Genomic DNA, 114,851 nt, shown 5'->3' with positions numbered 1-114,851 from the left:
TATCACTGCGAGTGGGACATCATCTGGGGGGTGGGGGATGCCTCTCTCCACTGTTCACCACATCGTCCATCAGGGTTTGCAGGGCTGACCCAATCGACGGCTGCCATGTTCCTAAAAATGTTTAAGACGACGCAGAAAATGACTTTACTACAACTGTTTTCATAACCCTTACATGAGAAAAGCTAAAAAGTGATTATACTTGCCATCTAAATGTAATCGTGGTCGGGTAGACCCTCCTCCAGGGCAGACACCTCGGCAGACAGCTGGTCCCACCAGGGAGCACCACTGACTGCCTCCAACACGTTCTCCCTCTCCTCATCCTCTGGCTTGTCGTCCTGCACTTCATCGTCTGGGGCCATGATGTCACCGGCTCCCAGGCAGATGTTGTGCATTTAAGTTGATGCAGCGGTACATCGGCCTTGTCTGGATAGAGACATGAAGATTAAGAACAACAGGATTAGATGATAGCAATGTCATTTTAGCTGATATAATTCTAGTGAATGTTAACCCCTTAACGCCTGGTGTTGCTAATTTGTGACCAAACAATTCTGGCCTTTACTTATTTTACTTCATCTAGATCCCCTATTTAACTTTTTTTTTTACGTTTTTATATTTAGATTTATATTTCCTGTATTATTTTTTCGTTATATAATTACAAATAAAACCAGGCAGTAAGGGGATAACAATTTAGACAAATAATGATTTATTTCTCAATATTAGTTTGGCTTCTCAACACAACATTAGTGATAGTGAAAGTAGTGATTTAAGTCAGTTATTTACAGGGTTTGTACACATTTAACTATTCAATTCAAATTACTAAAGTTACAAACATAAGCCTATATCAAGTCTTACAAATAAATATAACATTTTATATTTAAACATATTCATCAATCTGCTGACAAGCGTTTGTTTAATAACTGGTATATTATGATCATTAGCAGGTCCCTGTGGGTGAAAATAATAGCAGGTAAATGTTACCTCTCCACTGCGCTCCTCCAGCCTGAGAAAAATTCGTCGCCGGTTTTACTGCCGCCGAAGCCGGCTAAACCGACTCTCCTCCACCAATAACAAGTAAATACATAAAAAATAATTCAATATCCATTTTTTTGCGTCGTTTATCGGCGCTGGTGCTGTTTTCGCCGGGCTTGGGGTAGACGTGATGACGTTGTGTCGCAACCAGGAAGTGCTCCAAAGGCTAGACCGTCCCATTTACCAACGGCTGAGGATCCTCCGGAGCATCCTCCGATGGCTGGGTCCTCCTAAGGCTGAGTAGGCTGGGTCCTTCGAAGGACGCAGCCGCCGAATTGAGACTCAGCTTGTGTGTGAATCCAAATTCTGCTGGGTTGCTGATGTCAGCATGCAGCCCTTAACCAACTGCTAAGTTTGCTTATACTTCAGGCCAAGCCTGTTGGAAAATACTGAGCGGGTAACCTGCCAACTATATCCGTAAATAAACAAATAAAACAATAAACTTCTATTGTTTTATTGGTTATACTGTACTTAAAACGTAATAGTTTGCTAATTTATAAAATAATTCGATTTTATTCACTGTAAAGACGACAGCTGTGTAGTTTGAAAGCAGCGTTCGGTGAGGTATTTCAGTTTATTTTGAAATGATGCTCCGGAAGCCACGTTAGCTCCCTGCCGTGCTGATTTCAAGCCCCCGGTTCGCCCAGTGACGTCTTTATGTGACTGGCAGCTCTCCAGCGATGAGTCCCCCGGTATGACTCCCTGCCTCTCAGCCATCCTCGCTCCGAGTCCCGGCATCGCGGTCTCCCAGGGCAGGAGTCACCTCCCTCCATCCTCGGCCTGAAGGGCCGTGACCAGCCGCCGGCAGCCGCATCCCAGCGCGGAGCCGGGTTTCCAAGCCCACGCATCGCGCTCTGGATGGGGACGACCAGCTGAGCGGGCGAACCGCTGGTGGGGAATCGTGAGCCTCCCGGTGCTCCAGCATCGGACTCGCGCTGTTTTTCCTCTCATCGCCTCACCGTCTACTACAATGTCACGAGCAAGGAGACGCCGCTGAGGGACCGGCGCGAGCTTCTCCTCACATCCTTGCTGGACGTCATCCTCGTCATCCGTTTCTGACGCTTTCAGCCAGCGTTCATTCTAGGATGGCCAGAACCGGACCTTCCGTTTGCCTCTGAACGACACCGGCAGCCGGGGGCTGGGGAGTGGGAGTTGGAGGGGGTGGGTAATACCGGTCCGGAAACATTTGGGACCTGTGGATGAGAACCGGTCACCGGACCGGATTCCGCGCGGAAAGAGCCGCTCAGGGAAGGAGGAAACAGGGGCGACTGCGGCGTGGGAGAACCGAACCGACAACCTGGGGGGGTGGGGGGAATGGGGACTGAAGAGGATGAGAAGATGGGTTTACTTTTCGGACTCCTGTGGCTGTTTACCAGCGTCCTGCAGGGCGTGCACAGCCAGGGCGTGTACGGTAAGAGCAGCGGTCCATATCGATCCGCACGGTACCACAGCCCACAGTATCACTGACTGCAGCACCACACCAACGCTTCACTTAAAATACCAGCAACAGCATGACCTTGTAAGGGATTTGCACGTTTATTCTAAATGAGTGTGTGCGCATGTGTAAGGGACGCGCGCGCGCACGCACGCACGCACACACACACACACACACACACGCACACACACACACACACACACACACACACACACACACACACACACACACACACACACACACACACACACTTCACCATCCTTCCACCTACAGAAGGAATTGTAACGTAAGTGCCAAGTTGCTTCAGACAACAAGTGGACAACAAGGAATATGACTTCTGATCCACTTGCTCTCAGCGAATGCATAACGAAGACGGTAAATAGAAATATCTTTCTTGTAAACATGCATATTTATATTTTAATCAAAAGCGCAAAGCCTATCTATCTATCTATCTATCTATCTATCTATCTATCTATCTATCTATCTATCTATCTATCTATCTATCTATCTATCTATCTATCTATCTATCTATCTATCTATCTATCTATCTATCTATCTATCTATCTATCTATCTATCTATCTATCTATCTATCTATCTATCTATCTTCCCTGTTTGCTTTCTTCTCCCACTTAATATTTCAGGTCATCAAACAAATGTTAATAGCAGACTAAGATAAAAACAGAAAGCAGTTTTCAAAAGCTGTTCTAATCCCAGTAACAGGTTCTTCCAGCCTTGGCAGCAGCAGCTTTTATCAAGCGTTTCTGATAACTGCTAATTACTCTTTTATAGCAACAGGAATTTTGACCCCCTCTGCTTTTCATAGCTGTTTTAATTCAGACAACACAACTGAGGGCTTTCTACATTCTTTAAGGTCACAACACTGTATCGGAATCACATTTAAATCTTACACTTCAAGACCGTTATTTTGTTTCTTTTGAGCCATTCAGGGCAAACTCGCTGATGTGCTTTGGCTCATTGTTCTGCTGCTGAGTTTAGGTGAGCTTGAGTTTAAGATTACAAACCGGTGTCTGGACATCCCGCTTCTGGGTTTTCTAGTAGAAAGGAATATTTATGTCTCCATCAATTACAGCAAGTTTTCCAGGTTCTACACTGTTCAATGCTTTCTCCATTTGTGGATAATTTGAGGATATATATATATATATATATATATATATATATATATATATATATATATATATATATATATATATATATATATATATTTCAGTGACTTACAGTGTAGTTGCATTTCCCCCCAAAAATGTTCTCACGTGACCAGGCTAGTGTTGACTGTTGTTTCCCCAGAAAACATAATATCTTCATTTTGATGAAATATATATATTTTTGCATTTGCGCATCGTCTTTGCCTGATGTCCAAATTTGTTGGAAGTTCTAAAAGCAAAAACAGCAGAAACCTCTAGGACACCCGAATCTACATTAAAACGATCAACTATTCAAAATGGACCCTTCTACTTCTGTAATCACTTTAATTAACCCTTGTACAAAAAAAAAAAAAAAAATCCATTTGACTCAAACCAAGGGTTAAATCCAGATGCTGTATGGATGCTGGCTGGGCTAAGAATAAAGCCAGCATAAATTATTGAAAGCAGCTGAGTGTGTGGCCTACCTCCTGCAAAGGTGATGTAGAGTGGAGAATATTACATTGAGAACCAGGCGTTCTGTTTGTGATGCTGATTCATAAAACCCACCCACAACTAAAGTTATCCTAGGCCACTTTACATCAGAAACGAACAAAGGTCAGTTCATCTCCAATTATACGTACTCCAATTCAGTCCAGTCCTTACCCCTAAACCTAATCCATTTCTATACCATGCTTTGATGCATCGATCTAAACTGCTAACATCCAATAAAATCAGATCAGTTCCTAAGTTGTACCTTAACGTGTCTTTCTCAGGAGGCCAGCATCAGATTTTTACTTTGACGCTGCCTCTCATCCTGAACTCTCACAGGGCAGTGGGCGACAGTGGAGAGAAATGAATTATGTTAAATGGAGAGCAACCTGCATCAGAACAAGGCTGTAGATGGGCGGCCATCTGCCTCCACCAGCTGGTGCTTCTAAGTCAGCAAAGAGAACCGGGCCAAATATAGAAGCTGTTGGCTTAGAAAACCACCCGAGAGTTTCTAGTAGTATGAACAAGAGGCGCTCGGTGCATCAGGTGCCCCAGCCGTCTAAAGACACGCTTCGCTCCAGCCAGTCCTGTTAGCTTGATTAAAAAGGAACGTTTTGAGTCTCGTCCTAAGAGCAGGCAGGATGTCCGCTTCACAGACACAACCTGGGAGCTGGGTCCATAGGAGAGGAGCCTGATAACACAAGAACCTCCTTCCATTCTACTTTAAGTGCTCAAGATACTGCAACTAAATCTGCAGTCTGCATGGTCAGGCTCCTTCTTATATCACTGAATAGGTGAAAATACAGAATCCACCAGAAACCAGCAGATATAAAACTGGAGGAGATCACTCTGTCCAGACTGATGGACTCTGTCCATCCCTGTGATCTGACGTCTTCAGAGTCTGGACTAGTTTACAAAGTGGCTGAAAACATCTTTGTGAAAGTGTGTGTATTTGTTTAGTTATCTGGATCTTTTTCAGGTGGGTTTTATATATTTTTTATTTTAATTCTCCGTCTCTGTGAAGCAGTTTTATCTTTTAACTATGCAGTTCTGTAATAGAGGATTGAATAGTCAGTGGTTTAAAGAGTGAAAGAATAACTTTAATTGTTCAGCTAAAACAATTGAAACAATGAGGCGATGAAACAAAGCTTCGCTTGGAGAAATATATCGTTAAACTCCCATGAGAACTTCCCTTGGATAAGAAGGACCCATTTTTGTGATTTTGTGATAATAAAGAGCAAGAACACTGCCGTGTGTAAGTGCATAGAGGAATCTTTTCCCATCCCGTTTGGACAGGGTGTTGTAATTTTAGGTTGACAGTTTGTTCTTAAGATGATCTGGTCTAAAGATGACAAGATGAAGAAATAAACATGTCTGAACATGTTTATTTCTCCAAGACATACCTGTTGCCTGATTTCCTCATTGGATTCATCAGATACAATAGTTGTCATAGTTATCACCACAGTAGATATTTATCCCATGCTGTCTAGCTACCAAATGGAAGCGTATAGCAAACAGAGGGGGCACAAGCACCAATCCTTGTGGTGCTCCACAGATAACCGTGATGCTTTAGAAAGTTTTTTTTTTTAATGAAGTTGAACAGTGTGAAAATTCTCAGATTTCTATTGTTTGTTTGGTGAAGCAGCTGCTTGAAAGAAAAAGCCAACTGACTTACGTCGTAAGAAAAAGTACCATAAAGGATGTGGATTATTCTGCCACCTGGGATGCCGTTGAAAAAGCAAATATCCATGTCAGAAAGTTATTGTTTGCATAAATCATTTTAAAAGTGTGGGGTGAGATTCAGCAGAAAACAACAATACAACTGTTAGAACAAGCAATAAAGACACTCATATTCTAACCTTCAGGGTGCAAGAAAAAAACATAGAAATAACTTAGATTTATATTTAAAAAATATACTTACATACACAGAAACACGTACTCTCACCAGCCACGGTCTCACCTACACCTAAGACTAGAACCAGGTTTGACCGCCTTGACCTTCCGAAGCGCTGCTAAAACGGGACCCAAAGCATGGCTATAAATAACATAACAATATAAGTAACACACCATTAGCCTAACATTGCAGCCAAGATCCAGACTCGCCGTACTAAGCAACAGTTGTTCCATTTCATGTTGTCTGGTTATGGTAAGTCTGGGTGAATCAGGTGTATGCAATGACATCAATGCCATGGTGACAGATGCAGAAATATTGGAGAAAACAAATATTAATAACAGCAGTTATTAGAGAAAGATTGAAAGAAAAGGTAAATTTAATCAACAAACTTGACCTATGCCACCTGTAATCCAAATTATTAGTTCTTAAGAACAACTTGTTGTATATATATATATATATATATATATATATATATATATATATATATATATATATATATATAGAGAGAGAGAGAGAGAGAGAGAGAGAGATAGATAGATAGATAGATAGATAGATAGATAGACATCTATATATACAGGGGTTGGACAATGAAACTAAAACACCTCTCATTTATAGTGGGAGGTTTCATGGCTAAATTGGACCAGCCTGGTGGCCAATCTTCATAAATTGCACATTGAACCAATAAGAGCAGAGTGTGAAGGTCCAATTAGCAGAATAAATATTGCAATGCACACAACATTATGGGTGACATACCAGAGTTCAAAAGAGGACAAATTGTTGGTGCACATCTTGCTGGCGCATCTGTGACCAAGACAGCAAGTCTTTGTGATGTATCAAGAGCCACGGTATCCAGGGTAATGTCAGCGTACCACCAAGAAGGACGAACCACATCCAACAGCATTAACTGTGGACGCAAGAGGAAGCTGTCTGAAAGGGATGTTCGGGTGCTAACCCGGATTGTATCCAAAAAACATAAACCACGGCTCCCCAAATCACGGCAGAATTAAATGTGCACCTCAACTCTCCTGTTTCCACCAAAACTGTCCGTCGGGAGCTCCACAGGGTCAATATCCACGGCCGGGCTGCTATAGCCAAACCTTTGGTCACTCGTGCCAATGCCAAACGTCGGTTTCAATGGTGCAAGGAGCGCAAACCATGGGCTGTGGAAAATTTGAAACATGTATTGTTCTCTGATGAGTCCACCTTTACTGTTTTCCCTACATCCGAGAGAGTTACGGTGTGGAGAAGCCCCAAAGAAGCGTAGCACCCAGACTGTTGCATGCCCAGAGTGAAGCATGGGGGTGGATCAGTGATGGTTTGGGCTGCCATATCATGGCATTCCCTTGGCCCCATACTTGTGCTAGATGGGCGCGTCACTGCCAAGGACTACCGAACCATTCTGGAGGACCACGTGCATCCAATGGTTCAAACATTGTATCCTGAAGGAGGTGCCGTGTATCAGAATGACAATGCACCAATACACACAGCAAGACTGGTGAAAGATTGGTTTGATGAACATAAAAGTGAAGCTGAACATCTCCCATGGCCTGCCCAGTCACCAGATCTAAATATTATTGAGCCACTTTGGGGTGTTTTGGAGGAGCGAGTCAGGAAACATTTTCCTCCACCAGCATCACGTCGTGACCTGGCCACTATCCTGCAAGAAGAATGGCTTAAAATCCCTCTGACTACTGTGCAGGACTTGTATATGTCATTCCCAAGACGAATTGATGCTGTATTGGCCGCAAAAGGAGGGCCTACACCATACTAATAAATTATTGTGGTCTATAACCAGGTGTTTCAGTTTCATTGTCCAACCCCTGTGTATATATATATATATATATATATATATATATATATATATATATATATATATATATATATATATATATATATATATATATATATATATATATATATAACGGCTTCTATATATATATATATACCTGTGGCGCCATCTTGAAAAGCCAGGTCTACATGCCTGAATGCACAGAGCTGCTGTTATGTGACTGGCTGATTTGCTATTTGTGTTTACAAGTATCTGAACAGGTGTTCCCAATAAACTGACCAGTGAGTGTATATTATTAGAAATCAAAGGGGCATCAGAACATTTCTGGTGTCAAAAAGGTTTTACAAATGATTCTTTACTAAAAAAGAGGGGACACAGAGCTATGTTAAGAATGTTCTTGTTTCGTCCTAGTTTATTGTCTGACACTTTATTTGGAACAGTACTGTCAGAATGATCACCATCTGCTCCTTGAGAGCCTACCCTTAACTTCTAAACGATTTTAAAAATAAATCTGTTACTTGAATCTGATGAAAGACATACAATCTAATCATTAATCCAACAGGAGCTGTAAAATACTTTTCCACTGGTCTTTTAACAGAATGCTGACAGTGGCGCTTTTCGCTTGAGTTTGCTTGAGGTCAACAAACTGAACTTTTTACATTAAGGGTCTTCCTCGTCCATTTAATCATGTGCTAAAAGGATTCTTATATGTCACATTTTTAGACAGTACAATTAGGCTATATTTCTATTTTGCAATGACGATTTTACTGACCTAAGACAGATGGAAAGGCACTCTACAGTGGAGATGGAGCGAATGAGTTCGAGTCCTAGAGGGCGATCCGTCCACCGACATGGGACAGCAGGTCTTCATACTGAGTCCTGGACATACGGAAGTACCGTTGGAAACGACCGTCATCCAGCTCCTAGAGCAGGTGCTGGTAAGCGCCATACAAGATGCGTCTCTGTAGGATCTGGTGGACACAGGGATGCTGGCGCTGATGCAGTTTTTCAGCTTTCTGCATTAGCACAGCACCTCGACTCGGTCATTAAAATCCATCTCCGCCATGTTGACTTGAACAGACAAGAGAAACCGGCAAGCGTATAGACGCTCCTCTGATTTGATGACGTGGTGAAGCGAGCTGAGTGAAATTTGGCAGCGTGGTCAGCACGTTGTGTCAAGGGACCAATAGCAGCCAATCAATGTGAACAATGTGCCTTGTTCGCGTTCAGTGTGAAGGTACCTTTTGACTAAAAATAGCTCTTAGTGATGCCATTTTAGAAAAATCTTAGATTTTCCCAAATTCTACAATTTTTCTTAGAATTTCCCCTCAGTAAGACAAGTTATTCACAAAGCATCCTACGTCTTAAGAGAGCTCCTAAAGTGAAAAAAAAATGTAGTGGTGAGGACTTTTAGTAAGCCCAATAGTGTCTTAAGCAAGGAAAATGGTGGAAACAGAGAGAGCTGACTGGCTGATCCACCACCTAAACTTCTTTAACAATCATACAATTATTAATGTGTAGATAAAATAAACTTTATCATCCCTGTAGGCGGACAGTAATTAGTTTTAGCAAGAGGACGGGTTAAAGGTGCGGCTCTGGTAAAGTCATTTTATTAAGGATAATATTCTCCACTCTACTACATCACCATCATTCTCCCAGAGGAAAGCGGAGACATGTTGAAAAGTTAATTGGTATGAATACTTTTTTAAGGCACTGTATGTTTTTTAAACTTTATTGTTTTCAAGGTTGCATCGCAATCATTGCATTTGAGTAAAGACAAAGTGTAGACAATACTGTCTTAAAATATAGTCCATGCATTTCACTTCCTCTTAATGTTTATAAGCAACAAACGTGTTCATAAGTAAAGAATACCTTTAAAAGAAAGGATAACAAGATTAAAAAAGACAGCTAATGACAAAAATAATGAAAGCAGCCATCATCTATATTCATCCTTCCTATCTTAGAGTGATTGGAAATTATTGGAGACCATTGGAAAAGGCGTTCTGCTTTAAATTATAGCATTAATTATATATCATATTATAATCATATTTGTGTAATGTACACATCGTTTAACTTTCCTTCATAAAGCATCACTAAAGGTTGTAGCTTCAGCCTGTAAACATTTTGGGAGATTGATTAAAAACATCCTTTCAGATGGTCTTCATTTCCTGTTGATAAGGGGGACCATCTCTTCACAGCCTTTACAGGCAGCAAGCTGAGAGAGGAGGTTCCCTGTCCGTTCTTCAGCAGAAACAGGTTCCACTGTAGACATCAGGCTGGAACCACAACTTCAGAAACTGCTTCTCTCATAACAAGCGTGAGATCATTTTAGCACTAGATGTCCGTCATCGCATTCCGACCTGAGTGCTGTTATTTCAATCTGAGTAAGGCAAGAGATGGCTGCGTTATGTGACAGTACACATTAAACGTATCTGCTAAATGCTCGTACTCGCTGTCTTCCGCTAATCCGGGACCGGGTCGCAGGGACAGCTGACTCAACAGAGACGCGTAGACCTCCCTCTGCCCAGACATCTCCTCCAGCTCCTGTGGGGGAAGTCTAAGACGTTCCAGGCCTTCTCCAGCGTGTCCTGGGCCGCCCTCTGGGCCTTCTCCCAGTGTGACTTGCCTAGGGGGCAAATGGATGGACCAAATGCCCTCGCAGCTGACTCTTCGATGTGGAAGAACAGCGACTCTACTCCGAGCCCCTCTAGGATAGTCAAGCTTCCCCATTGTGGGACAGTATAGGAATTTTTTATCTTCTCACTCTGCCACCCTGCGGAGGAGAATTTGTTCTTTCAGTCTTAAGCACAAGTGAGAGTGGGAACGTAGAGCGATCGGTAACTCTTCAACACAACGGATCAGTGCAGTGTACGCAGTACTGTGGAAGCTGCACCAATCCATCGGTCAATCTCCCCTCACTCGAGAATAAGACCCAGAGATACTTAAAGTACACACACACACACACACACACACACACACACACACACACACACACACACACATACATGTCTTTAATACATTGTGTGGACTCCGTCCTCACAGTTCATTGTGTGGACCACTACTTCCACTGCATATAGAACAGTGCAAAACACATTGCCACCACTAGAAAAAAATGTAGATTCAGAATGTGACCTTAGATAACAAAAAGCTCAAAATAAAATAAATCTTTTTCTTGTGGACTTGTGTGGACCAGTTGTTGTTGCCAGGTAGATTTGGGTGTGTTTTTTCTCACGAACAGCCAAGCTTTATTTAATCAAAAAAGCCATTCTAAGCTTCTAATAATGAATTATTTTTTTCCTTAACCCCCGGAATCATATCTTCTCACATATACTATCCTTTATAGATATAGTAGTGCCAATTTAACTACATTATACAGGCTTTGTGAACTAAGATAAACATTTTAAATACTAAAGAACACAATGTGGAGACCAAATACAAACTATTTTATTTGTTTATGGAACAAAAATACATATTTTTGCTGCTGTCCAAACACTAGGCAAAGGACCATTGCCAAATATGCACTGCTTACAACTTCTTTTGTAGTTTTAACCAAACAATGTAGAATGTTTTTTCGGCTTTTGAACAGTAATAGTATTGTAAACTTGTTTTTTATGTCTTTCCAAGTTTGGCTTCTCAGTGCAGGCTCAACTTTAAGTGCCTCAAGACATGGTTCTTTACCAGGAACTCTCTAAGGTTACATATTGGCAAAGCTGTTGCCATACTGCTGCCTTTTCGGCCTTACTCCAAAGCCGTCGATGAGATGTAGGTTCAATAGCTGGTCTATTCACATCCTGATCTTTGCCTGCAACACAAATAAAGAATATACTTCAAACCGTTTTAGCATTTTTTGCATTGTAGGTAATATTTACATTACATCAATGTATTAACAAAGGTTTGTCATCTAAATTCTTAACCATTATACCAAACCTCAATCTCGACACAATGATTTTATCAGTTTAAACATTAAGGTAGCAATAGATTAATTTACAGCCAAAATGACCATTTTACCATACATTGGTGTGAAAACGTGATTGCATTCTAGCTGATCTCCTATTTGTTTGCATGTTTGTCATACATTAAATGACATTAGTTAAATTACATTTCAGTGTACCTAACACGGCAAGTCAATACAACCAATCAACGACAATAGTCAAACTGACCAATAATATCTCACACAAACTCCTTCCACACAACAAGAACCTCCCACTTGGGCATACCAGAGACCCCAACTCTCTAGAAAAGGTTCATATGCAAGTGTAATTGCATATGAACTGCAGCAGTCTGCCGAGCTGAGTGGAGCCATGTACTGCTGGAACCATGAATGGGAAATGGGTAATAGGTTGTTCTAAACTTGGGCTTCTGGGGGCAAAATGCCCAGTTCTTCTCACTCTGCTGTCTTTAAGCTCATAACAAATTTTTTAGTGCATAGAGAGACAAAAACTGGGCCCTTGAGCATCATTATATTTTTATGTCCAACTGCTTGTGATATATCAAATTCATGAAATTTCTATTAAGTTTTTTTTAAAGGACCAGCCCAGTCAACAAGGGAAAATCAGTGGATCATTAACTATACCTTAAACTAATACGCCCGTGGTGATTTAATGAATTTAGCGTTAATCAATAAGAAAATACAAGCATAAATTGTCGTCTTGATCACTGTGTAGGGGGGGGGGCATTATTGCCCATATTTGGGGAAAAATGTCCACCTGACATCACATCCTGTGATGTCTCTGTGCGGTGAGGCACTGCGCTTTACAAGCTAATTCAATAGTAACTGTTGTACTAGGGCTGAACGATATAGAAAAAAAGTTTATCGATAAAAAATGCATATCGATCAATATCTATAATATTTATAATATTTAAAATCATATTTTATGTGCAGCTCTGCCTGGATATTTTATGATATTGCTAAATTATTTCATTTTAATAAAGAACACAGACACAGAATTTCAATTAAATCTTTATTTAACCAACTTTAACCATAACAGATATTTTTTAAGAAAAATAACTTAAGAGACCCGAGTTATGTTATTAAATACTGACAAAGAATAAACTAAAGTGACCAGTAAAATGACCAAAATAAATACACCAATACCATTTTATCACAAAGAAGGGAGCTCAGTTTAGCTGCTATACCTGCTTTGTTTTGGAAGAAGCTCCGTAAGATTTCTCCGAAGATGACGTGGAGCGGCGCGGGGCTAAAACAGCTCGCGCTGCTGCGGGTGTGAGCAGCTTACGTAATGAAACAAGTTGGTTGCGTTACCAGACTTTGTTTTTACCGGTTCCTTGCAAATTTTACAAATCACTGTGGATTATTTCTGTCAGACTGGTGAACTAGTAAAACCCCGCTTTGGGACAATTTCCTCCGCCGCTACTTGGAAAAAAAGCATTTGATATTTTGCCACTGGACTGTCAGTATATCAGAAGGAACATATCTCTGAAGTCTCACTGATATCACAAAATAAATAAATTAGAACACCAGCTAAAGGCTGATGACTCCAATTCAGTTCTCATATGACTGGACTTATTAAAAAAACTCATTTCAGTTTCATACTTTAATATTACAAAAAGGGAAATCAAATGAAAAAATTGCATTAAGGATTATCAAAACAAAGAATCCAATAGTTTAAATAAAAAAGCTTACCAGTTTTTCCTGCCTGCTCAGACTGCTTTGATGGTTCTCCTTGGTTCTCACTTGGAGATCTTAGGGTCACTGCATCAAGTTCTAGAACAAAAGAACATGCCTGTCACCTTAACACCCCTATGTTTAAAAGACATTAAAGAAATAAACCTGTGTAGCAAAAGTGTTCTGTAGGAATTTACAAAACTTTGAAATTGTGTGAAATGAGAGAGGAACATTAGTTAGAACTTGTATATGTCCATAATATAAAAGTTCTAACTAATGCTCCTCTCTCATTTCTCAGGTCCCACTTTTAAAGACCTGTTGCAACAGTGTCCAGATATTAAAGCAATGATCAATATCTGAAAAGTGCATCATGTTTCATTTCAGGTAGAGAAATTTGGTGATCACAAAAACTACTACTTTGAAAAAAAGAAAAAAAATCACAAATCACAGTTCACGTTAGGTTTTACTGAGGACACCAGAGTAAAACCTAAAATTACACTGAACACTCTCAAGAGCTCCCTGCTGCTTTTGCGGGCATCTACCACCCAAATAAATATCTGGAAAAACCAATAACCAAATTGAGTCACAAAGAACTCATTCGATGGTACTTTACAGCCCTGGAAAGAAAGTGTAGGTTGCCTACAGTTAAGCACAGTTGTGGTAGTGTCATGTTTTGGGCTGTATGGGTGCTGCTGGCTGTAGAGAACCAAAGTTATTTGAGGGAACATGCACTGTGACATTTCTGAAGCAGAGGATGATTTCCTCACTGTGGAAACTGAACTGCAGAGCAGTATTCAAACATAACTACGCTTTACACACTCACAAGATGACCACTGCCTTGCTAGAAGAGACTGAGGGTAACGGGATGTCATCACAGAAGAGTGAAAAAGGATTCCAGTGGAAACATGTGAAGCTCTAATGAAATCCATGCAAAGGCATTGGTAGAAAAATAATAGTCACACTAAATATTGACACTTTGGGAACAGTTTGGACATTTTCACTTAAGGGTGTGCTCAGAGATGGTTGCCAGCATTTTAGACAATAATGGCTGTGTTCAGAGGTATCAAAAGAGGTAGGTGAGAGTATGTCAAAAATGCAAAATGTTGCAAGCTGTGACAAACAGCACAGAGAAAAGAGTTAAGCAAGAATAAAATTTAGTTTGGCAGCACTAATGTAAAGTTCTATGTTCTATAGTTCATATACTCTTCAGTGCGGTTTACCATAAGGAGGCCATCTTTGGTCCCTTGTTATTTTTAATATATGTTAAAGACCTCCCTAATGTTTCAGATAAACTTTCTAAAATCTTATTTGCAGACGATACAAGTGTGTATTACTACCATAAAAATCCTGAAATTTTAATAAAGGTAGTTAATGAAGAACTTGACAAGTTATCCTATTGGTTCAAGTCCAACAAATTGTCACTTAACATAAAAAAACAAGTTATATATTTTTTGGTTATAAGTTTGATATGTTTAAACCTCCAATGAAAATTCAAATTGATAATATTTCTATTAATGTTAGATCTGCTCGTTTCCTTGGTGTTATTCTAGATGATTCTTTATCCTGGAAACCCCACATTAGTGCCATAAGTACAAAACTAGCCAAAGTGGTTGGTATACTAGGAAAAATCTGTCACCTGATTAACAAAAAAGTTGCAATTATGTTATATTATTCAATGTTATATCCATATATCAGTTACTGTAATGTTGCTTGGGCTAGTACCCACCCAACTAAACTGGAATCTGTTTTTCGACTTCAGAAGCGAGCTTTAAGGCTAATATTTTGTGTAAATCGTAGACACCCCTCACAACCACTGTTTGCTCAGGCAAGTATTCTTAGTGTTTATCAAGTGAATCAACTTCAAATAGCTTTATTCGTTTATAGGTCTATAAAAAAGTTACTTCCTCAGCACTTTTGTAATATTTTTTCCTTTAATAATGAATTTCACCAGTATCCAACTCGTAGTAGTTGTCTTATCAGGCCTCCTTACTCTCGTACAACTCAAACAGTTATTATACAGAGGATCAATGATATGGAACAGTCTTCCCACATCACTGACAGATCTTTCTAAAGAAGAATTTAAACGGAGAGGAAAGTTGCTGCTACTTAGTTGTCTAAATTTTCCATATAGATTTGTAGTCTAAATTAAATGTTTAACTGTTTTATATATTGAAATGTTGTTGTTTGTTGTTGTTTTTTCTCTTTTTCTTCTTGAAATATATTTGTTATTATGGACACTGCCACTCATTAAGCCCCTTGAGGGTTTTTTGGCAGTTGTCCATCACATTTTCTTCTCTTTTAGTGAAACAGGATTCTGTTTTTTATATTTTGTTGTGAAAATAAATTAAAAAAATAATAACAATATAGAAAAAGTAAACATACCCTTTCCTTCCCTCATCCTTCCTTTGTTTTGCTGATCATTATCTGCAGAGAAAACAATTGCATAAATATAAAAACAGAAATAAACTCTTTCATATAAATATCATTTATATCATATCATATATTTTTAATATAAATAAAACACATTTTTGCAGCAGCTTTCAAAAGCCAAAATGTACAAAGTCTATGGTTGAGTAAATGTTGATTATGTTTAACAAAACATGCAAAGCACTTAAGGTTATTCACAGCAGGTATTAAAAAATACATTTACACCCTTAAAACCAATATAGTATATACATGTTTGTAGCACTTTAAGCTGCCAAAGCTGTAAATGAAGCCTCAACTCCCGGTGCACTCAGCACAGTTAGCATCTGATTAGCCTAACTCAGAAAGCAAGTGGAGCTCTACACTAACTCAACATAGCACACCACTACAGTATTTTAAGCTTTTCTACTGCATTGTTTTTATTGCAGAGTAGTAATTAGAACAACAGACACTTAGGGCTGTGGGTGTAAAAATCACATCATATGAACTGCTTTACAAAGCAACCCTCCCTGTCTTATTAGCAGAAAGCAACAACAGGTTTGATATGTAAATAAAAAAAATCATACCTTCTATGATGTTTCCCAAGATTTCGGTAAATGCTGTTATCTCCAATTACAAGACTTGTTTCTTGACCTGGCTCCTGTTTCTGCGTGCTCCTGCTGCAAGTGACTTTTGATACATTTCTTGAGATGCGTTTAAGACCTGTACGAATGTTTAGTTCTACTGGCAAATGTGCTTGTTGGAAGAAAATTTATTTAAAAGAAAACAACAACTAGTTTTACTAACATATTATCTTGTTGAACTAGAATTTTAGACATGTTTTTTTACATGATGCAGAATCATTTGAAGACATTGCATAGATCCATTTTTTATTAGTTTAACAGATTCCCATGTCCCATGAATTCAACTAGGCTTGTTGAAAGGTCAGCAGTGCAGGTGTTCAACTGAAGGCTCCCCTCCCCCTCCCTTACACTTTTCTGTGGTCTGCTAAAATCTAAATCGAAATGGAAGACATTATAAGTCACAGTAACTTGATTTTAAAGATGTAATAACTACACATAGTTTATTTCTTTGGGTATGTAACTTTTAGGAGTGACTTGTTAAATAATATTGTGTGTAAACATTGATATAAATGCATGCACATCATATTACATGTGTAAGATTACTTAATTGAAATAAACTACAGATGCAAAAAATTGGTTGTAAAGAAAAACATCTGATAATCTTAATCCAAAGAGAGTTTGTTTAAGCTCATCTCTTGAACCTCAGCCTCCGCTACATTTCAATGTCATTTCCCCCACTACTCAAAAATAATTAAGTCCATTCAGAACTAAGACATTTTAAACTTTGTATTTTATTTCTGCCTGTTCTTAAAATAAATGTTTTATCTAGTTTTAGGCATCTACTAGGTAATAATATATTCCTAACATTGCTGCACAACATTATTGTACTTTAAGTGAGCAATGCATATACATATTAGGTTTGTTAGGGGAACTACTCCTCAAGAACAGCTAATAGGCTCCAAAGATAATCAACCCAGACTCAAATCCATCCTACAGCCCGCAAAATCATCCATCTTCAAAGCTGCTGTGCTTCATTGAGATACAAGAAATGGTACTGTGTTTAACCTTGCTGCTTGGGCCATGAAAGTCCGATTGGGACATACTTGGTGTTGTTGCGAAGAGCCTGATCAGACAGTTAAAATGAGACCACCAGTATCTCCGTAACCAGTTGCTAAGTGCCAAACCCCAACCCTAAATGGCCGATTCAGGCTTCTGAGGCCTTCTGTTAAGGCATAAGCTGGAAACCTTGGGGCACCTGCAGTACTGTGAAAGGGGGGATGGGCGACCAGCCTGATGGGCTCCAGATAGACCACAGCGACATGCAGAGGAGGTTGAATAAGGGTTCCCTCAATGTCAGAGTGAGACTGCCTTTGGGCCTCTGACCCCATTAGGACATGGTGGACACCGGAGCAATGACCCACCCAGGCTCCACTGTGACACCAACCTGTGTGGAATGACACTACACCACTTTTTAGTTAAATGTTGAGTTTTGCAGCCAGATTCTGTAAGTCTACGTGGCTGAAGGAGGCCAATCTAATTGCTGACCTTTCGTGACCTTTGGGGTTTTCCTCCTTTTTGAGGCAGTTCCCAGCAAAGGATTTCGACCCAACTCATGGAGTGGCATCTCCAGGAGTTGTTGAACATAACCCCATTAGCGGCTAACGGCTAGCATGTTGCAAGCCAGAAGTAGCTGTAGGAAGTTCCTTGAGAGCTGGTATTTTACATGTCTGTAGGGGCTTTGCAGGGGAAGCTGCATACCGATTTTGGCCTTGCTCAGACATGGTGTCTTTGAATTATGAGGTGTCAAAGGTTCAATTATTTGCCCTTTCTTGCCTCTGTCATGCCCAGCTAAAACGACCCAGAGATACCAAAGCCACAGAATCCACTTAGTCTCTCACCCACAACAACATTTCTGAAAATCAACCTTCTATGACAAACTCAGCCAATTCTGTCGACCCTTACAGATCCAAGTAGGGTTAAAGGAGCACCAGAAGATGTATTGCTGCAAAAGAGACACCTGCAAAAATTCTAGTTAACATAGACTTACCAAAACTGTCACACATGATTTAGGTTGCAAGAGGAAGGTGCTCTATGAATATGGGGTCTCTATCTGCTCCATGGGCTGGGGGAGAGCTGTTTAAAAGTTAACTGAAAACACACTCTAAGGAGAACAGGTCCAAAAAGGGAGAGTGTTTGGAGGGCCGTCTCAGAGTTGGAGCATTCTTTTGAGCCAAACTTAACACTGTTGGAAAGAATCCAATAAGACGATCGAAAAAAGACCACCAATGTTCTGAAAGGCCACTCCTACCTTCCACCATAAGCCTTAATTGGTCCCAAAGGTTGTTTTCTTTAGGGCACTGCAATAACTTTGAATGGAGTTGTGAGGAAAAATCCACCATTTTGCAAAACAGTTGTTTTTCCTTCCTTCTGCACATAGGTTAGTTTGTTGCACTCATGCATGGCACCTTTGACAGGGGAACACCTGACAAGAAAACTGACCCATGCATGAACTTTTAACTCCACCCTACAGCTCGCAAAATGGTCAGTGTTCAGTGCTGCTGTGCTTCATTGACATACAAGAAATGGTAGTGTGTTTGATCTTGCTGCTTGGGCCATGAAAGTCCGATTGGGGCATACTTGGTGTTGTTGCGAAGGGCCTGATCAGACAGTTAAAATGAGACCACCAGTATCTCCTTAAGCAGTTGCTAAGTGCCAGAACCCAACCCTAAATGTCCGATTCAGGCTTCTAAGCCCTTCTATTAAGGCATATACTGGAAAATTTGGGGCGCCTGCAGTACTGTTAAAGTGGGATAAAAAAACTTAAAAAAGTTCTGTTATCCACCACAGGGTCAAAATCATCATTTTTTGGATGGGCAATCACCCTGATGAGCTCCAGATAGACCACAGCGACATGCAGAGGAGGTTGAAAAAGGGTTCCTTCAATGTCAGAGTGAGACTGCCTTTGGGCCTCTGACCCCATTAGGACATGGCGGACACCAGAGCAATGACCCACCCAGGCTCCACTGTGACACCAACCTGTGTGGAATGACACTACACCACTTTTTAGTTAAATGTTGAGTTTTGCAGCCAGATTCTGTAAGTCTACGTGGCTGAAGGAGGCCAATCTAATTGCTGACCTTTCGTGACCTTTGGGGTTTTCCTCCTTTTTGAGGCAGTTCCCAGCAGAGGATTTCGACCCAACTCATGGAGTGGCATCTCCAGGAGTTGTTGAACATAGCCCCATTAGCGGCTAAGGGCTAGCATGTTGCCAGCCAGAAGTAGCTATAGGAAGTTCCTTGTGAGCTGGTATTTTACATGTCTGTAGGGGCTTTGCAGGGGAAGCTGCATACCGATTTTGGCCTTGCTCAGACATGGTGTCTCTGAATTATGAGGTGTCAAAGGTTCAATTATTTGCCCTTTCTTGCCTCTGTCATGCTCAGCTAAAACGACCCAGAGATACCAAAGCCACAGAATCCACTTAGTCTCTCACCCACAACAACATTTCTGAAGATCAGCCTTCTATGACAAACTCAGCCAATTCTGTCAACCCTTACAGATCCAAATAGGGTTAAAGGAGCACCAGAAGATGTATTGCTGCAAAAAAGACACCTGCGAAAATTCCACTTAACGTAGACTTACCAAAACTGTCACACATGATTTAGGTTGCAAGAGGAAGGCACTCTATAAATATATGGGGTCTCTATCAGCTCCATGGGCTGGGAGAGAGCTATTGAAAAGTTAACTGAAAACACACTCTAAGTAGAACAGGTCCAAAAAGGGAGTGTGTTTGTAGGGCCCTCTCAGAGTTGGAGCATTCTTTTGAGCCAAGCTTAACACTGTTGGAAAGAATCCAATAAGACGATCGAAAAAAGACCACCAATGTCCTGAAAGGCCACCCCTACCTTCCACCATAAGCCTTTATTGGTCCCAAAGGTCGTTTTCTTTAGGGCACTGCAATAACTTTAAATGGAGTTGTGAGGAAAAATCCCCCATTTTGTAAAACAGTTGTTTTTCCTTCCTTCTGCACATAGGTTAGTTTGTTGCACTCATGCATGGCACCTTTGAAAGGGAAACACCTGACAAGAAAACTGACCCATGCATGAACTTTTAACTCCACCCTACAGCTCGCAAAATGGTCAGTGTTCAGTGCTGCTGTACTTCATTGACATACAAGAAATGGTAGTGTGTTTGATCTTGCTGCTTGGGCTATGAAAGTCCGATTTGGATATACTTGGTGTTGTTGTGAAGGGCCTGATCAGACAGTTAAAATGAGACCACCAGTATCTCCGTAACCAGTTGCTAAGTGCCAAACCCCAACCCTAAATGGCCAATTCAGGCTTCTGAGGCCTTCTGTTAAGGCATAAGCTGGAAACCTTGGGGCACCTGCAGTACTGTGAAAGGGGGGATGGGCGACCAGCCTGATGGGCTCCAGATATACCACAGCGACATGCAGAGGAGGTTGAATAAGGGTTCCTTCAATGTCAGATTGAGACTGCCTTTGGGCCTCTGACCCCATTAAGACCAGGCGGACGCCCAAGCAATGACCCACCCAGGCTCCACTGTGACACCAACCTGTGTGGAATGACACTACACCACTTTTTAGTTAAATGTTGAGTTTTGCAGCCAGATTCTGTGAGTCTACGTGGCTGAAGGAGGCCAATCTAATTGCTGACCTTTCGTGACCTTTGGGGTTTTCCTCCTTTTTGAGGCAGTTCCCAGCAGAGGATTTTGACCCAACTCATGGAGTGGCATCTCCAGGAGTTGTTGAACATAACCCCATTAGCGGCTAACGGCTAGCATGTTGCCAGCCAGAAGTAGCTGTAGGAAGTTCCTTGTGAGCTGGTATTTTACATGCCTGTAGGGGCTTTGCAGGGGAAGCTGCATACCGATTTTGGCCTAGCTTAGACATGGTTTCTTTGAATTATGAGGTGTCAAAGGTTCAATTATTTACCCTTTCTTGCCTCTGTCATACCCAGCTAAAACAACCCAGAGATACCAAAGCCACAGAATCCACTTAGTCTCTCACCCACAATAACATTTCTGAAAATGAGCCCTCTATGACAAACTCAACCAATTCTGTCGACCCTTGCAGATCCAAATAGGGTTAAAGGAGCACCAGAAGATGTATTGCTACAAAAAGAGACACCTGCGAAAATTCTAGTTAACATAGACTTACCAAAACTTTCACACATGATTTAGGTTGCAAGAGGAAGGTGCTCTATGAATATGGGGTCTCTATCTGCTCCATGGGCTGGGAGAAAGCTGTTTTAAAGGTTAACTGAAAACACACTCTAAGGGGAAAAGGTCCAAAAAGGGAGTGTGTTTGGAGGGCCCTCTCAGCGTTGGAGCATGCTTTTGAGCCGAGCTTAACACTGTTGGAAAGAACCCAATACGGCGATCGAAAAAAGACCACCAATATCCTGAAAGGCCACTCCTACCTTCCACCATAAGCCTTGATTTGTCCCAAAGGTTGTTTTCTTTAGGGCACTGCAATAACATTGAATGGATTTGTGAGGAAAAATCCACCATTTTTTAAAACAGTTGTATTTGCTTCCTTCTGCACATAGGTTAGTTTGTTGCACTCATGCATGGCACCTTTGAAAGGGGAACACCTGACAAGAAAACTGACCCATGCATGAACTTTTAACTCCACCCTACAGCTCCCAAAATGGTCAGTGTTCAGTGCTGCTGTACTTCAATGACATACAAGAAATGGTAGTGTGTTTGATCTTGCTGCTTGGGCTATGAAAGTCCGATTGGGGCATACTTGGTGTTGTTGCGAAGGGCCTGATCAGACAGCAACTGGTTACAGAGATATACTGGTGGTCTCATTTTAACTAAGTGCCAGAACCCAACGCTGAATGGCCGATTCAGGCTTCTGAGGCCTTCTATTAAGGCATAAGCTGGAAACCTTGGGGCACCTGCAGTACTGTGAAAGGGGGATAAAAAAAAACTTTAAAAAGTTCTGTTTTCCACCAAAAGGTCAAAATCTCCCTTTTTCTGGGGATGGGCAATCGGCCTGAGGGGCTCCAGAAGGACTGAAGAATGCAATAGAGTTGAAGGTTAGAAAAATATTCCTCACGAATGTAGTAGTTGACCTTGTTTTGCCCATTTTCATCACATTTTATAAATATCAGATGCTGGTGACAAATATCTGGGATATATTTTTTTGCAACCACAAACTATTTTTTTTTCAAAACTCATTACAATATTGTCTTGTGGGGATATAAATTAAATTATAAATGTTGTCATTTTTTAATCAAGTTTTAATGATTATCTCCAACCCAAAGATAAATAATTTTGTGAGAAATAAATTAAAATATCTTCTAAGTTGATTATTTTAATAACACAAATTGAAAATAAACATGTAAAAAAACTTACATATGTGCAAAGGACCCTCTGAATATAACAGTCATTTTTTAATCAATAATTGTCTTCACAAAAATGTTGTTGATTTTCAACAGAAATTGTTTCTTTTTGTTGTGGGAAATATTTTTCCAAAAGTTTCAAGTCATAATTACCAGGAAGTCAATTAAATATTTTTTAATACTGACACTACATGCCAAGCTTTTAAAATACTACTATAAATAGACCACTGCCTTTAAAATGTGTAATTATGATTATTATTAATTATTAATAATCATTCTTTTTATTATTAATATTATTCATTTATTTATTTATTTATTAAAAAAAGAAATCCATTTGCAAAAAAATCTGTTAACTCCATATAGATCTAATCTCAACAAGTAAAACAAGTAAAACATTAGATAAAAAGCATCCTCTCTTCTTAATATAGAATGGACTTGGCTTTGAATCCTTTTCTAAGTGGCATCCTAAGTATGGTGTCACATGATCACAACTGCCCAATCAGAAAATTCCCCACACAAGCCAATCAGAAAATTCCCAACACAAGCCAATCAGAAAATCCCACTCATTTCGTTGCAGTGCAAGAGAGTTTCCATTAGAGGGTGATCTAGAGCAGAGTCATTCACACACTTTTCAGTGACTCCTATCTCACTGGGGTCCACCTGTAAAAAATTTACAGGGTAATTTTTAGGGTCAAAGGAGCCTATTGCATGATTTTTTTTGTGTGGACCAGCAAAATGTCCACACAACTGAGAATCTCCACACAATGTTGGTCTTCCGTCAGGGATTGAGCCACACAAGTATAGAGAGACAAGTGCACACACACACACACACACACACACACACACACACACCATCCATCTGCTTTAGACATTTGCTTAAAAATATTGAATAAGTATTAAAATTTGAATGTTGAAATTATAGTTCTTTAATAATTTTCTTTGTCTAAAGGATACTTCATTTTATCCACAGATAAAAGGTTTATTTTATATTCTAATGTCTTACTGCATTATACCCTATTTTCATGTGTTTTGAAATGTACTGAAAAAAATCTGTAAAGCCAAAACAAAGAAAAATGGGTGCTGTCAGGTTTTTTTGTTGCAGTGTAGATTTCATACCATCCCAGATATGTTGATGTTGAAAATAGCAAAAATAAAAAAAATAAAAAACCACCCAGCAGACCACAGCAATCCCCACTTACCGACGGTTAAACAAATGAATGTGCTGCTGTCACTGAGTGTCCATCTGTCAGCAGCATCCCAGCTGCCAGCAGCACAATGAGCTCCACTTGTGTGACGTGGAGGCCTGGGCACGTCACAGATGACCTCTGGGTAAAGGTCATCATGTAAGATTAAACCGCAGACTGTTGCCACGTCACTTTATTTACAGCCAAGCGTTTACTGAACACATCATATATCTTGGTCAAATGCAAAAAAGAGATTTTTTTTTTCTTAAATGTTTAAAGTTCTCCAGAAGCGGGTTGAACATCAGGAGGTGAAAGGGTCAGAGCCCCATCACCCCCCACCCCCACCCATTGTGCATGCTGAAACTGATCCAGTACCATCATTAAACACGGAGACCGTGTTTTCCAGTGCACTGGCGCATCCCTCCGACATTATCTGTAATCTTATATGGGACAGATTGGAGCGAGAGGAGGTGTATTATATAATATTCAGTATCACTTGCGTTCATTTAGCTTACTGCGCTGACATGTCTGCTGAGTCACTTTGAAACAAACTGGGCTTTTCACTGAACTCCGTGCTTCCGTGCGTTTTTTACAGCGGAGCTCGGCCGACGAGAGAAGGAAAGAAGGAAGCATGGGAAGGGGATTAGGATGCAACATCTGTGCATTAGTTATATATTTAGAAAGTGAATTGCGGCCGTTCTGTTTCGCAGCTGTAACCATCATGCAACCATGATTTCCTGTGTGATTCGGATAAATGAACCGGCTTTGTGTGGGCACACTGACACCTACGGTGTTCCCTCTGTGTTGACGTTGGTTGGTGCGGGTGGGGGGGATGTAATGTGAAACAAATTGGTTTAAGGATTAATTTTCTTCTTGTTAATGATAAGTAGACATTATTTCATGACTCTCCCCCACTTTTATTCTCTCAGATTGTGGCTTTCAAAACACATTTGCTCCTGACTTTTAGACACCTGGGGGTGAGACGTGAATGTCTGAATTGGTAGATTAAAATAATGATAAAGAGAGGTCCTCCAGGCGTAAGGCAGCTTACTGTGTATGGATGGCCAATTTAGGTCAGCAGCATTCAGCAATATCTGATGCTGCATGGGAGTCACAGCCTGTATAGTGTGAGATGTGCAGCACCCCCTCATATTTATTGGAAGCCCTGAGAAAGATGAGAAAGCATCATTAAAATAAACTCAAACTTTAAAAATACAAGCTTTAATTTGAGTATATTTATTCAGTGAGGAAACGTGTATGGACATAATTGTGGACAGCACTTTGTCTCCTTCTGTAACACAAGCTTGGAGCACACAGAGCGAGGAATCTTGGACCATTACTTCGCACACCTTTACACCTCAATAAAAAAATAGGTCATTAGGACTGTTGAACTAAGAGGATATTCAGTCAGTTTATTGCAGGACACCAGCCAATCAAGACTGGATTGTGACAACCTTGCTCTAGGCAGTCCAGAATGCAAAATCCTCTCTGATGCTCTCTCCTCTTCTGCTCTGCCCTCTGGTTTTCTACAGGATTTAGATCTAGGGTCTGAAATAGCCATGGAAGACGTTTATGTCTGCTTAACCATTTCTTTGTTGAGGAGGCCATATCTTTTGGATTATTATCCTGCTAAGAGACCCAGTCCTGATCCATTTTCAGTTTTTCTGACATACAGCACCAGATTTTTATTTAACATGTGTCTGTATGTTAAAGTTCCTGATTCAATGCACTCTGTGCATGTGTGGGATTTTTGCTATCACTGAAGTAATGCATTAAATATTGTTTTCTAATGCCGTGTAACCTGTACTATACTAGAATATACTATACAATACTACAATCTATATTGCAATACAATACCATACAATACTATGGCACTATATACTACACTATATTATACTAAAATACTAGAGGTACATCTTAAATAACAAGACTGTCATTCAAAGTATAGTTCAATAGTTTTCTCTGTTCCAAAATGAAACTCATATAGATTTATTATACACAGAGTAAAATAGTTCAAGTCTTTATTTCTTGTAATTTTAATGATTCTAATGTACAGATGATGAAAAACATCTTTTAAATAATTTAATTTTTTTTAATTTAATCCATAAATTCCATGTCATGACCTAGATAATTGTTTGGAAGACCGCTAACTTTCCAGTTGTCTAACAGACAGCAATTGACACCCTCCTTAGGAAAGCCAGTCAAAATATGAAAAAAGATGATAGATGGCTCAACATCCCAAACTGCTTTACGGTTCTCAGCATTCCCTTAGCTAACCTCCTTAGAAGCTTCTTTGTGTGTACCTTTGGTGTCAAAGCCATTCTCCAGGGCTCCATTGTGGGTTCTCCCGGCTACCCTGCAGACCAGGGGTGTAAACTCATTTTGGTTTAGGGGCCGCATACAGCTCAATCTGATCTCAAGAGAGCCACACGGGTAAACTCATTGCAAGATTAAATAGAACTTATAAAAGTTCTATTTAATTCACTTTTACACAATATATTATGAATAATCTCAGCATTTTTAAGAAAAGTATGTGCAATTTCAACAATACTTTTACTCAGTGAAACATTTATTTAAGTGCATTATGCATAAGAACTGATCACAGTGATTATACAATGTTTCAAAACATTTATTCACATTTTTGGAACTTAAAAACACTGTCCTGCATGACAAAATACATCAAACAGATAAAAATTAAGAAATGATTTAAAATCAATTTTCCACATCTGAAGCTCAGTGCTGCTATCTGCTGATTAAAACAGAGCGCCCCTCGTGGACAATATAGGAACTGCAGATTTTCAATTAAACGAAGTACATGTTTTTTTCAATAATTGTTTTATCATTCTCTTCCTTTTATCTCCTCTTTCTTTCACCTTTTCTTTTTTCTTCTTGTTCTTCCTTTCCTCTCCTACTTTCCCATTGTGTCCATATAATTTGAGATATTCCCCGCATGAATCATAATAAAACTATTCACATTCATAAATCAAGCGGAGCACTATGGCAAAAGCCGTACTGCTCCACTTGTGAAAGTCAAATGTGATGAGCTCTTTTTGCCATTAAGACAACAATTCTTATTGCCACATTGCCAGCAAGGACACTGGAAAAAAAAAAAGAAAAAAAAAATCATTGTTGAATAATGATAATGCATTTAGCCACAGGGCCGGACTTAATTGTTTGGCGGGCCGGAACCGGCCCGCGGGCTGTATGTTTGACACCCCTGCTGTAGACGATCTCTTTTGTGGGTTCTCCCATTCTCACAGCTGGCCTCCAGCACTTTCAGAGGTTTTCCTGTTCCCACGAGCGGTCTCCAGACAAGCTCCTTAATCGAGTGGTGGCCTAGTGGTTAGAGGAGCCTGCTTGAATTCTGAGAAAGCTGCAAGGACGCGATTCAATCCCTGCAGACTGCCAGCATGGCTCCCTGAGCAAGACCCTTAGTCCCAGATTGCTCCCTGGGTGCCACTCAACGTAGACAGCCCACTGCTCCCTAAGGGATGGGTTAAACAGACAAATTGTTCCTTCGGTGGGACTATAAAGAGAACATTTTATTTACTAAAGAGTGTTGGAAGAGATTTCCTTTACATACTGAAGGAACATTGAATGTAATAAAAGCATGTGAGCAGAAGGTATAGTTACATGCAGGAAATTGGAAACACTGGCAGGAAGTAGGTCGTACCAAGCATTTTGTGTGTGGACAGCTAAAGCCATTTATAATCAGAGTATAAAGTGCATTGTAGGTAAGAGATTTACATCCTATGGTGCATCTCAGAGGTGAGCGAATACAGCATTCAATGCCATTAAACACCCAACAAGGGTGTTAATATAAATAATGTCACCATAATCAAGGTGAGGCAAGAAGGTGACTAATTGTTTTTTAATGTTAAATGGAAAAATATATATTTCTATAGAAAAATCCTACTTTAAACCACAGCTTTAAAAAAGATGTACAATATATGACAGACAAAAAAGAGAAGTTTTAACCTATTGTAATACCAACATATGTAATATACCATACCCTATCCAACTATACATTAATCCTGAAAAAAAATTGGACCTAGAGGTTCTCATTTCTCCTTGTAAGATCAGGTGTAATGGGACAGTAATTTATTTTTATTTCACTTCAGTCAGCAGTGAACGAATCAAAGCAAAGTGTATTTTATTTTGTTCTAAAACTTTGCAAACTAAGGATTGTCTTTTCATCTAATTATTTTCAAAGCCTTATTATGGATTGCTAAAAAATTTCAGGCAGAAAACAAAAAGTCATTCGTAGCAGAACAACCACATTTTGAAAACAGATTTTAAAAACAACATTTTCATATTTAATTCCGGTTATGTGTGTTTGTATTGCTGTTCACAGCGTCCCCTACCGTGCGAATTGTGCATGCAGGTCAGGCCTGTAACGTGGAGGAAGAGCAATACAGCGAGCGGGTTTACACCATTCGAGAGGGAGAAACTCTGGAACTGCAGTGCCTCGTCACTGGACACCCCCGACCACAGGTAATTATATTCTCCATGTAGATGTTGCAGTAGTAAAGAAAAAACTAAACAGCTAAAAAGGTTGGACTTTGCTGTTTCAATGGAAAGTTATTTACAGAATTATTTAAAGTTTAGGTTGATATGAAACACATCAGTCAGCAAAGCGGCATCAAACACAAAAGTTAAACTTAGAACAAATAATTGGAAACGGAAACGTTATTACTGGATAGTTAATTCTTTTCTGTACAAAAGTGTAATATAAGTGGAGCTACATTTAGACCCTGTTATTTTTGGTCATGAATTGTCATGAGATTTTCATGTTTTTTGGTGGATGGACGTCAGTGGGTTAGCCAACAGCTTAAGTCTGATCTGGGTCACATTCCTGTGTCCCCTTTGTGGACTTGTCGATGTTTCAACATCTGGACTGAATCTTATGCCAATTGCCCCATTATAAATATTTAAAAAGGTTATATAAAAACTTTAACAAAAAGCAGTTATAGCAAGTTCAAAGAATCAACAACTCAGAAATAAATGCAGTTAATATTTACTGACACATAAGGAAAAGAGGGGTTTCCCCATAACAATAGAATTCAGGGAAGTGACCCAAAAAGCAAGCCCAGAAAAATGTAAAAATGGTTAGTCCACCCTCACATGTGGCTATAAAATAAACAATACAAAAGCTGGGTGGACTAACTAGAAAGTAAAAACAACCAAAATTCAAAAGGACAGCAGGTTGCAGTGATAAAACTGTAAAAACACAAACACAAAATTACCACATACTTCCAATAAACATACTTCAATCTTTAAAACCAATGAATACCCTGCATACCTGCAACATCAAATAGCCTAGCACCCAGTCATTACAAATCCCATCCGCAGTCAGCAAGTGTAGCCCTGCCCGACAAAATAAGATATAGTCACTGCCGCATGTGATCCACTACTTTAAAATATAAAGCCTATATTCCTACCTGTAGCGTTGAACTACCCCACACCCAGGCATCACAACCACGTCTGTCAAGTCTTCCCAAAAGTCCTGTGGCCTCATTATAAAAAAGACCACACATCGACACATTGTCTCATCATTCCTTATCTTGAAAAACACAATTTACCTCAAGTCCTGCCACAGTTGCACCAACAATGGGCTGCATGGGCCCAGCAACCACCTGGCCACCAAACTGGCACTTGCCAACAAAGTAGCCAATAAGATATAGAGACTGACTTTTGGGAAAGAGCGCCCTCCGGTGGTACCACCTGTTACACTGTACAAACAAGATGGCTGTTTAGTCTCTACATCTCAAGCTCAATGGAAGGGGGTTCTAAACTTCTGAGGCTATTGTGGGAAAAGCGTTGCCATATTTTGTTTTCTTCCTTGTACATGGCAGTCTGCAGACCCTGGTAACTGCACCTCAGAAGTTCTGGAAACAAATCAGTAAAAAATCTATGTACAGCTCTATTATTAAGAGCTAACACCTTTGAGAGGTGTTGGATAGACAGTGCTTTTGTCTGCACAAGTCAGATGATCCAATACTGATAAGTCAATGGATAACAACTTTTCAACTTGATCATGACTTAATAGAGCTCAATTTTGCAATATTTCTAATTGATAAATTGTTAAAATCATTAGGAACCATAAATTGGACATTGATATCTAACATAGAATCTTAGTGAAATTACTCTCTGAGGACCCTGATGAAAGATTTAGTATAAAGTCAGGTTCACATTGATATTATTGGCTGTCATAGATAAAAATCCTTCTAAAACAATTGAATGAACATTTCTGGTTGTGAACTTAAATTGGTGGTATGTGTTTCAAACGCACTAAGTGCCACTTTAGCTCTCTCACACCTAAACATGATCTACAACAAATACCAACAAGTGTCAAAAACATCCTTAGAAAATGACTGAATGTGACCGCTGCTGCAACACTTGCTGTGACACTTCCACAGCTGTCTCCTTTGGCTTATCTTCCTTTTTCTCTTGTCAGAGTCAAACTCTATTAATAAACAGATCAAAACCTTTAATTTGCTGTTCAGATTAGATTAGTTTGATTTTTTCCCCCACTACTACAAACTGCGTGTAACTGTGTCTGTCTTTGCCACTGTTACACCCAAATTTCCCTATTGTGGGGCAATAAAGGATGTCTTATCTTATCTCATCTTATTTAAGGTTGTGCTGACATCTCTGTCAAACGTTCTGAAGCACTTCTGCTGAAGCAAAAAAATTCTGGCATTTTTCAGAAGTGTGACAGGACTTACCGTTAGGATTTTTTCCTATTTTGTGCTTGCAAGGTGTGACATGTTGAAGTCCTTTAAGATTTTTTTTTTAAATAACGCAGCAAATACTTTACAGGTAAGAAGATCTTGATTCCATTACCTAAGGAATAATTATTTTTGAATGATAAACAATGTTTAATTTTTTTCATTGAGTACATTTTAACCATCATAAACTGCCGGGTTTTTTTGGATCATAAAGAGCACCGGATTATAAGGCGCACTGTGAATTAACGTGCGTATATGTTTACATATAAGACACATTATTCTTCCCCAGTGTGTCATATCACTCCGCCCCACCGGGTTCACACATAGTACCTGAGTGGGACACTATTTGTCTCTGTCAGGAGGACAGAGTAGCTGGACTACACTGCCCACTGTTCCTAGTGCGTACTCTGGGCGCAGGCTGTCTTACATGAATGCAGTTCTAGTTTAGACATTACAGTCAGGCAGTCTTGTAGACAGCTCAGGGGTCCGATCGGGTAGTGACACAGTGTACCGTAATGATTCTAATATCCATTGAGCGCAGCGGCTTTGTTGCTAACCAAAGTCGTACTTACACGTGTAAACAGATTTTTGAGCGCATTGTACCACATAAATTTACTAAGCACAACTTTAGTCATATATAAGGTACACCGGATTATAAGGTGTACCTTATAAAAATGTAAAAATGTAAGGATTTTAATTGCGCCTTATAGTCCAAAAAATACGGTGCATGTCTTACAGCCTAAGTACTGTAAGACGTGCAATTTAGAAGGTACTGAGCACTAAGTGATATAGATAAATTAAAATTATATGCATAGCAATTTAAAAAAAACCTCAAAGGTGGTAAAAATGTACTGAAAAAGGAGAATTTACAATAAAAGCAACATCGAATCCAATCCATACACCTTATGGATTTAAAAAAATACCTGTAATTTATAGCTGCTAAACTTTAGTCTATATAATGTGTATTTTATGGTCAACTGTATTAACATGTAAGATCAGTTGCAGCAATAGCAGGACAGTTCATTCACCTTGCATTACTTTGCATCAGAATATAACTGGACACTATAAGTAGAGCGGTTGTGGTTGAATGACTTCTTCAGCAATGTTGTAAAGAGTGCTCTAGTAATTCTGAGCAGCTTTTAGCTGTTACGATACAATCTCCTCAAAAGTCCTGGTAATAAATGGTCTTTTAGAGAATGGTATGTAGCTTCCATGAAGAGAAAGACCCTTCTTGTTTTTTTTTAGAACAACATTCTAGTTGTCATCCACTCAAAGTGTTTTGCAGCTGAACTGAAATATAATCTAGAAATAAAAACTGAATCTGAAATTTAACAGCACTGCCGATCAAGAACTTTTAAAGTTAACATTTTTGGGCTCAGTTGAAACTTCTAGAATTAGGCAAAACGTCTATCTAAGAAAACCTTCAATTATTCAGGACTTGACCTCAGGCCTGTAAGGCATTATTAAAGTAAGCACCCTGGAGCTGATGGACTGGAAGTCAGTGTTGAATGAGATAAAAGTAAAATGTTGAGACAGCAAGAATATCTTTTTATTGAGCGAACTAGCTTTGCTCAGGACCCTAAAGTGTTTGAAAGTGATCCCACGCGACAGGCTGAGCTGGAGCAGGACTCAACAAAGGAACATTTCAATGACAGTTATTACTTCAGTCAGTCACAAAGAAAGGAAGACATTTTCCCATTCTTCCTCAAGGGAGTTAGGAGCAGCAGGCTGTCACGTCTGCTGTTAAATAATACCTAATTAAAGACCATGAACAGAACACCTGCTGGGAGGTTAGTTAAAAGTTGCCTTGTATTTATCATGGAAACCCAGTGGGGTTAACAATGGCCCCATTTACCCAGGTAGCAGCTGTGTTCTATTCCACAGCAACATTTATCTGAAGGCTCCTTTATGCCGTGTGCAGGTAACTAGTGGGCTTGACAGTTAAACAGTACCGATCGGTCTGATTTCCATGCAGTTGGAGCAAAGTAGTGATTTGGGATTTTCATAAACACGTTCACTAGAGTTTTTTTTTTCCTTTTAAGCAGCCCCCTTTCCATTTTTAGGCTCCACAGCGGTCCAGATTGGGACCATCACTGTTATCTGTGATTAGTACATGCTGCCCTTAGGGAGGGCCTTTAGGGAGCACACCATACCATATCATTGTTTTGCTGATGACATTTAGGCCTATATGCCAGTTAAACTAAGCGGCAAGTCATGCGCTAACACCCTCATTCAACCGTCTTGCTGAAATTAAAACCTGAAGACTGAGGGCATCTGGTTTTGGGTTGGGCTAGATCAATCATCCTTGCAGCATTTGCAAGTAGTTCAGAATGCTGCAGCTGTTTTTTTTAACCTGTACAGGGAAGCATGAACACATGACTCCAGTCAGAGGGCTGAACACAAATGTGCACTGCAGTTTTCTGATTTATGTTCAAAAATAAACTGAAGAGCATCATTTTTTCTTCCCCTTGACAGTGATGCAGTGCTTTGTGTTGGTCTGTCACATAAAATCCAGCTGCCAAGTGTTTGGCAGCTGGACCGAAATATTCATATAGAAATAAATGGAATCTGAAGTTTAACAAGGCTGCTGAACAAGAACATTTAGAGGTAACATTTTTGGGCTTGGTTGGGACTTCTAGAAATAGGCAAAAGGTCTGTCTATGAAATCCTTCAATTAAGTTTTTACATCACTACAGCAAAGCAGTTTCCATTACTTTCAGATAAGGTAACCAGTCACAACAATGTTGACTAACAATGAGCCAACAAGGCTTTATGCTAAGATCAGCCAGGAGAAGATGCGTGGTTCCTCAGGAGAGAAGACAACAAAGCTGCAGCTTTGTGCTGTACAACAAAAGACAAAAAACCTTTTAACCAGTACAAAATTTAAATATTAGACCTAAAAATAACTGTTCAGTGTATTCCTACCCGCAGGGAGTTCTCAGAACAGTTTGCTCCAAAAGGTCTTATTCTGGCATTAAGAGAATAAAACAAAAAGAAATACTGAGAGAGACTGAGCAGACTTTAGTCACATGGCCTTCCTGATTTTCTCTGTTTGTTGTTATTAATTCCCCCACTCTTTCACTTTTCCTTTTTAGCATTTACAGTTGTTCCAAATTTGGATAAATGATGAGTAATTTTGGAGTCAGCCCTTTGTTTTCTGCATAGTAAGGCTTGTTTGCTTCTTGTATTGTTCTTATTGGATGTAGAAGGTTACGATGCGTTAAAGTTGTATTTATTATGATTATTGTCCACTCCTCTCAACCAACAGTCAGGAAGAAACTAACACACTCCTGCAGAAGTTTCCTGACTGCATCCAGGAATCTGGTTTAAAAGGGACATATCGTGCTTCTCAATGCCTTCCTTTTCCCCGTTGAAATCATTCGGTTGTGGTTGCTTTGGTCTGAATTCCTTGTTGTTGTTGCCCCACAGCCCCCCTTCTAACCCCCGTTCTGAGGTGCTTCTAAGTGCAACTTGTTTTGGGGCCTTCTCATTAACTCTAAAGGAGACACTTCACACCCAGCCCCCCCCAGGTCTCAAATCTTTCCACTCTACCCCATTCGTCCATTTTTGTAGTATGCTGGGGGATACATCCAACAACCAAACATTTTCATTTATTCCCTTGTAGCTAAGGTGTCCTTCAGCTTGGAGCAAAATATTGCAGAGAAAATAAATAAAAATGTCAGATTAAGGAAATGGGTGTGAATTTGATGTCATTTTTAGCAGCTCCTCAGCAAATATAAGGGCTAACAATGTGGATTTTGCACTATATGTCCACGTTAAATAAACCTTTTAAAAACGCAACTCTGTGTCTGGCTTGAATTTTGAGTCCTCAGTCTCATTTTCCTGACACTGCAGACTGAAACCTTTGACTGTCCTTTTTGCAGAAGAGCTCAAGCTCAGTCAGATGGTGATGAGTGTCTGTGAAGATCAACTCTTATGTATTGCTATAGGTTCTCAGTAGTATTTAGGTCTGGACTTTGACTAGGCCATTTAACACATGAATATTCTTTGATCTTAACTATTGACCTTCACCCCGGTCTCAGGTCTTGTGCAGCCTGTGTGTGTGTAATAACAATGGGCTTTATGTATTTGTAGATTCGTTGGACTAAGACAGCAGGCGGAGCCTCAGACCGTCCAGGAAACTTGTCGCTGAACAGCGGAACTCTAAAAATTGAGAACATCAGCCGCCACCAGGGAGGGCGCTACTACTGCAAGGCTGAGAATGGACTGGGATTTCCGGCCATTCGCTCCATAAGAGTCGATGTCTACTGTAAGCACACACACGCAGAAACAAGTCTCTGTAGTGCGAAACCTCTTTTTGGCAGAGTGTATTTTACTGAACCTACCTCAGCTTACTGAGCCTCATGCCGCTGTTTTATCATCCTGCACTGATGACACCATTCAGTCGTCTATTCTTTCAAGATGTTTAAAGGAAACAGTTGACACTGCAGAGGAATAAAGGGAAATATGGAACACCAGTCTTAGTGTATTGTATAGAGAAAATGCACATTTACAAATCTTCTTGTTAGGTATGGTGTTTCCCAATCCAGGACAGTTCTGACATATTATTCTGAACACTGTGGACAATGTTCCAGATTATCCTTCTCCATCTTGATTATTCAAACTTTATTATTGTGCTTTCTATCTGAGGCCCAGCAGCACATGCCCATGCTTTAAGTCATGTATGGGCGAACTAAGGCTCCCGGGCCACATACAGCACTTTGGGCTTTTTGATCCGACCCACACAATTAAAACTGCTGTTGTGCATCTCTTCGCGGCAATTTTTGTTATGTTGGCCATTCGTGGATGGCTATTGCGCAACACATAAGCCATCTTCTTCTTTTCTTTTGTTGTGCTACGTACTGCTACCTGGTGGCAAGGATGAACGCATATATTTATTGGCCAGATGAGATGCTCAGTCATACGGGTCAATTGCAACGATTAGTGGAAATAGGAAAAGAAAAAAAAAGAAAAAGGAATGGACAACTAAATACCTTTTCACTGAAGTTCAATCAAAGCCTGTTTGTCTTATCTGCCTGGAGACCATTGCACTTTTTAAAGAATACAACATCAGCTGCCACTTTTGCACCAAGCATGCCAATCATGCTAGCAACTGGTCAACAGATGAAAGGACAGCTACTGCTCAGAGCTTGGCAGCCAATTTACAGACTCAGCAAAATACTTTTCTCTGACAAGCTACCATCCAATAACCTGACTCTCGGCAGATGGATTTCGTTCCGCGGAGCTCCACACTAGATATGTCCACCCAAGAGTCTTGCACCAAGGCAAGTTATTTGCTGGCTTTCAAATTAGCGAAGAGCAGCGAGCCTTTCTCCGAAGGGGAGTTTTTAAAAGAATGCGTGACAGATGTGCCAAGGTACACATTTGAAAAAAGTGGTTTATCACGCAGGACAGTGCCTCGCCGGCTTGAGCTAAAGACTTAACCAGCAAGCTAAACCAAATAACTGAGTCATTTACGTTATATTCATTGGCACTGGACGAAGTAATGACATAAGGGACAATTCCCAGCTTTTAATCTTCATCAGAGGCATTAACGAGAGTTTTGAGATAACTGAGGAGTTTTTGGCCATGGTCTCAGGAGTCATCGAGAGACTCAAGCTTCCTTGGAGCACACTTGCCAATGTCACCATGGATGGACCACCAAACCTGACTGGAAAAAACCTTGAGCTGGTGAAAAGAATCCAGGACAGGGTGAAGGAGGAGAATCCCGAGCAGGATGTAATTTCCTTACACCGCATAATCCACCAGGAGGTGCTATATAAGTCTGTGTTGCAGCTCGGACATGTAGTGGAGCCAGGGAACTTGTTAACTTTATTAAAGCGAGGGGTCTGCAGCATCGTCAGTTTATTGCATTTCTTGAAGAATCTAATGCAGATCACCAGGACTTGTTGTACCACTCTAATGTACGCTGGTTAAGTTTGGGGAAAGTATGGCAGCTTTCTGGGAGCTTACACAGGAGATTGTTTCATTTTTGGAGTTACTTGATAAAGCTGATTTTCCTGAGCTGATTGACATGGACTGGTTGTGGGATTTAGCTTTCACTGTGAGCATTCTGAAACACATGAATAAACGGAATGTGAAGCTACAAGCGAAAGATCAATTTGTGCATGAAATGGACACAACTGTGACAGGTTGACTCAGGACAAATGTCACAAAGATCTTTTGCTCATTTCCCCACACTTGCAATGCTGGAAGATGCCCCATAACGTGGGAAAATACAGGACGTCACTGGACAATCTGCACAGAGAGTTCTGCCGTCACTTCTCTGATTTGGAAAAAAATCAAGACATCACTTCAGCTGCTATCATGTCCCTCCTTACAAGATCCTGAAACGGCACCACCAGGTGTGCAGTTGGAACTGATGGATCTTCAGTGTGACCCCATCTTAAAAGAGAAGTTCAGCTCGCTTAAACTGGGTGAATCCTATGCTTCATTAAATGAGACTAAATTTGCAAACATGAAGATTACGACAAAGAGGATGTTGGCGGTGTTTGGCTCTACTCACGTATGTGAGCAAATGTTACCACATGAGCAGATGCCAGCTCACTGACCAACACCTCAGATCTGTTCTGAGAATTGCCATAACCAAACTCACACCGGTGCACTGGCAAAAAGGGGTGATCAACAACAATGTTCCCACAAAAAGTACATAGAAGTGACATTTAAATGCTTTGAATCTGTTCTGTTGGGCCGCTCAATGTGGCTACACACCATAATCTGACGGTCCATTCCATTTGTTCCAGGTTTCTCTATTTTAGCCTGATCTCCTTTGTTTGTCCTGTATGTAAAACTAAAATAATACATTCCCAAGGTAAAGGTGAACAAGGCAAATGCAGTTATGAAAATGAATTCACCTGGGAACTGATTTGAATATGCAATGTCACAGTAATGTTGCAGCTTGTTAATTTCATTATACAATTACAATAAATGCTCAATTCTTAGGTTGGAAAGTATAATTACCATAAGTCAAAAAAAGGAAATACCCACCCATCTTCTGCTTATCCGGGGTCGGGGTAGCAGCTGCAGTAGGGAGGCCCAGACTTCCCTTTTCCCAGCCACTTGGGCCAGCTCCTCCAGGGCAATCCCAATGCGCTCTCCATGAGGGACCCCGAACCAAAAAGTTTGCCCACCCCTGCTTTAAGATATCAACCACTGCTGGTTTACATTAAAACAACTTTTGATAAACAGGGATCTTCTTTAAATCGAATCTGATTGTGATGTATTATTAATAAATTAAACTAAAAGTACCTGGATTTGCCTTTAATGTTTCATTTGTTATAAGCCGCTGCTTTAAAAATAAACTAAGTTGCCTGGACTGTCACAAACATTCTAAAATGAATCTTGTCCTTTATGCTCTTCGCTCTTCATTGCCTGATTATTCAGTGCATGTCTCCCTCCAACAGACTTGGATAAACCACTGATAACTGTGCATCAGAGCGACGATGAAGCAAAGGAGCAGTTCTACTTTGAGCGCACCGTCTTTCTCCGCTGTGCTGCCAACTCTAACCCTCCTGTCCACTACACCTGGACAAGAGACAGGGAGGTCCTGGCGGAGGGCTCGGACTCGGGGGTGGAGATATACAAGCCATTTTTCACACAGGTGAGGATCCAAGATTACTCAACATATCGTCAGAACTCCAAAACAATTTTCCAAATTAAACTAAACAAATGAGGAGTGGCTCAAGACTTTTACACAGTAATATATACGAAATCAGGTCACTTAAGTTTACGAGTTTACCTTAACTCTACTGCTTACAGTTTGTTCTGAGCATCACTAAATGTCATTTAATGTTTTGCTCTGATAGTTGAGCGAAATACAGACCAAGGATCTCATTTAGAAAGTTTGTGTATACACATAACGGGGCCTGAAACTTTCCATGGAAAGGTTGGGATCTATTTTGTTAAAGTTACTGCACCCTGTTGCAGTTACACCGCTCAGCCACAATAATAAATAATGGTTTTAAAGGAATGATGCTTGAAACAGAATACTATATATCTAACAAGGCAGAGGGGTGTTTAGAGCTTCAGTACTGGACTGTCATACATAAAACAATGTGAGATGAGTAGAAATCCGGACACGAGAGAGAAAACCCACTCACTTAGATTATATGTATCAGAGAAGACCTGCTCCAGGACTGGTCAGTTCTTCCCCTGTTGTCTTTTGGGATACATGTCACTGTTAGCCAGACTCCAGGGATATCCACGCGTCCATTCTGCCCCGAGGTAACTGTCCATATCTTTATGCATGCCACGTCTGTGAAGTCCTTGGTGCTCGTTGGTTATCTGCTGTTTACCTGTTAACTGCTTTCTGCAGCTCCAGCATCTGTGATTGCATAATTCTTAACAATATTAAAAAACTTGACGGGAAACTATGACAACTATGACCCATGCTTACGCTAATTTTTAAGGTTAGGAAAATGGCAACACAAACTGTAAAGTGGTGAACTGCAGCCAGGCTGCATGATAATTCCTCTGAGATGTTGAATTTAACTCCATATAAAACTTTAATCAGAGATCAAATTTAAAACTGCGCTGTTAGCCATGCTTACAGTAGTGACACATAGCTATACATAAGGATCTTTATAATGAATAAAAAAAAGTTCCATAAGCCAACTTAAATCCTAAATCAAAGGCCCCATCACATTTAATTTGAGTTTTTACCATCACATTCCTCTCCCTGATGTTCACCACAGTTTAACACAGATTAACAAATGCGTAATGCTGCACGGTGGATGCGGCGCTGCTGGTCAACTCTGCAAATGGTAAAATTGAAAGGGAACTTCTTTTTAGTGTTTCTAAGATTTCCTAACCCATGATGATGGATGGCTAATATGCTGATTCAGACTCCCTAGAGCATTGCATTCTGCTGTAACCTACTAGGGACAGTGGCTCCTAACCCTGTTTTCCAAACCTCAGAACGCAGAGGAATCGTGGTGTAATACCGCTCACACCCATGCTCGCTCAACTGTGGAGCCTGCCATCAGCTTTCTAAAATGCAGGTGACAGTGGTTGGGGGGTGGGACTCTTCATATTGAGGGGGGAAACCCCATCTCTCCTGGCCTCCTCGCTCTTCAGAACGGGAGGATGTCATGCAATAAGATTTTTTTCTCCTCCGATGATGAAGAGTTATTGTGTGTTGCGACATCCAACTTTTGATTTGTCTGGTTAAGAAATCCTAAATATTGTGAACAGAGAAAAGGTTTGGCACAGGAAGATGTGTGTGATGCGTTTTTGGCTGGTTTCTGATTTCTGATATTGGTAGAACTTTGACCGACTAATACCAATTTCAGTTGATTCTGAATTCTCTTTAAGAATGATGACATTGTAAGATACAAAACAGTCTTTTAAATATTTCCTTAGCCTTATTTTAGGAGCTGAGATTACGTCCCGATGTCAGAGAGTGGTTGCTGTAAAACAGCAGCTTCACCTACTATTTTTTTTTTTTTACAGTTTTACAATTTTTTTGATGATCACAGTTATTTTGACGTTAGCGTCTAACATTAACAGTTATCTTGGTTTGCGTTACAAAAACAGCTTGAAAGTATAGAACAGACTAACGTTGCTGTATTGTTATCTGCTGAAAGTCCTGCTCTCTCTCACCTTCTCACAGCCTGAACTAACTACATTGGTGTTGTAAAAATACAGCCTGCTATTAAGCATTCTTACATCTGTGCTTCCTCTGCCTTGATGAATTGAAAATAGCAAACCTCTACCTTCAGTGAGAGTTACTGCAGTGAGACGTGCGGTTGTCAGTATGACCTTGTAGCAAAGGGTGTGTTCACTGATCTGAAAAATGTTGGATTTGGTAATGTTTCTGAGCGGCCTATAGCCAGTCAGGACTGATTAAGATGAAAATTGGCTGATTCTGGTCTCTAGCCCATTTCTTCATGATGAATCTTTGTTACCAGTGGACTGTACAGCACTTAACAAAACAACAGATTCAAGCTCTGTTAGCTGTGATCTGACACAATCCTGAAAATAAGTTGGCTAATGTTTTTGTTTTTTCAGGCCTGCATAAGAATTTAAACAGATTAAAAACATATGGAAAGCATTTTCACACAATCATGGGTACTTTCAAAAAATGAAAATCTACATTTCCAAAATAATTGGCATTAGTATTTGTTTTTATTTTCAGCACATTGACATTTTTGGTTTATTTGTCACAGCAAACCGTGTGTATATTATTTTGGCCATTGGTGTGGTGGGTTTTGTGTTCTTCATTGAGAGCACACATTCACCATACCATAATAATACAACAGATTTCTCACTACTAACAAGGTTCTCAGTTTGTTTCACAGTTCCTTTAGATCCATGCTACTCAAGCTCTGTTGCAGGTACTAGCATTTACTGGCACTGAGAGAAAATTCTGGTTTCCACTATTTAAACTTTAAATATGATGCTACTAAATTATAGGGTAGAGCTAATAAGCCTGAACGGACTCCATCACACTGTTCCTTGCTACTCAGAGATATGTTGCTGTGGAGAATATTTCAGAAAGACTCCAGAAAGTGAGCTGACTTCTGACGCTGTATTTCACTGACCTTTGACGCTGGGTTTTGTATCTAGGGAGAATTACTGCTCACAACATAAGCCAAGAGTGACGTATGTTTCAGCATTCTATGCATTGAAGGAACATGTTAACCAGTTACAGCTGCACGTGTTATTAAGTGTGAAAAACTGCCAGAATGCAAATAAACTGCAGCTATAGCGTTGTTTAAATTCAGTGTGGCCATATTGGATTTTGAGGTCAGGTTGGCGTCAGCAAGGACATCCATCCATTGTTTGTACCTACTCATTTATGCCGGGTCAGGGGGTGGGAGACATTTTTATTTTAAACATGCAGTGCTTGTAAAGAGACACGTTATTTAAAAAAAAAAAATTAATGGAGGGACAATGTATAAAAACTCGAAGAGTTTAAGATGTTGGCAAACAGCATGGCTAACAAGTCTGAGGAACAAACACTGCTCTAGATCTTAAAGAACCTTTAGTTAAAAAGCATTATTACTAAGGGCTGTTTATTATATTGATAGATGTGGTACTGCAAATGAGAGATGTGCGTAGGCATTTTAGACATCATTACTATGGGTGCCAATAGTGGTGGAGGGGCCTTAAGAGATGACAGTGCCCAGCCAAGCAGCACCTGCAGGAAAACCAAGAACTGACATGAAACCTGCCAATAAAATGTGAGCAAAGAACGAGTGGCTGAGTTTTAATTAAAATGTCTCACAGAAACATAATTCGTATTTTTAAGCAGAATATGTGGCTTATGTGTTTCAGGGTGAGACGAAGATCTTGAAGCTGAAAAATCTTCGTCTGCAGGATTACGCCGACTACACCTGCATTGCCTCTGTCAAGACTGCCTGCGGCATTAGAGACAGAAGTACTGTCTTCAGTCTGAACAACAGGACAGGTACAAATACACTCACATTTGCTGTTCATAGGGGGGCTAACGACTTAGCCTCCCTATGAAAATTCTTATTACTGTTGTTCTCAATTTTCTGCCTCAAGTGAAGGAGTTTAAGTATATCGGGGTCTTGTAAAGAGTGAAGGGAGAATGGAGCTGGAGATCGACAGACGGACTGGTGCGGCTGCCGCAGTGCTGCATTTGTTGCACCGGTCCATTGTGGTGAAGAGAGCGCTGAGCCAAAAGGTGAAGCTCTCCATTTACCGACCGGTTTACGTTTGAGGAAGAACGACATCCCAGATATAAGCGGCTGAAATAAGCTTCCTCCGCAGGGTAGCCGGGCACTCCCTTAGAGTAATGTATTAGTGGTATTATTAGAATGAAGAAGTGATTGGAACCAACAGCAGCTTGGTCACTCGGTCAGCTAAAGGACACACTATTGAGGAGCGTTTACTAACTTTCTAGAGTCGGTACCTACAGACCTCCAAACTCTATGTGGCTGTCAGATTAGCTCAATCACGATCTAAAGAGAGCTTTGTGAAATAAGTTTCGGCAGAGCTGCCACATCCAAGCCTTACTTCACAAAGTGCAAAGGGTCTGATGTAGTGGCGTAACACACACTGCCACTGGACTCTGCAGCAGTGGAGATGTGTTTGAGTGATAATTAATGGCCCTTTTCTGACAATCTGGTGAGCAGTCTAGGTTTGGCAGGAAATCACACTTGTCTGACAGCTTTGTGTGAAATGGAAAATTTGGTGGAGGGAAGAATATGGTGTAGAGCTGACTCTCAGGAGTTGGGCTTGGTGCCTTAGTTCCAGTGAAGGGAACTCTCAATGTTTCTTGCTTTCTGCTTTGTTGGAACAGTTTAGTTTAATGGTCTCTTCCTGTTTTAACATGACTGAGCACTTTTTCACAAAGTAAGGTCCATAAAGAGATGGCTGAGCAAGTTTGGTTTGAAAGAACTTGACTGGCCAGGATAGAGTCCTGACCTCAGTTTGATAGAAATGTATGTGAGCTGCAAAAGGTGATGATCTACGAGGTAGATTATTAGCCAATGAAGTTGTTGCATTATTGTGGGATAATAATGGGATAATAATCTGTTCATGTTAGCTGTTGGATTTATTTCAGAACAAAATAAATGCAATTTACCTCTGACATTCTCTGCTAAGCTGGTTGCAACATTGCATGGACACCTCCTTCTGAAAATATCAGAATAAAAGGACTTCCTGTCCCGTTCACTTTGAAGTTCAACGCTCATTTATTTTCTTGATACTCTTAGTCTCGTCCATTATTTTGTCATTTTAGACCTTAAGTTTGAACATGTTTGCTATTTAGAACTGGGAACAATAGTTTTAAATGTGGATAAATATTGTGGTGCCTGCATAAAAAAATATATAATCAATATGTTTCTCTGTATTATTAAAAAGCTCAGAGTGAGGAGACGAAAACCCTCCAAATCAGATTTAGTGCAATATACTGTATAAATTAGTAGACAAGACGAAGACAGCGATAAACAATGTTAATTTAGTCATTACAAAAAAACGAAACAAAAAACAAACAAAAACTGCTTTTAATCTGTTTGTGTTACTTTTCTTAGGGTACAAATGCCTTTTAATGTTTTGGTAAAAAATACATTTGATTAATTTTCAAAATAAAATTAATTAGCCTTTAGCAGTTTTTTTGGATAGTGAACAATGAAGATGTGAAGAAGCTAAAGAAAACTGTGAATGAATATTGAAATACTAAAAAAAACATTGTTAATGTATTAATTTAAGCAAGGCCTACAGGTACAGAATACATGCTTGGAATCCTAACCTACAGGAAAGCAATGTTGTAGATTTATTGAGAAAATGTTTATTTGGAATTTACTTTGAAAAAATTACTGGTGAGCATCTGTGCTTAACTCCATTGAGAACCTGTGGTCAGTTCCCCACAGCACCTTGAGAAACAGAACAGAAGGACTAAGCAGGTAATAATGGGGCACCATCAGGTCATGTCTGAGAGAAAGATGTGTCAAGTAAACACCCAATTGGGCTTCTTTTTAACACATTGAACTGGAAAAAATAGCTTTTGGTAAAGTTGTAAAAATTTGGACAGCTTTTTACAACATTTGGTCGGCTTTTAGAAATAATTAATAACAAAAAATAAATTAAAAATAGTTGTGATTGTGTGGTAGAAAACTAAGAACGTCCACATTGTAATAAAATCTCATCTCCTTGAACTCATTTTACTAGTTTATTTATTTAACCCAAATGGGGTAGAATCCACTGATGAACTTAGAAATGTTTCATAGCTGTGTGTGAAAGAGAAATGTTAAGATTGATCTATACTCCTTAGGAGAAATTAATTTCCTAAAGTTAGATTTATAACTCATGTTGGGAAGCATTTGCTATTTTTTTTTTCTGGTTGATATAATGTGATTGCAAACAGGCTTAAATCGGAGTCAACCGGGCTTTCGTTCAGTTCTTTCTGAAAACGTTTCAACACCTATTCAAGAGTCTTTGTCAGTTCTTGTAGCTCGCACTTCAGCAACCTGTAGTTGGTGCACTGCTGCTTTTAAGGACATGGAGGCCCATCTTCCTAGTCGTATTCTAAGTCAGATGCAAATCAATGACCCACCCGCCACTGTCCTGGGCCATTGGAAGCTATTGCTTGGTGTGAGTGGAGTACATGGTCACCTGAATCATGATGAGACTGCTGACCTTGGAGAGAGAGATTGTTGGAGATGCCGCAAGTGATGGTGTTGGAGGCAACCCTTTGATGAGAACTGCAGTGCAGGAGGACCCAGACCAAGCAAAGCTGGCTCTAGCACCACCAAGGCTTCAAGAGTGGTGGGCTGGACCCACATGGGGGATTTCTGCCATGTCCCCATTACCTTGGAAGGAGCCCCATATATAGCTCTCGTCGACACCAGCTCCACAGCAACACTGATGAGACCCGACCAGGTCCCAGTGGGGATACAGCTGGAATCTACTGCGGTGAAACTGCAGTGACTGGAGAGCTAGCCCCTATGCTTGGAAGAAGAGTGGTGGCAATGCAAGTGGGGGGGGGGGGGGGGGGGGGGAATCTCAGTGAACTTGAAAGTGTGGGTTGCAGCAGTACAGGACCCCTGTATATTAGGACTGGATTTCCTGCGGGCCGCCCGCTGTTTGTTAGACCTGTGAAAGAAGACACTGACATTCCCGAGGGGGCCCATAGTTGGAATGGTGCCCTCCACCAAGGCCCCCAGGCCACACCCACCAACCTCACAAGCACCAGGGGAATGTCAGGGGCTGGACCCTCGGCCCCAAGCTTCTTCTCCTACACCCCCGTCCCCCACATCCTTTATCCAAGTTGTTGAGCAGCCCCCCGCCCCTGACCAGCACCCCACAGTAGATGAGGAGGACAGACTGGCAGCAGCATGAGAGATATATTGGCACAGCTTTGATAAGCTGGAACCTGGGCAACGCCAGGAGTTGTGGCACTTACTGCTGGACTTTAAGGACATTTTTGCTCTTACGGAGGAGGAAGTGGGCCTAACACACCTGGTACTGCACACAATTCATACCAGTGATGCACGGCCCATCAAGACACGCCCCTGCCACCTGCCATGAGGCACCAGGATGCTGCAGACGGCGCTATTGATGATATTCTGAAAACCGGCATAGTCTGACAGCCCATGGGCCGTGGGGGTTGCGAGGGTCAATAAAAAGAGTCCTGTCGACTACAGGCCACTAAACAGTGTGACCAAGAAAGACTCATACCCACTGCCTGGCATCAACAAAACTCTGGACTTGGGGTCCGGCTCATCCAGGTTTTCCTCATTAGACTTTCACACTGGATATTGGCCGGTGCCCCTCAGCCCCTCAGCCAGACCAAAGACTGCTATCTCTACCGGCAGAGGATTGTGGCAGTTTTGAGTCCTCTGTATTTTGGCCTGTTCAATGCACGACCATGTTCGAAAGGCTGATGGAAAAGGTGCTGAGTGACATCCCCTGATAGGAGTGTGTGTGGTCTACTTGGATGGCATACTTGTTCATGAGGACTCTGTCCATGCAGTCTTGGGAGCCCTGCGATGGGTTCTACAGAGGATATTGGTGGCTGGTCTAAAGCGTCACCCCGGCAAGTACTGCTTCATGAGAAGAGAATTGGAGTTTCTGGGGCACACGGTTTGGAAACAGGGCATTAGCACATTGGAGGAGAATGTGCAAGCAGTGAGGGACTGGCTGGTCCCCACCAACTCACGTGAGCTGAAGCGCTTCATCAGACTGGCGTCTTACTACAGGGGTTTGTGCGCCGTATCTGTTGCATAGCTGCGCCTCTGTTCCACCTGCTGCAGACAGACAGTGATTTCTATTGGACTCCTGTGTATGAGCAGTCCTTTAACACTTTGATGAAAGTCTTGACAGAGTCTCAGGTCCTCAGCCCCTCAGGTCCTCACCCCTTCCATTTGTGTTGGACACAGACGCCAGTGATGTTGGGATGGGGGCAGTGCTGAGTCAGCTGGGAAAAAGTGGTGGGGTACTTCAGTAAAACTATGAACAAAGCTGAATGGCGCTACTGTGTGACACACTGAGAACTTCTGGCTATTGTAAGGGCAATAAGCCACTTTAAATACTATCTGTGTGGCCTGCCCTTCACTGTCCAAACTGACCACTCTGCCCTCCAGTGGTTAATGTCTTTTCAAAGAGCCAGAAGGTCAGATCTTCCAGAAGGTGGCTGGAAGAACTGGCACCATACATGTTTCAGGTGGAGTACAGGGCTGGGACATGAGGGCCAGAGGGAGAGATTTTGTGATTGGGGACTTGATTTGGGTGTATAGCCCAAAAAAGGAAGACGGCCTGATGTCCTAAGTTAGACAGACACTGGGTGGGACCGTGTGAGATTTTGGAGAAGCTGGATGAGGTTGTCTATAGGATTTAACTGCCACCAAAGGGGAGGCGGGTAGTTCTCCACAGAGACAGGTTGGCCCCACACAGGGGTAATGCACGTCCTCATCAGCACCCGGGCCCCCCAGGCTCAATGGTTGTCTCCCATACTAACTCCCTACATTCTTCCCCATCCAATAACTCAACCCCATTCATCTGCAGGTTGCTCCAGGACAACAGGTTAGGCCATCTTCCTTCACACCAAGGCGTCTTCAGAGACACAGAAGGCCACCTCGGGGACTTTTCATGTGACCCCTCAGGATGAGAGTCTTTGTAAGGGGGGAGAAGTGTAGCGATCCTGCAGTAATGTTCAATTGCATAACGTTCCTGTTAGAGTTCTGTGATCTCCCGTGGTCTGTGAATGTCTTGTTGTTTGGAGCAAGACTGGGGGAGCCGTGGTTATGGCCAACAGTAACCAAGTTCTGTACCAAAAGTTCGGCAATAAAGGCAAGTTTATTGAATAATGTCCCGGCATTCGTCACGCATCCAGCTGGATGCTACAATATTAACATCATACTATACAATTACAGTAATGGGAGGGGGATTACTTCTACTTTAATACTTTAAGTAGTTTTATATCCTGTACTTTTATACTTTTACTTGAGTGAAAGGTTTAAGTTGATGCTTCTACATCAACTTAAACCTACATGTATTTTCAAACCTTAGGATCTATAGTTCTCCTTAAGGAACAGATGTGAATACTTTTGACACCTCTGCTGAGAGAATTATAGACATTCACACGAAGAATGCTTCAGGGGTTTTGTTGTATTTGCTAAGAAAAGAAACATTATTTTAGAACTTAATAGATGAATTGCTCCTCAGTTACCTATAGAAATGTGTAAAGAATTGCTGAAGACTCACAACACGTTTCCCCACCACAATCTTTACCTTCCACGGTACTTTCACACGCAAAACCAAATATCTTGACTGATTGGCTGACTGATTATGTTGTTTTTGAGATAGCAGAGCAACACAATATATTCTTATCATCACATAAAAAGAAAAAGTATACTTTATTCATTTTTTAATTTTTTTTTTCATTAAACTTGTACATAATGCATCCTGTTTAAATGACTCTTACTTCCATTTTCCATAAAGTGGAAGCAAATTACACTGAAAATATGTTGCATGAAGTAAAAGGTACAGAGCAACTCAATGCCTTTGACAGTTGCACATGAGGAGGTGCAGAAAAACAGCTGAATTATGCAATTATAATAATGAGGGAGCTAAAAATAGCTAGGTTGACCTTTGCTAAGCGAGCATCATGTAAATCCCATCAGTTGAGTTCAGATAGTGCAGCTTCCAGTAGTTAGGAGTTTTCCCTTAGTTCAAATTTGTCACTGAACAGCGTGTAGAGCTGTTGGTTATTATGAACCACACAGAAATCATGGGTGTCTTCTCCAGCCAATCACGATAAGGTTCCATCTGAGAGAACTTTGCACCAGTCGTTTGCTGTCCATCCATGCATTTCATGCAGAATTTCAGTCTGTCCTTGTTGTTTTTCGTGGACATAAGTGGTGTTGCAATCAAGCCATGAGGAAAAATCTGACTGTAAGTTGGAAACAACATGAAACGTGACACTTTTACAGGCACCCAAGGGGTGCCAACACTGCAACAAAGCTGAGCCCCCTTTCTCACATTTTCCACGTTGTCCATGGACTGTGAAAGCATCCACATTGGAGAGATCGGCAAACATGACCACAATAGCAGCTAAGTACAGCCTGCTGTTACACATCGGAACCTAACCAGCCGATTGCCATGGAAACAGGCTACTTGTAAACTTTTTTTCAGCTTTTGTGGGAGAAAGGCTGATCTGAAGCCACCTTCAAACTGTGCAGGCCCTCCAGAGAACAAACACAGTTCTCTGGAGGACCGCTGGAGCCCGATTCACAAACGACGACTTTTCCCCCCCAGACAAAGACAAAGGTTTGGCAGAGAAATTATAGGGAGAGTCGTAGGGGATTGATCATTTAAACTGGTTTACTTAATGTGTTTTCACTTTTTTTTTTTAAAGCTTGATCAAGCTAACACGCTAGCATTCATGAAGCAAAGTTTTACTAATGTGGTTTCAGTGTGTTTTTTACGGTTATAACAAACCTTATGTCCAGAAGAGTTTAATACACTGAAAGGATATTATTGTTTGTGTTGTCCGATCAGCTCGAACTACGGTTCGTTTTAAATATAATGCTTGATGAGCTTTGGTTCTCTTACTTAGATCTGCAGTGAACCAGGAGTCACTGATTCATTCTGATGATGGTTTTCAACAATTTATCAGTCTTCTTGTTTTTTTTTATGTGTACATAGTTCCTTAGCTTCTTTTTATCTTAGTTTTGCTTAATAGTTTTGTTAAGTTTCACTAGCCTAATAGAGAGGATTTGTTGATTGAAATATAGTGTTAATTCAGATAAACAGCATTCTATAGTGATGTTCTTTGGATGTTCATTTTTTTATATAAATTCTTGAAGTTGTCCTTTATTCTATATGTGTGCAGAGTTTACTGTTAAAAGAGCGCCAGTGCTCGAATCACCCTTTCAATTATTATATATTCACTTGACAACATCTAACTGACCGAGGGTTATTTATTAAACATTGAATAACTTTAAACAGTATGTAATGGTGTCGCAAGGGTGTTGCCCAAACCTCACTGGTATACTGTGTGACAAAATACATTCAAATGCCTGCTGCCATCATGGAGCAAGCTTTGTCAAAAAGTGTCAACACAGTTCTGCAGTCTAGAAATCAGTCTGCAGAAATCTGCCGATTCATGGACCATCTCAGACGTGTTACTGCAAATGAATTTCTTTAGATGAAGTCTAATTATGTTGGTGTTATAGGAGTTTCCTGGCATGAGAATATTTAGGTTTAGGCAATTGTTAGTTTGGGGTTTATTGCAGGGTTACCTCCAAAGAAAATGTGCCAAATACCCTATGGAGTTAACAATTGCTAACAGATGAAGCACAACGATCCATTTTATTGCAATCGGTCTGGTAATTAGACAAAGGATTCTTACTGTACTGTTTCACAGTTTAAAAAAGCCAATATCTAATAGCAACTTTACCCATCAATTTGGAGCATGACTGAAAAGGCCCGATCTTACAATAATCAAGCCGAGTTGTGATGAAAGCATGGATTATCTCCAGATCATATTTTGACATGACTGGTTTTGAAAGTACTTCCCGTTTTGTTCATTCTGATGAATGACATCATAATTTTCTGATGATCAGTCCCTTCTTATGAATCTTTCCACCTAAGCTTAATTAAAATCATGTGACATTCCATTTTTCTTGAAGGTAGAAATACTTTTTTCTCTTGCTTTTTGCTTTGCTGCAAATGGAAATTATTAATCTTGATTCTGATGTATTTCAATTTCAAAAAAGTATCCAGGTTTTAATGTTGTAGAGTCTGACCAGATGTCTGACGCGTTAATGTCCTTTGATTCTTTGCTTACTTGGAGATGCAAATTTAGATTGTAGTTTTCAGTGAAAATATAATTAACTGAAACCAAATAAAATATGTCTCATAAAAAAATCTGTTCCTAACGCTACTAATAAGGACAGGGTGATAGTGAAGCCTATGATTTATGAGACTTAATGTTTGCCAAATATATCATGGTGTTTAGAGGAAAGGCTGTATTAGTGGCCCAGTTAGTGGCGTATAAATCAGTATTTCTATGAGTGCTGAGCTGATTAGTTTCCCTGGATCAGATTAACCTAGAACTCAGACAGTTGCATGAATCTTTCTATTCCATCTCTTTTGCAGAGTTTCTGTTAAATAATGTCTAAATCAAATATAACTCAGTTAGCAGACTTTTTCTCACTCTGAATGGGATACTTTTGGGTTTGGATTTTCTATTGTGCAGATCTAAAAAAAAACATGTTGTCCCACTGGACTTGTGAATTATCAAAAACATTTTAACATTGCAATGTTTCCTTATTTTCTACAATTTAATCTTCATCTTTCTACCTTGATTAATAAAATAACATATAGTTTAGCAAGACTTCAGGAAGAGATTGCAAGTAAATAACATCTGAAGAATGTCAAGTAGTGGTCAGGTAGGTTTGGCTGTAAATGCCTTCCTTCTTTTCTCTCTGCCATTCCAGGTGTATCTTTGGTTATTTTGAAACTCTAACTCATTTCTGAATCTATGTGTAGTGCTTCAAGTGCTACTAGATCACTCTGTGTGTGCCTTTCTATCCATTGCCTGTTCTCCACCATGTCTGAGTCTAGCCAGCTCACTACACGGGTGCATTTATCCCAGCATCTGTGCGTCCCGCCTCTCTGCTGAAAAGAAATTCTTGGACAGAAATTCAGTTTTTTGCATTTGCTAAATTTTCACAAAGGTTGTCTCTAACTGTGTGCAAGTTGCAAACTTCCATTTTTATGCAGATGACACAATTATCTACTGTTGCTCTCCATCACTGCATCATCACTCCATCAAACCCTTACATTTATTCAGTCTGTCATTTTTATGTTCTTCGGGTCATTTAAGTACTACCTAAATTGTAGATAGATGCAGAAAAAACAGATTTATAATATTGTCAAATTACAGGCAGTTGTCTAAACTTCCTAAAATTAAAACAGTTAGAGGAGTATGGTAAAAAAGTAATAAGGCATCATTATTAACCAGAATTGGGGCAACAGGGGTGCAGGAGCTAGGGGTTCACCCTGTAACTGGTGGATTGCTGGTTTGAACCCACGCTCTAACCGTCTCAGTCATAGTGTCCTTAGGCAAGACACCTCACCTGCTTTGCATCTTATCGATGGTAAGATGGTCCAGTGGCCCCGATTGTCTGGCAGCCCCACTTCTGTCAATCTGCCCCAGGGCAGCTGTGGCTACAATGTAGCTCAATGTGTGGTTGAATGACTAAATGTAGCGTGAAGCACTTTGGGGTCCTCAGGATTTGATAAAGCACTATACTAGTACCGACCAGTAACCATTTAAAACTCACATTTAAATACTTGTTTCTAAGCTAAACCCAAAGTCAGGTTCTTTTTAAAAGAAATAAATCTTGTTACTCTCTTCACTCTAGGTGAAAGAACACTTAGTTTAAGAAACCTTTCTTGTTCTGCTCTTTATGAAGGCACCTTGCCAGTATTTGAAGAAGTACTGTGTACCGTTGTGCTTTGTGTGTCACTGGCTCTGGAAATAGTCTACATCTCAGTTTTCTGTAATTCTGGTGTGAAATTGATGTATTTTTATGTACATTTGGAAAATCTGAAATTGTGGGGGAAAATTTCGTTTCATTCTCATTTCTCATGGAACAAGAGAATAGTTAAGTTGGTCAGTGTGTTACACACGGTTTCCCTGTTTATTTACTTGGGCTAAATTAAGGTGGAAGTGTTATTGTCTGAGCTAAAAGAGGTTTTAATTAAAATAGGGTAAGTAAAAAATGCTGTTGAGTAAACCTTAATCTCAACTAACCTTCCCACCACCTTTCTTGTTTTTTCGCCCCCTCAGGTCCTCCCTCTGTGAAAATACTTTTGGATGATCCTGTGGTGGCAAACCCCGGGGAGACGATCACTCTGGTGTGTAAAGTGATAAGCGGGCACCCTGTGCCGGCCCTGAGATGGTTGAGGGTGAACGGTGAGGATCTACCAAAGAGGACTATTGTCAAAGATGGCACACTGACAGTCCCTGTTATTAGTGATGACGATGGAGGAACCTACACCTGTGTTGCATCCAACAACGTAGGAAACCCTGCTAAGAAATCCATCACCATACTGGTCAGAGGTAAGACTTGAATACTTTGTTCTAACCCAATTAGTCTATTAGGTCTGTACAGTAGATCGGGGTCAGCAGCTGTACTTTACATCTATCCATCTGTCAGGAGGCACCATTCCCTGGACAGATGAATGGGTATTGGGGGCTAGCTTTAAAAGTTATGGCCAAAGATGTTAAGTTAGTCAGACCCCTTTGGTTTTCTTTGGGAATAGGGAAGATGGTGATATTCTGAAAAAGAAAAATAACTGAGTTGTTTCTCACTGGGCCACAATACTGTAAGTATATAAAAAAAATATAAAAACAATTGTAAAAGTATATAAAAGTTTATTTTACCAGTAAAAACATACAGTAGGAGCTGTAAAAATGTATTGCTGAGTATAAACAGACAGAATAAACAGACAGCAGCATCAGGTTCAGTGGTATGAGTGTGAGTGATATATATTATATAAACCTATATTGCACATCATACAGCATGTTGGTGTATGTGGTTGTTCCATGTAGGAGTTCAGGGTGGCAATGGCTCTCGGAAAGAACCTGTTTTTCATTCTGTTCGTCCATGTTCGGAGTTAACATGTTCAACATGTTCTCTGTTGCACGTCCTGGAGGACACAAGTTGAAACAGTTGAGAACCGGGTTGTAAACTGTCAGTGATGGTGTTGGAGTTTTGCTGAGGCACAGTGTGTTGTACAGAAGATGTTCTTTAGGGAGTGGAGAGCACAGCCTTAGTACAGCCGCAGTACCTTGTGGACACACAGTACATCATAAGGGCTCTCAACAGAAGAGTGGTAGAAGGCACAGCTGCTCCCTGTCCAGGTTATGTTTTCTGAGGACTTTCAGGAGGTGAAGAAGTTTCTGAGCCTTCTTGAACAGCCGAGAGGTTATCTGTCCAGGAGACATCATCAGAGATCTGGACTCCCAAGAACCTGAATGTGTGCATAGAAATTAGCATAGTTTTCAGAAGCCTGACAGTTATGTTTAAAAGAGCAATAAGCGATATTTCACCACTAGGTGGTGCTTGAGCACTGTTTGTAGACCAAACCAAGATGTGTATCAAGCCACGCCTCTCTCTACCTCCATTCCCCTTTCCCCTCCCCTTATCACCCCTCACCTCGTATGTGCATATTTGCAAAGGATAAATTCACAAAACAGCATCACCCTTCGGAGGAACATGTCTAGTGAAGAAGTATGTAACTCAGAACATTATAATGCTGTTAGTAAGAGAACATTTAGATCCGCTGGGTGTGCCCCCCGTCATTTTGTGCAAGCAAAACCACTCTTGTGGTGGCATTTTATGGGCAGGGAGGGGCTATGCCCTGAGTGGCAGCTGTTCACATGCACATACTGGAGAACAACACTGAAATGCTGATTGATGTCATACCATAGTCTATCTAAGATAACAGTTTCATTCTTCACAAAACAGTGTTTTAGTTTTTTCCTATCTAAAATAAGCAAATTTAGTTTATTGCTCCTTTAAAATCCTTTTGTAATGTTATTTTTTGAAACACAAATTTTGGGTTTCATTATCTGTAAGCCGTCAACACCAAATGACAAGAAATAAAGGGCTGAAATATTTCACTCTGTCAGATAAATCTATATAATATACAAGTTTTATGTTCTGAAATGAGTGACAAAAGCATTGAGCAAGTTGCAATGACAAATAAAGATAATGATAAATAAACAAAAAAAGGTATAAAATAGAAATTAATGTTAGCAATCGAGGATTTAAGGTTCTGTTTTAATCTGAGGTTTTTGAAATCAGAAATCTCTAGTAATGTTCATCCTGTGCAGAACCTGAGCTCCTGAATGTCTTAGCTCAACAGGCCCAAGCATGTGCAGTTTCTCCCTTACCTCCCTTCTTCTGTGATGTTTCCAGCAGTTTTTAGCTCATGCTTCATGATGAGAAATGTTTAATATTCTATCTTGTCCTTTCTGATATCCATTCTTTACACCAGGTCTACGTAAGGGTCGGTTCTGGATCACACCAGACCCATACCACAATGAAGACAAAATTCAAATTGGCCGCGAGGTCAAGATAAGCTGCCAGGTGGAGGCCACGCCTTCAGACGAGCTGCAGTTCAACTGGCTGAAGAATGGCCGGCCTCTGAAGAGCTCTGAGCGAATGGTCATCACCCATACTGACCCTAACATCTCGCCAGGGACCACCAATCTTGACATCATTGACCTGAAGTTTACAGACTTTGGCACATACACCTGTGTGGCATCCCTGAGGAATGGAGGAATCCCAGAGATCAGCATTGATGTAAATATTTCATCCACCACAGGTGAGGCTCTCTTTGGAAATATTCTTGGTGTGAACAAAACCAAATAGTTTGTCCAACATCATTTCTGACGCTTTTCTGAAAAGAGATAATTACTTATTCCCTGATGGTGCAGACACATTTCCAGATGACAATACCATGATTCATCTACTTCAAACTGTGAGCAGAAAACCTTTTTGCACTGGTCAGGGGACATCATATATATGCACAGTACAGGGCAGATATGAAACATTTATGTAAACTAAGAATGCTTTTAAACGTATAAATAATGTTGTTTTGCTTTTGTCAGTTTACAAAATGAAAAGTGAGAGTTCAAAAGAAAAATCTAAATGACATCAATAATTGGTGGTACTACCCTTAGCCTTCAAACCAGCATTGGTCCTTATAGGTACACTTGCAAGGAGTCAGGGATTCTGTAGGATTGTAGTCAGGTGTATGATAAACCAAACATATCACACCGGCGCTAATGCTCATCGGCGTAGGTTGTTTCATTAACTGTAACAAAAATATATGCTCCTTTTCCCCTTTTTGCAGGGCTCTATTTGACTCTGCTCGCTTTGCAAGTTTTCCAATTGCAGTTTTTTTCCCTACAGGGCTGGCTTTTCTCAACCCTACTCAAGACGTAGTACCATCATAGCAATTTGCTAACTTGGTACTGTGGAGAGGGAAGCAATGGATTTACTGAAAACTCTTGTGTTTTCTCTCAAAGAGTTGCTCATGGTTGCCGATTAAACCACTGTTGTGTGTGAGATAGCAGAGCAAACGCTGCTGCAACAACTGCTGCTGCAGCCGCGATGGCAGCGTGCACTCCCTCGCTGAGGGCAGTCACTCCAGCGTGGAGCCTACTTTGCTCCAGGCTGACAAGCGGGCTCCACGCCACCGCCTGTGGCGTGGAGCCCGCTTGGCTGCCTGGATGAAGTTTTGCTCCGCCACAGCAGGTGAATCTAACCCAAAGAACACTCCACAGAATCAGCAAAGCGCAGTGCAAATATCCAATGTACAACCGGTAAAAATCAAAATTTTAACTCCGTGAGGCAAGCTTAGGACCAGACAGTCTTGTCTCTCCTCTACATTTCTGCCATCCAATTTTTCACCTTTATCTAAGGTCAAAACAGCTTGGGAAGGTGACCTGGGTTTCATTCTGGAAGACACCTGGTGGGAAATGACCCATCATTCTATCTCACTTTGCAGTTATGCTATTTCAGGTTTATCGGTATCATCTCCCAAAAGCTCAACTTTCACAAATCTACACTATAGCTGATTCTTGTGCAACACCTCATCTCGCAACCTCTCTTACATGTTTTATTCCTGTCTGCTGGCACAGCATTTTTGGTAGTTCTCTCAGTAAATTTAAACCTACCCTCCCTGAAGCCATATTGGGCCTCCCAGAGGACTTCAAAGGATTATCTTCTGATCATCTATCTTACAAATCTTTTGCTTTTGACCTCAAGTTGAAAGAAGCCCTTTGGGAATGATAGTGGAGAGTTTAAAGCCAAAACATCTCATCCAACATCAGTGTCTGAACTCACAAATGTGCTACTTTTCCCAGGAGAGTTGGAGCTGTTAGAGTTGCAAAGGTTGGGCCACTTCATATTAAACTGTATGGATTAAAAAATGGAAGTCACTCAAGTTCATATGTGTGTGAAGGCAGATGAGTGAGTACTTTTGGTAATATATAGTACTTGTTTCTTAAGCACATTAAAATGGATTCTGAAGGTCAGTTTATATACCTTTAGGACTTATGGATATTCACTCCTAAGAAAGATAATAAAATAACTTACTAATAAGGATTTATGTGCCGTTGTCTGCTATTAATGACTCAATATATTGCATACAGTTTTTTAATGACATGTTTTAAGCAAAAAAAAAAAAAAAGAAAAAGAAGAAAAGGAGGCTCTGAACTGTGATTGTCTGGCTGACAACAATCATAGAAAAAACATTTAGAACTCATCACTCTGAGGACTTTGTGTTTCTGAATACTATTATAATGTTTTTCTCTTTTCAGTTCCTCCTGAGCTTACAGTCCCAAAGGGGCAATCTCAACTGGTTGTTCTGGAAGGGGACACTGTAGACCTGCAGTGTTTGGTCTCAGGAAAACCCAAACCCATCATCATGTGGTCTCGGGTGGAGGAGGGCGGGCCAGCCGCAGCAGTAGCACCTGTGATGCCCGATGGCTCTGCTCAGATGGAGAGCTATGATGGCATACTGAGGATCTACAATGTGACGAGAAAGATGAGCGGAACGTACCGCTGCCAAACCAGCCAGTACAACGGCTTCAACATCAAGCCCAGAGAGGCCCTGATCCATCTGGTGGTGCAATGTGAGTTATGCACACCCAGTACATGCTCAAAAATGTATTAAAGAACCATAATAGGAACCTTACTAAGGTCTCCACACAAGGGCATAAAATTATTTCAATATGAATCAATTTGAATATTTCAGCTTCCTTGACTCGGGTTGACTCAAAAGAATGGAGATTTGTATAGTTTTTCTCTATTTACAAAGTGCAAAGGTTGTAAGAAGTCAAAAAGGCATGCCTAAATGCATGCCTGACAAAAAACAATAAACAAATACACAGTATGAAATGTAACGTGTTTGCAAAAACTATTCTTTTGCTATCTAAGACATTTCTGCTTGCTAATTTAGAAAAACGAAATACTATGTTCAAACAGTAGGGGATAAGCTTATTGGTTGCTGGTCCATGAGAGTATGGAGGACCAAGTCTTCCATATCTAAAAATAAATACAGAAATAAATAAATGCTCAATAAATAAATAAGCATACAATTAATTGCCACCAAATTAATAAATGTAGGTAGAAATTAAATTATACAGTGAGACATAAATGTATATATCTCTTTTAATTAGCTTATTCTTTTATTCGCCTTTGTAATAATTACCTTATTTATTTATTGTGCGTTATAATCTTCAACTTTATTTATTAATTACTTATATTTTTTAAGTATTTATTTTTGTGCGTGTTATAATATTTTTGTCTGTTTTATTCTTCCTTTGTATTTTTTTTACCCTATATATTTCTGTGATGCTATTTATTTCTGCCGTCGTTTTTACATTTCTGCCTGTCCTTTTTACATTTCTGTATGCATTTCTGCCTCATTATGCAAATGAGGAGGGGCTGTGTCTTAAGGGCTCAACTTCTTCCCATTGGTTGGTTAGCATTTTACTGCATCGGTCAAATCTACATGGCTTTTCCCCGCACTAAAGCTTAAGTAATGTCAAACTCATCAGGCAGACGTTCAGTGTCCAACCTCTTAAGGAAAGCTGCTAATAGACTGGAAGAATTAGAACGCTGTACATTTGGGATTTGAATGTTTTTCTGAGGTTTCAGATTCGGCTTTTCCAGATCAGTAACTCATCGGCGAAAAATGTATTCTACAAAACAGACACCTCTCTGCAACCACAGCAAGGCAGACAGTGAGCTACAACCATAGTTTCCTCAAAACGAGTCTCCCATCGCGCCGGGTGAATTACATTGGACCCTATGCAGAGCTCGCTTGATAAGAAAATACTGTAGTTGATTATAAAAGTCCCGTTGACTCCACGGAGTCAACAGGATCTAACTCATGGTTGATCCGGTTGAGGGACTCCGATTTCGGCCAGCGTCTCTCAGCAGCTCCCTCCTCCCGCACGCGTGGTGCATTTAGGGACCGCCAAAAAACCTTTAAATCAAGCACTCTTGAGAAACAAAAATCAATAAATTCCGTATTTTGTGACCACCTATGACAAAACTAATATAAAATCATGCCACTAAATAACATCTGTAAGGCACCCTTATTTTTATTCCATTTTAAGCTATTTTCAGTTTTTAAGATTTATTCAAAGACAATAGTTGGCTGAAGTAGTAGAACAATTTCACAAAGAATTTGAGTGAGTGGGTCACATGACCTGGAAGCTATTGAAGAAAAGTCCAAATTTTTGTCTTGAAAATTGAAAATAGCTTAAAAATTAATAAAAACAAGTGTGCCTTACAGATTTGTATCTATTGGCATCAATTTATATTACTTTATCTTAGCTGGTCACAAGATAATACATTTATTGATTTTTATTTCTCAAGAGAGCTTGGTTCAAAAGTTTTTTGACGGTCTCTAACTGCACCACCGCGTGTGGGAGGAGGGAGCAGCTGAGAGACGCTGGCCGAAATCGGAGTCCCTCAACCGGATTAACCATGAGCTAGATCCCGCTGACTGCGCGGAGCTGTAATGTCCAATATCCAAATTCAAACCAACTTCACTGCGGTGCTGGATCATGCGTAAAGACGCAGCGTGAACCCCAAGTGTTGCAGCTGAGGGGGAAATGTTGGATCGGCTTGATGAAACTCCGCCTCCTTCACAAATTAGACCAACATGGATAGAATAATGATAATATGTAGTGCTTTTTATTGCCTGGATGTGAATCTGACAATTCATATTGTGCCTTTTATAATCAACTACAGTATTTTCTTATCAAGCGAGCTCTGCATAGGGTCCAATGTAATTCACCCAGCGCGATGGGAGACTCGTTTTGAGGAAACTACGGTTGTAGCTCAGTGTCTGCCTTGCTGTGGTTGCGGAGAGGTGTCTGTTTTGTAGAATAAATCATCCGCCGATGAGTTACTGATCTGGAAAAAACCGAATCTGAAACCTCAGAAAAACATTCAAATCCCAAATGTACAGCGTTCTAATTCTTCCAGTCTATTAGCAGCTTTCCTTAAGAGGTTGGACACTGAACGTCTGCCTGGTGACTTTGACATTACTTAAGCTTAAGCGGGGAAAAGCCATGTAGATTTGACCGATGCAGTAAAATGCTAACCAACCAATGGGAAGAAGTTGAGCCCTTAAGACACAGCCCCTCCTCATTTGCATAATGAGGCAGAAATGCATACAGAAATGTAAAAAGGACAGGCAGAAATGTAAAAACGACGGCAGAAATAAATAGCATCACAGAAATATATAGGGTAAAAAAAATACAAAGGAAGAATAAAACAGACAAAAATATTATAACACGCACAAAAATAAATACTTAAAAAAAAAGTAATTAATAAATAAAGTTGAAGATTATAACGCACAATAAATAAATAAGGTAATTATTACAAAGGCAAATAAAAGAATAAGCTAATTAAAAGAGATATACACATTTATGTCTCACTGTATAATTTAATTTCTACCTACATTTATTAATTTGGTGGCAATTAATTGTATGCTTATTTATTTATTGAGCATTTATTTATTTCTGTATTTATTTTTAGATCTGGAAGACTTGGTCCTCCATATGAGAGAGCTAACACTGAAGCAATTTCTTCGTCTTTCATTTTCTGAGGTTTAATGTTGACTTTGATAAGTTTTCCTGTGTTTACTGAATAGTTGACAACAAACTTAACACCAAACCTGGTCAGCACTGATTCCTAGTCACCGCTGACAGGCCAGGGTTCATTTTGGTACTGCCTGTGTTAGCAACATGCTACATGAGAAATAATAGGTGCAATCTATGCAGAAAGAAAATTATGTCATCCTCTGCTGTGATAGTGCTCTTACTTCAAAATACCAGTGGAGTTCCTGTTTCAGTAATTCAAAATGAAGCATTTATTATAATCTAGTCATTTTAAGATTCCTGAAATGATTACACATTGTATGAAACTTGCAGGCAGCTCAGCGGCGAGGATTCTCAGCGCTTGCTGAAAGGCAGTCTGGGCAGAAAGGGAGAGCTAGGCAGGCGTGATGCGGAGGAGACGGCGTGGAAGGCGACAAGGGAAGTAGATAGGTGAAGGAAGAGGTAGAAGACGTTCCGGCGGGGAACAGCTGGTTGAGGAGGGTTTAAGTGTGCTGGTGGACAGATGGATTGAGTAAACCTAATTAGAGGCAGATGCGAGGTGGAAAAGTCTGGAAAATGGCCAAAGTAAAACAGGCCCAAAACTGTACCATGACACCAATAATAAATGTTTTTGAATGAGCTACTCTGTGTGCATCAATAGTTAAAGAAATACATGTACACTGTGTCTTAGGGGCCCCCATACATCTAAGCTAAAATTAATTCGTCTTAAAATTAGGTTTACATTTTAGACATTTATAAGAACTCTAAAAGTAGATCTGCTTTAGCCGAAATTGACAAATGTAAAAAAAAAAATGGGATTACCTCAGGCCAGAATCACACCCTGTTGATGAATGCTTTTAATGGAGATGCTACATATCCGCACATTTTAACTCTATTCAGGCCTTTGAAGAGCAACAGAGGGGACAGAGCATCTCCTTGGTACAGTATATAGCACATTTGATGGAGATTTGCACATTTGGCAACATCTGCCATTCTCTCACAAGGGAGAATGGCAGATGTTGAAGAGAGCTATAAGTACCTTGGAATACCACAAGCAAATGGCAACCATGAAGAGGCCTCAAGGAAAGCAGCAACAGCCAAATACGATGAATATGAATTAGATCAAGCCTACTGGAATATCCCAGGAGCATATAAAGGTGCTGCAGCCCCTCACTTTGGCTCATCAGGTCACATCTCTGTGGACCTGATCCCTGCTTACAAACCACTGATCTGCAGAACCAGACCTTTGATCAAAACCATTCAGGTTTGGACAGAGGAGGCCCGCTCAGCCTTAAAGGACTGTTTCAAACACACTGACTGGGATGTATTTAAAGAGGGTGCTGATCTGGAAAATTACACATCATGTGTGCTATCCTATATTCACTTCTGCACTGATGCTCTCCTACCCACAAAGACAATCAGAGTGTTTCCTAACCAGAAATCATGGGTGGACAGCACGGTGTGGTCCCTGCTAAAGGCTCGGGATGCAGCTTTCAGATCTGGAGACAGACTGGCCTACAGCAGGGCTAGAAGTGAACTGAAAAAAGGCATCCTGAAGGTAAAGTACAGATACAAGCAGCACACTGAGGAACAGTTCAGCAGCAACAATCCACATGACATGTGGAGAGGCATCAGAAACATCATGGACTACAAGCACAGCGACCAGCAGCTCAGCAACGACTCAGCTCTCCCCACACCTTAAACAGCTTCTTTGCCACCTTCAACTCTCTCAGCAGCAGGGAGCCTGAAAATCTTCCTCAGTCAGATGTGCAGCATCAACCCATCGTCCTGCAGCTGCACCAAGTGACCTCCTCCTTGGACAAGGTCAACAACAACAAGGCTGTAGGTCCAGATATGATGTCAGGTCGGATGCTAAAATCATATGCTGACCAGCTAGCAGGGGTTTTTCTGGACATCTTCAACCTCTCCCTGCACCTCTCCATTGTCCCCGTCTGCCTGAAATCATCCACCATCGTGCCTGCCCACAAAAACCCCACCATCACTTGCCTCAATGATTATCGTCCTGTTGCTCTGATCATAACGATGTGCTTCGAGAGCTCCAGCAAGACCAAGGAGGTGATAATAGATTACAGGAGGTTCAGGAAGACCGAACATGCTCCGGTCTGCATACAGGGGAAGGTGGTGGAGGGGTGGACAGCATAATTGTCCAGGCCATTCACATCTCTTTCGACCTCTCCTGGACTGTGAACACCTCCCACCTGGTGAAGAAGGCCCAAGAACGGCTCTTCTTCCTCAGGAAACTGAAACGGACTGGACTTTCCACTAAACTGCTAAAAACATTTTCAGAGCTACCATAGAAAGTATTTTATGTCTCAGCATAACAGTATGGTATGAGAGCTACATAATACACAGGAGGAAGGGTTTAACACGGGTAGTGAGAACAGCGCAGGGGATTGTGGGATGCACTAGCGGAACAAATCAGAGCTGGGCCGGGTGTGGGGCAAATTACCAAGCCCTTTATAACATAATTTTACAACATACACATGTCCTCAATATCGGGGCTCAAAAGCTTTGGCACCACAGAGAGCGACTATGTTGTTTGAAGTCCATCAAACGGATATGAAGTATAAACCAAAAAAACATTAGGATACATGGTCACTAATAAAATAACACAAAGTCAAAGCAGTTCAGCACCATGGATAGCGACCATATCAACTTGACACCCAACTTAACGGTCAGCTTAGAGCCTGTAAGTCCCCATAGTAAAACACAGATGTATCCACCAAAATGTCTGAATGTTAACTAAATGCTCATATAATCCACTACATACACAGTTAAAACCTTAAGCACTTGAATCAAAAAGGAAGCAAAATCTAGAAACGCCATGACTAGGTCACAGCCTATCACTTTACAACTGTTAACCCCACATAGCATCTCAGCCGAACCCAAAGAGCTCATAGTATAAGGTTTGTCCCCATTGATGCTCTTCAGCCAGGGATAACCTTTTCTCACACTCATCTATATTTTTGAGTGGGTTTTCGTTTCAGAGTATAATTGAAAGGAGTGCGAGACAGGTGTGTAGTGTTCATCTCTGGGCAACCGTGCAAGCAGCGCAGGTGCAACCAAGGGGTCCTGCTTAAATCCTGCCATGATAATTTTGCTGGGCTTATTTCCTGGGTTTAATTTTGCTCATATAGACTCTGAACAGACTTGATATTGATATGTTTGTTAACGGCAATGTTTATCTGACATTTATGAAAATACGGAACAAATCGTCCCGTGTTGCTTCAAAATTCCAAATTTTAAAGGACGGGTGACAACCTACAGTTAACTACAAAAACATGACGAGGAGAAAAAAAAAAGGGAAAAAAAAAATAAATAAATAAAAAAAGTTGTTTATAGGAAATATGATTCATATCACACATTTCATAAAAAACCTATCACAAACACAGGTTTTCAAATATGCACAATTTAAAAGAAATGTTACCATTTAATATGGTGCCCATACTGTCTCTAGAAAAGTACAATTCATATAAAGGGAACTCAAATTAGTTCAGTAACCAAATAATAAATAATTTGCTAATTTAGCAAGACTGGGCTGGACAGCATGTTGTAAATTGATATAAATTGATGCTATATAAATGTGAACAGATAAATGGCATCTGTTCACATTGGACGTATATGCATGCGTTGCCGGGCCAGCTATATAAACAAGAGACTGGAGAACAACACAGAGAGATGGTGTGTGACTGTTGTGGGAGTTTTGGGTGGAATATTAAACAATAGTAACTGAGTTCCCATCTTTACTAAATGACGAGACGGTGGTATAACGTTCCAGCAATTTTATTCAGAAACAGAGCAGAGATTCACATAGATGGAAAGTAATCGCACCCCACGGTTCCGCTGCAGTCTCTGTCTGCCCTGTCTCTGTCTGTGTCGCTTTTCGGGCTTCCCCCTAATACTGCACCGTGGCCTTCCCGTGAGACAAAACAAAGACGGTCTATCGTAAACAATCAGTATCCCTCAGCAGCTGCAGCATTTGGCCTTGCAATCAGAAAACAGTGGATCTTATACACAGACATCAGGTCTCCAGGCCTCCTCTGTCCGAGTGGTGTGAGGCCATAGTGACTTCAGAATAATAATTCTTATAACATTCCTCTCTTTTTTTTTTTTTTTGATGATGGCGTCGTCAGCATCAAGACAAAACAAGATGACCCATCACTTGAAAATGTGAACAAAGCACAGAGGAACCATTTCTGTAAACTCGTAAAGTGGGACCCAAAAGGTTCCCTTGTTGGAACCGGGTAGTGCTGGAACTTTTAATACAGATCAACATGAATGCTTCATAGAGCTTTAACACACAAGATCAAAGATTTAGCTTTGATCTACAATTTAGGATTCATCTAATTAGGTAAGGCCTGTTTTAGGTACCTATGCGCACATTATTTTAAAATTACATTAGACTATGGTAAGCTAAACCCTGTTCATTAACCAAGGTCAAATCCGTCTACTCTTCACCCACCCTGAATACCCTCCTACTCCTTTCTCCACTCACCCCTACGATGGACAATAATCCACCACTCCAAACTTACAACACCAGGAGCAAAGGCAGGAGAGGTTCAGTGCGGGCAGGGGAACAACAGAAAAAGCTACCCCTAGGGGGTAGTAAAAACTCGAAAGCCCCCCTCCCAGGGAGATCTGCTCTCGGCCAATCTGAGCCTGAAAACCCTGTATTGAATCTAAGTGTTAACATTACCAGCTAATATTAAAGGATCTTTAGAGCCAATCCGATCCTGGTTCTTCCTATATCAAATCAAAAAGGTGCATAAACCATAGATCCTTGCGTGTCTGAAGCAAACAGTTTCTATTTTTCATCCATAAAACCATATTGATCAACATGATGTAACATTAAAGTGTAAATCTCATAATACAAAAAAAATCAAACATGTGAGTCAGTGGAACAGAGCAGTTAAACAAACAGCAACACAATATGAGAAGAGTCCTAAACGTCAAGAACGCAAAGTTAAGGAAGCCTTCAGGCCATTCAGGCACAAGGCAGAAATTAATCTAATCGCGCTTAGGGTCTCTTCAGGCAACTCCTCCCGTTGAAGAATAAGGAATCAGAGTTCTCTGGCTTCTTCATCCCCAGTCCTCTTCTTGTTTCCTCCTCGCAGGCTGGACGATTGAGCTGGATGGTAATAAGTGAGAAGAAAAAAAAAAAAAAAACATGACGTTAGGGGAAAATATGTCCTGTTGGGAAATTTTGACTTACTTTTCGCTTTTTTGTTGGGAATCTTCTGATGTATATTGTGTCTGGGGAGGGATCAAGTGCTGCAAACACGTCATCCATACTAGTTGTCAGGATTTTTTGGATGAACCCGGAATTCAGCCGCACACAAAGCTTAGTCTTTAAGAGTTTTATTAAAGTGAGGATGAGTTGTGAACAGAGAACAAACCAGAGTCTTGACAGAGCAGGAGCCGGAGGATGAAGATGACAGAGCTGGAGGACTGTTCTTCATATATATACACACACACATCAGCTTCAAACAGATGGTATCGGTATGGAATCGGTATCGGCCAATAATGCACAGCCAGGTATCGGGTATTGGTATCGGGGCCAAAAAATGGCAACGGCGCAACACTAGTGACAATAAAAGATTCTTGATTTTTGCATAATTGAAACATAAAATGACACTTTGATAAAGTACAGACGGTTTTTAATCTGCCAGTTTAGGAAATAATATGACATTGGGCTTTCCATATATTGTTATAATAACAACAACAACAACAACAATTGAAAAAAGGACAGCATTAATTTATAATTGATTAAAGTCCTGAATGAGGCCTGGACGGGAGGCTCTCTTATCTGGCTCTCTGGTGCAGCCAGAACAACCTGGAGCTTAACACACCTAAACCTGTGGAGATGATCACGGACTTCGGGAGGAGCCACCCCACTCTGTCCCCTATCATGACACTCAAGAGCTCTGTGTCAGCTGTGGAAACCTTTAGGTTTATGGAATCCACTATATCCCAGGACCTCAAGTGGGAGCTCAACGACGTCCCTCTCCCCAGCCACTTGGGCCAGCTCCTCCGGGGGAATCCCAAGGTGTTCCCAGGTCAGCCGAGAGACATAGTCCCTCCAGCGTGTCCTGGGTCTCCTCCCGGTGGGACATGCCCAGAACACCTCACCAGGGAGGCGTCCAGGAGGCATCCTGACCAGATGCCCAAGCCACCTCAACTGGCTCCTCTCTATGTGGAGGAGCAGCAGTTTTACTCTGAGTATCTCTAAGGGAGAGCCCAGACACACTACGGAGAAAACTCATTTCAGCCGCTTGTATCCGGGATCTCGTTCTTTCGGTCACGACCCAAAGCTCGTGACCATAGATGAGGGTAGGAACGTAGATCGACCGGTAAATCGAGAGCTTCGCCTTTTGGCTCAGCTCTCTCTGCACCACAACGGATCGGTACAGTGCCCGCTTCACAGCAGACGCTGCACCAATCCACCTGTCGATCTCCCGCTCCATCTTCCCCTCATTCGTGAACAAGAGCCCAAGGTACTTAAGCTCCTCCCCCTAGTGGAAGAGTTTATTCTCTCATAATAAAAAGAATCTTTAATTATTCATCATAAGGTTCAATGATAAATGTTCATCATGTGAAAAGTCTGAGTATGAAACTATTTTTATCCTGTGAAATGACAACGTGTCAAAGTGTCCTTAATGTGCAAAGCAGCTCTTAGAAGGCAGTGGTTTTGGTAGAGGGGAACACTTGGTTGCTTTACAGAAGAAAAACTTTTATATTTCTTTTTACAATTAATGAATGTTCCTTTTAACGTTACCAATTGCTAAAACCTTCAGAAATGTTTTAGGTAAAAATGCTTCAAATAAAAGTATTTTAATGAATCAATCAAAACACTGGTCTGATTTGCCATTTGTCAGGATTTCATAGGTGGATTGTAACACTCTTAGAAAAAGTAGTTGTTGCAGGGGAAAAAAGGGTTTCAGTTAAAGGCCAGTGAAGGAATGAGTGCATCCCAGAAAGAAATTATGGTTTGGGAAAAGCCTAAGTAAACCATCAAGATGTTGAACATTATTTCAGATCTATGGGCTCTGGTAGACTGTTAAACTCGGTGAAATGCAGCGAAGTGCAACATGCAACAACGCTCCAACATGAACGAAGTAAAGCTGTTTAGCCTAATTTTAATCAGATCTGGGACTCAGAACTTCTCTCCAGCTGAGTTCTTGGAAGCTGAACCAGCAGGTTCTGATCAGACTCTGCAGTAACATATCTACAAGCCCCAATGGTCTTGCTGCCATTCTCATGAAAAATTGTGCTGCACAAATCACCTGGTGCTGCAGGGTGTCCTACTTTCCAGCAGTCCCTTGAGACTCAAACAGTTCCTGCTCTCTTTTTGAAAATGTCATGTCTGCAACAAAAACTTTGGATTGTCTTAATAAAAATCACTGTAAATGTGCTTAACATGGCTGTTGTTGGACTCACCGTAGCCAGCTCTCTAACATGAATGAAACATAGCCAATGGTATAGCACTTGTGATGGATCTAACCAGTAAACATGTAAAGATGCCCTTTTGTGGGCTGTTTTTGTACACTTTCTGCTGCTTTTAAACATTGATGAATCTCATCTATTAGTTCAGATCCTCAAATTAAAGGAGGATAGTTAGGATGTTCAAGACCAACACGGCCACCATAAAGGCTCTGGACCATGGACCTCCAGGTTTTCATGTTGTGTGAGCTACTTTTGCACAAATATTACAAGAAAGCCACCGAAGCTTACGACCATTTATTTATATAGCAACTTACTAATAACAAGTGACTGCTTACTTTCATAATAATGCATTAAAAATGTTAACGCAGAACATGTAATGTTTATAAGAATTTATATTCAGAAGCATCTGATTGTGACTTCAAAATGTGAAGTGAAGATGAACATTCCCGTGGAGAATGTGCACAAAAGAAAAAAAATACCTGGCATGCTGGATTCCTGAATAACATTTCAAAATAATGTGGGAAAATGCAGATATTTAAATAACCATCTACGGCATGGGAATGCTGTATTTCTGGGTGATTTGAACTTTTTATACTCTGACGTGTTGCACAGTTTCTGTCAGTGAAAAGAATTTCACTGCATAGATTCAACCAGAGGGCTGTAGAGTAGGAGTGTTTCCACTGACGTTTAATCTGATGGAGTCATTTAACTGTTCATTGTGCAGTCGGTGTATGTCTTTTGATTTGATAACATGCATGCTCAATGTTGTTGAGTCTTCTAACATCAGCATGGCTTTGGCTGCACCCCCACCATGGTCTGTGTTTGCTTGCATCTCCAAAAGCTGTTTGGGTGCAGTGACGGTGTCATGATTTGGAGCTTTTGTTTGTGTTCTTGGGGCTGATTGATCCTCCCCCGTTCCATGCTCCTCTCAGCCACCACTTTATCTTCATAATTATCTGCTGTGCTCAGGCTGCCCTCAATAGTTTATCCCACCAGTGCTTGTGTGCACTGCCTGCTTCGTGTGTTCCTGTGTGGATTTGTGCTCGCTTTTCCCTTCTTGGGAAACTCATCCGCTGTTATGCTGGTCATATACCAGTCTGTCCTGCCTGCTTGTCATCTACACCCTCAACAATTATCCTTTTAAAACACAACTCTGTGTCCGGCTCGAATATTGGGTCCCCAGTGTACAAATCATTACGGATGGCTGGGATGACATCTGCTGCTGTAGCTGTTGATGATCTGGTCTCCTTTGGGAGTTTCCCAAAAGGTGCGAAGATGTTCTGCATGTTGTCCATTTGCTCCCACTGGTGCGCAGTGAGTGTGGCTGGTAACTTGTGCTCAACAGAATACGTGCCCATAGCACGTTTCTGCTCCAACAGCGACTATAACATGCCGTTCCACCTCATTGAAACGTGTTGTTGCGCTCGCTTCCTGGGCTGACATAACTGTGTCTGTTTGTTGTAGAGTTGTAAGTAGGCAAGTAATATCTGCGATGTATATGTGTCCGTTGGAAATTAATACATTTTAGCACGATACAACTATACTAAAGAACCATATAGGTGCACTCCTGGGCATTAAAATGTGTTTCATGGAGCAGAAGATATGAAGACTTGTAATGATGCAAAACGTCAGTGGCATGTTATCAGTAGCCTTTATTGAAATGTAAATGTACATCCAAGCTTAGCTATAGCAATCTATGAGGGCAACAGATGTAAGATAACATGACTGGACAACAAAACTGGTGTATTGAGGTCAGTCTTAGTAAGAGTTACCCTCGGATGATTGTCTATCAGTGACGTGCAGTAGGGTTCATAGCTGGTGAGGCACTGACGTCATCAGAGTCAGATTTACAAATATATACACTCTACAGAGTAGACTCATTGCAAAGTGATGGAGACTGGTTGAGCCAAATCAATTCACAAAGAGACATGGAAAAATATTGATTCTTTGATGAAAACAAATAATACTAAATTATTAGTCATTTGATTGGTAACAGTTTATGAGTTATGATGGATTTCTGCATTTGTAACACATTTAAAAAATATAACCCACATTACGCACATTTCATTACAACAACAAAACATGAGTAATTATCGCTGTCTTACCTCTACTTATAAATTAAGTCCCTGCGGCGCTCTTTCTGAACAAAAATATCATAATTTTCCGGTAAAAGTTCTCTTTATCTTCTTCAGTTTTAAAAGTCTCTCAGTCTCAGTGGAGCTCACTGCCAGGGAGGAAAGCCTTCCCTGATCAGTCCTGTTCCAGCTGTATGTTTAGAGTCTTTTTAGTGCTTTACTTGTTTAGCAAAACTCGCTAATAAAACATCCATAACTTGCTGTCACTCTACAGTTTTGGGATCAGGAGCTGTGTCCCTTGAGCGCCCCCTGTCTAGAGGCCAAGGAACTGCCGGCCTCACCTACAACCAGTTCTTTGCTTTTTATGATCGCCCAGCAGCACGAAAACATGTTACCTGCACACAGTTTGATGACCGAAACACAATTCGTAATCCACAGACATTAAATTGTGGAAAATCGGTTCATAGCTGTTTGAACAATTGAATTTATGATCTAGAGATAGGAAGATGCATTCACGGAATGGAAGCCAGCGCAGTTAACATGGGATTACACAATACCAGGGGAGGCCAAGCTCGCTGCGGCCTCACCGGCTTCGCTATCAAGCGCCACCAAGGATTTACATGAAAAATAAAGAAAAGTCTAAGATTTTAAAGAGAATATGATCGAAAAAAAAATACTTATTACAAATGATTGAGTAAATCAAAATTTATATTATGTTATTATATATTTTCTTTCTTTCCATGATGACAAGTGAGGCCTTGCCTCATTTGCCTATATACAGTACAGAGTGAGGTCAAATGTCAGAGTGATGTCAAAATGAACAATTAATCCAAGGTATTGATCAAAACATTTAAAACTAAGAATTCTGATTAATACTTTCCTGATTGACTCAAGGGCAACACTGTGAAATTTCACATTGCATCCAACCGTACTCCAGATACGCCTAGGGATGTAAACTCGTTTACATCCCTAGGCTCTTCTTGGCTACTGACCTCCTCATTGGTGCTTGTTTGTATCATTCTGTATAATCTATGCTAAAGACATCTTCACGCAAGGCTACATACAGCTGCTACTATATTGCCAAAGGTATTCACTTACATATGAGCTTAAGTGACATCCAACTCCTAATCCATAGGGGTTTAATATGACATCAGTCCACCCTTTGCAGCAATAACAGCATCAGTTCTTCTGGGAAGGCTGTCCACACTGGTTTAGGAGAATCTTATGGGAGTTTTTGACCATTCTTCCAGAAGTGCATTTGTGAGGTCAGACACTGATGTTGGACGAGAAGGTTTTGCTGTCAGTCTCCGCTCTAATTCATCCCAAAGGTGTTCTATAGGGTTGGGGTCAGGACTCTGTGCAGGCCAGTCAAGTTCATCCACACCAGACTCTGCACCCATGTCTTCATGGACCTTGCTTTGTGATCTTGCGTACATTCATGTTGGAAGAGGAAGGGACCAGCTCCAGACTGTTCCACGAAATTGGGAACATGGAATTGTCCAACATCTACTCGTCTGCCGAAGCATTCAGAGTTTCTTTCACTGGATTTAAGGGGCCAAGGCCAGCTCCTGAAAAACAACCCCACACCATAACCGCCCCTCCACCAAACTTTACACTTGGCACAATGCAGTCAGACAAGCACCGTTCTCCTGGTAACAGCCAAACCCAAATTCATCCATCAGATTTCCAGATGGAGAAGTGCGATTCGTCACTCCAGAGATATAGCTGAGCTCCTGAGAGCAACCCATTCTTTCACAAATGTTTGTTATACGCAGTCTGCATGCCTAGATGCTTGATTTTATACACCTGTGGCCATGGAAGTGATTGGGATACCTGATTCCAATAATTTGGGTGGGTGAGCAAATATATTTGGCAATATAGTGTATGTTCTTCATTGTTTTCTTTGTTGTCTTAAGTTATTTTGGAGTGGTTGGCAAACAGCTTGGTGCAGTACCTCCTCCAACCACAATAAAACTCACTGTGTCTGTTCTTTTTTTTTTTGAACAACGATAAGCCAGAACAAAACAAACTAAAATAAAACAGAAGAAAAATGTTAATGAGGCCATTCTTAAAATGTAAGGTTTATAAAGTAAAAAGTCGGTTAAATACTAATTACTCCAGTATGCTCTTTATTTTGTGCAGCAGCTGAACAGTCTGTGCTTTTCTGTGTTTCAGTCACTCCGACTGTGGAGCCTGTTTACACGGAGGTCCGTCAGGCACTTGGCCGAGCCTTCAGCCTCACCTGCAACTTACTGCAAGCTTACCCAGCTCGCCACCTGCAGTACGAGTGGAAACTGGGCCCGCGCCTTCTTACTGTTGGACAGTTCAGTGACCAAACACATGACACCAGCTACCATGTCAAAGCTCTGAACCGAGAGGGCTACGGCGAGTACACCTGTGACATCACCAACGAGGCCGGGGCAGGTCGCTGCACCTTCCTAGTTACAGGTGAGCCAGTTTCAATGACATTATTCAAATAGGGCTTTGATTTTTTTTTGTGTATTAAACATATGACAACTAATTAGCGTGTACAAAGCTGATCTTCACGCCTGGTGCAAAGCAGTTTGAGTGTGTGAAATGAGCAGGACAGCGGGTACGCACTTTTTCTGCGTGGCTTCATGAACATATAGATCATATTCTGATGACCAAACTGCACAAACTTATGGAAAGAGGATATGCAAATGTAAATACTTGTACTGTAAATGTTTAGAGATGAATCTCACTGTAAGTCTGACTATACGGCTTCTCTCTGGACTCAGAGGGGGGTCGGGGAGGAGCTGACAAAGAGAATTTTTCCAGGTTTTATGATTGATATGTAATCCTTTAGGTTTTATGATTGATATGTAATTACAATAACAACTTAAATTTAAGTTGTTATTGTTTAATCTTTTTTACTTTTTTACTATTTGCAGCACTTTGAGACACCTAAAGTGCGCTACAAATAACATGAATCATTATTATCGATTTTGTTATTATTTTTAATCAGTATTTTTATTATTACCGCCCACTCAATTGCTTACAACTTCATCTTTTTCGTGCCAGCTCTCAAACTGCCTAACCTGGCCACATTGATAATGTGTAGCACTCTCCATTCTGCACATTATCAATCTGGGTCTCCTCCCGTCGAATCAGTTTGGGGAAAGGAGGGACATTCAGCAGAACTTTCCGAGCTGATTGGACGAAGCGACACTTAGTGCCGGTCTACTAAAGGTTCTTTTTAGCCAATCACAATCTCCAATGGAGTCCAATGGTGCAGCAGATGTCATGAGGAACCGCAACAAGTTACGCTGGTCAGGGCACATCTTTCTGAAATCGTGGATTCTGACCCAACAGATGGGATAGCAGCAGCTACGCGTGCGTCCTCCTGCGCTGTCATGTTTATGTTGGTTTAGTCGTGGGCTCTGCTGCTATTGCTTTTGTCACAGGGGTATGACCCGCCTTAATCCATAATACTGCAATGTGATTGGCCCAAAGAGTTTTCGTGCGGTCACAAACAGTTGAAACCGGGGTGGTACAAGATCAATTCTTGTGTGTTTGTGAACGCACAGATACTGCGAGGTTTCAGCTTGCAGGCAAGGTTACACACTGCCAGTAGCACACGCAGTTTACTTGGTGAAATGAGGTGGACCCAATTGGTTTTGCACGACTTAACCGTTGCGGATGCACTCTTGGTAGATCACCCATTACACGGCCACTTTTTGCAAGCGCAATTCATTATTTGCCCACACAATTTAACGCTCCTTATTTGGAATCTTAGATCAGGCCTTTAGTGTACAGACATATGGACATGCGTTTGCTGTGAAGGAGAGCTTATTGCAGCTTTTCATTAGTGGATCTATAGATTCATGCCCCAGATAAAATGTGTGATTTGTGCTTGTTTTGCATTATTTAAGACCGTTTTCTACTTGCACGACTTGAGGCAGTCACTCCATATGTATATGGAGGAATTTCAAAGAGGACGTATGTATGTGTGTGTGTGTGTGTGTGTGTGTGTGTGTGTGTGTGTGTGTTGGGGGTGTGGGGTGTTTGGGGTAGTTGTGTATGTTATGAACAAGAAATGAGTCTAGGTTAGATCACTTCTCTACATTTGAATTTAGAGACATCATGTGGAATTTCCTGATTGCGTTGACATGATCAAAAGACTTATTGTGAATGACTTAATGAGTCTTGACTTGTGACTTGCCCAGAAGAAGTTGAAACTTTTTGCCTGATTCTTGGGCCTGGAACGAACCCTGTTTCTAATCTGATCTCCACCAACTCACACTGTAAAAAAAAGTATCCCAAATGGCCAAGAGGCTTTTAAAGACTAAAGTGAGGCTGTCCCAGTTAGGTCTTTATTCATCTGCCACTATGAATAGCAGTCATTGGAATTTGAAGGATGTGTATGCCCTGATAGTTACCTAGTTAAAATGTAACTTCAGCTTCATTCTACTAGGTTTCAGTTTAGGGTGTTGGAATCCCTAAGCTGAAACCTAGTATTGGCGGCCAATTCCTGCATAACTCTCATAAATCTGACCTTTTTGCAGATAAATTACACTTTAGGACTATTAAAAAGACCTTTATAACAATACATTGACCTGAAATTATCTTCAATCTTGCATATGATGACCCTGCAATTAATAAACTAGGTCCAAATGTTATATTTATGACTGTGAAGATGATGAATGATGAATTGTTTATTTAGATGCTGTTAGTACATAGAATATGAGATGTTTTTTGGCTGGGTATTATGGTGTCCCACAGTCACTGCTGTAAAAAAACTGCTCAGAGATTGATGACATCACAATGAGCGTCTGTGAGGTCTATGTGCTCGAGAGCTCTGAGTCATGATGAAGTCAGACTATGGACTGATTAAGCAGGTTTAATGATACTGTAATGCTAAAGAAATATTTTTATTTTTTTAACACGCAAAGTTGTAAAGCCAAAGGAGTCTGTTTAAAGGGGATTTATTATGCAATTTTTTTAACCCTTTAATACATTTTGTTGTGCATCTGGATTCTCTAGAAGTGCAGATTTTTTTATGCATTCTGTCCAGGAGTTATTTAGATATCTTTATAATATTTCTGGGTATGTTTTTCAAGCCATTCAATTTTCTATTACATTTTTTTTTACTTTTACGTCACAGCATTTGCTACAGAGCTGCTAAACAAGGTCATGGATTTCCAGCTTAATACATTTGCCAATCTGCCATTTTTATTTCCCTGAGTGATTTTGTCCAAGCTGAAGGATTCCAAAGTGACAAGTGGATAAGTCATCAGTTGTTCTTCACACCGTCCCACAGCATACTACAAAAATGGCTGAAGATTTAAAGAGACGGCACCAAAACGAGTTGCTCTCTGACACAGCTCAGAACTGGGGTAAAAGAGGGGCTGTGGAGCAACAATAGCAAGGAATTTAGACCAAAGCATTGTCGTTCCATTTTATATAGACCACAACTGAATGATTTCAATGTGAAAAGGAAGAACTGAAAAGCATGATATGTACTCTTTAAATGAAATAAATTTGCATTCCTATGATCCTCTGTTATTTCATTAAGTGTCACTTATACATTTTGTTCAATAAGTTAAAGTTAGAGTTATTAATTTCAAGCTGTTTTTTTTATACATAATATATTTGCTTGCACAGACCACAAGGTGATCCAGAAGAAATACATTTAAACTAGAAAATATTAACTTCCTTCTAAAGTTAATTGAAAAATTATAAATCTATTAAAGGGACCAGTGTATGCATAGTGCTAGCTTAACAGCTGTGTTTTGCTGTGCTCGTCAGTTTAACCATGGAGCCTGGAGAGTCACTGGTTTAATGTGTACACAGCAAGTCTCTGTGCTTTGAGCCTGAATCACAAACTGGTTAGTTCACCCAAGGTGGCAGATAGCAGCATATCTGATGTTACTCATAAAACATTATATAAGCAGATGTGCACTGTTACAGATGCAATTTTTTTTATCTTGCATAGCAATTCTCTTATTCCCTTATTTTCATTATGGATCAGTTTGATCATTATTTTCTAAATTTAGGAGGTGCTTTGTTTGGTTTTGGTTTGAATTTACTGTAAAAGCAACATCAGCACTGATTGTGATGTTGATTTTCTCTTTCTTGAGACTTGGGTGGAAATCATTGTGAATTGAGACTTTGCTGAATGTTGTCTGGCAAATAATCCTAATCTTGACATCACTACACTTACTGCTACATACCTAACATATGGAAGGAAGGCTAAGTGTTGAGAGAGACGAGAGTAAATTTGTGCACGGATGTGTCAAGTAGGATGATTTAGGTGTTAGATCTGGAACCAAAAGGTCCTAATCCAAGTGCTCTAAGAGCTACGGTTGTGAAATCTTGTGACAGAATCAAGCAAACATCCATAAAATCCAGTTAACTGAAGTTAAACGTTCTGAGCTCCAACATAGATTCAAAACAGCATTTTTCTCATTACTTTTCCACAGAAAGAAAAATAGAAAATTGGTACAATATTGCATATGATCAGCAAGGAGACAAATGAGTTAGTAACTTTGTTGAATTACTGAACCCACCTCTGATCAAACATGGTGAAGTAATGAGGAAGAAATGCATGAGGAAAGGTGAAGGAGACAGAAACCTGTAAGGGACACATAGGAAAAAATGTTTGTGTGAACAACACAAGCTAAGCTATATGTAAGTAAAAAAACAACAACAAATAAACTAGAAAAATTTCTGAAGAAATTTAGCAAGGCGCCTGCCACTTGGTGCAAACCGTACCGTCAGAAATAGCAAGAGGAAGTAACACTGCAAATTTCAGGTTCCTATGACCTTCACAGCCCTCGCAGCGGCCGTTGAAAGGTGCCATGTTAAGTCAATGGACCTCCTAGGAGCTTCTTGCTAGCACCGTTGTCATGGAGACTCAGTGAGAGCTGCAGCCCTCTCTGTCTGTAAAGGCAGAAGAACTCTGGCTAAGCAGCAGTTGGTAGGACCTTCCTAAAGCTATTTCCGGTTAGCAACATGCTAACGGTTAGCCGCTAGCATGGCTGTGTTCAGTATCAGCGGGTGATGTTACTCTGTTAGTTTGGTTGAAATCCTGTACTGAGAAGTGCCTAAAAAGGGAGAAAATGCTAAAATTCACCAAATCTGTCAAGCAGAAGTTTGTACAGGCTTCCTAGAGCTACTTCCGGTTAGCAACATGCTAAACGTTAGCCGCTAACATGGTTGTGTTTGGTATCACTGGGTGAGTGTACTCTGTTAGTTTGATCCAAATCCTGTACTGGGATGATAAATAGGGAGAAAAAACGTTGTTTATAACGTTGCCATGGTAACTGAAAATGGCAGGTGGTACAAAAAAATACTTCATGGGATCAGCACATATGTTTTAATATACACACTGTGGGGATTATAATACAAAAATCTTAGTCTGCCACGCCGGGTTTCAATCCCACGACCTCTTGCATGCAAAGCCTGCACTTTCCATCTGAGCTATACTGTAGCGCCATATATGGGCATGCAGTATTGGGACCATAAGGGGTTTGGTCCCCCATTGAAAAGCATTGGATGTTTGACACCTCATAGCTTGGAGATGCTTTATGCCACGTAGCCCAAATTTCTTGTGGAGCTTTCTCTCTAAAGTAAGAACAGACTCTGTGAAGCAGAAGATGGTGAGACCTTTCTAGAGCTACCTCCGGTTAGCAACATGCTAACAGTTAGCCGCTAACATGGTTGTGTTCAGTATCACCGGGTGATTGTACTCTGTCAGTTTGGTCCAAATCCTGTACTGGGAGGTGCCTCAAATAGGGGTGCCAATACTTAATGTCACCAAACGTGACCAAAGTTCATTGGTCAGATTGGCCTCCTTTAGAAACTGAGCCTCACCACATCTGGGCCCAGAACTCAACATTTGACCAAAATGGTGTGTAGTGCCATTTCCCACATGTGGGTGGTGCTGTATTGGCCAAGTGGGTCGTGTCTGGTTATCATGCCAGGTCCTGTTGGAAGCAAAGACCCAATAGGAAAGCATGTAAAATCCAAAATGGGACAGTAAACTGACACATGGCTGAAAGTCACATGAAAATTTTAAAATGTTAAGAGGAAGTGACTGTGCGAATTTCAGATTTCTACATTAATCACAGCCGCTGCAGCTGGCGTCGAAAGTTGCCATTCTATCTCAATGGAACGTCTCCCACTGGCCCTCAGAGTTACGTCGTCATGGAAACTCACTGACACAGCTGCAGCGGGCCAGTCTAAAAAAGTGCAGACACTTGGTGTCCAAGTCTGCCTATTGGATTATAATGGAGAACTTTGCCTCGAACAACGCACGATTTCTCCGGAACCGTAAATGGTAGAGACGTAATTTTTTCTGTGTTTATTTCGTAAAGGATAGGGGAAGAAGACTTGCTATCGGATTTTGCTGGAAAAAGTTTAATAAAGGCGTAAAAAATTATGATCTAAAGGACATTTTTATGAAATTTCAGAAATCCTCTGAAAATGATCCCGAACAAATCGCTCTGGCTAAAAAAGTATAAGAGATATCAAAATAATTCTTTCACTGTGAGTATCAGCAGGCTTTTGATGACCATGTAGCTCATTTTCATATTTTTACAAAAATCGGTGCAGGCACAGCGACGATGTAAAAAAGTGGATGATGTGGGAAAATGCAGCTCCAAAGCGATTTCAGGATTTTGCACATTCGCTACTCCCGAACAAATTGTTCCTGTGGAAAAACCGTAACAGTTATCCACAAAATTCCTTTTTTGTGAGTGCCAGAAGGGTTGGGACATTCATGTGTGAAAGTCTCATGTCTGTACATAAAACGGTTTAGGAGTAGCGACGATGCGAAAACATGTGGTGTTTTGGATTTTTAGACGTCATTTTTCAAAACCGCTCCATAGGAAATGAATGGGGGAGGTTTCGGGTTTGTGTCGCTCTGAGGTGATTTGCGAAAAATCTAAAAATGCCACACCAATGAGGGTTACATTTCCCGAATCCTGACAAAAATACCTACGTTTTGATGTATAATTTGTCTACGTAGAGTGAAAATTGAGCGAGAAAGGTCAAGTTGTTCGGAGTTTTGAAATCTTTAAAAAAGCTAGAGTGGGCCACTCTAGCGGTTGGAGAATTCCGTCATTGACTTTCATTGTAAACGATGATTTCGCTGATTTTCGGACATGAGCTTTGAGGAGTAACTGTGAAGAGACGATAAAAGATATCCACATCCCGTTTTCACTTCTGAGTAGTTCACAGATATATCTACAATCTGGAAGTTAAACGGTGTTCGTAGGTGAAAGCATGACGACACAGTACAGCGTTGAAAATGGTCATTTGGAGGCTTTTTTGAGGCTTTCTTTCTACCCGACTCCATTGATTATTATTGGTTTTTTGGGGGTTAGTTTTTCGCTAATTTTGTTTCCATGGTAACTCGAAACCCCAATAAAAGTAGTAGCACACTATTCCCGACCGAACCGCACGTTCTGATACCTATATTGTGGGGGTGCACGCTACGGTTCGGGCCGCATTAAGCGTCAAACAATTAAGAATATTAATAAGATAGAGACGCGTTTAGAGGTGCATAGTAATAGGTGCCTCCATGCATTTGCATGGGAGGCAGTGCTGTGCTTTGCACAGCACTGCCTCCTCATTGCAAATGCTATGGCAGGCGCCTAATAATAAAAACAGTAAAACTAAAATTAAATGCTTAAAGGTGCAATAAGCAAAATTTTACCACTAGGTGGGGTATTGAGCACTGTCTGCAAAACAAAGTAAGATGTGTGACCAGCCACGCCTCTCTCTTTCTTTACTCCAGCTGTAACTTGGCAACCCCTTTCTCCTCCCCTCCTCGCTTTATATGCACATATTTGTAAAGGATAAATTCACAGCAAAACAGCATCACCTTTCAGAGGAACATGTCTTGTGAAGAAGTAGGTAACTCATAACTTTGTAATGCTGTTAGTAAGGGAACATTTTGATCAGCTGTTTCTCCAACACTGCGTTGCTCTGACAGTGGTATTTTATTGCAGGGAGGGGCTGAGCCCTGAGTGCCAGCTGTTCACATCCATCTGGAATCGCTCCACTGGAGATGTATTTCAGAAGGAGGGGCCTTGTCAAAAATCCTTGCATATGATTGGATAAACCACTTGCCCGTCATCTTTACTGACGTGCTACAAGCTCTTGCCAAACCCGGCCAGGAGAAGGGTGAAAACATTGTTTCCACTAAGAAAAGCCTTCAAAGCCATTCTCTGGTGTTCTTTTAAAGAATTAGTATTCAGCAGATTGGACGACACTGATGAAATAGCAGCATCAATGTTAGCGCTTGCTTCATCGCTGCAAGCCACCATTGTTGTCTGAATCCAAACAATCGCTTCTCTGATACGTCACATCTACGAAAATCCCGCCCGGCGGTCCTGATTGGCTGTCCATTTTATGTGGTACTGAAATCCTACCCAATGGCAGCAATTCCAGAAGGATGTATGGAGCCATGTGGAGCTCAGGGGAACTACATCCATCTGGCGAGAGTCAGGTTATGTGTGACCGGCCCGGCTTTTAAGCAAGAGACTGTAGAACAACATAGAGAGATGATGTGTGATGTTTAACCATAGTCAACCTAAAAAGATACATTTGTTTCTTCACAAAACTAAAAAAGTGACATTTTGCTTATTGCTTCTTTATTATTGCTGCAAATAAATAAAGAAAAAATATGGTCAAAATATGAATCATGGAGTATTTTAAACAAACATATTAAAATATATAAAAAAAAAAAAAAAAAAAAAAATATATATATATATATATATATATATATATATATATATATATATATATATATATATATATATATATATATATATATATATATATATATATATATTTAAATTATTTACCACATTTGAAATGTTTTGGTTTATCTATTGGGTCATTTCTATATTTTTTGTCAGTTTTAGTCCTCCTTATAATTGTCCCCTACTTACTGGATTGGCCAAAAGTAAAAAAATAAAAGCTATTTTTTTTTTGCTCTTAACCAGAAATAACCTTCAAAAAACGTCAAAAGACAGGAATGAATCTAAACTGTTTCAGAGCTTATTCCTGTCAGTCAGGGCCGGTTTGTGACATAGGTTTACATAGGGGGCAAACCACTGAACGGGGCACTGCTGCAACGGCTCAACAAAGATTAAACAAGGTGTGTAATGAAATAAACATTAGCAACAATGTGCATCCCTGACTGGCTCCCTTTCTCCATGCACTGTATTTAAAATAAAGATTCAGAACACATAAACAACACCGCTGACTGATCCGTTTCACTGCTTGGGTTTTCCACCTGAAACAGCTGTGAACTGACGTCAGAACAGCTTTATGAGTTTAGCTGCCGAAGGGTTGTTGTCTGGAGACCATATCAGGTCATAAGCATGTATTTAATAGGTGTTTAAAAAAATGTTTCATTTCAGGTCCATCATTTTTATAGTCTGAATCCTGCTGTTGTCCAAACAAGCAGAGGGTTTCATTTTTTTTTTAATCAAGATGTATTTTATTGATAGAGCAGAGTAGAGCATCTGCATGTAAGCATTAGTGAAATCAATAACTATTCAGGACAAAAAGGTCATAACAAAAGCAGGGTGGATATGAGAAAAAATAGAAGAAAAATAACAATAATAGTAAAGGAAAACCCAAAGCAATCCCTCCTAAATCACTGCCATAAACCATGAAAAACTGATTCTTAATCATAAGGGCAAAGGCGAAAAGAACTGCGTTAATTCAGGTAGATTGTGTTGTCAAAGAAATTGGAATAGTTTCAAGGAAGTTCCCCAAGTTCTACTAAATGTAGCCTCTTTCTGTTGTGAGAATCTTCATGTGTACTAACTGAACGCGGTGGGATCCTCTGCTTAGATGAATTTCCTTAGTTCCTCTCACATAGTCTGTCACGCAGAATCCCTGATTAAACGATTGGAAAGGTCCTGAAGATGGAACGTTCCTCCTTCTCTCTTATCTGTTATTTGGAATGTACAGTAGTATTTAAGGAACTAGAATATCTTTGAAAAAAATATTTATTTCAGTAACTCCATAAGGAAATCCCATTATATAGATTTATTCCACTTAGACTGATGTTTTCAAGCCTTTATTTCCATCAACTATCACAACTTTCCATTTACAGTTAATGAAAATGTGAAATTTTAAATTAGAATATTATATCAGACCAATATTTTTTTTTATCTTAAAACAGATTTAATGGTAAATGTATAGTTTACACAGGGAACCCAGGTTGCAACCTAAAATATGCGTTCCAGTTTTCTACATTGCATATTAAAGCTCGGAGCTGTTGACGCCACTGGTGGGGGCACCAAACCGTAAGCTCGCATGGGGAACTAAAATGGATAGAGCCTGTTCTGCTGTTAATTATTCATCAACTAAAATCTTAGGACGAAAAAGGAAATGGGTCTGAAATTTTCCAAAATTAGAAATCATTATCGGAAGATAATTTTAAAGCAAGAGGTACTTTTACTGCTGTTAAACAAATCTAATCATAGAATCAGGCAGAAGTAACAAATTAATGACAGCCCTAATGTTCAGACTGACTGATTAGGAATATCACAGGTAGCAATCCATGGTACGCGAGCCGTACTCTATTTTGATAATCACCTTATTGAGAGTTAGCATAAATGCTGATACTGGTGTCCAACCTCAGGCCTCAGGGACTGGTGTCCTGCATATTTTAGATTTTCTTTGCTTGAATAAACCTGAATCAGATGAATGCTTTATTACCAAGCCTCTGCAGAACCTCATGACTCACCGAAGATGTTCTATAGCCATTTGAATCTGTTGTGTCAGAGGAAGGACACGTTTAAAACATGCAGGACACTGCTTGTCAGTATGTCCAGTTAACACTGTCTCTGTACTCTATGAGCAAATCTCAGAAATGGAATGCATTCTTCAGCTGCTCTCCAAGAACATTTGAGAAGCAGCTCTAAGCAGAAAGATTTATGTTGCATGAATTTACAGGGGCAGCCATCTGGGCCCGACTCAGCCGCTGTGGACTCATGCACGTGTCCTCTGGACTGATTCTGATTCTATTCTCTTACTCATATTTCTGTCTTCTCCTGATGAAAGCCTCCCTGCAAAGACGCCCCGTCAGATTTCCTCTAAAACCTGCTGACATGTTAAGCCTCTTAGCTGGGCCAGCTGCCAAGCAGCAGCACGTTCTGCAGCCGGCAGCAGAAAGTTGTTAAACGGTGGGATTGGAAGCAGGGTGGGAGGAAGCTGAGGAAAGGTGATAAAAAAACATGGCAGTTTGCGGCGGACCTGTCATTTGCTTAGTTGTAGCGTCGCTGAGGATTTCAACTAAAATAAGTCCTTCCTAATCCTTCAGGGACTAATGAGACAACAGCAAAGCTCCGGTGTTCAGCTAGAAAAAGTTAGCATCGTCAGAAGGTGAGGCTGTTCCTTGTACCTTCACTATGAAATGAACAAACAAAAAAAAACCCTGTAATACTTGAGTCTCACAAGAACACCCCAAAACCCCTCTTTACTTAGAAAATCTGTGAAAACACTCGCAAGCTAAGAAAATTCATGGAGGTAATTATAGAGACATAAATGCATCTGTAAGCATTGTCATTGTTGTTGTTGTCAGCCACAGTCTTAAAATAAAAATTAAATGCACAAATATAATGAGAATAAAACACCTAAGAGAAACGGACTGGTTAACTGGAGTGGTTCTAATGGTGTATGGGTCTTTCGCTGTCACATTATTACTTGTATCTTTCATTTTTATATGGAGAAGGAAGACACTACGCCTCAGGACAATAATGCTCAGGCATTACTTTACTATGTACTCAAAGCTGTTGCATTCAATGGGAGAGCATGAAAAACAGAAAAACACAGGAACAGATGACAGAACTTGTTCCACAAAATGTCTCTATTCTATACCCCAGCTTGGTAAGATTGGAAACAGCATCACAGCAGCTTTAAAGGACAAAAAATGAAACTGCTCGCCACCTTCAAATAGACTTTTTTATTTGTTGTGGAACTTGTGACCTTTGTTTTTAAGTAGGCTGACAGGGAATGGGGTTGAGAGAGAGGGGGAAGACATGTGGACCACAGGCTGGGACTCGAACCCGGGGCAGCTGAGTGGCCTGTGCCTGCTGCACCACCGTGGCCATCTTCCAGGTTTAGTGAGAAGTACTGAGCTACGCATACTACTAAAGGAACCCTGAATCTAACAGATCCATCACAGCTTTTTGAAGGCCAATCAGAAACCAATGGTATGCTGGGTTTTAGAAACTGAACAATCCCCACTAGATATTTGTCTTGATTGTTCTGCTAATCATTTTTCTCCCCCCGTTCATGTCTTGTGTCTTGTTGTGTAAATGAGATCCCTGTTTGTGGACTGTCTGACCCGCTACATCTTCTCAGGGAAAGCCTACGGTCCAGAGTTTTACTATGACACCTACAACGCTCTGTGGCAGAACCGACCTCAGGTCTACGGCTTCAAGCTGCAGTGGACTCAGATGGAGCCCAACGCTGTGGATCGAATTCTGGCCTACAGGCTCGGCATCAGGCAGGTCAGACCCCTAGATCATGGCTAAACTTAATCATGTACTACACTCAGAATGACATTCACCAATCACCAGTCATTTTACACAATATGTGGGTAGGGTTGCAAAGAGCTAGAACATTTCTTAGACATTTTCAAAATCTTTCCAGGAACCTTTGATGCAATATTTACACAGGGAAGCTGGGAAATATTCCAATGTGGAAACTTTATATTGAACTTGTTCTGATTTCTTTAAATATAAATTCGGGGTAAATTAAGAACCCTGTATTATATCTAAACAGAAATACAAATATCTGTTTTTTCTTAGGCAAAGATCCAAATAAAATACTTTTCAAAAAGTAAAAACTCCAAATTCACCATCAAGTAAAATTAACTCAGATGATGGAAAAAAGTCCCAAATGCCAGATATTTCCAGACAAAGTTCTGTTCCTGGGCCTCATTAATTCAAGATTTTCTCTGTTAACTCCCATAAATTTGCTTCGATTCCAACAGAAAATGTATGACTTAGAAATTCCTGCCATTTTGCCACCCTGAGGATCGCCCCTGTCATTATCCCTAGACAGTTTTGACGGCAGGCTGGCTTAACCTACCAACGTTCATGTATTTTCGGTGACTTTCGAGAGGTTTGCCTCTGAAATTCTTTGAACTTTGTGCAGCTCTTTGGGTTGACGTGGGATATGTGATATGATGTGATGACAGAGCTCGTCAGAAGGAACAGGAGCAGAGGAAAGGGGCCACTGCTTAAGTGCCTAAAGATGCTCTTAGTGGACAAAACCATCTTCAATGGAATTTTGACAGAGAACTGGCAGCTGTGATACATACAGGAAATGCATAACCTTTAAAGTCTGCAAAACGATTCATCCCTCCTGAAGTAGTTTAAATTTTAGAACTTTATAACAACATTACAACATTGAAATAATTTAATTTCATTGGGATTTGTGACTGAGCAATACAGAGTAGTGCATAACTGGAAAGTGAAAGGAAAGTCATATATATTTCGTCATAAAAAAGATTTATATCACCTGTGCACAACTAGACACAAGGTTTTTGTCAGTTGTATCTTTATGTATTTTCATAATTACTTTTAATCTTTCCACTTCTTATTTGAGGAAAACAGTATTATACTCAACAGTCTCCTAAATATATAAATATTAATAAAAACAAGATTAAGATTCATCCATTGACAAAAACGGGAAACTACTTTCATGAAATGATCAGCTTTGACTAGATGATGACTGAAGCTAGCATGTCAAACAGCCACTAGAGGGCGTAGCAGAGGCATCTCAGATGGAGCGTGGCAGTGCATCTGCCAGGGAGAACAGTTGGTGAACGTCAAATAATGTCTCCTCCATGTGTTAGTCACCTCCATGTACCACAGAAGAAACTGCTGAGGCTCAGTGTGATTTGCAAATACTTTGAACCTACAGTCCCTGGAGGCTATGACATTTCTTTATCCTGCTTTTGTGTGCGTCTCAGATGGGTCAGATCCGCTGGTGGGAGCAGGAGATCCCTATAGGCGGAGCCATCCAGAAGGGCCAGCTGCTGACCTACAACCTGACCGAACTGGTCAAACCTGATTCCTACCTGGTGCGCCTCACCCCCATTACCCGGTATGGGGAGGGGGATGCCTCTGAACGCATCATCACATACAGCGGTGCGTTGTTTTCTTCTACCTTCACAGATCTAACTGTAACAATATTTATGTGTTTAAAATGTCTTTTTAATGAAAAGTGTTTTTTACATGCTTTCCTCATATCATTTTTCAAGTTTTGAGAAATCAAGAATATTCTTCTCTATTTGGCACTAAAGTACAATGAAAATTAATAATGTGGAAGTTTCCTGTTGGTTATATGCACAGATCAAGTCTAGAAAAGCACAGCAGATGGTATGGGAGGGTAAATGAGAGTTAAATACAGCTCCAGACCTAAAGGCAAGGCAAGGCAAGGCAAATTTATTTATTTAGCACATTTCAGTACAAAGACAATGCAAAGTGCTTTACATGATAATCGACTAAAGTTAAAAAGTCATGAATGTTCACAACCCATTATTTGCACAGTGTGAAATACAACCAGACAAGAACATTTACAAAGAAATATACCTGCATCATCCTTCATCCCTCAGTCCCCATCACTCATCCGTACCATTTTTATCCCAGATCAAAAAGCCTCCATTCCTGAACTCTAACTTCTTCATTTCACCTCCAGCTCTCATTCTCCATTTTTCTGCTGAGAATTGGCCTTAGAAGAAAAAAAAAAAACCAAACCTTTTCTCCTCTGACCTCATCAATAGGACTTTGTCCTCACCTGTACGTAGTGAAGGACATGGTCAATCCACCTCCAGTTAATATTCTAGTTGTTGTTTGTGGTTTCGTTCATAAACACTCTGGTTTTTAATATCACCAGCTAGTGATTATAAACCTTCCTGTTGCTGCTCATTCACAGATTTGCTGTTCTCACAGATGGCAGAGAAACTTCATATTAAAAAGCTGATTATGGTAAACTGGGTCCACCGCTGATGGTGGATGTCATAAACACAGAATGTAGTTTGGAAGAAACAAAGTGGAATATGTTTCAGTCATTAACAGGTTTCACTTAATAGGTAAATGGGGCTTTACTCATTAATGAATATAATCTCCTCTGGGATGTTAACCTTAAGGCGTGTGTGTGCAGTTCAACATCCAGCTAAAAACTCTAGAAAACTGTTCTAAAAGGGGAAGAAAATATACAGAGATCAAATTTCAATTTAAATATGCTCTGACTGAAAAAAGCATGTACACCCCTGATCAAAATCTTTTGACCAGTTTGTATGAATTTGCATTTTGCACTGATCTTAAGAAGGTTTTAAGTAGAGCTTCAAATGAAAAAAAGAATAAATAGGAACAAGAAACCAAATGTTATGAACAGGCAATTTATTGAAAACTATTTAACTCAAAAAGGCTGTTCATCAGCTGATCAGAATTTAAGTCCACAGCCTTTAAAAGCCAACATTTGTGCACAAATTTGGATTCCATGTCATGTACTGTCAAGTAATCACACTGTGAAGATCTCTTGATGGCAAAGGCAAAAAAGCCCACCATCTTTGAACATGGTAAGATTGTTGAGCTGCATAAACAAGGCCTCTCACAACAGCCCATCTCTGCTGAGGTTGGACGCATTAAGACAGTCACTTTGCATTTCTTAAGTGATCCTCAGGGTTATGGAACAAAGAAAATCAGGTGGTAGACCCAAAAGAATCTCACCAACGCTCAGCTGGAGGATCCGAATGGCTGTCCGTCAAGGCACAGGACGATCCTTGCCCCGAATTAAGGTCATTACTGGTGCTGACTGCAGCCCAATAACCATCAGATGGTATCTGTGAAGGAAAGGCTTCAAAAATAAGAAACGTCTTCAAAGGGCTCTTCTCCTTTAACGCCACAATATTGCTCACTTGGACTTTGCAAGGTAGCACCAAACTTAGGACATTCAAAGGTGGAAGAAAGTTTTATTCTCTGATGGGAAAAAAAATTAATCTTGATGGTCCTGATGGCTTCCAACATTACTGGCATAACAAGGAGATGCCACCTGAGATGTTTTCAATGCGGCACAGTGGAGGGGGCGCCGTAATGATCCGGGGTGCTTTTTCCTTCAATGGAACAATGGAGATCCAAGTTGTGCCGGGCGGTCAAAAAAAAGCTGGCTATGTGGAAGTGCTGCAGCGGGCATCCCTCATGGCTGTGGACCGTTGTCTGCATGGTAATGACTGGATTTTCACCAGGACATCATTATAATTCACAATGCCCGTCTGACAAAGACTTTTTTCCAGGAGAATAAGATCACTCTTTCAGACCATTCTGCGTGTTTCCCTTATCTTAGGACAAAAAGAAATTTCACCACGGTAACACATGGTGACAATAAATAAATAGTCTTTGAATCTTTTATCCAATCGAGAACATTTGGGGATGGATGGCAAGGGAGGTTTACATAAATGGACATCAGTTCAAGACAGAAGATGCCCTTCATCAAGCCATCTTCACCACTTGGAGCAACATTCCCTCTAGCCTTTTGGAAACACTTGCGTCAAGCATGCCAATTTTTTTTTTTTTGAAGTGATCAACAATAATGGTGGAGCTATTCCTTACTAAGTCAGTTTTTACCACTTTGTTGACCTATGGTCTTAAACTATTTTGGCCTGATGGGGGCGCAAGAGTTAGGGAGTTTGTCCTGAAACTGCCTGGTTGCCGGTTTGATCCCCCGCTCTTAGTTGTGTCCTTGGGCAAAACACTTCACCCTGGGCAGCTGTGGCTACTAACATAGCTCACCACCGTTAGGGTGTGAATGTGTGTGTGTGGGTGATTGTCTGTAGTGTAAAGCGCTTTGGGGTCATCAGACTTTATAAAGCGCTATTCAAGTACAAGCCATTTACCATTTTGAACAGGCTGCTTAAGTGAAATAGTTGTTTTCAATAAATCGTCTGCTCACAATCTTGTTCCCACGGGCTACACAGTGGCGCAGTGGGTAGCACTGTTGCCTTGCAGCAAGAAGGTCCTGGGTTCAAGTCAGCCCTGGGTATTTCTGCATGGAGTTTGCATGTTCTCCCTTTGCATGCGTGGGTTCTCTCTGGGCACTCTGGCTTCCTCCCATAGTCCAAAAACATGACTGCTAGGTTAATTGGTCTCTATAAATTGTCCTTAGGTGTGTGTGAATGGTTGTTTGTCTCTGTGTTGACTGGTGACCTGTCCAGGATATAGCCTGCCTCTTGCCCGGTGAACACTGGAGATAGGCACCTGTGACCCCATGAGGGATTAAGCGGATCAGAAAATGGATGGACTTAAGTTAAATAGTTGTTTTCAATAAATTGTCTGCTCACAACTTTTGGTCTTTTGTTCCCATTTCTTCTTTTTTGCATTTTGAAGCTCTACTTAGAACCTTGTTAAGATCCAACAGTACAAAATGTAAATAATAATTATTTTTTTTAGCTGGTCTTAAGATTTTGATCAGGAATGTATCTTCTGGAAGCTCAACTTCTTTGTGACAAGGGAGCCTTTAAGGATGGGAGGAGAAACAAACTAACAATCTGCAGCATCCTTAAATGTAACCAACAGCAGAGAAATGAAATGACAGAAAGGAAAAAGAAGTTACTGCTTCGACTAGCTCACTTCTGTCAACTACTGCACAGTATTCATGTGAAAGAAAAAGGCCAAAGTCCTAATTGCAGTTTAGAAAAAAACGAGAATGACCAAAACGTATTGGCTAAACAACATAAACAGTAACAGCTCAAATATTAGCATCCGTCCACCTTCAATATAAAATATTGGCAATAAAAACATCTGTATCAACCAACCTGTAAATACAGAATGGATGCTTGTAAGAGCGTGTAAAATGTCTCATTTTAAAATTTTGGTTTAAAAGAATTGTCTCTAAACCTCCATTTGGTTTAACTTGTGCATTTGTTTTTCTAGACTTTGTAATGAAAGTTTTCTTTTTCACCCTGATTTCTGAGTTGATCACATTTAATCCCCCGTTTTGTACTCTTTCATATAATATCACACTTGTCTCTTTCTCTGCAGATGAAAAGTGATTTGGAAAGTTTCATGTTCTGTACTGTTCTGTCTGATTGCACTCATTTTTTCTGCTCCTCAACAGCTCCTGTTAACCCACATCTCAGTAAGTATCTCTCCACAAAAACATGCTACCCATTAACTGTTAACGGCACTGCTCAAGCCTTGGCTATTTTTAAGTACAGAAGGAGCAGCAGGGGATAAACTCTCAGGTCTCTGAGGCAGGTCACGGTTGACACTTCTCTTCCCAGACACTTTTGCAAAGCCACACCACCAAAACACCACTAGATTTTATGCTTTACAAAGATAAGCACTTATTTTGAGCTCCAGATATTGGTTTGGTTTTAAACCTATGTATCAGGGGTGGGTTAAACTAGCAATTCATCAATTCATTGCAATTAATATTTTCCCAATTCAATATGGATTCAGAAATTCCTGTGAATCGATTAGCTACCCTGGCCACTGGGTTTATGAGCAGTTTATGAACAGTTTTGAGTGATTTGCGTTGTGCGTTATCCCGGCCGTTCAGTGTGAATGTAAATAAAGTAAATGATTTTACTGCAGTATTAAAGGAGCAATAAGTAAGATATTTACTGTAAAATTAACCAAACTTTTTCTTGTTTATCACCCGGGATGGACGTAACATTCCCTATAAACAATCGGTCTCTCTATCAGCGATCCTTTCAAAATTAGAGGTACGGTCCGGAACGACTTCGGTTCAGAGTGTAGTCCGCGTTTACTTGCTGGTTCCTGTGCCAATCATATGAGAGTTCCCAGGCTTCTCAAAACAGAGCTCAGCATTTGGTATTTTATCTTGGCAAAAGAGAAGCAGCCTGCTAACATGGAATTTTAACCACTAGGTGCCAATATTACTTATTGTTCCTTTAATTAATTGGTAGCTGGGACTACCAGGGATTTCCCCGGTGGACCAGGGGTTCAGCCCGTACAGGTCCTGCTCCGTAGTCACAACAGGCTCTTCGGTGCTAACAGACTGAGCAGCGGAGATCAGAAAAACTGTCCCATTAAGCACACAGATCAATACCTGTTAAGCACTAATGTCATGCGTAACATTAAATAGGTAACATTAAATAGATCTGCATAGCCGTGAAGTGGCACTGATGCTGAAAAGTTGAGCAAAAAAAAGAAAGAAAAGAAACCCCTCCAGGAAAGTGCAGCAACACATTTAAACATTCTGACTTCTACTAGATGAGTGTGATAAAATGCTGGAGAGTGATAAGATTATAGACAGGGCAGTCAGAAACATTCTGTTTGTGCTGAGGTTTCTCATAGAGTGAACAATGTAGGTTTATTGACTTTCTAGTTCTTTATTTTGCAAGGTTTATAAGTTATTTCATTGCAAGGAAAGGCTATAGACTATATACAGTATGTTGCTGCGGTATATCATATTGACCATCTGAGAGTAAAAATCATCATATTATCACGGTAACTGACCTGTTTTACATCACAATTTCGACCAAGCTGTTGAAAGCGGGCCAGTCTGTACTGTAATCCTCTTTTTAATTTTTTTTCTTCATGTTCATCACAAACATTACTGCGCTAGTGCTTTATTTTTATGTGTTATAGTTGAAACATTATGAGAATTATCCCAGTTTCTAAGATGACATGAGAATAATTTAGGTTTACATGCACTTGACTACAATGTTAATACAGTACTGTGATGTTGTCACTTTTGTACTCCATATTGATATTTAATTGTTAAAAAATAATACATGTACTTGTTCGCTACTGCTGTACATATGGACAAAATATAAATAAATGTATAAAATGCAACTAATGATAGGTACTCTTAAAAAATTGCAAACCTCTTACAAAATTAATCTATATTGAAACATGTAAATCAATATTGAATTGAAATTGAATCAAATTGTTCTTAACAGTACCACACTCTAATCTGTAGTTATTTATCAGAGAAGCATCCCATTGTTAATTTCTGGAAACAACAACTTTATTTACATTAATTCCTTGAACACTATCAATTTCCTAAATGCTTCCAGCTAATTTTCAGTAATGACATTTTATGTCCTGTTCACACAACAGTACTTTAAAAACGGCATTGTTTTTCCATTTCCGTTAACATATCTTCAATAGGCGTTGAAATCTAAAGTCTCCAAAGTTCTCCCCTGTAAAGAATGTTTTTCTTCTGGTCCTAATTATGTTTTTTTATCCGCACTTCTATGATTGATTCTAACCGTAATCACTTGGTCCACATGAATAAGTGAAGTTACAAAACTTGATCTAATTGGTTAAGTGAAGCCACCACATTGTGACTTTCTAGAACCTCGGAAAAAAGTCTGTTAATTACTTCATTAAACTCATGTTTAGTACCTGTAGTAGTAGTAGTAGTGTTTTAGGCATCTCAGTTAACTGTTGTGCTGATTGTGATCAGATCATTTACGCTTCCTTCTAAATGATTTCACCATCACTCATGTTATTTCTTATACTTCCCCATTTAATATTTTCTCAATTTTTGTAAAAACATGTTCATTCGCTTTTTTGGATCATATTTAAGTGTGTTTGTGTGTGTTTAGGGGAGTTCCACTGTGGTTTTGAGGAGGAAGCGTTATGTTCGTTCTCTCAAGACAAGTCGGATGAGTTTGACTGGACACGTCACAGTGGAACCACAGAGGGCATCACATCCACACCCAACACGGGACCAAGCTCTGACCACACTGGCTCAACCCAGGGTACACACACCCACATATACGATAACACAGACCCATGTATTTCAACCTGTTCCTGGAACAGTCAGTATGTTTTTGAGATTTCTTCTGTTACACTATTACCTAGTATATTGCTATGTATGTTGTTAAATCTAAAATGCTTCTTACATGGTTCCAAGCATGGAGAAATAAAAGAATTAGTGACATTTCACTTCCTGTAATATGCATGCATATTCAGTGAATTAGAATATATTAATTCACACGAGGTTCATTGGTCAGATTAAAAATGTCTTTTGTAAATAACCTTTAAGCAGGTAATTATTATTTTTTGGCTGTAAGTGGAAAAATCACAGTTAATAGAAAACAGTCTGTGTCCTTAATCTATTTAATGCATTTCACTTAGTGAATTTATTAACTGAAATAAATAAAAAAATGCTATTATATTATAAGTTATTGAAAACGACTTTATACAATGAATATATGCTGTTCATGATGTCTCCCTGTTAATTACTCTGCATATGTATTGGCTTAAAATGTATCACTGCAGAACTTGGAGCAAGTTACTTTGCTAACATGTCATCATCTTGTTTTGTGTCATGTCTGTGGTATTCATGGTTGTTGGAAAATGAAAATGGAATGACTGTTTACAACATCTATCCATCAAAACTGATGTTAACAATTTGATGTCAGGAATCTGACATCACATCTGATCTGGAAACTATCAATGAAATCTCTGATGGTGATGTCATTGAAGACTAACTCATATTTTACTGATGCTTTCTTTCTTACTTATTTCCCAGCATCCCCACCACTTTTAGCTCTACCATCTCAGCCATTAACTTAACGTGTGAGCAGTAAGGGCAGTTAGATGGCTTTCGTGGCAAGATATGCTGTAATATCAATATGCAGAGAGTCAATGTTTTCTTTTAAATTAAATTTCGAACATTCAAAGACATTCAAAGACAATGAAAACATATAAATAAAATTAAAATATTCCAGGTGTAGAAAGTGCAACCATTTTAAGTGTAACTCACTCCCGTACGACAGCTTTACTCTGCTCACATCAACTATTTGAAAATGTGCCTTATGGAGGTGGTGCCTGGCAGAGTAAGGAATATGTGGGTGTTGAGGGTTGGGCGTGGTTTAGCTACTAGAAAAAGGTAAATAATTGCTAAATTAACTAAATGCTGAGCTTTTAAATCACTAAATGGAGAGAAAGATCGGAAAGCTCCTCTTTATGGAGGAATGTACGAGAAAGCCACTATTAGACCCCACAGTGACATCAGTTTTTCTGATGCCACTGATGTCACAAATACTAATACTGATTGGAAATTTAAATGAAGTACACCCGTTAAATATGAGAAGGGTGCCACACAGATGGTTTTAGACACAAACTTCCAGAACTTCGGATTTCCGGTTGAGTGGACGATGGTACGTTTTTGCTGCCGCTACTCACAGGCAACTTCTTTTTCTAAATGGACTCTTTCTCATTCTCTTTTCGAAATGGACCAGCCAGTCTCAGTTGAGAACTATTTTTGTATCTTTCTCGGATAACCATAACTCATGAAAGAACTGTTACCTGACATCTCTCCTTGGCAAGGAAGTATATATTCAAGCTTACCTGCTGCACCTTCCACTCATCTCTTCGACCTCATCCAGCTGCAGCCGTCAACGATCTGGGCTATCCAGCTTTACATCTGATCCGCGATAGTTTGGGTTCTTGTCCTGCTACTTCTCCAACCTAGGTCGGGACTGCTCCAATACACGGCGACTGAGCCTCCACCAGGTACGCTACGTCTCCATCCAGATATAGCTCTTCTGCCACGGCGGTGATATATTTATCATGGAACCACTTCAACAATTCCAACACTGCCAAATCTGTCTGGTCCACCACTCGTCATCCTCAACAAAAACTCTTGCGGACTGTTGATAGCAGCATGCTATCCAGCCTAGCCAGGTTGGCTATGCTTCTAGTCAAACAACATCAACAGCAACTTTGGCCTCCTCAACATCCTCACAAAAAAAAGAATAATCTCATACAAGATCTCCTTGTGGGCCGTACATTTGACTTTCTCTGTTTGACTGAAACCTGGCAACAACCCAATGATTGCTTCCAGCTCAATGACTCCACTTCACTGCAGTTTGTTTACCTCTCCCACCATCCCAAGAAACGCAGTGGAGGCGGTCTCTTCTCACGGATAATTCACAGTGAGAAGTGGAAGGTGCTGCATGTCTCCATGTCTACATTCATCTCTATTTAGTGCATAGCATGGAAACTCACTCATACCATAATCGCTGTGATTTATCCCACCTTTAAGCCACACAAGAAGTTTTTAAATGAACTCGGAGATACACTCACCCACCTTTCTACTCTCTCTCCTAATGTAATATTAGTGGAGGATTTCAATATACGTATGTACAATCTTAATATTTCCCTCACCAGTGACTTCTCATCATGCCTGGAAAATCTCCAAACAACTTCAATAACCTCAGCCCCATTTGTAATCTGGGACCCCTACCACAATAACACTCTTTCCTTCACCTCTTACATCAATAACATCATCTGATCTGAATATTTTCATGTACAAATATTATTATTAATTATTAAATATTATTGATTTATTATTAATCACAATAAAGAATGCCTATTCACTGTAATCACCTGTTCATCAACATTTTTAATGTGTCCTGTTTTATTATAATTTACAGTTGATATATTGCTGAATTTGAGCAATGTGCTCTGAAAGGCTCTCTCAACATCTTGCAACATCAACTGCAATGTGTTTTTCCAAAGAATATACTATTACATGACCATCTTGGACTGAAGGTTCAATTAGATTATTGTTGGCTGAATTACTAGGAAGACAGAGCCAAGTTCCTTGGCCTGTAAGTCAACAATGTGTTTATCAGGGTGCAGCAAGTGAATCTTCACCAGCGTAGACAGAGATAGAATAGCCTTGGTTCAACACTATAGGTAAGGAACATAATGTGGAAGACCAAAATGAAGAAGGCCAGATGGAATTAGCTCCAGGCTCCCGAGGTGCTGCATAGATCACCATTGCGGCATCAAGGGGCACATCCTGAATATCAGTCTGAAGCAGGGGAGAGTACCTCAGCTACGGAAGACCTAATGTGTGATTCTGGTGCCTAATGCTACACTCCCAAATGACCTAAACAGCTACAGGCCATTAGCACTAACATCACACCTAATAAAGACTCTCAAGATATTGGTTCTCAACCATCTTACCCCCCTGGTGAGGTCTTCATTGGATCCACTGCAGTTTGTCTACTACCCTAGCATTGGGGTGGATGATGTTATCATCAATCTGCTACACCGAGCTCTGGCCCACCTGGACAAACATGGAAGCACAGAGAGGGTCATTTTCTTTGATTTTCCCAGCGTTTTAAACACCATCCAACAACGACTTCTGATGGACATACTGGAGCGATCATGATTGGACTCCCACCTGTCACAGTGGATACTGGATTACCTCACATGCCATCCTCAGTATGTGAGGACACGGGCTGTGTAGCTTTCAGGCTGGTCTGCAGTACGGGAAAGCAGTAGGGAACTGTGCTGGTACCGTTTTTGTTTACCCTCTACACTGCAGACTTGTCCCTCAGCTCCCCAGGATGCCACCTTCAGAAGTTCCCTGACGACTGCTATAGGTGGTTTCATCTCAAATGAGGATGACTCAGAGTACAGATAGTGGATACATAGCTTTGTAGACTTTGTAGCAGAACCAACTCAGGTTAAATGTAGGGGAAACAAATCAACTGGTGTGGGACTTTAGCTGGGGCAGACCTACCTCACTGACACAGGTGAATATCCAAGGAATTGATGTTGAGATGCACTCTTCTAAATACCTGGGTATTCACCTGAACAATAAATCGCACTGGAGTCCCAACATGGAGACTCTACCTGCTCAGTAGACTGAGATCTTTTGCAGTACAAGTGACATTCATTAGTAGGGCCAGCTCTCTCCTAGAATGCCCCCTGGATCCGGTGCAGGTGGTCAGAGACAAAAGGACTATAAGAAAAATCACATGACTGATGGACAATGCCTCTCACTCCATGCATGAAGCTGTTGGAGAGCTGGAGAGCTATTTCAGTGACAGACTGCTGCATCCTTTTTTTTTTTTTTTTTTTTTTTGCTGCATCCTAGATGCTCAAAAGACCACTTCCCAAGGTCTTTCCTCCCTGATGCCATTAGACTTTATAATCTCTGCTGCTCACAACAAACTCTATAAGTGTTTACAACATGCTAATGGTTGCACGGGTTCTGATCTGATCAAGAATCATTCACACTGTCTCTCAGATGCTAAAGTCCATTTGCACATGCTTTAGCTACGCTGAGGTTTTTGCTTGTACAGTCATTGCACAGTTTTCCTCACATTTTCTTAGTAAAACGGCTGTTATCCTCCTCTATTGTTAACTTGAATATTGTATTTCTTTTTTTAATGTAATGTATGCAATTTTTTACCTGAATATGCTGCATTATCAATTAATAATATCACTCAATTAATATTTTTCCCTTTCTAGTAAGTTTATTCTTTTTTGCTTTAGAACTTAACTCTAAATTAGCTTTTTATTCATATTATTTATTCTATCTGCAACTCTGATATATTTTCTCTATGTGTGTTTTTGCCACTGTCATGCCCAAATTTCCCCATGTGGGACAATAAAGGTACTTCTATTTCAATTCCCTCCCTTTGTTCTTGGAACACCATGGGATGTTCCAGAATTGCAGAGAGTGCTGTTGGGGAGAGGGGTGCCAGGTTTTCTCACCTGGTATTGGAGCCCATAAATTTTGGACTTAACAAACAGCATGACTTCATATCTTTGGCTAAAATGTAGGAAGCTCTCTGCTTGGGAACTGTAGAACTTTAGCTAGGCATACATTTAATTAATTTCTGAAGCTGAAAACAATTGGTGATTGTCTTGCTCAACACAGTGATCATTAAATCTCAGTATTAGGACTAAACAACTCTGCTCCCACCTTGGGTCTGAAGTTCTGATTGCAGTCTCCTCACTGTCTTGATTTGCTAATAGACGTAACAGACAAAAAAAAAACATCTATATTTGGTGTTACTTAACTTTTATTCTAGCACTTAAATATTTGCTGTTAGATATTCTGTTACTCAAACTGCTTTTTGGCAGAAACGTTTCTGCGCTTTTAATTGGTATCAGTTTCAGATAAAACACATCTCACTGTTTCAATTGCTGGATCATTAAGTTAATCTCTCTCCTTGGACTGTTGTGGACCCTCAGGCTTCTACATGTTCATTGAGACATCGAGTCCCAGGCTGGAGGGGGACAAGGCACGTCTGATGTCCCCAAATTTCAACATACTATCTAAGGGTGTCTCCTCCTCAGCCAGCAGCAATCCCACCTACTGTTTTACCTTCTACTACCACATGTATGGGAGACATATAGGTGAGGTGACAACAGGATACCCATGAGAAAAAGGGTTTGCAATAATACTAATCACACTCTTCATTATGCAGGAGCTTTGAATATTTTCTTGCGCCAGAAAGGCCAGACACTGACTGATACCTTAGTCTGGAGTCTTACTGGTAACCAAGGAAACAACTGGCGGCAGGCGAGGGTTAACATCCACCCAACCACAGCCTTTCAGGTAGGATACACAGCCACCTGTTGGTGAAAAGAAACTGTAGTTACTTTTGGTCAATGGAGCAAAGAACAATCTTCATTGGCATGCTACTTTAAACACTGATCTCAAACTCAGATCCTGGGGGAATGGTGTTCTACGATTTTAAGATGTATCCCTTGCCCTACACACCTGAATCAAATGGCTAAAGTATCTCACTTCATGCAGTCAGGCTTTGCAGAGCTCTGCTAATGAGCTCATAGTGAAGTCAAGTGTGTTGAGGCAGAGACACATCTAAAAGTTGCAGAACACCAGCCCTCGAGGACTGGAGTTTGAGAACACTGACTTAAAGAATACCAACTTATTTTCGTTTATTCTTATATGTTTAAATGACATATAGATAAGCCTAAAATTATGCATATCCCTGTGGAAGATTTAAGTTTAAAGTAATATTTTATATTCACCAACATTTGTCTTCTGACTGCAAGTGATATAGCCCAGTCAGCCAGAGTCCTGACTTGAATAAGTAAAACTGTACACAATTTTGTTGACTGCACATTCTACTATACTGTCCCTGATTAACCACAAAATGAAGTTCAGCCATCCTTGTAGGATTTACCTGACAACTACACATACAATAAAATGGCTTCACCAGAACAAAATAAAATCTTGCAATGGCTGACCCAGAGTTCAGAGCTAAACCTGACAGAAAATCGTGATGAGGGCTGTGTACAAGACAGGTCCTCAAAATCTGAGGTTTTTTAATATGATAACAGCCTGTTCAGCAGCTCCTAGTCAGTCCTGATCTATGGCTCTATGAATGTGTTTTTTCATTTGTATGATTGTTTTTTTTTTTCAACTTTGATTGGCCACACAGTGGAGGTGATTATGGAAAGCTAAGGTGTTAATTTTCTAGTTTAAGGGAGCTATAAGTAACACTGACACTTTGTGGCTCAAATTGGTACAACAGCTTGCCAATCACAATGATCTAATGTGCTGTTTTTAATCGGTATGTTATTGCACTGAACTTTTACTTCCACAGTACAGGTATATGATGTTGTATTCTGTTCTATTTCTGGTCCGCTTCTTTTACTGGCTTCCATGTTAGCAGGCTGCTGCTCTTTTGCCAAGATAAAATACCAAATGCTGCGCTCTGTTTTGGGAACCTTGTGAAATCTCATAAGATTGGCACAGGAACCAGGAAGTAAACACGGGCTACACTCTGAACTGAAGTAGTTCCGGATCGTACGTCTAGGTTTGAAAGGAGAATAACTTAACTAAGACATTATTGATGGAGAGGACAGATTGTTTATAGGGAATATTAGTTCCATCTAAAGCTATACTTTTGTTTAGAAACCCCCAAGCAGCAACAGTCCCGTTGTTTACACCTGAGATTAGCGCTTAGCGTTCCGAAGCATCACTGTGTGCAAGCTGTGGAGGAAGATGAAGACAGTAAAGATGTTGTCCTTACCGTCTATAGTGGACCTCAAACACAGCATCTCCAGGTCCTTCTTCTGATCTACAGGGATTTTAATCATGTCTCCTCATCCTGTCCTCTCCTCTGTCCACATTTATCCAGTATGTTACCTACCACACCAAAAATAATAAGCTCCACTGTGTAGGAACAGCTCTGTTCTCCTCACATAGGCAGCATCACAGACTATGCATCACAGACTACAGCTATTTCTGAGCACGAATCTGTGTCCCTCGTGATAATATGATTCAACCCTGTTCTCCTTGAGTAGAAAATAGCTTTTAGATCAGAAAACAATACGCTGAGAGCTATGCAAAAAGAACTGAGAAGAAAGATCATGATGGACAGACAATCTTCAGGAAGCTGATGGATGATCAGCAGCAGCAGCAGAGCAACATCAGTGAAGTTTGGAACAACCTAAAAGGATTTCAGGCCACAAACTAATCTCTATGGCTATAGGAGATATAAATTGGGTCAACCCCTGTATGCTCTTTTACCCCAAACTTCACACCACTCAGCTCTCAGCCACCCCTCACTCCTTCAGATGACTCCTGAGCCTTAAGTATGGAAAGTACCACAGCTGGTGGCACCAGAGCCAAAGACCGCAAATCTGAAGGACTGCAGAAGCTATAGACTGGTAGTGCTGACTTCATGTTTGACCCTGGAGAGGCTGTTCCTCAATGACTTTCACCCTCCGGTGAGGTCTTCATTAGACTTTGCCCTCCAGTTTGGCATTGGGGTGGATGATGCCATCATCCACCTCCTGCATCAAGCCTGGAAGCACTGTGAGGATCATGTTTTTTATTTTATTTATCCAACCTTTTAATACCATCAAGCCAATACTTTTGAGGAACAACCTATAGCTGTCAGGAGTGGACCACTAACTGGCCCAATGGATACTGGACTACCTAACTGGTTGTACACCAGTACGTGAGGAGACAGGGCTGTGTCTCTGACAGACTTGTGTGTAGTTTAGGGGCCCAGCAGGAAACTGAGCTGGCACCGTTCCTCTTCCCTGTCTTCACTGCAAACTTCTCCATCAACTACCCAGGATGCCATCTTCAGAAGTTCTCAGAATTCTCAGCTATAGTCCGTCTCAATAACAGGTGAGAATGGCTCGGAATAGACATTAGACTTTGTGGACTGATGTCAGTGGAACCATTTCGAGATCAATGCAAGTAATACTACAGAGCTGGTTGTGGATTTCCACAGACACCAGTAAACACCCAGGGAACTGATATTGAGGTCTTTTGGAGTGCCGGGGGGCGTCAACTTTCATTGACTCTGTGGCGGCATCCGCCATCTTCTATGGTGGGGTCTGTTGGAACAGCAGCTTATGTGTAGCTGAGAGGAAGCAGTTAGATAAGCTCATTAGGAGAGCCAGCTCTGTCCTCAGATGCTCCCGTCGATACAGTGCAGCTTGTGGGAGACAGAAGCACTCTTGCAAAAATAACATCCCTGTTGGGCATCCCTGTTGGAGCTGTTGCAGAGCTGAAGAGCTCTTTCAGTGACAGACTGCTGCTTCCTAGATGCACAAACCAGCATGGATCCATGGGTCATAACCGGATGCACTACAGTATATTCACCTAACAAAATATAGATTTTAGTAATTGCCTTAACTGCATTCTGGACAAAGCTTTTCATATTAATATAAATTAATATCTTCTAAAACACATATCCCTAACCGAATTTCTCATTTTTGTTTAGGTGGTGATGGAAGGAGTCCGAGGCTCAAATAATGAAGGCAATATCGCTATCGATGATGTTACCATTGAAGAGGGCGAATGCAAAGACTCTCCACCTAACAGTGAGCATCTTCACAGTGTGGTCATCCAGAAAAACACAACCTTTGGCTTTCTGTTCTTAATATATTAGATTTCTTAATTCATTTATTTATTTATTCCTTTAAAATGTGCAACATTAATGAATATGGTTAAAACCAATAGCTTTGCCAGATTTAGACATAGGCTAGTTTCCATTCATAGGCACAGGCAGGTGTCATTAAATTGAGATTAAACAAATACCACAATGCAAATTTAGATCTGGTACATCACCATATACCATTTTACTAAGAAGAACATTTAGTTATGTTGGCTTGTTCTCTTTAGGGAAAGCCACAGCAGATCAAGTGCCTCCATCTGACACTGTCCCAAATATCCTTTTCACTCCTGTTCTTTAAAGCTGAAACCACTACATTTCTTCATTTTTATTTTTTTTCTGGTTATACATCCTGAGGTGATGCTGTGATGTTGGTTTGACATAAAAGTTAAATGACATTATGGACCTATTCAACTCCAGATCAGAGACCAAAGCCAAAAAAGTGTTGACAGACCCCACACACCACCTGTGCAAAGAGTTTAAGCCCCTCCCTTCAGGAGGGAGATACTCCCTACCAAGGTGTTGAACCAACAGACTAAAAAACTCTTTTGTCCCTCCAGTCACTGACTTTTAAAAAAAAAACTGTAGATTCTCAGGCCTGATTTAAGGTCGCTATCTAAATGCTGGACTTTAACTTTAATCTTAACTTCAACCTCAGCTTTTATCATTAATCTTTACTTCAGGTCTTAGCTCCAGTCTTATATCTTTTACAAATGTGTGTTTTAGATTGGTCTCTTTTGACTTTTATAAGTTGCTTCTTATCCTTCTGTCTTGTCTATTGTCTGTATTGTCTGTATTGTTTGTGTGATGGTTGCTACTATTACTTGCTGCAAATGAATTGCCCTTTGGCGACCTAATAAAGTAAAGTCTAAATGTCTTTCTTTCCTTGATCTATGTTGCAAATTATGTGGGCAAGGTTAAAATCTGTTAATAAATAGGTGCATGGAATTATTTCTGTCCACCATGTGACTGACTTTATCAAGACCTTGTTTCTTTGCTTTTTCTCCATTGTTGCCTTTTCACCCTGAAAAACCCCAAAACGATACACATTACCATTCATGATGTGCTTTGCATTGAACATTTATGGTTGAATCTGGGCATGTAGAGGGCGGAACATGAGGAGGAACCTGGTACCAAATGTTCAGGTACAGCTGTGATCTATAAAGGGAAATAGTGTGCTGGTGTGCGTGCGCATGGTTTTATAAATCAGAATTTTGTTTTTGTATACGTACACTTTTAGAATGGATTCTACGCAATGTTTTATAATACAGACCTGTGACAAATCATCAAACTAATTTTCAGATCATCAAACTAATTTTAATCAGACAAAGTTACCCGAAGGAAATACGAAAAGTATTTTTCAAGTGATGATTTCATTTATTAGCCTAATCCTAACCGATAATACAGAGTAAATAAATGAGAAAACAATGGCAATACTAAGAAATATAAGAGAACATAAGCTATAAACACCTGACAATAGTGAACAGAAGTGAACTAATATGGCAAGATCTATAGAGCATAATAAACAATAAGGAAAGTGCTGAAAGTCATGAACACAAAATGAAAAACCATAATCTGAAACCTACAAATCATGACAGTTTCCCCTTTAAACTAATTTCTTAATACCACAAGTCTGACACTAATCAGGCATGAGCCTAGTGTAATTGAACAAATAGCTATGGTTAATTAAAGTCAATCCATAACTTTGCCAAGGGGACAATTACTTGTCACAGTCAGGTTGGTTTGAAGCTTTTCCCCTTAATTATTGGATAGATTGTTAGTTTCTTCCTCGTGTTTATCGCTGTTGGCCCTTGTTAATTATTCTGGCTCACCCAAAGCTCCCAGTTAATAAGTAGACCCCATTCACCTGTCTCCTCATTTAACCTATACAATGTTCTCTGCTCTATTTAAGCCCTCAGTTTGTTTTCATTTGTCACTGGGTTCTTTTGTTGGCTACCTGTAAATGCCTTGTTCGCCTTATCCTGGCTCTTGGTTGAGGCGCATCTCCCTTATTAGCATGAGGGGAACATCGGGTTGCTCAGAGGTAGCTATCAAGAGCTAACAGCTAACCTCAGGTGTAGTCAATGGAAGTGTTACAACTCACTCACCCTCTGAACGCAAATGTCATTAAAACATTTTTTCTTTAAAGTTATCCACAAAACGTTCAGCTCCATAATGTGTACAAGGCGTGGAAAACAGAAATGCATGGCACATCAAAAAAAAAGAAAAAAGGAAAAACTCCTAGCTGAGTGGGGAGCTCCTGAAGCAGGCTGCCTGCTTCTCATCAGGACTCTTGCTGTAGTATTTTGGATAAGCTGAAGGCTTATCGAAGTTTTTTTTATTAATTGCAATAGCTTAGGTCATAGCCTACTAAAACATCTTAATAACTATACTAATCGCATTCCACTTTCTGTTCTTGGCACCACTTGACTATAGTCCCCTACAGTCTCTGAGTCAGTGAGTTCAAAACATCAATGAGTGGATGGATCAGAATTTCCTACATGCAGGTCTCTGTAGAAGGGAAGTTTAATGAACCAGGCAGCTGCAGCTCATCTAAGATGCCCCAGTCACATAACAGAATCATAATTAGAAATACTTTAATAATTTAATAACACCAGTTCTTAACCCCTACACTGGCTCCCTATTAGTAAAAGAAAATATAATCGTGTTCATGTTCTATAAGACACTAAAAGATCTTGGACCTATAAACATTTCAGAGTTGCTGGTCAGGTATGAGCCATGTTAACCCTCAGGTGTTCAGATACCTGCTTAGTCAGTGTTTCCAGAACACCACCAACACAAGAGGATGGATCATTTCTATGGTCACAAACAAAATGTTCAGAAATAGTCTATTCATTTCAATCGGGAATAAAAACATTACTTTTAAATGTAGCTTCTTCATAACTAGTAATGGTATCATCTTATTTCTATCATGTCTTACCTTCTTATTTTGGGGCGAGTGTGGCTCCGAGGGTAGAGTAGTCATCTTGCAATCGGATGGTTGTTCTGTTTGATTATTGCTTCCCCCTGTCACATGTTGATGTGCCCCTAAGCAAGGCACTTAACCCCAAGTTGCCTACCGATCTGCATATCGGTGTATGAATATATAGTGAGTGTGAATGTAGCTATATTGTAAAGCACTTTGAGTGGTCAGTAGGACTAGAAAAGTAATTTATAAACTCAGTCCATTTACCATTTTCCTGATTTAAATTAGCCATTTCATCCTTTTCTTTATCTTTATGTATTTTACTATACATCCATAGAGCCAGTAAAAACTAAACATAACCCAAAATATGACATCCAGTAAGAGGCACCCTTGATTCAAAATCATTTTTACAGATTTAGGTATCACATTTGAAATCATAAGAGTAGTTTGTGAAATATGTTAATAATTCATCCATAATATGAAATTGCAAAAACAGTAAATGGCTTGTACTTGTATAACGCTTTGACTAGTCCGATAACCTCAAAGCATTTAGATTACAGTCAGTCATTCACGCATTCACACCCTGACGTCGGTGAGCATCGGCGCCACCAGCAGGCAATTAGGGTGAAGTATCTTGCTCAAGGGCACAACGGCTGAGACGAACAGGGTGGGGATCAAACCGGCAACCCGCCAACTGCAGGACGAACTCCCTGACTCCTGGACCCCTGTCGGCCCCAAATTCCTATCCTATTTTTAGAAAAATTATTTTATATATTTCACACATGGTCTCACATTACAATAGCAGTCTGGATTTTGATATCTTAATCTTAATAACTCATGTAACTGGTTTCAAATGTATTGCAAATATAGCTAAACATCAGTATTTTGACACATGACATATTTACCCTGCCGTTCTCTTTTTCTCTCTTTCCCTTCCAGATCTGAGGTCCTTTGCTTCACTGCCATCATGCCATGTATTTCTCCTCTACGTCACTCAAAGTCTAGTGTTGATTGGCTGGCCGAGGTGACACCATCAGCACCTCTTCCCCATTTTAATTAGCTCCAAGATTCCATGACTTTTGACTATGGGCCAAGGGATCTGTTCGGTTCCTTCTCACAACAGTTGGAAACAGAGCGGAACCTGCCTCCCTCTCTCAAAGGGAAAATGAATCCATCTTTCACTGATATTTTATCTCTAGTTTGGCAACAGTTCAATCCAAGGTAGGCTTAGTTTAACTCCAGTACTTCACGTTGCTGTAACTACATGTCTCTGCAAATTGCTTTATAAGCAACCAATGGTATGTATTTATAGAATGAAGTGATGAGACACACTAGGGAAGTTGCTTAGTAACAGCAACCTGCTGTATAGCACTGGCCTCTGGTGAAGAAACAGTAGAACTGTAAAACTGAATGCAGCAAAAGATCCCATGCAGAACAGGTGGGACGTCAGAAACGTGGCTGTAAATTAATGGGGACGAAGTAAAAGGAACAGAAACAATCTGAAGATGTCTGCAGGGAATGTAGTCAGAGCAGTACCGTTTATCAAGCAGAAGCTGTGACTGCAACTTGAAAGTTAATCCATCTTCTTTCTGTTCTGTGGTATTTATTCTAGGGTTTTCATTGCATATTCTCCCATATCGCTTCATTTATTAACTCATTAAGGCGCTTTCATATGCCATGGAAAATTATTCACACCACAAACCACTAAAATGTGATAGACTAACACAAAGTAGGACCCATTTATGAAGTGGAAGGAAAATGAAATACGGTTTTTAAGTCTTTTAATGCATATAAATCTATAAAGTGTGGTGTGCATTTGTATTCAGCCTCTCCAAAACTTTGCAGACCCATCTTTCAGTGCAGCTACAGCTGCAGGTGTTTTGGGTATGTCTCTACCAGTTTCACACATCAAGACACCGATATTCTTCTTCGCAGATTAGCCAAAATCAGACCGGATAGAGAGCTGACACTGAGCATCAGAACATCTGGGAACATTCCTTTTCCGATCTTGCCACAGGTTTCCTGAATGGATTTAGGACTGGATTTTAACTAGGCCATAGTAACACACACATTTGCTTTGATCTAAATCCTTCCATTGTATCCCTGGCTGTATGCTAGGACAGGGGTGTCCAGCTCCTCTCCTCAAAGGCTGGTGTCCTGCAGGTTTTAGATGTATTCTTGCTCCATTAGGCTGACTTAAATGGACAAATGACTTCCTCAGCATGTCACCTATCACTGCAGCTGCATGCTAATGAACCATCCATTTGATTCAGTTGTGTTGGATCAGGGCAACATCTAAAACATGCAGGACACTGGCCCTTGAGGAGCGACTTTGGACACCACTGGTTTAGGGTTTATCGTCCTGCTGGAAGGTGAACCTCCACCCCAGTCTCAAGTCTTCAGCTTAGCTCCATCCATCTCTGCATCAGCTCTGACCAGTTCTCCGCCCTCGCTGAAGGAGAACACTCTCCCAAGCTGCCACCACTACGTTTCACAGCAGGGACGGTGCAGTCAGGGTGATGTGCACTCAGTTTTTTCCCCCACACATACCGCTTTGCATGTCGACAAGGAAGTTTCATTGTTCTTCCTGTGATCAGAGCAACCTCTTCTACACGTTTGCTACGTCTCCTATATGGCTTTCTTTCATCAACGATTTTCTTCCATAAGGGCCAGACCTGGGCTGTGAATCTCTGCAGCTGTCAGAGTCACCATTGGCCTCTTGGCCTGCTTCTCTGATGGGCTTCATGTTTGTTCTCTAACAAACCTCTGAGGCCTTCACAGAACATTTATTGTGCATTTAAACTCAGGTTAAATCACCCCCATCTGGACAGTTCACTTATTACTTGACAACCTAAACCAGTGCATTCCACTTGATTTTATTTAGGTTCACCAGATTAAAGGGGCCTGACTACAACCTTACACCACATTTTTGAGAATTGTGTGTGAGGAACTAACAACACCATGTATCATTTTCCTCCCTTTTCAAAATGATTCTTTACTTTGTGTTGGTCTGGCACATTAAATCCAAATGAAATACTGTACAATGAGGTTCATGGTGGTGATGTGATAAAATGTAGGTATGAATACTTTTGCAAAGCACTGTATCATAGGAGCCTCCTACATCATGGCCTCAGTTGGTTTGACACGAACGTCGGAAGCTGACAAGTTGTCTCAAGGCAGGAATCAGCTTTGGCATGGACGTGTGAAAATGCTCAGCATCTGACAAGAAAACCCAGGCTCATCAGTTGGTAGTCACAAGCTTTTTATTGGAACGGCAGAAACACCACGGTTAAATTCAGCTGTGTTCTTCAGAAGCATTTCCTCTTCCTCTGTACAGGAGAGGAAGAATGTTTTTACACTCTAGGCTTTCAGTGCTTCCAGCTGAGCTCCAGTCCAGTTCCTCTGACAGACTTGTCATTCTGAATAGGTCAATAGATTTTTTTTTGTGGATGCACAGAATCAAACTAAGAGATTAATTCACCTCCAAATTACATTTTCCCCATTACCTGAGTGCAGCCTCACAGTGTTCCCTATCTGAGATCACTCCCCAAGGGAAACAAACCTCCACGTGTTTCCTGCTCAAATCAGTGTTTTAAGAAAGGAGGCAGCAGCTGGAATGTCAATAGTTCATGTTTTCCCCATCCCTGTTCCGCTTCCTCTCTCTCTCACACCTTTCTGTCCCATTCTACAGATCAACAGTACTGTATTGGATAAACAAAGAGAAGTCTCTTTATTCTTTTGACTCACAGAGGCTCTGAAAAAAAGAAACATATTTTTAGAGTATATTTTGATGCCTATCAATCTGTGATAGACAAGAAAACAACAGCTCACCTTCTGCCATAATATCAAGTGCCTTCAACTGAGAGGAAAGGATTATCCAAGGAATGGCGTCAGTACAGAGACAGCGTCAGACATTATTCTGGCTGAATTACTAGAGGAGAAATAACCAATAAACTCGGGCAAGATTTGGTTTTCGTATGCAAAGAAAATTTCTCTGTTTCTGTTGGGACATTACCACAAGTGTGAAGACGTCTCCGTATACTGACATGAGGCTTTTCAAATTAACTTCAAGATGAAAAGTACAAAACACATTAACTATCCGATGAACTCTGAATACATAAGAAAACAACAAAGGACTTCATGTTTTTCATCAACAGAACCCAAGCTTCAGACTCTAGAGCCATGTCAAGCTTCAGAAAAGCATTACAGACTTACATTACATGTTCAGTTACCCTATGGTTGAGGTGGGTCTTTACTTTTTGTTCAATGTGGTGTCGAGATTTATGTAGAAACTGAAGAAAAAGCTATATTTTCAAAGTAACATTTTAGTTGTTTATAGTTATGTTTATTTCAAAATGTTGAATGGCTGAAAGGCAACTTTAATATACTGGTGAACAACTTACAAAAGCACAAAGATTTAACACTGTCACTGGAAAATGTTACACGTCCTTTAAATTTTTTTGGTTTTATGAAATGTCACACTGTCATTATTTGCAAAAACAAAGATGAAGCCATAGACAGAAAACTAAAAAAAAAAACACTTCCCTGATAAAAGGAAGCGTGGTCGTTTTCTGCTCTGGAGCATACATGTATGTATGTTAACATAAAGCCAAGAGGGACAGACACCATCAAACTTTTTAAAGTTAGCCACTCTATTGAAATAACAATTATTCTCTAGAAAGAAAAAAAAAGACAAACATTTCAGACCAGTCTTTCCAGCAAGTTTATCCCACAATCAAAGCATGCGATGGTCAGACCCAGGAACGGGATCTACAAAACCTTTATAAACAGGTTAAAGTTTCATTACAGGTGTTGTGCCATTTAACCTTGTTGATTATGCATATTATTAGTAATTATAATTGGATATTATAATTGATATGCAAATCTAATGAAAAGATTACAACAACAACATTTTATTCCAAATGATTGTGATTAAGGGCTACCAGCCTTTATTGATTATAACTAGCAATTGAGTTTAGTACTTAATTATTAAACTTATTTACCATAGAAAATTGATGTCTAGTCAGTTGTAAGACTGAAGTAGACTTTCCACCAGTAAATGTTAATAACCTTTAAGTTGAAATTATTAACCATTAACCACAAGCAAGAGAAAATTTATTGTATTGTATTGTTAACCCAAAAGAGGGGGTAATTCGTACTCTTATAGACAATTAGATCACTGATATAAAGATGACAGACAACCGCAATAAACTTGCTGATCAGGAATCTACTAGCCCAGTTAGTCCAGACTTTAGTGTGATTGAAGCACTGAGTGACCTTAAGAGAGCTGTGCAGAGCTAAATGTCTGCGAACCTTAATGAACTGAAGCTACACCTAGCTGCTGTACTTACTGTAGTTTTCAAAATATGGCTTTTCCAGTTTGGCTTCATCTTTGTCTGATGAACGTGTGGAGTCTGATGTGTCCTTGTCCACACTTTAAGGTTGATTTAAATAATTTTACAACCCGATAAAGACATTGTTCCTTTTATAATGTCCAGATACGTAAAACCCTAGCACTGAAGGAGGGTGTACTTATTTTTTTTTATCAGGACTATCTGAACAACTGATTTGCTTTAACAGATTTCCAGTCATCACCTCCATGTAAAATGTGCATGGAAACCAATAGAAAAGAAGAAAAGGTAATTTAAGCATGATAAACAAAAATCACTATATTCTTAAACTTTTTGGTTACTTTGACACAAAGACTGATTTATGTCTCAGCGTGTGTCCTACCCTATAAGAGTTTTGCCTTGTCAACCCATATTTATTTTATTTTTAGTTTATTTTGTCTTGGAAAGGCATTAAAAACAATATTTGGATTTGTTTTCCAACTGTGTATGTATTTTTTCTTGTTAGGCTGATTTGTTTATTATTTGCAAGAAGCTTACAGCTGCTTTTGGTTTGTAAATGAATAATTTAAATCAAAATACAATAAATCCTTACCTATTTTTATAATTAATGGCTTAACGTTATTTACTTGAAAAGTCATGAGTCTTTCATATATGGTACTTGTAAACATTATTATTATTATTCCTATAATGTAAACCTTTATAATAAATAAATAATTTGACCCTTACATGGCTGCTGATACACATTTATATGACATAAGGGGGCCATTAATCAGACCTTTCATTTGTTGAAGGAGAAAGCAAAATCTGTGATATTTTTAGTTTTTGATGATATTTATTAACAATTATTTAATAAAGTCAGTCTAATTATCAGTCAGTCTAATAATTGAAAAACAATCCAAAGAACAAATTGTATCTTTCTGCAAGCCAAGCTTCTTCCACATTGGAAGAAAACTCTGAAGATTACTCTATGTTTCTCTTGGTTAATTTTTTCATCAACACAAAAACTATGAGAAGAATCTACAAGAACTACTAATCGGTGAAATCAAGAGTTGCATTCATAAGTAATCTACTCATCTCTAAAGCCAGTCAATGCCACAGGGGATTAGCACGGCAAGGCCCCCGCCCTTGCATGCCACCCAACTTGCATTGCATTCTGATGCCCAAGGTTCTGGACATTGTAGGGCTGTCATGGTTGACAAACCTCTTCAATGTCACATGAAGAACCGGGACAACACTACATTGGCCAGAACTTTATCCTTGACGAATTACTGACATGGTCATGGGAATATGCTGCACCAGTCTACATATGTTTTTTTGGATCTGGAGAAGGCTTGTGGAGGAAAAAGAGGCAAGCCAAAAATTTAAGCTCTTGATTTATTTGTCCTACGTTCCAACACTCACGTATGGTCATGAGGTATGAATCATGAACCAAAGAACAAGATGCTAGATACAAGTGACCGAAATTAGCTTCCTCTGGAGATTGGCCGGGCCTGGCCTTAGAGATGGTGTGTGGAGGTCTGTTATCCAGGGAAGCAGTTTTCTATTAGTCCTATAAGCTTCCAAATCCAGGACCACATCAATAAATACCAAAATGGGTACCTAACTGGGTCAATTATGGCCTGCTTAACGCTCATAGAACCAATTAACACATCTACTCATGTGTTTCCCACCTCTGTCTCTTTCTCATTGGGAGATAGTAAGGTCCTATTCCAACAACTGTTCTGTGTCCCAAAAGTCGCTATGAAACCACCAGGGCCTCATTGTCTCTTCTGGCAGATGGCTTTGGGTGTTTTGTGTTGGATCACTTACAAAAGCAGGTTGCATAAAATGCTCTTAATCAAAAGTTGCCTGTGTAAATTCTCAGTTATCTGGGTCATGGCAACATCAAATGGGTTTAAATTGGAGGCTACTGGAAATACTGGACGGAAGTCCAGTTCCCTCCGATTTAAGCCTGTTTGCTCTTAATCAAAAGTACAAAGTGGTGGTGAGCAATGGTGTGTGAATAAAGAACTGGAATCCTGCACAGCTTTATATCAAATCAGGTGAATGGTTTCTACCCTGCCAATTTCATGGTGACACACACAGGGGTGAGTGTTTACACATCCCAAACAAAACTTGCTGCTATGCTCAACATAATTTTCGAGCTAAACAAGGACAGCTCTAAAGCAGATGACTGCCCCAAGCTATGAACACTGATCAGACATGGTTATAGTATGTTAAACAAAAACATAGCCATTCTGGGCAGCCTCATGCTTAGTTTCTCCACAAAGGAATATGCTGCACCAGTCTACATATGTTTTTTGGATCTGGAGAAGGCTTGTGGAGGAAAAAGAGGCAAGCCAAAAATTTAAGCTCTTGATTTATTTGTCCTACGTTCCAACACTGACTTATGGTCATGAGGTATGAATCATGAACCAAAGAACAAGATCCTAGATACAAGTGACCGAAATTAGCTTCCTGAAGGGGCCTGCAATCCATAACCAATCATTGGTCTAAAAGACATCACAGGCCCCCTGCTGGACCTCCTGCAATTTACTTTCCAGGCAAACAGGTTGGCACAGGATGCTGTCAACCTGGATGTACACTTCATACCTCAACCTTCCAGGTTCATACGCCAGGATCCTGTTTGTAGATATCAGCTCGACCTTTAACAACCCTGACATCCTCCACCACAAGATCACACAGCTCACAGTGCCACCAGCTTTGGATCACCAGCTTCCTGACTGACCACCAGCAACAGGTCCTCTCCTGCTGAAGAACAATCAACACTGGTACCCCCCAGGAGTGTCTTCTTTCCAACGTCCTTTTCTCTCTGTACACTAATGACTGCACATCAGTGGATTTGTATGTGAAACTCCTGGAGTTTGGATATGACACCATTGTCATTAGGCTGATCCAGGACAGTGATGAGTCTGCATACAGACAGGAGGTGGGTTGGTTGCTCCAAGGGTGTGCTCAGAACCACCTGGAGCTAAACCTGCTAAAGACAGAGGAGATAATGTTGGACTCCAGGAGGACCCCCCTCACCCCTCACAACACTGTATCTACTGTGGATCACTTCCAGTTCCTAGGAACCACTCTCTCTTAGGACCTGAGATGGTCCTCACACATTGACATCACCCGTAAGAAGGCCCAGCAGAGACTGGAATTCATGTTGGTAACTTAAGAAGTACAACCTTCCTCATCTACTACACTACCATCATTCAGTCTGTCTTGTGCTCATCCATCTCTATGTGGTTCAGCTCATTTACAAAACATGACAGGTTCAATTTCAAGCCAATTGCGCAAATATCAATCAAATATGGAATAGATGCTCTGTCCCCTCTGCTGTTCTGCATAAACCTGAACCCCCTCAGGCAAATAATCTACAAGTCTCGCTATAGATACCGACTCACAAATGGGGCCACTATCAGCCACCTCCTGTACATGGATGACATCAAGCTGTACGCTAAGAGTGAGCGAGACATGGACTCACTCATCCACACCACCAGGATATATAGCAGGGACATCAGAATGTAATTCAGACTGGAGAAATGTGTCCAGATGTTGACAAAGAGAGGGAAGGTAATCCACACAGAGGGGATTGCAGTCCCAGAAGGGAAAATAACTGATGTTGAAGAGAGCTATAAGTACCTTGGGATACCACAACCAAATGGCAACCACGAAGAGGCCACAAGGAAAGTGGCAACAGCCAAATACCTGCAATGTGTAAGGCAAGTTATGAGAAGTCAGCTTAATGACAAGAACAAGGTCCGGGTAATCAACAGTTATGCCTTGCCAGTAATCACATATCCTGCTGGGATAATCAGTTGGCCAAAGGAGGAAATCCAGACCACTGATGTTAAAACATGAAATGGTGGATTCCACCCCAAATCCAGTATCCACAGGCTATACACTAAGCACAAAGAAAGAGGCAGAGGCCTAGTCAGTATCAGAGCCGCCATTGAAAATGAAACACCCAAGCTCCAAGAATATATCAGGAAGATGGGCCCAAGGAGGAGGAGGCCCAGGGGAAGACCCAGGACACGCTGGAGGGACTATGTCTCCCGGCTGGCCTGGGAACGCCTTGGGATTCCCCCGGAGGAGCTGGCTCAAGTGGCCGGGGAGAGGGACGTCTGGGCCTCCCTACTGAAGCTGCTACCCCCGTGACCCGATCCCGAAGCGGAAGAAAAACGGACGGCCCCAAGGGATGATGCACTCAGTACATCTCTCAGGAAGCTGGAAGAGAAGGAACTTAAGGAACCAGCATGAGAGGAAAACACCTGCAATGTACCACCAACACATGGCAGAAGTGGCTGATAAGACCAAATCCTACCAATGCCTAGAGAGGGCTGGATGAAGAACAGCACAGAAGCACTGATCATGGCAGCACAGGAGCAGGCCTTGAGCACCAGAGCTATAGACATCCAGATCTACCATACCAGGCATGATCCCAGGTGCAGGCTATGCAAAGAGGCCCAAGAAACCACCCAGCATCTCACAGCAGGGTGTAAGATGCTAGCAGGGAAGGAATACATGGAACGCAATGTCAAGATGAATGTTAAGATGAATGCTAAGATGACCCATTCAATCGGTAAAATACTAATAAATAAAAGTCAGATAGCTAACTTTACACTGTTACATTGCAATGTTTAATTTGGTTTCTTGTACAGTGTTTTGTACAGCTAATAAGTTAAATTCTCAAACACAACAGATTTAGTTCCACTAAAGGACAGTTACACTGTGGCCATAAAACATACAATTGTTATCTACTATTTGGGTGTTGAAATCACTGTTTGTGCTAACAGTCTGAAGTATATTGCTTTTGTGGATACCATAGTACCACAATCGATTGTGTCGTCGTCCATGTTTTTTCAGATACAAGCTTTTCAAAAACCTGAAGAAGGGTATCGTAATTATTTGCCACAGTGCTCACAATGCAAAATATAAAATTCCATCTAGTAGGAACATTTTTGGGCAGTGTTGAACACCCTACAGACTCAAGAAATGACATTCTCCTTGTAGGCTTTGAAAAAAGAGTGGCAAACCCAGTGAGAGTTACAAA

General features: G+C 40.4%; 1 protein-coding gene and 1 long non-coding RNA gene across 3 annotated transcripts; one reads left to right on the top strand and one right to left on the bottom strand.

The window, feature by feature from the left end:
- The first annotated feature begins 1,395 nt into the window (after positions 1 to 1,395).
- On the top strand, positions 1,396 to 106,818 carry LOC105918903 (MAM domain-containing glycosylphosphatidylinositol anchor protein 2). The gene is made up of 17 exons (XM_036150581.1): positions 1,396 to 2,440; positions 28,299 to 28,438; positions 34,771 to 34,945; positions 38,100 to 38,296; positions 41,974 to 42,106; positions 52,466 to 52,738; positions 54,682 to 55,011; positions 57,014 to 57,328; positions 72,028 to 72,300; positions 84,208 to 84,356; positions 85,826 to 86,003; positions 89,971 to 89,991; positions 92,435 to 92,590; positions 97,839 to 98,003; positions 98,075 to 98,205; positions 101,360 to 101,459; positions 105,396 to 106,818. Exons 1-17 carry the CDS (start codon positions 2,344 to 2,346, stop codon positions 105,482 to 105,484), a joined length of 2,922 nt encoding a protein of 973 aa, XP_036006474.1. The 5' UTR covers positions 1,396 to 2,343; the 3' UTR covers positions 105,485 to 106,818.
- On the bottom strand, positions 11,202 to 16,728 carry LOC118566937. Of its 2 annotated transcripts, XR_004933372.1 has the most exons (4): positions 16,396 to 16,431; positions 15,788 to 15,829; positions 13,424 to 13,504; positions 11,202 to 11,581 (listed from the first exon to the last, which is right to left on the bottom strand). It is a non-coding gene; the product is annotated as an uncharacterized LOC118566937 (long non-coding RNA). The 2 variants fall into 2 exon arrangements; XR_004933371.1 differs by having other exon boundaries at positions 15,788 to 16,728.
- Positions 106,819 to 114,851: the final 8,033 nt, after the last annotated feature.

The sequence above is a fragment of the Fundulus heteroclitus genome, chromosome 19 (genome assembly GCF_011125445.2).
Source record: "Fundulus heteroclitus isolate FHET01 chromosome 19, MU-UCD_Fhet_4.1, whole genome shotgun sequence".
NCBI lineage: Eukaryota > Metazoa > Chordata > Actinopteri > Cyprinodontiformes > Fundulidae > Fundulus > Fundulus heteroclitus.
Note: the sequence above shows the minus strand (reverse complement) of the source record. Positions and strands in the feature narration are given on the sequence as shown.

Coding starts and splice junctions, on each gene's coding strand:
- LOC105918903 (XM_036150581.1), top strand. CDS start 2,344: ATGGGGACTGAAGAGGATGAGAAGATGGGTTTACTTTTCGGACTCCTG. Junction 98,004..98,074: donor CATGTATGGGAGACATATAG/GTGAGGTGACAA, acceptor TTCATTATGCAG/GAGCTTTGAATATTTTCTTG. Junction 98,206..101,359: donor ACCCAACCACAGCCTTTCAG/GTAGGATACACA, acceptor ATTTTTGTTTAG/GTGGTGATGGAAGGAGTCCG.